Below are 133,465 nucleotides of genomic sequence, written 5' to 3'. Positions count from 1 at the left end.
CAATACAGCCGTAATATTTTGTGGTTCATCCTTGTGATGCCCACCACACAGGCGATAGCTGTTACGACATTCATCGTGATCCACCACACAGGTTCGGACATTCAACTCAGCCAAAAATTCCAATTCATCATCCCATTGCAGGGTGGCCATACGTGCGGCGGGATAATAACCCGGCAGCAGACCCTGAGCTATAAAATTCCTGCGATTATTGTGCTCGTGTAATATTAGATCACGATAGGGTCGTAAATCGATTATTTCCACATCGGGTTCACATCTCTCGTGGAAATTCTAAAGGAGAAAGTTAGAAAAGATTTATTAAATATTTAAATATTAAGAAATGTTTCAGAATAAATTCCATAAATGTTAGGAAACCTTGTAATTGTATTCTTTTCATCGACAATAGCCTATACTCACCCCCGAATTATTACAGGCCGTATGTGTTCCACCATTTGGACATAATTCTGGATCACACCAATCCAAAGAACTAACAACGCTTACGATAGCACTCAATATTAAGAACACTTTATGCGAATTCATTTTTTCTTTTTTTTTTAATTTAACCTTGGAATGATCTTCCGAATGCTTTTTTCTTCGATCCTTCTACTTTAAATTGCTTAATGAAAATGTAAAATAAATTGATTTCAACTTAAATATTTATATTTAATTTGAATATATATCGTAAAGGTGGAATCGGTATTTTTATTTACATTCCCATCATATCATCCAGCATTCAAATTAATCTGTAACATTGTTTACATATTTAATTACACACACTTACACAAACACAAAATGTTATTGACCAAAATTTAAAAATATTTGCGAAAAAAAATTAGCAAATCAATTAATTTGTTTTGTTATTGTTCCGCCTCATTCAAGTGTTTTGAAGCGATAATCAAAATTAAATTTTGGAACAGGTGCGATTTATGTAGATTCATTGTAATTAAAAAATAATAAATACATAAATATATATATATATATATATATATTTGATATCCTTTACAGAATTAAATGTAATGAAATATGCATATTTTTGAAATAATTTGTATCTAAATTTCGGTTTTTTAATTATTTTATTTTTTGTTTATATTTTTACACCCTTCACCAAAAGGTGGAGTGTATATAAAATTTATCATTCCATTTGCAACACCTCGAAATATTTACCTTAGACCCCATAAAGTGTATATATTCTTGATCGGAATAAAAATATATTTCTTCTGTCGGCTTAAATTGCGATAGAGATTACAATACTGCAGATAGAGCTTTTAATTTTGCACATACATTGTTAAAAATGGATTAGCAGCATTGCACTATGGGACTGGAATCCAATTTTTTGGCAAAAAGTCAAAAAATTGGATTCCAAATCTAGGGACATTGAGCTTTACACCAATAAATTTTTATACCCTCCACCATAGTATGGAGGGTATATTAATTTTGTTTTTCCGTTTGTAACTCATCGAAATAAGCATTTCCGACCCTATAAGGTATATATATTCTATATATATATTCTTGATTCTATGACGATATAGCCATGTCCGTCTGTCTGTTGTAATCACTCTAGCGTCTAAACGAGTTGAGACAGATCGCCAAAATTTTGCATAGAGGCGTCTTTTGTCTGCAGGCAGGTCAAGTTCGCAAATGGGCTATATCGGTCCACGTTTAGGCATAGCTCCCATATAAGAGTACCCCCCCCCAAATTTTCGGTAGCGAATTCGTGTTTTTCAACCGAATTCGCTGAAATTTGGTACTTTGAGTTCCTATTAGGTACCAAATCTTCCTACTACAAATTATAAATATAGGTCAATTTATTCTGGCACCCGCCATATAACGGTACCCCTCAATTGTCGGTATTTTGGGGTTCTTGAGCGCGTTTTTCAACCGATTTCGCTGAAATTTGCTTCATTGGGTTCTTATTGGGTACTAAATGTCTCCACAGAAAATTATAAATATAGGTCCACTTTTTCTGGTAGCCCCCATATAACGGTACCCCAAAATTTTTGGTATTTTGGGGGTTCTGATCGGATTTTTCCACCAAATTAGCTGTAATTTAGTATTTTGATTTCTTAATAGGTCCCAAATCTCTCCACAAAAAATTATGAATATAGATCCGTTTTTTCGGATAGCCCCCATATAAGGGTACCCCCAATTTTCGGTATTTTGGGGTTCTTGAACGCGTTATTCAACCGAATTTGCTGCAAATTGGTATTTTGTAGACGTATATGGTACCTAATCTCTCTACCAAAAATTATTAATATGGGGTAGTCCCCATATAACCCCCTTTTTATATTAAAATGGTTATCTGATTTGTTCCGCGTTTTGAGTTTGGTTCGAAGTCTCTGATGTAATCATTTCACCTGCGGAGGATATCGAGATATACAAGTAGAACGTAAGGTCCGATAATGAACTATAATCCGCATTTAGACCTAGCCCCTGTATGGAGGTTCCAGAAGAAGTGGACCGATATTACCCATTTTCGAATTTGAACTAAGATTGGAAGAAATAATAAGATGGACAAAGTTTGGATGAAATCTAAATTTTTTGAAACGGATTTGGTCCAAAGAAACATGGGGTCTAGAACCAATATTTCGATTAGCCACATGTTCACCGTGTTAAAGTGTATACACCTTCAATAGCGATAAATCTGAGGGTAAATTATCCATTAAAAATTTCTGATTTTTTTATTTTTGTTTACATAATCCCTTTTTAGAAATGTCGATATAGGTCCACTTTTTGGTATGTTCCCTCTATTTTCATTTCTAGTACCTGTCAGTATATCTATGGTGGAGGGTATCCAAAGTTCGGCCCGGTCGAACTTAACGCTTTTTCACTTGTTGCTAATTATTTTGGGTCGCAATTTACAAATGCCATGAGGTCAAAGTCAAAATTTCATATTTTTTCTGAATATAATTTATATTTGAAAATGTTAGTCTTGATTTAGATTAGGCGAGTTTACTTGCGGCAATTCTTATCGTTCTCTTTTGAACTTGCTTCATGCGTCTATACAAGGCAATTCGGTTTCAAAAAATTTTTTTTATTAGTTTCAAATAGTTTTTTCACATTTAAATAAATATAAAATGTCAAAAAAATACGAAATACACAAAACGAATTGCCAGAAAATTGTCGGTACGAGCAATTTTTTTCCATTTCTATTCCCCTTGCCCCTCTCTCCTACAAACAAAGACTTGCCGCAAGTAAACTCGCCTAATCTAAATCAAGACTTATATAACATTTGAGATGTGTCAAAATATTTACATACAATGACGATCGATTAAAGAGATGGAACTGGTGATTATAATGAAGGTGAAAATTATTAGTAGATACAATATAATCATGAAAATTTTCTTATATAAAACTCATAAATATAATTTTTTCAAACATTTGAGTTGAGTTGGGGATTTGTATCAGGGGTTTCAACTAAATCGTCGGTATTTCAAATTTAATTAAGGTGTGCATTTGTTAAACCCTTAATACATAAAACAGCGATTTTTTGCTATTTTCGTATTAAATACTGCAAGGAAATATAATGTTTAATTTTATTTAATTGTTCAAAAATTCAAAAAATTTAAAAAAAAATTATTTTCATTTTCGGTCCACCCTATGAAATTTTTACTTTTTTTCTTGCGGAATCGTAATCAGTGTCCACAAAAACCTTACATGCGATATTTGTTTGTTTTATAAACCCTCAACTCTAATTATGGGACACAAAATGGGATTTCTGGCCCATAATGCATTGGGAAGGTTATTTAACCTTATCAGATGTAATTTGGTATTTCTTCCTACAAAAAACGAGCCACATTGGTTCAGTTCAAGATTTTAGGCACGTTTTCAAACTAATCAGCTGTGAGTTCATATTTTCGGTTATCACTGGGTGAAAAATCTTTATACAAAAAATTTTAAATTTTGGTCCAATTGTTAGGTCAATTGGTCAATTGTTATTTTGGATACGTTTTTCAACCCAGTTGACTCCAAATTTATATTGTCAATTCTCACCGGGTAAAAAATTTTCCCACTAAAAATTATCAATATAGGCCCATGTTTCGGTTTTAATGGTACCCATATTACGGTACCATTAAATATTCGGTATTTTGAGGCGTTTGAGCATGTTTTTCAACCTAATCAGCTGTAATTTAGAAATGTAGGTTTTCATTGGGTATCTCCCTATTCAAAATGATCAAGATTGGTCTTCTGTTTAGGGTATAACGCATATATCCCAAATTTCTGTAGTTTTCTGAATTTGGCTTAACTTTATTGGCCATAAATTTATATTTTCGATCCCCTTTGAGTAGAAAACTTTCCTATCAGAAATGATCAATATTGGTCAGGGTAGCCCCCATATAATGGAGCCTATTTTATATCCTTTACCACACTGTTGTGCAGGGTGTTATGTCTATGTGAATATGTTTGTAACAGACAATAGGAAACGAAATAGACGGTTTGGAGAATATGCCTAGAATAACCATCTAAGTCGATTTATGCATGTCTGTCCATCCGTCTGTCTATGTTAAATTGTAAACAAAGTGCAGGTCGCATTTGTCATCCGAATGAGATTATAATCATTTATTTGTCTCAAGGACGAACCCTATTGAAATTGGTGATAATCGGTTCACATTTAGATAAAGCTCCCATATATATTTTCGTCCGATTTTTATACGGACGAATACAATGAAATTTGACATAGCTCATTTATTTGGCCCAAGGACAAACCTATATATTTTTCGAGCCCCAGAGCCCCTATATATCTTTCGATTTGCATGAAATTTGATATGGCGTACTGAATTAAGTTGAGAACGATGCGTGCTAAGTTTCATGAAAATCGGTTCAGATTTAGATATAGCTCCTATATATATTTTCGTCCGATTTTATGTAATTGGTGTACAAAATACCCTATATATCTTTCGATTTGCAGGAAATTTGTAAAAGCGTAATGAATTAAGACTAGAATGATGTGTGTTAAATTTCGTGAAAATCGGTTCAGATTTAGATATAGCTCCCATACATATTTCTGTCCGATTTATTGTAAATGGTGCACCAAAATCCTTATATATCTTTCGATGTGCACGAAATTTTGTACAGCATACTAAATTGAGTCTGGAATAATGTGTGCTAAGATTCATGAAAATCGGTTCATATTTAGATATAGCACCGTCCGATTTTATGTAAATGGTGTACCAAAGCCACTATATATCTTTCGATTTCCACGAAATTTGGCATAGCGTACTGAATCAAGTCTAGAATGATGTGTATTAAGTTTCGTGAAAATCGGTTCAGATTTAGATATTTTCGTCCGACTTAATTTAAATGGTGCACCAAAGACCTTATATTCTTTCGATTGGTACGAAATTTGGCATAGCACACTGAATTCAGTCACGAATGATGTGAGATAAGCTTCCTTCAAATCGGTTCAGATTTATGTACTGCTCCCATATATATTTTTGTCCGATTTTATGTAAATTGTGAACCAAAGTCCCTATATATCTTACGATTTTCACGAAATTTGGCATAACGTACTGAATTGAGCCTAAAGTGATGTATTTTAAGTTTCGTATAAATCGGTTCAGATTTGGATATAGCTCCCATATATATGTTCATCCGATTTAATATAAATGGTGCACCAATGTTTTTCCGCAAAGCTTGGCATAGCGTACTGATTTAAGTCTAGAATGATGTGAGTTAAGTTTCGTGGAAATCGGTTCAGATTTAGATATGGCTACCTTCGTCCGATTTAAGGTAAATGGTGTAGCAAAGTCCATATATATTTTTTTTCGATTTGGTGAAGGGTTGGTGAAGGCAGGAGCGGTTACAAATATTATAAGGTTTGTGCATCATCGTTTCTTTCGGGCTCCGAATTTGTCGATTCCTCTTTGTTCACCGGAATAGGAAATATTTTACGGCACACTATGGCTTATTTAGCATTATGCCTACATCCATATAAAGTCCAACATACGTAAAAACTGAAACCAGCTGACAATTCACAATGTCGTAGTTACGTGTAATAGGTGCTGGTAGAACAGACGGTGGATGGCAATTTTTCGTACAACATTTTCTTCGGCGATGAAGCACATTTCTCACTTGGTGGGTATGTTAATAACCCCAAAATTGTCGTTTTTTGGGTTGTAAGTAATTGAAAAGAAACCATTACATCCAGAAAAAGAAAAATATGGCTTTACTGCAAGAGCCATTTTCGATATCAACTTACCACTAAGACCATGCATTTTCTTACCATTATAATTTTTTGGGGGCAATGCAAAGAACTGCGTTTATACACATAACCCTTCAACTCTCGAGCACTTAAAAACCGACATTCAACAAGTTATGTCTAATGTACCAACTAATATGTGTCACAAAACTATTTTATATGAGTCGTTTCAAAGTTACTTAAGGGAACCCCCCCCCCCCTTCGCGATTTTTTTTTTAAGATTTTAAATGGGCTGGTGAATGAATACCAATGATTGTTAAGGTTTGTAACTTGGCACATATATATTTGAAGATTTAAAAAGGAAGAAAAATAATTTACCAAAATTTGTTGTTATTGTTTTGTTGTTGTTTTTTGTGATCAAAGAAAAGTCCTTATTTTTGATGGCGGGTATGATAACTCCTCACTGGAACATCGGAATCCGAAAATTCCAACTGTGTTAGAAAGAGGACATGTCTGGCTCTCGTATGAACTAGGATTATTGATTTCGCACAACAATTAACAAAATGGCGGAACTTTGAAAATTTTTTTTTGGAAAATCGCCTATTTTTTACCGCAAACTAAGTTAAAAACCAGTGAGCGGAGCAGTATAGTCGGACGGCCATATGATACCCTACACAACTACCACGAAAAGCACACCTTCGGCGGTTCTATATTCTGAGCCTGGGCTATATTTCGTGATATTTGCACCCTTTTACTGATTATAGATCAACAACTCCAATTTCTAAGTCTTGCATATTTTCCAAAATGTTTTTTCTTGAAGTGAAATTTTACGCCATACAATAAAAAATTGGTCACTTTAGGTTTTGGTTGATTTGACCCTCGGAAAATTGACCGATCATCATCTAAACAGCCGCTTTGCCTTCACCTTGTAAGATATATGATGTTCTGTATATAATAATTGCCTCTAGAGCGACTAGAAAATCTGACAAAATTAAAGTTTTTCGGTTCATTGCAGCCCCTGATGAAATCTCAACTTCACCGAAAACTATAAGCGTCGTCCTTATCCATAATCGGAACTTCATGTACAATTTCAAAGCGATCAGCGCGACATTTCCGTCCTATAATGGATTAAGAGTAATACTATGCACATAGTCACCTTTACTTAATTACGTATAACTCCCGCATCGGAGTACATACAACCATATAATTGGTATCAATTTGAAGGTCAACAACTCATCTTGGACATACTATCAACATCTCGAGTATATGTCCTTCAGGAACAAGTATATACGCTCCAGAATAAAAATTTTGTAATTTTTCACACAAAAGTCAGGGTCCATTTGACCCGCTAATTATTGACCGATCTTTATCAAAACAGGCATGCTTATTCTTAGGCCCGATCCCCTTCTCCATGTAAAATTTCACGATGTTCGGACCATAACTGCGGCCTCTGGAGCGATCAGAAAAACCGACAAAAATTCAGTATTTGGTCCATTTCATCCCCTAAATATTAACCGATCTTTATCAAAAACAATAGGGGTCTTCATTGGCCAGAACCCATCCTACATGCAAAATTTCGTGAAGATTGGTCCATAACTGTGGCCTGTATCGTGTTTACAAATTATAATGGACAGACGGACGGACGGACGGACACACATGTCTAGATCGACTCAGCTAGTCGAGATATGATCGGTATAATTAAAGGTGGGTCTAGGACCAATATTTCGCGGCGTTACAAACTTTTGGGGCTGCACAAAGCTATAATACCCTGACAACATAGTTGTGTAGGGTATAAATATGGAAGATCTTCACCGTCTTGAAACCGATTGAATTATTAGTTTTTGAGTTATCGTGCCCGCCATTCGTTTTGAGAAAAACGCATTTAAAGTTTGAGAAGCCCTTTAGCCGTCACTTGATGCTGACACAATAAATCGGCTATATCTTCAAGAGTTCTTGAGATTTTCACTTGAAATTTTGTAGGAACATTCTAGAATTAGAGTACATTAAATCAAAAAAAAATTGACACCGAGAATGGGGGGGTCCCCTTAAGTTAATTTTTACTTGAGTTATTAAAAGGTTTGGGTTTGATTTGTTTAAAAAATATTGTCAAGTGTTATTAATTTTGTGTGTGACTTTGTGCCCTTAAACATTATAGAATATGTTTTATAATATGTAATATGTTTTATAAAAATTTTTAGAAAACCAAGTTTTGTATCCGAACCTAATATAGACTTAAACCACTTTCAAAATAAACGACTCATATGTGTCTTATTCATGTTTAATTTTGAAACCACAAAATGGATAAACCTTATATTAAGATTTTGTACAAGGCTCTACATACTCTAATATGATACCACCCAACCAAATGATATTATCGTGAAACTATGTCAAGGTATTTAGCTTCGCAGAACGATTATATTCAGGGGTAATTATGCAGGGTATCATATGGTCGTTACCGTCCAACTTTATTGCTCCACATACTGGCTTTCATTCATTTATATATGAAATAAAAAAACTCCAACCTAAATGAATGAATTTTGTCGTATTGATTTATACAATTGACGTCAACAATGACTAATAATTAAAGTGATTCATTTTAGTATCCCGAAACTCAAATAAAAACTACATATTATTTTTATTTTTTTAATTTTGATTTCCCACTATATCAACTGCATCTGCGTTAACAGGTGTGGACATTAATGGTGGTATTTCAGACACATTCAAAACATCACCGAAACAGTCATTTAATTTCAATAACAAAGAAAATAAATTGTATTGTTTCAAATTCGAAAAATTTTCTACCCACGCATACAGCACACTAACCTACCTTAAATTCTGAAATTTATTGTATTGATATTCCGAAGGGAAAGACATAAATCTCCCAAATACATGGCAGGTAGACATCTTTTGAAAAAATTAATTGACATATGTAAATTAAATACCCTCGCGAAGTGATGACACCGGAACCACTTATGCTATATCGAACTGCATAAATGTTTTTATAACTCTCCAAAAAGGTTTATTGTATATATCCAGATTTTCAGAATCTATTGAGCTTACGACGACTTTGTGACTATAGTGGACAAGGATTCTACAGGAAAGCAGTAAGGAATTTTCAACTTCAAAAGTTTTCTTTTGAAAGAAAAGCGCAGGAGACTTCCAGTGGTTGAAGTCAAGTTACATACACAAATTACTTTTTTTTAAATATTTCTGCCGATATGAAGTCCAAAGATGAGTTTAAATCCTATAGCTGCACAAAATCTATATTTATTATAAATATTAAAGTCTGCTAGATTTAGACCACACAGAACTCACCATTCATACTATGTATATGTTTTTAGAAAATCGGATGGTCACTCTAGATTCATATAAAAATGATCAAGTTTTACAGATGTGGACCCTTTGTGGGGAATGCACCGCAAAGAGTGTACCGATAGGTTCCATCTTGAAACATCATAAAGGCTTGAGTGGGAAACTTTGGTTAAAATCGGACATGTTATATCACAAAATTAATTTTTAGCAAGACTTTGAAAATATTGGGAGATTCCAGAAGGTAAGGCCAAATGCAAATGGACTGATAGGGATTTGATCAAAGAAACATGGATCTAAAAATTTTATTTCAGCGAGGCACATTTTTATCGAAGCAAAGTGAATATAACCCTCATTAAACATAAAGATGTGGGTATAAAAACGTCGTAAAGTTCGATAGGAGCGAACATTTCATATTCTTCGCCATAATATTGGCATGCTAAATACCTAAAATCGTTTCCGACCCTATACCTAGCATAGGCCTACATTGTAAATTTAACTATGGATATCATTGTCTGTCTACTCTCCACGATGAGGTACTCCTAAAATATACCCAAAACCAATTCGAACTTTTAAAAATACCAGAGGACATTAAATATACCCGAAATGACGCTGGACGTTTAAAAATGTGTGTGATATCCTTAAAATGCCAAAAATTGGGTTAACCATTATCTAGGGAGACCATACCAAACGTGGACTGATATTTATCATTTTTATACCCTCAACCTTATGCCTAATGGGGGTATATAGACTTTGATACGGCAAAAACCTTTTTTTTGTACCAAATTTGTTTAAGACAATTTGGAGTCGATTAACAAATGTCCGTCCGTCTGACTGGCTGGTGCGCACGATAAATCTCCCAGAGAGTAACCGATTTCATCCACACTTTTCACATAATAATATTTCTTCCAAAACCAGTGAGCGGAGCAGTATAGTCGGACGGGGCCGACCATACGATACCCTACACAACTACCACGGAACTCGGATGTTTATTCCGATTCCCTCCACTTCGCGGATCTATATGCTTTACGAGTAAATATATACGCCATAGAATACAAATTTTGTAATTTTTCACACAAAAGTCAGGGTCCATTTGACCTGCTAAATAATGACCTATCTTTATCAAAGCAGGCATGCATATTCTCTGTCCCAATCCTATTCTCCATGTAAAATTTCGCTACGTTCGGGTCATATTGGCGGCCTCTATAGCGACCAGAAAAACCGATAAAAATTAAATATTTGGTCCATATCATCTCCTAAATATTAACCGATATTTACCAAAAACTATGGGAGTCTTCACTGGCCAAAACCCTTCCTACATGCAAAATTTCGTGAAGATTGGTCCATAACTGTGGCCTGTATCGTGTTTACAAATTATAATGTACAGACGGACGGACACACATGTCTAGATCGATTCAGCTAGTCGAGTGAAGACGATCGGTATTCTTAATGGTGGGTCTAGGACCAATATTTCGCGGCGTTACAAACTCTTGGGGCTGCACAAAGCTATAATACCCTGACAACATAGTTGTGTAGGGTATAAATAGTTCAAGTTCGTAGATGGGGGATATAGGTCCACTCATTCCAGTAAATGACCAAAATTGTGCTAAAAACTATTTTATAATATGATGTAAAGGGACTATCCGATTTGAACTAAACTTTGCATAACCAATTATCACTACAAAGCCTAGATTCCAATGATGGATCCCATTGGTCCGCACCTTCTAGTATCTCCGACACAAATAATCAATATTTATAAGTCCAATATCAGGCGAATGGAATGTCCAATTTGACCCAAACTTTGTACAACCTATTATTATTACCAAGCCTAAATCAAGTCTGAAGGTGGCACCCTTCAGGTACAGGGTATTATGTCCTTGTGCATATGTTTGTAATTGGGAAAAGAAAATGAGATAGGCATATGGTTCCTTCTGAGAATATGCATAGAATCACTTTCTAAGTCGACTTATGCATGTCCGTTTGTCTGTAAGTCCATGTTAAAATGTAAACAATGTGTAGGTCGCATTTATGATCTGAATTAAATGAAATTAGGCACAACTCATTTATTTGACCCAAGGATGAACCCTACTGAAATTAGGAAAAATCGAATCAGATTTAGATATAGGTCCCATATATATGGTAGTCCGATTTTATGTTAATGGAGCAACAAAGCCTGTTTCTTCGAGAAGACGACGTCTGTTAGGATACATATGTAGAATATACCCAAAGTGCTGAAGGGTATCATATAGTCGGCCCATTCCGATTTTTCTACTTTCCTTACTGGTTTATAAACTTGTAAATTTAATTTGAAGCGAATTGAATAACCGATTTGGTCAACATTAAATTCGAAACTTCTTCGATAAAAACATATACCATATACAAATCAAGTAATAAACCCTATGTGTAATTCCGATGACCTCCGCAAACTATAGGCTGAGGGTATATATCTATCGGTAATACCGGCATGTTAGCAGTCGTTACATCGTTTAGGAGCTAAAAATCGACCATAACTGTTTTAAACCATTTACACAAAAACAATAAAAATTTCCACAGGTATACAATTTTACTCCGATTATTGGGACTCCGTCAGTCGAATACAAGATGATGCAAACGGAATGACAATTTTAAATTATTAAAAAAAAACGAAATTAAAAAAACTCATTTTATTTAATAATTTGGATTATAAACCTCTTCGGGGGAGCATAACCCAGGATAATGAGGATTAATTTCGTTTCTACATTTCGACCCCGGTTTACCCACCGTATAAATGGGAACATCATAGGCATATACCGTGGCATAATTACAGGCAAAATTATAAATATACAAATAAGGATACTCTGGTCGCGTGTAACGTATCAAAGTACACCCCACATGGGTATTACGTTCCAAAACCAATCCAGCAAAGTGGCCGTATTTTTCTCTGCAAAAAACATAAATTATCTATTAATTTTTCTATAAACTAAGCATATTTCCTTACAGATCTCCAATAACTTTAAATTCCGTTATAATATCGCTATTGATTATTTTGTGCTCTCGAAACCACAACCACATATCGTTCAGTATTATTTCCGTTATATTTTGATAAACATTTTTAAAACGTGAAATGCCAACTAGATTTTGTCCTGAATTACGGAAACGATATGTATTACGGCACACATCATGCTCTACAATACAGGTGCGTGCATTCAGGTCGGCTAAATATTCTAATTCTTCATCCCATTGTAGTGTGGCCATGCGAGAGGCAGGATAATATCCTGGCAATAGTCCAAGTGCTACAAAATTTCGTCGTTTATTGTGTTCATGTACGATTAAATCACGATACGGTTCCAAATCGATTATTTCAGCATCATAGCCACATCGTTCATGCAGAGCCTAATATAAGATGGAATTATAAAGGGGAATGGGATTATTGAGGGAACTTAGGTATATTTTTGGATTTTTATAGATTTACATGAATTAAAAAATTGTCCCCTATTTATAAAGATTGTCTTGTGAATAGATTCTTACCCCATCATTATTACAGGCTATATGTTGTTCACCACTTGGACATAAATTCGGATCACACCAATCCAAGACCTCACTACAGCTGGCAATCACACAATAAAATATTGAAAATATTATGGCTTTATGCATTTTGCAAAAATTCACGTGAGCATGCTTCGTCCGAACAAAATTTAAATATTAATAAACTCACAATCCGGTAGTCTCATCATATTTATAATTCTGGAATGTTATCAGGATATTAAAATCGATATCGTATTTGATTCTTAAAATAAAACAATAAACAAGACAATACATTGAATCATTAGAATGTAATTAATAAGTTGTTTTTAATTATTATTAAATCCTTTGTTAAGTCTGTGGAGGAATGGAATTTAAGTTGATGCAGGGCAGGTCTAAGGTGAATATGCATATGAAACTGTAATCCGGTGCCCTTGAAAATATAACATTACATTTTTGTCAAAAATATTGTTATACCGTCCATCATAAGGTGGAATGTATATTAAATTTGTCATTCCGTTTAGAACACATCGAAAGATGTTTTAAAAAGGGTTTGAAAATTACATCAAAAGAATCAATGCTTGTAAGAGTTCGCTAGAGGTCATTTAAATTAGGTAGTGTTTCACAGATCATGGCAACGTTCAAACTTTATAATAAACCAGTAAGAAAATTTCAAAAGGGCCGACTATATGATATCCTTCACCCTTCACATGGGTACATAGAAAATATGTAATGTTTGTTCTATCCTCTGAATAGAATATGTTAGAAATATTAAAATGGAATTGGACGAAGTTATTACAAAGATATTTAAACCAATTTAAGGGACCCCCCCCCCCCATTCTCGGGGTCAAATTTTTGTTTTTTTTTTTTAATTCGAATCTACACTAATTCAAGAATGTTCCTACAAAATCTCAAGAACTCTTGAAGATATAGCCGATTTATTGTGTCAGCATCAAGTGACGGCTAAAGGGCTTCTCAAAAAAAGCTCTGTGAGCGTACTGCTATCGTATGAACTAGGATAAAGCCAAACGGTGAAGATTTTCTTTATTTTTTTTTTAACTTGGTTTTTGGTAAAAAATCGACGAAGCTATATCTAAATCCGAACCGATCTCAACAAAACATCACCGACATCAAACTGGACTTAACTATGTAGGTTGTGCAAAATTTTGTCTCAAACCGGACGAAACTATATATGAGAGCTATATCTAAATCGGAAGTAATTTTAACCTAATTTAGTATAATATTTTGTCTCAATCGGACGAAAAAATTTGTATGGGAGCTATAAATCTGAACCGATTTTCTCCAATTTCGTCCTTGGGGCAAATAAGTGACATGTGCCAAATTTAATCCAAATCGGATCATAAATTTACAATTCAACATCAACACACGGACATGCATAAATCGACTCAGAAAGTGATTCTATGCATATGTGTGTCTATGTCTATCTCGTTTCCTTTTGCTGTTACAAACATATGCAAAAAGACATAATACCCTGTACCACAGATTGGTAAAAGGTATAAATATATATTTAGAAAAAAAATCAAAAAATGTTCAAATAGTTTTGGGCATAAGCTTTTTTTATAGAATCGGATACGAAGTTGTAAAAAAGTCATAACCCTAATACATACTCCATGTAAAATTTCATGTAGTTCGGACCGGGTGGGGAAAACGCCACCATCAAACAAAGATTGACTATAATTTATTCCTTGCTGTAATTTGATATTGTTCTGGGATTGTCTATTAAAAGTGCGCGCTTATCATGGTTCCGACAACATTTAAAGATTTAGCCGCATTTTTTCTCCAAAATGGTTGAAAATTGGCATTCCGAATTTTAGAAAAAAACTTCTTCATTATAGGCCCATATTTCTTATAGGGTTGTTTTTCCGTTTGCAACTCATCAAAATAATCATTTTCGATCCTATAAACAATATATATTCTTGATGTATGACGACTTACAAATATCTTTCTATTGTAACCACTCGAGCTTCTAAACTAATTGAGATCGCCAATATTGTGCATATAGTTGTCGTTTGTCTGTACGCAGGAAGGCCTAGCCCCCAAATATCCAGTCTTAAGGATTTTATTAAAGTTTTTCGAAAGAATTTTCTGTAATTTGATAAGTAGGGTTCCAATTGCGTACCACATCTTCCCGACAAAATTTTTTCAATTTGTTTGGGTAGCCTCTATATAATATGCGGTATTTTGGAGCTTTGAGCAAATTTGCCGTAATTCTGTATTTTAGATTCGTACTTGGTAAAAATCTACCTACTATAAATTATTAATATTCGCCCATATTTTGGGGGTAAACCCCGTACAACACATTTTTATACCCTACACAACTATGTTGTAAGGGTATTAGAGCTTCGTCTGGCCTCAAGAATTTGTATCCTTGCGAAATGTTAGTAATAGACATATATTTTAATATATTGATCTCGACTAGCTGAGTCCATCTAGACATGTGTGACTCTCCGTCCGACTGTACATTATTATTTGTAAACACTGTACAGGCCAATCGTCATAAAATTTTGCATGTAGGTTCGGTTCTGGCTAATTGTTTTCAGTAATAACCGAATAATATTTTGTCTGTTTTTCTAGTCGCTCTAGAAGCCACAATTATGACATCACTAAATTTTACACAAAGAAACTGGTATGACCTAGGAAAAAGTATTGATCTTTCCATGATTATCGGTAAATATTTAGCGGATCAAATGGACCCAGACTTTTGTGTGGAAAATAGCATAATTTGTATGCTACGCAGTATGCTCCTAATGGACATAGACCGGAGAAGTCAGTCATCCCTGTCCTTTAATTTGATACCAATTATACTAATGTATTTACTCGAATGTGGGAATGTTGTACGTCAATATTTACAAGGGTCTACCTATTATTTTTGACATGATTTAGTATTGACCATGTTCGGAATATAGATCCACAAAAAGTTAAATTTTAGTCGTAGTTGTGTAGGATATTATATCTGGTTTATATTCGAATAGTAAACTTCGCGTGTTGGGTCTGTCCCTTTTTTACAGTAGGAATATTTTATAGGGAATATTCTGTGCTTGAAATAGTCAATTTGTATCGTAGAAAGTATGGAATTCTAAGACGACCTAGTCATTTTCATCGGTCTGCGTATCTTTTGTAATTTAAACTAATATGTCAGGAAAATGTGTCTACATAAAATGAAATAGAATTATTGACATGGCTCAAAATTTAAAGAAAACCGATCGGATTATTAGTTTTTGGTTAATTGTGCCCGCCATTCGTAAAAACACTGCTTCGAGAAAAACGCATTTAAAGTTTGAGAAGCATTTCAGCCGTCGCTTAATGCTGACACAATAAATCAGTCAAATCTTCAAAAGTTGTTGAGATTTTCACTTGAATTTTTTTAGGGACATTCTTGAATTAGTTTAGGTTCGAATCAAATAAAAAAAAAGTGAGCGGAGCAGTATATTCGGACGGGCCGACCATTTGATACCCTACACAACTTCCACGAAAATCTAACTTTCTGTGGTTCTATATGACCGACTAGATGTCAATAAATATTACAACGTGCGTTTTAGACACAATTCAATTTTTTTTCACAATTTAGACCAAAAAAGTACTTGTCAGTATACTTAGGGTTTAGGGCATCTAAAGTTCGGCGCGGTCGAGTTTTATGGTTTTATTACTTATTTACGGTTTACTTACTTATATGTCTTTGTGCATATGTTTGTAACAGACTAAAGGAATCGAGATAGTCCCATGGTTCCTTTTGAGAATATGCATAGAATCACTTTCTGAGACCATTTTAAATTGTAAACAAAGTACAGTTTGCAATTTATAATCCGATTTGGTTGAAATTTGTTACAGCTCATTTGTTTGGCCTAAGGACTAACCCTATTGAAATTGGGGAAATCGGTTCAGATTCAATTATAGCTCTCATATATATTTTTTGTCCGATTTAAAGAAAATAGAGCACCAAAGTCCTTATATATCTTTCGATTTGCACGAAATTTGGCACACCGTACCGAATTAAGTGTAGAATTATGTGTGGTAAGTTTCGGTACAAATTTAGATATATCTCCCATATATATTTTCGTCCGATTTAATTGAAATGGTTCACCAATGTCCCTTTATATCTTTCGATTTGTACGAAATTTGGCATAGCGTATTGAATTGAGTCTGACTGATGTATGCTAAATTTCGTGAAAATTAGTTCGGGTTTTCGGATGAAAATGAATTTTTTTCACAGAAAATTTGTGTTCGCAGCAGCGAATTTTTCCATTTTGTACTACATTTACATAAATTTCCTTTTGAGAATATGCATAGAATCACCTTCTGAGTCGATTTATGCATCCCCGTCTGTCCGTCCATGTATTTTTGTGAACAACGTGCAGGTCGCATTTAAAATCCAATTTGGATGAAATTTGGCAAAGGTCACTTATTTGGCCCAAGGACGAACCCTATTGAAATTGGGAAAAATAGATTCAAATTTAGATATAGCTCCCATATATATTTTCGTCCGATTTAAGGTAAATGGTGTACCAAAGTCCCTATATATCTTTCGATTTGCACGAAATTTGGCAAAGACTAATGAATTAGGTCTAGAATGATGAGTGTTAAGTTTCCTGAAGTCGGTTCAGATTTAGATATAGCTTCTATATCTAACCAAATGAAAAATTAGTATCGGTTGCAAAATGAGATGTTTATGGATCAAATTTCATTTTACTGGTCCTTTAAAAATGCGACGTCTATTACGATTTATCTGTTGAATATATCCAAAGTGGTGAAGGGTATCATATAGTCGGCCCCGTCCGACTTTTCTACTTTCCTTACTGGTTATTACATATATTATGTTCATAAACCTGAGCGGATAGAACAATTTATTGAATCTATTATAACCATTATTTACACTTAATTATTTGTAAATTGAATATTTATATACTATGATGCATAATATGCAAATTAGCAAGCTGACCCCTTGGATTAACCTTTGCGGGGCGGTAACACATGTTTCCTCCACAAATAACAACAAACGTCCATCCGTATATCATAGCATGTAAGAAGTTATCGACAAAATAATGAATGCACATGCTATGGTTTTAATTAGCAGCTGATTTATAACAAACATGTATTTGCATGCAAGCAAAAAATCTCCCAGCGTGTCCGTTTTGATAAATATTATCGTAAATATCACAAAGTAATGCTAAGTGAAAAAAAAAAACAACATCTCTGACAATATTTAACAAAGCCTGACAGAGGAAGCCTCCTAACCTACCTCAAATAAAACAACAAAAATGAAAAAATAACTTGCAATGAATCAGAATGTTAATAAAAATACAATAAAAAGTTGTGCAATCTGAGCGGCAAGGAACACGTGCTCTGGATGCAATTCATACAAATTCTCAGGAAACTGTTACGATTTTTTGTGTTTTTCTTGTTTTGATTCTTTTTGTAAGGGAAATCATTTTAAAGGAAGTATTTCTTGTGGTTATTGTTATTTGTATGATTTTTTTTCATTTCGAAAAATTTTGCATTCAAATAAGATCATAGTCTAAAAATACTCTATATGAATTGTCATGTAAATATTAAAAGTATTCGAACATGAGAAAATATTTCGTTGAAAACATTGAAGAAAATTTCACAAAAATATAGATTGATTCTGCAACAAAAAAAATTATTTCAAAACTAATATTAACATTTTTTTAACGGGATATAACATTTTAACCTTGGATTGATGTGATCCTGAACTGTGTCCAAAAGGTGGAAAAACATATAGCCTGTGGAAATGATGGGGCTTAAAGAATTAAACAAATTCCCCAGCTACTCAAAAAAATCTCATTAGTTAATCGGAGGAATATTATTTTTATAGAGAAAAATTCCTCTGTTACTATAAGGAAACTTTTTTCACTAAAAAATATTATGTAACTTTGAGACATTTTTCTGCAAAAAAAGCAAATGTTACACTCAATTACTCAGAGAGTTCTTTTTCCTATAGAAAAAACTCCTCAATTCCCGTGAGGCATCTTTTCTATATAGAAAAAACTCAGAGGGATCTTTTTCCTTTACAAAATATGTCTTGAGGGATATTTTTCATATAAAAAATATTACTCAGTTCCTCCGATGTATCTTTTTTCTCTGTGGGATAATTTTTCTAAACAAAATCCTAGGTCAAACTGAGGGATAAATTTTTTATACAAAATCTCATTTTTCTATAGAAAAAATCCGCAGTTAGTCTGAGAGATAATTTTCTCTTTATGAAGGATATTTTTTCTATAGAAAAAAAATCCACAGTTACTCTGAGGGATCTTTTTTCTAAAGAAAAAATCCTCAGTTATCTGAGAGACTTTCCGAAAGAAACTAACTCCTCAGTTACACTAAGAGAGTTTTTTCTATAGAGTGACTTCTTACAAAACGGATCAATAACTCAAGATCCCAATTTAACTCCTAAAAGTATAGTGCATACTTTACAACGTAACAAAAATATATATGAAATGTTCCGATTCGCTACATATAAAAATTCTTCAACCTATAGAAAATAATTCTCGGTTCCCGCAATATATAATAAAATTCAATTGATTATGACAAAATCAATTATTTCTTACTCTCTCTCTCTCTCTCTCTCTCTCTGACGAACTATGTATAACAACTAAAAATGAAATGCAGATGACGCTGATATCACGACACAACATGTAGTAAAAAATCCCATAGCTATTCTATGGATAAAAGATCATGAACTACTATACAGTGCTTTGATAGACTTTCGCTGTAGACATATTTTCAGTCTCTCTAAAGGACTATTTCTATTGAAATCAATTCCTCAGCTTCTCTAAGGGACATTTTTAGAGAAAATGAATTTTTTTACTTCTTAGTTCTTAAAAGTATGCAGAAAAAACCTTAACAAGAACTAAAATCAAATATAGATGGCGCTCGTATTAACATATGCAACTTTTAGGGCACAATTCGTACGAGGGCATTTTGATTGGAATTGGATGAACACCAAAGTACCTATATATCTTTCGATTTCAACGAAATTTGGCATAGCGTACTGAATTAAGCCTAGAGTGATGTCTGCCATGTTTCGTGAAAATCGGTCCAGATTTAGATATAGATCCCATATATAATATTTTCGTCCGATTTAAGGTAAATGATACATCAAAGACTCTGAATATCTTTTGATTTGAACGAAATTTGGTGCAGCCTACTGAATTAAGCTTAGAGTGATGTGTGCTAAATTTCGTTAAAATCGGTTCAGATTTAGATATAGCTCTCATTTATATTTTCGTCCGACTTAAGGTAAATGGTGCACCAAAGTACCTATATATCTTTCGATTTCAACGAAAATTGGCATAGTGCACTAAATTAAGTCTAGAGTGATGTGTGTTAAATTTCGCGAAAATCGGTTCAGATTTAGATATAGCTCCGATATATATTTTCGTCCGATTTAAGGTAAACAGTGCATCAAAGTCCTTATATATCCATCGATTTGCACGAAATTTGGCATAGCGTATTGTATTAAGTCGAGAGCAATGTGTGTTAAATTTCGTGAAAATCGGTTCAGATTTAGATATAGCTCCGATATATATTTTTTGTCCGATTTAATGTAAATAATGTACCAAAGTCCCTATATATTTCAATTTGCACGAAATTCGTCATAGCGTACTGAATAGAGTCTAGAATGATGTGTGCTAAGTTTCGGAAAAATCGGTTCAGATTTTGATACATCTCATAGATCGCAGAAAAAACACGAGTATGTTCCTTCGAGGGAACATTGACATACAATTGTAAAGATACATATGTACAATATACCCAAAGTGGTGAAGGGTATCATACAGTCGGCTCAGACCGACTTTACTATTGTTCTTAGTGGTTTTTTCGATAGAAAAAAACCCTCAGAGTAACTGAGGATTTATTCTTTGTAAAGAAAAAAGATCCCTCAGAGTTCCTGAGCATTTTTTTTTAATGAATACTTTTTTTCTTTCAATAGAAAAACCTCTCTCAAGGCAACTGAGAAATTTTGTTATATTGAAACCAGTAAGGAAAGTAGTAAAGTCGGACGGAGCCGACTATATGATACCCTTCACCACTATGGGTATATTAAACAGGGCTATTAACATGAAATTGGATGAAATAAAATATGTGATATTTATCTAAATTTGAATCTACCTAGATCTATCTATAAAGTATGTAAATCGACTTCAAACAAATATAAATAGGTCATCCGTTGGGCTATATGTGTACTTCTTGAAAACGCAACTACGTAATTCTATGCTCAATTTTGTAAGTTGTGTAAAATATGATGTCAATCTGACTAACATGAGGAGTTTGATGCCCAATTTACTTGAAATCGGGCGAAAATATATATGGAAGCTCTATCCAAATATTAAGCGATTTCAAACAAACTTGTCACAGGTTAGGTTATACTAATTTCAGAACGTTTTGTTCCTATCAGCCTATTGGATCCTTGGTGCGTCAATTACTTATAATCAATCTGTAATAAAAGGGAACTATATCTAAATCTGGACCGATTTTCAGTACGTTATGCCAAATTTCGTGCAAATCGAAAGATATATAGAGACTTTGGTGAACCATTTACATGAAATCGGACGAAACTATATATGGGAGCTATATAGAAATCTGGACCGATTTGCTCGAAACTTGGCAGACATCTTTCTAGGCCCAATTCAGTACGTTATACCAAATTTCGTGCAAATCGAAAGATATATAGGGACTTTGGTTCACAATTTACATGAAATCGGACGAAACTATACATGGGAGCTATATCTAAATCTTGACCGATTTTCACGAAACTTGGCAGACATCATTCTAGACTCAATTCAGTACGTTATGCCAAATTTCGTGCAAATCGAAAGATATATAGCGACTTTGGTGCACCATTTACATGAAATCGGACGAAACTATATATGGGAGCTATATCTAAATCTGGACCGATTTTCTCGAAACTTGGCAGACATCATTCTAGGCTCAATTCAGTACGTTATGCCAAATTTCGTGCAAATCGAAAGATATATAGCGACTTTGGTGCATCATTTACATGAAATCGGACGAAACTATATATGGGAGCTATATGGAAATCTGGACCGATTTTCTCGAAACTTGGCAGACATCTTTCTAGGCTCAATTCAGTACGTTATGCCAAATTTCGTGCAAATCGAAAGATATATAGCGACTTTGTTGCACCATTTACTTGAAATCGGACGAAACTATATATGGGAGCTATATCTAAATCTGGACCGATTTTCACGAAACTTGGCACACATCATTCTAGACCTACATGATTAAGTTGTACCAAATTTCGTGCAAATCGAAAGATATATAGGGACCGTTTACATTAAATCGGTTAAATATATATATGGGAGCTATATCTAAATATATATTGGGAAAAACCGATTTTTCCCAATTTCAATAGGGTCCGTCCTTGGGCCAAATACGTGACCTGTGCCAAATTTCATTCAAATCGGATCATAAATGCGACCTGTACTTTGTTTACAATTTAACATCTACAGACGGACAGACGGACGGACGGAAGGACATGCATAAATCGACTCAGACAGTGATTCTATGCATATTCTCAAAAGGAACCATGTGTCTATCTCGTTTCCTTTTGCCTGTTACAAACATATGCACAAAGACATAATACCCTGTACCACAGAGTGGTGAAGGGTATAAAAAGATCCTTCAAAGCAATATTCCTCTATAGAAATATTATAACACAGGATTTTTGTTCCGGTAGAAAAAGACCCCTCAGAGTAACTGAGGATTTTTTTCTATAGAAAAAATATCCATAATAATTACAAGGGATTTTTTGTTATAGAAAACTAATCCTAATCATGTAATGTGAATACACCCATACCTTCACACATACATACATATATGTGTGTATGGGAAATATGTCATTTTGACATTTTCATTGATTTAGTGGTATGTTTTAGGTTTGAATCTCCGATTACACGTCCCCTTCCTTCCCTTTCCAACACTTCTAATAATCATTGTAGTACATAAATGTTGCAAATGTGGTATTACACGCCAGCCAATGGATATCGATAACAATCATGCAACAATCACAACCTGTCCAAAATGTCAATAAATGCAACAATGTATTTATGTTAAGAAAAAGCAGCATATGTGGCCATGGGAGAACGCTACCACATACCCTCAGGGGGTTTATACCAGAAAAAATATATATGTAATCAGGGGTTTTATGGAAAAAGCAATACCTCTTGAAGACCCCCTCATGTGGCTCTTTGGAAAAATATAATAAAGCTTCATAAAGATTTTTTTAGAAACGAATCTACGCAATCGTATTAAAATACAGTTTTGAAAGTCATTACAGCTATCAAAAGCCACAATAAACCTACAATACCATCACATTTTTAAATTAAACATGACATAGGAAACACTTTTGAAAATAAGAAGGGGAATAAACAAAGAATTCCGAATGCTTGTCAAAGACATTATTAAGATTTCATTGGCTGCTGCTGACGAAGCGAATTGACAAGAAAACAATAACAACAACAACAATAAAATTGTCACCGATATTTTGTGTGCGCTAGACAAAGTGCCTTAGTTTAAAGCCACAATTGCAAACCAAACTCCAATGATGAACAAGGCAATCCGGACCAGACTGTGAGTCTAGGAAAATTCTGTGGGCTCAATTAAGCCAGGGTGGTTCGTATGGGTCAACAACAAATTGAAATTCAAAACGAACAGAGTTAAACCCATTGTCGAGTGAGCCTAATATCCATATCGTTATACATGACACAGAATTCTCTTTGCACTGCAGCTGCAGTTGGAGTTGCAGCGCAAAAAAAAAAAGAAACAACCACAACAATTGGAAACAACATTTCTTCTTTACACGGATCACATTACTCCTGAGGTGGTGTTTAACTACAAATCCATTGGTAATAGTCATCGATGTCAATTTAAGCATAACATGGTTTTCTCTCTCTCTGGAGATGCAAAGCAGCAACAACAGCATCAGGAATGGCAACGTCAAACTGTCTTTGAAATCCAAAGAAACTTTGCCGATGCCATACGTGTTTCGTTGTGGTCTCGTTGTTGGATCAACAACGACACCAGACAGCTGCGCAATTGAGGAAATTCAGGACAGTGGGTCTTAAAAAATATTTTTATACCCTTCACCACACTGTGGTCCAGGGTATTATGTCTTTGTGCATATGTTTGTAACAGGCAAAAGGAAATGAGATAGACACTTGGTTTCTTTTTAAGAATATGCATAGAATCACTTTTTAAGTTGATTTATGCATGTCAGTCCGTCCGTCTGTTCGTCTGTCAGTCCATGTTAAATTGTAAACAAAGTACAGGTCGCATTTTTGATTCGAATTGGATGAAATTTGGCACAGCTCATTTATTTGGCCCAAGGACGGACCCGAAATCGGTTCAGATTTAGATATAGCTTCCGATTTAAGGTAAATGGACCCTAAATAGCTTTCGATTTGCACGAAATTTGGCAAAGCGTACTGAATTAAGTCTAGAATGATGTGTGCTAAGTTTCCTGAAAATCGGTTCAGATTTCGATATAGCTCCCACATATATTTTCGTCCGATTTAAGATAAATGGTGCACCAAAGTCCCTAAATATTTTTCGATTTGAACGAAATTTGGCACAGCGTACTGAATTAAAACTAGAATGATGTGTGCTAAGTTTCGTTAAAATCGGTTCTGATTTAGATATAGCTCCCATATATATTTTCGTCCGATTTAAGGTAAGTGGTCCTTAAAAATGTTTCGATTTGCACAAAATTTGGCACAGCGTACTGAATTAAGTCTAGAATGATGTGTGCTAAGTTTCCTGAAAATCGGTTCAGATTTCGATATAGCTCCCACATATATTTTCGTCCGATTTAAGGTAAATGGTGCACCAAAGACCCTAAATAGCTTTCGATTTGCACGAAATTTGGCAAAGCGTACTGAATTAAGTCTAGACTGATGTGTGCTAAGTTTCCTGAAAATTGGTTCAGATTTAGATATAGCTCCCATATATATTTTCGTCCGATTTAAGGTAAATGGTGCACCAAGTCCTTAAATATCTTTCGATTTGCACGAAAATTGGCACAGCGTACTGAATTAAGCCTAGAATGATGTGTGCTAAGTTTCATAAAAATCGGTTCAGATATCGATATAGCTCCCATATATATTTTCTTCCGATTTAAGGTAAATGCTGCACCAAAGTCCTTAAATATCTTTCGATTTACACGAAATTTGGCACAGCGTACTGAATTAAGCCTGGAATGATGTGTGCTAAGTTTCATAAAAATCGGTTCAGATTTAGATATAGCTTCCATATATATTTTCGTCCGATTTAAGGTAAATGGTGCACCAAAGACCCTAAATTGCTTTTGATTTGCACGAAATTGGCACAGCGTACTGAATTAAGTCTAGAGTGATGTGTGTTAAGTTTCCTGAAAATCGATTCAGATTTCGACATAGCTCCCATACATATTTTCGTCCGATTTTAGGTAAATCGTGCACCAAAGTCCCCAAATATTTTTCGATTTGAACGAAATTTGACACAGCGTACTGAATTAAAACTAGAATGAGGTGTGTTAAGTTTCCTGAAAATCGGTTCAGATTTAGATATAGCTCCCATATATATTTTCGTCCGATTTAAGTTAAATGGTGCACCAAAGTCCCTATACACCTCTCGATTTGAACGAAATTTAGCACAGCGTACTGAATTAAAACTAGAATGATGTGTGCTAAGTTTCGTTAAAATCGGTTCTGATTTAGATATAGCTCCCATATATATTTTCGTCCGATTTAAGGTAAGTGGTCCTTAAAAATGTTTCGATTTGCGCGAAATTTAGCACGGCGTACTGAATTGAGTCTAGAATGATGTGTGCTATGTTTCGTTAAAATCGGTTCAGATTTCGATATAGCTCCCATATATATTTTCGTCCGATTGAAGGTAAATGGTGCTCCAAAGTCCTTAAATATCTTTCGATTTGCACGAAATTTGTCATAGCGTACTGAATTGACTCTATAATTATGTGTTTAAAGTTTCGTTAAAATCGGTTCAGATTTATATATAGCTCCCATATATTTTCGTCCGATTTAAGACAAATGGTGCACCAAAGTCCCTATAAAACTTTCAATTTGCACGAAATTTTGCACATCGTACTGAATTAAGAGTAGAATGATGTGTGTTAAGTTTCGTGAAAATCGGTTCAGATTTAGATATATCTCCGTCCGATTTAATATAAAAGGTGCATCGAAGACCCTATATATTCTTCTATTTCCACGAAATTTGGCATAGCGTACTGAATTGAGTCTAGAATGATGTGTGCTATGTTTCGTGAAAATTGGTTCAGATTTAGATATATCCATATATATATTTCGTCCGATTTAATGTAAATGGTGCACAAAAGTCCTAATATATCTTTCGAAGTTGCGCTAAGTTTCGAGAATCTCCGTTCAGATTTAGATATAGCTCCCAAATATATTTTCGTCCGATTTTACATACAAACTCCTAATGTTTGTCCGATTTACACGAAATTTTGCACAACGTATCAAATTGAGACTTAAATGGCGTTATTGGACGACTCTAAATCTGTCGAATTAAATTAAATTTATCATAGGTTGCAGAAAGCCATGAGTATGTTGCTTCGAGGTAACATTGACATACTATTGTAAGGATACATATGTACAATATACCCAAGTGGTGAAGGGTATCATATAGTCGGCCCAGTCCGACTTTACTAATTTCCTTACTAGTTCTGCTTCAACTTTCTTCCAATAACTTCACCTTTAAGGCACCGAGTCTCTATTGCGACTACACAAGTTTCATAATTTGTCGGCAAACTTGATAGCAGAATTATAACAAAAATCTCGTCCGGCAACTGAACCTCAACTTCATTCAGATTTTCACAAATTGTACTAAATTCATTTAGATGATCCATCATCTTACCACCGGCTTGCAGCTTCATTGACAGGAGTTTCTTGAACAACATTATCTTCCTTGTATGCCCCTTTGGTTGATGCGTCTCTTTCAACTTCAACCACGCCCGCTCCGCCGTTTTGCAATCCTTTACATGAGGAATTTGATTTGCCTTCACATGAAGCAATATCAATGCCAACGCCTTTTCATCAATGATTTCAAAAACGGCTGCTCCTGCTCCTTCGGGTTTTAACTCTCTTCCACATGTGATTCGCAACAAATTCATATGAAGTTGGACACTTTTCATCTGAATGTTCCATTGCCATCGTCCAATTTCTCGATTTACAAATTCATGTTCTCTTTTCAGGGATTTTCCAATTTTTTGTTTCAATTTTCAATTCACACAGAATTTTTCTTTTTTCATAGCCTGTCAGGGCCCATAACCTATTGAGAATTTCCAAGTCTTCCTATTATCGAAGTGAGACACACATTTTTATTGACCTTTGAAAATTATAGACCCTCAAATATACCTCACGAACCCACTGTCCCTTATCTAGCCTAAGATGCAATACAACACCTATTTAAATATATAATTTCTTGCATTGTCATCTAACCAACAAACAAACATGAGGATAACGGCAGGCAGACCAATAAAACATGGATTAGGGCTAGATCATGACGGACCGCATGTTCAACATCATTCTGTGGAGGATAAGCTAAGTTGTGTGGCAAAGCTCATTTCTGTCTTCCACTTCTCCTCTTCACCATGTGATATTTGCATAACTTTTAATATGTTTATTAAATAAAAAAAATAAATAAAACTCCAACCACAATCCGTAAGACCTGATAACTAGACTAACTAGAGGACTGCATTCTCTTTGGTCATCGCACGGCACCAATCATGCATGTATGTATCATGACTTCTTGGTCAGTGGCATGAAGGATTGATGGCCATTTAAAGAGGAAAATCATGTTGGAAATTTCGTGTGGCAGACAGAAATGCTATTTTCCATGAAATGTTACTTTCAACTGTTCACAATTTTATTACGGCGAATTTATAATTTAAGACCGGCCTTACGCATAATGTTATGTTATGCCGTTGGATGGAGATTTTCACAAATGAAAATTACATGGTTTTTCTTTTAAGTGTGAGATAAATGTCTGGCTATTTGAAATTTATGTTATAAAGATGTAAAATCGAAACGGGTTGTTATGAAATATTTGTCTCTCGGTCCAGAAGGCAGGGATTTTTAAATTAATGTTATGGATTTTTAAATAAATATTTTTATGGACCCACAAGGCGTGGATTTTTAATCAAATATCAAAACAGTTTTTCCTCTTTCATCCCTATTTCAAAGCATTGCGTACGACATGTCCTTTCCAAACACCTGATGCATTTCATAGCAACTAACCTCTGTTGCCTAGCAACGATCGACGGGTCCATAAAATGTATTCCTCTATATTATTGAAAATGAAAAACCAGTGTTGGAAGATATTTGACGCAAATAAATAAATCACACGAAAAATATGTCCTTATTTAACGTTTGTAATTGGTGGACTGCTCAATGTCCAGATTTGGATGAAAACTATGATGTGGCAAGTTTATTATGTGCTCGATTTGGTTTGGAAGATCAGGAAAAGGATTACATTGTGGTCGGTTCGCATACGGGTCAGCTAAGTATTTTCTATCCCAGCTATGAACAGGATGCCAATGGTAATTGTCCGGGATATAAGCCAACCGATTTACTATTGGAAATACAAGGACAGCTGCCAATATTGGGAGTATATGCCGGGCGTTTTAGTGCGTAAGTAGGAATGACCCATAACCCATTCAAAACCTTAATAGAAATTTTCTTTTTCAGTAACAATCGCAAAGAAAATGCCAATCAATTGGCCCTGCTACACCCCAATTCGTTGGCTATCTATAATATTGTACATGTGGGTGGTGTGGCCGAACATGGCGCCCAATTGAGCTTGAAACAAATAAGTGAATATCGTTTTCAACGCACCGCATTCTCATTTTGTAAGGGACATTTTGGTAAAGTCAAGGGACGGGAATTTTTCTGTGTCGTCCATTTGGATGGTTCGCTGACATTTTTCGAACAGGATGGCATATCATACGAATGTAAATTCCCTGGTCATCGTGCTCTACCCACACCGGTGGTATATTGTGAACGAACGGATTCATTTTTTCGTTTGGCCTCGGCTTGGAATTTGGAATGTTACACGTAAGTAGCAACGCCTTATTAGGCCTTGAAACATATTTATTTAAAAATCCACGCCTTGGTAGGCCTCGAAAGAAATATTTATTTATTTTATATTCATTATTCAAAATATATTTTTTCTCCTTCAGCTATCAGGACCTCTCTCATTCCTCCATAAACAAATCCCATTATCAACCAATATGGTCGGTTTGTTTGGGTGAGGGTATATTGGATATGAATGTGGTGCAGGTGAAATCGTAAGTTTTGCCAACCACTGTTTAATTAAAATGTTGACGCCTAAAAGTATGCTTTGATTATAGCGATTATGCCTCACTCATGATATTGGGCGAACATAATTTCATTTGTCTCACCGATACCGGAAAGATAGAGTTCATCTTGAAATTGGATTATGCTCCAAAGTGTTTCCACTCCTTTGTAGTCGGATACTATTGGGGTAAGTAAATGGGGAAGAGGTCCAATTAGAAATTTATGTCACCTTTCAATTTTTAGAACCCACCGCCCGCCTAATAACCATCATCGTTTCGGAAACCTCCAAAGTTTTCATTTATGAAATGGCCAACATTATATGGGCCGCACAATTTAAACATGAATCGCCAGTGGCCATCCAACGATCGAATATTATGAATTTACCAGGAGGCATTGTTACTTTGAGCCCAACGGGAAAATTACGTATTGGCTATTTGGGCTCAGATCCCTACATCTTTCAAGTGCCACCCTTAAATATGCAAGAGTTAACATTTCAACAGGCCCACGATGAATTTATTCAATTGGAACAGGAAATCAAAGAAGCCACCGATATACAGGATATGAAGGCGATCAATGAAAAAGCTTATGCCGATGTCCATATCGAATTCGCCATAGAGCAGAATACCAATGACGATGCCGATACCATGCTGTTGGATATACCGGCACATGTCACCCTGAAAGATTTACCCGTTTGTTCGGGTAAATTAAAATGGCATGCCAAATGTGATCTCTCCGAATTACAGGTGGTTTTTAATTTACCCGATGGCATAAAATGTTCTCAGGATACCTTGACCTATACGGATATTAAAGCGGATACCAGGGAAATAATGGAATTAGATTTTTATACTTGTGATTTATTGCACATACCCAGTGCTAAGGTGGAAGCTATTGTTTCATTTATTTCCACAAAGGGTATACCGCGGGTTATACAAAAGACCTCGTTTTTGCCATTGAATATGTTTTTCAAAGCACGACAACCACAAAAAGCGGCCGCCATTAAATTAACATTCAATGTAAATGCTGGAGAAGAATCGGTGAAATTGACCAACTATTTTACGGAATTTGTTAGCTGGGAATCGGATATACAGGCATTGGGATTGGTGTTGTTGACCACGGCCGATGAAAGTCAGGAGGAAATTATTACCATTGTTGCTGCTAAAAATTCAAATCGTATAAGGTGAGACCTAGCAAAAATATTTATTTAAAAATCCACCCTTGTGAGTCCTAAAAAATATTTATTTAAAAATCCACGCCGAGTGGGTCTTTAAAAAAATATTTATTAAAAAATCCACGCGTTGTGGGTCCTTGAAAAAACATTCATTTAAAAATTTACGCCTTGTGGATCCTGGAAAAATACTTTTTTTTTAAATCCACGTCTTGTGGTTCCTGGAAAAAATACTTTTTTTAAAAATCCACGCCTTTTGGATCCTGGAAAAAATACTGTTTTAAAAATCCACGACTTGTGGATCATGGAAAAAATCCTTTTTTAAAAATCCACGACTTGTGGGTCCTGGAAAAAATATTTATTTAAAAATCCACGCATTGTGGGTCCAGGAAAAAATACTTTTTTAAATCCCGCCTTGTGGATCCTGGAAAATCCTTTTTTAAAAATCCACGCCTTGTGGATCCTGGAAAATCCTTTTTTAAAAATCCACGCCTTGTGGATCCTGGAAAATCCTTTTTTAAAAATCCACGCCTTGTGGGTCTTTGAAAAAAATATTTATTAAAAAATCCAAGACTTAATAGAACTTGAAAAGCAACTTATTAACAATTTAATATTTTGTTTCAGAATCCAATCCGATTATTTGGAAACATTCCCCTTAATTATGGAACGCCTAATGGAAAAATCATTGGAAATGCAGAATTCCAAAGAATCAAATGAAAAATCTCAAAAGCTAGGAAATATTCTTCAAGCCACACCCTTCATACCAGCCCAACCGATTCTCCATAGGATTGATGTCCATCATGAGACCCAAGAGAATATTAGAAAGCAGACGGTAATCTCTCCTTAGCATACATTTTAAAAGGCTAAAGAATAAAATAATTTTATTTCTTGCAGTTGGAATTGGATGAGTTATGGCAAAAATTCAAGGACCTTCAGCGCAAATTACAAGAGAAATCTGATGATGAGCCCAAGGAGTCATTGGTAATGCAAATTGAAGAAAACTACGATCACCTAATCGCTGAAGGTGATAAGCTAATGGAAATGCGTAAAGATGAATTAAGGTAGGTTCGATTTTGTTTCCAAAATGAGGTTAGAATTTTTGAACTTAACCTTACTTTGTCAAATATTGAAATTTAGAATTCTTTGTAATATTTAAATAAATGTATGATGTTTAAACTTATTTTAAACATATCTACATATGTATATATTATAAATCTTTTTTATATTAAAAGCTATATCTTATCATATCATAGTTATATCAACATAACCTAAAAATATATTAATTTCTAAAATATGTTCGCATACTTTTAGACAACGCTGTGATTTATCCTGTGCCTTGGTAGTTGCGAAAATCATTATTTCCTGTCTCAATCTGGAGGAGAAAATTGTGAAAGTTGTCAGCTCTGTGCTTACCACACCCACCGAAGATTGGACTGAATTGGTAGGCCGATTTTCGAATGATTCAAATTTGATATTTACCAAATGTTTATAAATTTCAGAGCTGGGAAGAATCAATGGCAGCCGGTATTGATATGCTACATCATTATGGTCCCTTAAATCGCTCGAAAAATTCCAACACTCAAAATAACATGATCGATGCCACCGCCAGCCAGGACACTTTCGATTATACACGTTTTCGTAAACATTTTGCCACATTCTTTGATCGTATCGTACGTTTGGCATCGAATGACGCCAAACAATTGGCCGGCAGCAGCAGTATAATGGAAGTGAAAACAGAATCTCAACCAGTAGCACAGAAAGTTGAAATTGAAAATAAACCCGATCTTACTATGGAAACATGGCATGATATACTGAATGTTAAACCTATGCAATCGACCACGGGTGCAGTGAAACGTTTGAAACCCTTTCAGAAATCCACAACTCTGGAAGCTGTTGAAGATGATGAGGAGGATGCCGATGATGATGATGCTGAAGATTTACGTAAAATGGGTTACAAAAAGGAATATGGTTGTAAAGAGAAACGGGATGACAATGAATCGGAATGGTTAAATGAAGATTTTAAGTTACCCTCGTCGGAGGAGTTGTTTAGTGATTTGGGTATATGGTGGTAAAAGAAATGGGATATTTTATTTATTTAATAATAAAATAAAAACAATTATATATACAAATAATAAAATTTAATTTTAAAATATTTTTTAAGTCCCCAATAAGGCGTGGATTTCTAAATAAATATTTTTTAAATCCATCATAAGGCGTGGATTTTTAAATAAATATTTTTTTAAACCATCATATAGCATGGATTTTTAAATAAATACTTTTAAAAGCCCCCATAAGGTATTGTGGATTTTTAAATAAATATCTTTTAAAGTCCCCGATAAGGCACACCAATTCACCTATGTCGAATTACCAAAGCCGATACCCAAAGCTGTGACAATTGGGCAGTTGCTAGTGGATGCGCCGAAGGTAGCGAGCGCGAAGCAGGTGCCTGCGTCGGCTGGGCCTATCTCTGCGGCGGTTGCAACCCCGGGTGCCAAATCTCGGCCACAGCCCACAACTGTCAAGAGAAAGAGGTCCTCGGAGAACAACCTGCTGCACAAAGCTCTGCTTCGTTTGCGTCGGTCGTAGTGTCGAAAGAGAACCCTGCAGGTAGCCCAAAAACCTACAACGGCGCTCTGCTGCTCTACAGGAGGTACCGGATGATCTGCGAGTAGCAATTATGGACCGAGCTGACCCTGACGGGGTCATCAGCGAAGATAAATGGTTGCTGGTCGACAGCTATCTGAAGGACCTCTTCCTATCGAACGTGGTTGATCGACAGAGCCTACGGTTTTGCCAGACCCCCTTATACAAAGGGGTCAAGGTTGTCGTACTAAGGAGACTGTGGACTTCCTTAAGAAGACAACTAACAGCCTAGACTCTCTTTGGGAAGGTAGTAGACTGGCATTTATAGCGGTCCAAGAGATACCAAGCGCAATGGTAACCTCTGTGTGGATCCCACCACCTTTTAATGGACTGGAGAACACACAAAGGTTAGTGGAAAAGCAGAACAACGGCCTTCAGAAGAGGAGGTGGAGAATCCTCGCCCCGTGAGTTGTGTTATGGGATGGGGAAACATTGTTTCCGTCTCCCACCACCAAAACAATAAGCAGACAGCAGCAAGCGCTAAATGTGGTGCAGATTAATCTGCATCACTGTAGAGCAGCAGCCGCTAAACTGCTTCACAAAGAGCTGAATTTAATGCTTCTTTCCAATTTCTGCAATGGAGATATGACGACAGTCAGGCTGGATAGGGGTATCTCGAAACTCCTGATAGTCTCTGCCGTCTATCGTCTATATGAGGCTTCTGACCCGACCGGTATAGAAGCCGCCTAATGGAGGATGGGCAAAATTAGTGATCTCATCATCGGGTGTGACGCCAATGCACATCACTTCCACTGGGGAAGCAGTAACACCACCACGAGAAGTGAGTCCATTATTGACTTTATACTTAGCTATAATCTTAGAATTTGTAATAGGGGCAACACACCAACGTTTGTTAATAGAGTGAGAGGTGAAGTCATTGACATAACCCTCACTAATATGGACGACTCTGGGGTTATGAACTGGGAAGTATCTGAGAAATGATCCTTTTCGGATCATAGACTGATATCTTTCCAGATTCCTACCTCCAGAGGTAAACAGAAGCCTTATAGGAATCCTCGAAAACAAACTTGGACAAATTCAAAGCAAAAACAGCAGCCTCAATCATGGAAGAAGCTGTGAACAATGTTACGGCTACTCTTCCTTATGAGATATGAGGCTTCTTGTCCAGCCGGTATGGTGGTCACAAAACCTTGCATCCTTGAGGAAGGCTGCAAGGGAAGCATAAGACAAAACTCAGTGCAGCAGGTTCAAGAGCGAAATCAAGAAGGCTAAACGTGAGTCTTGGGTCTGCTATAGTGAGTCAATCGAAGAAGTCAACGAAGCGGCAAGATTTCGCAGAGTACTATCTAAAAATCCAAAATCTATAGGTAGTATAAAGCGAAGTGATGGAACGTGGACAAACTCTGGCAAACTCTGACTCTTGACACTTTCCTGGTTGTAAGGACTATAGGGAGGGTGCGCAGTGTGCACATCAGCCTATAGTTCGAACGAGGGAGGAGGAGATGTTGGTAGAAAATACTATAAGCTACCCAAAACTTGTATGGGCGATAAAAAGTTTCCAAACCTATAAGTCTCCTGGTCCAGATGATATACACTTTGGCATAATAATGGAAATAATGGATTCTCTCGCAAAAGAACGTCTTCGCCGCTGACACATAATAAGAGAGAGATCAAAATCAGTGTGGGGATCATAACAGGTCACTGCAAGATTAGATCTCTCACTGAGACTACAGCGGAGAGGATACTGTCGTCTATGTGAGGATGAAGAAGAACTAAAAACAATTAAACATATCCTCTGTAAATTCAATCAGTGATTGGCAGAAGACATAAACAGTTTGGAAAATATGAAATTGATAATCTAGCCTTCCTCTCTAAAAAAGACCCTAACTAGATCCTAGGCTTTGGCAAAAATCGGACATGGCTAAAATAACCATTTTTCCGCTATTATTTCTCCTTGCTCTTCCACTTCCTCTTTTCTTCTCTTTGCAGGTAAAAAAGGATGATCACAATGGACATTAGTCTCCGAGTGGACGGTTGTTACTAATTGAAACTCCAAATTTTTATTTTTGTATATAGTTTTAAGATTTTATGTTTTTTTATTTATTTATATATTTATTAATATGTAATTTTAAAGTAATTTACATTATATAATGTAGAGTGCCCTTAGTAATTAAGGACAAATATTATTAGAGATAATTATTTAAATACTATTACATTTAAAATATTTATAACTGTTTCATTTTCCTTGTTTCTTTATAAACTAGAACAGAGATGTAAAAAAAAGATTTGAATTTTTTTTAGGTTAACTAAAATATGAGTTTAATATAAATTACAAAGAGTTCAATTTGGAAAATGGTTTATGTATTTTATGTTTCTTTCATAGATTTTGTTTGCTTGTTTGTTCATTTGTTGATAAAATATTTTAAACTAAAATGAAATAGACACTAATATTAACTTTAAAAAATATGGTTCGCTCTAAAGCCATACACAAAAAGTAGACATTATAGAGATTAATTGTTTATAAACTAAAGCTTTATTACAGTTAATTTTTTCTTTATATATTTAAGTATTATTTTTTTATTATTAGGGGTTTAACTATTATTTTATACACACCTCTAACCAAATAAATGAAACCAAAAATTTAATTAAAAAAAATAGAATAAATATTTAAATTCTGTTAGTAGAAAAAAAACACGTTAAAACGAATAATACTTGTCGTTGTATTGGGGGTCACAAGATTATTAATAAGGCCCCAACAATATTTGAAAATTTAAAAAATATATTTTAGTATCCCTTTTTTATTTGTTGTTTTAAATTCATTCCTTATTTTCACTGCGTATTTGCATTATTTTCTTTTTAACCAATGTCCTGACCTGCTGAGGTGTGGCTTGTTGCGTTTGTTGTTGTGTGCCCGTGGTCAATGTTGTTCCCGACGAGGTAATGGTCATTATTTCGGTTTGATTGTTGTTACCACCGGCATTGCTACCACCACTACCACTTGCCGAAGAACTAACCACAACATTTTGTGTGGTTTGTTGCTGTTGTTGTTGCTGCTGTTGCAAAGACTGTTGCTGTACAACAGCAACCAAATTGCCACCAGCCGTTGTTTGCAATCGTACCGGACTGGCATTTTGTCGCTGATTTTGTTGTTGTTGCTGTATAGCTGTTATAATGGCTTGCTGGGTTTGCGATTGTGAACCACCACCCGATGTGGCAACTTTAATAGTACCGGCTATATTTTGTCCGCTTGCCACATGAGCCCTCAAATTGCCAGCAGTTAGAGCTTGAGCTGACGCTGCTGAAACCACCTGGAGAGGAAAGAATAGAATGGAGGTTAGAATTTATGTAATAATTTAAATTAATATTTTTTTAATGACTATTTAAGGCGTACATTTTAAAATAATTTTTTAAATAAAAAATGTTAAGGACTATCCAAGGCGTCGATTTTTAAATAAAAAATTTTAAGGACTATCCAAGGCGTAGATTTTTAAATAAAAAAATTTTAAGGACTATCCAAGGCGTAGATTTTTAAATAAAAAAAAATGTTAGGGCTATCCAAGGCGTAGATTTTTAAATAAAAAAAAAATTAGATTTTTAAATAAAAAAATTTTAAGGACTATCCAAGGCGTAGATTTTTAAATAAAAAAATTTTAAGGACTATCCAAGGCGTAGATTTTTAAATAAACAAATTTAAGGGCTATTTAAGGCGTAGATTATTAAATAAAAAAATTTTAAGGACTATCCAAGGCGTAGATTTTTAAATAAAAAAATTTAAGGACTATCCAAGGCGTAGATTTTTAAATAAAAAATTTTAAAGACTATCCAAGGCGTAGATTTTTAAATAAAAAAATTTTAAGGACTATCCAAGGCGTAGATTTTTAAATAAAAAAATTTTAAGGACTATCCAAGGCGTAGATTTTTAAATAAAAAAATTTTAAGGACTATCCAAGGCGTAGATTTTTAAATAAAAAAAATTTAATGACTATTTGAAGCGGGAATTTTTAATTTTTTTAATACATGTCCGAGATGGGAATTTTTAAAAATTTTTAAGGACTATCCGAGATGGGAATTTTTAAAAATGTTTAAATAATTTTTAAAAATTATTAATTATTAAAAATTAAAAAAAATTATTAACAGAACACTGCCAATGTTCTGTTGCTGGACTGTTTTTTAAGGACTATCCGAGCGGGAATTTTTAATTGTTTTTAAATAAAATTTTAAGGACTATCCGAGAGAGGATTTTTAATTTTTTTAATAAATTTTTTAAGTATTAAATAAAAAATAAAGGTCTCCCCGATGCTTGGATTTAAAAAAAAAATATTTTTTAAAGGAACTTTTTCCATCTATGGAAAATATATTGCACGTATACTCCCTTCTTACCTGTATTGTCTGACGCTGATTCGGTTGTGATGCTACCGAAACGGGTATAACCCGGCCGACACTGGTTTTACCCAAAACAAAACCAGTGGTGGCGAGCGAACCCGGTTGGCCTTGACGCATCACTTGTTGTATTTGTTGGACGGTTACAGACGAGGATAGATTTTTAGTATTTTGTATGTGAACCAATTGTGTTTGAACTCCACCGGAACCGGATGAACTTGCGCCAGTACCACCGGATCCCCCTTGTTTTTGACCGCCCTGTTGTTGTTGTTGCTGCTGCTGCAATTGAGACGATTGTGTCATTGAGGTGGTAGTCCCTTGAACCTGTTGTTGCTGCTGTTGTTGATTTGCCGCCTGAGCAGCTGCTGCCGCTTGGGCGGCATGAATTTGTGTCATTCGTGATATTTTCCTTGGCATTGCCGCCAATTGTTGTTGTTGCATGTGTAATTGACGCATCTGGGATTGATTGGCCATGGTCACTTTGATTTGACCACCAGGTTTAAGTTGCGAGAGGGCCATGTTCACGGTATTTTGGGTCTGTTGCTGTTGCCCAGCCGTATTGACTGTAACACCACCCTGTCCAGCGTTACCTCCCGCGGAAGCTCCAGATGTCTTCACCAATGTGGCAATTTGTTGAGGTGTCACCTGTTGTACAACCTGTGTTGTGGTTTGTTGTTGCCCCGGTTGTCCCTGTTGTTGCTGCACCTGGTTTCCACCAGATGAAGAACCTTGAGCTGCTTGTTGTAATGTTATACCTTGGCCCGTTGTGGTATATATTTGTCCACCTTGTTGTATAACTTGGGTAGCCTTTTGTTGACCTGCCGCCGATATCATTTGACGTTTGACCAGTAGCATATCACTATCGCCTACTTGACGGGCGAAGATTTGTTTTCCCGATGCCGAAACTTGTTTTATGAATTGGGCACGGGTTTGTTGCACTTGTTGGGCATGCATTTGATTGGCCACCGTCGTTACAACTCCCGTTGCACTTGGTGTGGTAACAGCCACATTTGAAGTGGCGACGGTTACCTTTTGTCCTTGCACCACCTGGACCGTTGTGGGTCCTGTTCCAATTATGGTACCTTGAGCGTTGACTAAGGCTGCCTGGCCGGAAGGTGTCTGCACAATTGTCGGCTGACCCTGCTGCCCGGGCCCAGTGGTCTGCAACACCTTGAGTTGTTGTCGTTGTCTGTAGGACTGTATGTGAGCAGATTGTTGTCCTTGTGCCGTAGTTCCAACAGCACCACCAGTTGCCAACTTCTGACCCTGCTGCAGAGAACTAACTCGTATACCCTTGGTAACAACTTGTTGTGTGCCCGTTGGCATGGAAGCCAATTGGAATTGAGTGGCCTGTAAGGAAGCCTGTCCGACATTTGATCCCAAACTGGACATTGAAACAATTGTGGGACTGGGATTGCCAGCGGTACGCTGCTGTAACACCACATCCTGCAGGGTATTACCACTGGAGGCTGCTACAATGCGTTGAGCTCTCAAGGCAGATGTGTTAAGGGTGGTCACGGTACCTGTAGGCTGTTGCATTCCACTGGATGTGGTTAGGACGGTACCAACTGTGGCCAGTTGTGAAACTGATACCACTTGTGGCATGGACTGGGTATGCACAATACTACCCACTTGTGCTGAACTGGAGACGATGGTTTGAGGTGAAAGGGATACAATCTGGGCTGTCGATGAAGACACTTGTGAATGATGCGCCACTTGATTTTGTACATTGGACGATATCGTCTGTACGGGTTGGGTGAGGACCACCGATACGGAGAGAGGTGGTGCCACCATGTTACCACTGGCAGTGTTCTGTTGCTGGATTTGAACATGTTGTCCAACCTGAGCCGAAGTGCCCTGGTTATTTTGCGATTGTTGTTGCTGATGTAGTTGTTGAACTTGTCCCGTTGTTAGAATACCCGTGGTTTGACCTCCAGGAGCCACAATGGCCTTGACAATTTGGGTGGCCGTTGTATTGCCATGTCGAATCAAATGCTGTTGGGTGGTTGTTCCACTAACTACCGTTTGTTGTTGTTGCAATTGTTGTGTGCCACCTGAGCCCGTGGCATGCTGTAGAACTATCGCCGTGGCCGTTTGTTGTTGTGATGCCGATTGTCCGGCAGCCAATTGATGTATTTGCAATTGTTGGGGGTGCAAACCTGGAGGAGCTGAGGTGGTCACTTGTTGCACCTGCTGCTGTTGTTGTTGCTGCTGCTGTACCAATTCCTGCAAATGTGTGGAGGCAGCAGTTTGTGGCGTTTGTTGTTGTTGCTGTTGCACTACATTAACTCCGCTTGTTGTGGTGACACAACATTGTCCCTGTTGCGTTTGGCCACCACCTGCCGATGCAACATTTTGTTGCTGTCCACCAGATGATGCCGCTGCCGAAGCACTTGCAACTGGTGGTGGTGGCGGTGGACATTGTGTTCTCTGCTTCTCACGCATTTTATTCGCCTTCATTATCGCTATATTCTGTGGTGTTATCGGTTGATCATAATTCACAATACCAAACTCCTGCAACACTTCCATGTGTTTCGGATTCATCATACTCGGTGTGCTAAAGTGACGTTTAGGCGCCGGGGCCTTCTTCAAATAGGCCGCCTTAATGCAATCAAATCGCCCCTTCATAATTTTCGTAAACGAAGCATTGTTGTCGTTCGTATACAATTGGGTCGTTCTCAGACACCTCAACGGACTCTTAAGATATTCCGTTTTCATGGACTTCAGTTTCTTCTGCTTCTTGGGACTCTCGACGAGTTTACCCTCTTCGCGTGGTTGTATAACATTCTCATAACGCCATCTACACTGTTTAGGTGATCTATACGTTTTCGAATAGGCATTTACAATCTCCGCCACCAAATCCCAATTGGGTGTATGGCCGGGAGACAGCAACATCAGGTTGCAGGGTAAACCCTGTAGATTCACCAGAACATGTAGGATGGCTATATCTTCGTATATACACCATTCAGCCATACCCTCAGGTTCGGGTATGGGTTTTTGGGGAATTTGTGGCTTAAGACCGGGTATTTGTACATTCGGTTTAAAAGTTCCCCGATAACGTTGATTTTTGAGATCACGACGAATACGAGCAATAGCTGCCGATGGACGATCGAATAGGGATCTAGGAGCACAGAACATTTCTTCACGTCGCATTTTTGCTGGTCGCTTATTGCCATCGACAAGGAAACCGGCATCGGAACGTGAACGTTTATATTCCTTCTTAATATAGACTGGTGGTAGCTCGGTTTCCGGTATGGGTTCCAAGTCGTATAAGAATGTTAGCGAATAATCAATGTAGATGTCATCGTTATCTTGCGGTGGAGTTGGTGGACACCACATCTGGGGAAAACAAAAAATAAAAATATGAATACATGGTTAAGATTGTTACAAATTAAAAAAAAAAAACTTAGTATGTATTCAAATTGACACGGAAGAGACACAATACGAAAAGGGGTCTTCGAAAAATTATAGAAAATAATATCTTTCTGGGGTAAAAAATGAACACTTATTGTGTTTAAATTAGTACCTAAACTGTCAGAGACTTTGACTCTTTAATGGAATCGTTTTAGACTCTATAACACCGAAAAACTCTTTAAAAAAAGTCGGTAGAGGTTAATTATACCCTTCACCACACTGTGTTACACCCCATGGTTCCTTTTGGGAATATGCATAGAATCACTTTCTGAGTGGATTTCTGTCTCTCCATGTTAAATTGTAAACAAAGTGCAGATCATATTTATTCGCCCATGTGACATGTTCCGAGAGTTTTTGAATTCCCATACTTTTTTAAATTCCCATGTTGTGCAAAATGGTGTGCTCAATTTCGAGCGAAAGTGCGGCTCGAAAGCATAGCTGTGTTTAATATGTTACGAAATGTGTTCAATAAAAAAACATATGTTTCATTGGAATTTGCAATTTGTTTAACAACAAAATTAAGAAAAAATATGCTTGCTGGCTTATTAATTGCCCTGGTTTCTACCAGAAAAAGTCTAATGATACTGGAACGTGTTAAAATAAGCATTTATGGATATTTTGAGAGAAGTTGGTCCTTTCATACACAAGGGTACCATTCCCGAAAGCCTGCAGTTAGCAGCAAAGATTTCTGGCTGTTGGTGGGTTTCAGAGGGTAGTGGCAAATGATTCAAATATAAGTGTTGATCGCACAACAATGTGTAAAATATTGTGGAGAGTAATGAAAGCCCTGGAAGACAAAGTGTGTGCAAGCTGTGGACAACTGCAGACCAGGATCCAGCCATGATGCTTTTATTTGGCATATGAGTGCAGCTAGGCAGCATAAACAAAAGAGGAAATGGTATGCAAAATAGTTGGCTTCTAGGAAAGTGGTTACGCTTTAGCCACATTTTTGATGACGCCCTATAAACAAGTGGAGCATGGATCTTGTCAATTATAATAAAGGGCACACATCTGCAAGAAACTTTATTAAAAGTATTATTGGAAATCATAAAAGTAGATTTTTTATAGATTCTATTTTTATTTTGATCATATGGTGGTTGGGTTTCCAGATTGATCTCAAAAATGTTACGCGCTGTTTTTGATAAAATGAGCCCTTTTTTATTTTCTTTAATTTTACTATAAAAACTAATGTAAATACTTTATTTTTTAAATAAATATTTTAAAAACACGCTAAATATTACTTCAGCGTTCTTTTTGACTGTGTGTTAAGTTTCAATATCCTTTTCAATCCACAAGGCTATATGTGCTCGAATTATATTCCCAATATTTTTTTGGGAATTCGGAATGGAGCACACCAAATTTGGGAAAATGTTTCACATTCGAGCAAACTCGAAATGCAGCACATGGGCGATTATCCGAATGGGATAAAATTTGACAAAGATCATTTACTTACCCCATGGACGAACCCTATTGAAATTGATAAAAATCGGTTCAGATGTAGATATAGCTCCCATATATATTTTCGTCCGATTTAAGATATATAGTGCGCCAAAGTCCCTAAGTATAATTCGATTTGCAAGAAATTTGCCATAGCGTACTAAATTTAGTCGAGAATGATGTGTGCTAAGTTTCGTGGAAATAGGTTCAGATTTAGTTATAGCTCCCATATATATTTTCGCCCGATTTAAGGTAAATGGTGCGCCAAAGTCCCTAAATATCTTTTGATGTGCACGAAATTTGGCATAGCACACTAAATTAAATCTAAAATGATGTGTGCTTAGTTTTACGAAAATCAGTTCAGATTTCGATATAGCTCCCATATATATTTTTGTCCGATTTTTAGCAAAGGGTGCACCAAAGGGTCAAATTTAGGTCTAAATTGGCACGAAATTTTGCACAACGTACTAAAATTAGAATAGCCTAATGTGTGTCAAGTTTTATTGAATTTTCCGATATTTATTCTTTTCAGTGGAGACATTGAATGGCGCGCTCAAGAACCCCAAAATATCGACAATTGGGGTGAATTGGTGAATTTGGGGCCATGCCTAAATGTGGACCAATATAGCGCTCATATTCAACGAAGAACAAACTTAATATACCCTCCACACTATGTTGGAGGGTATAAAAAGGGTCATAGTTACCCCGTTATTGATCGTAGGGTTAAGTCGGTTCACATATAGACACAGAGATCAAATATTTAAGTTAGTCCAATTTCATGTCAATGGTCCTTCAAAAATTCGAGGTCTGTTAGGTAGCATCTCTTAAATGTGTAATCTCCAACAATTTAAAATTTAATTAAAAAAAGATTCTACTTACCGGCATTTGTTCCATGGTATTCGCCGAAATCCATATCTATTGATGTTTGCGTTCACGCACACACACACATAAAGTGAAGACAATGTTGAGATGAGCGAAAAATTGTTTTTTGTGGGGGACAAACAGGCATTGATTGTTGATGGTAGGTAGTAGTAGAAAAAGTGGGCAGAGCAAGTACACATTTTCCGGAAAAAAAATAAAGAAGAAAAGAAAATTTTGTTGATTATTACACACACAAAAAAAATATTATTTTCTTTTTCAGTTTGTTTAGAACTAAGCGCAAAAGAACTGTTTTGGTGATTTCGTTACAAAGAGAGATATCTCATTGTTGTTTGTTAATAAAAAAATGTTATTTATTTTTTCACAGCACAACAGTTTGAAAAAACAGCAGCAAAAAACAATTTTTTTTTGAGGAATCAAAGAAAAAAATAACAAATCTAAGGCCGTTTGGGAATGGCAAAATTAATTTTGAAAAATATTGTTTTCTACAAAATCTGGTTTATAAAAATTTGGAAAAATAAATGATTTAACTGTTTTGGTGCCCCGGTCAAATAACAAATGTTTTTTTTTAAATGATATTTTTAATTTGCCATTACCAAACTTTCCATAGAATTTTATTATTTTTTTAAGAAATATTCTGACACCAAAACAGATTTACATTGTTTACATTTTTTTTTGTAATAGAGTATATTTAGAAGAAAATAATATTTTTGTTTGGAGTAATTGCAGAATTTTCTTTTTTTCTATATTTTTTTAAGTTCACTATATTTTGTTTGGATTATTTTTTTGGTTTTGGTTGCTTTTTTGGAATGTTAATTAAAAAATAGAGTCAAAGGGCCAAAGATTTTTTGTAAATTCTAGTCTTTTTTTCTTTTCTTTCAAAATTGTCTTCACTTTTGTTTTATTTCATTGTTGACCGGAAAAAATAAATAAAACACTTTTTTGATTTATTTTTTAATTATTTTTTTAGGTTATTTTCTTAAAAGCCTTTATTGGTTGTTCTTTTTTGTTTGTTTTCTTTTTAGAGATAATTTCAGTTTTTTGTTTTCTTTTAGGTTTAAATACAACAGAGCTCAGTTTATACCATCCATAATTTCATTTTACATGAAATGGTGGTAAGATCTGATTGTACTTTTTTTTTTAAACTATATATAATAAGGAGTCTGTTTGTTTGTTATTTTTAGTTTTTTTATACATAAATTAATAATAAATATGTTGTAGTTTCTTGAGTTTTTATTCATAGAAACTGGGGATTATTTCTGTTTTACTTTTTTCGTATATAAATTAACAAAATACACAAGTCCATCATTTTTTCCTTGTTAAAGAGTATACACTATATATAAAATTATAATCTGTGTGTGCAGGGAAAACTAAAATCTTATTAAATTCTAACTTAATAACAAAAAAAAATTAATAATAATGAAATAACAATTTTGTTGGTATACTTTTGAAAACCGGGATATGTGGACATGGGAAAAGGAAAACAATATCTCTCATATTATGTGGATAACTATATATATATTAAATTTTGAAAACAGAAACCTAACTTTTAATTTGTTTCTTTTTTTTTTGTGTTATAATACTTTTGACCTTTTCGGAAAGTTTAACAATATTCTCTAAAAATGAACAGAATGAAATACACTAAATTTTGGTCAATGTAAAACTGAAATTTGTAAAGTATTTTAACAAAAAAAAAATTGATAATTTTTATATAATTTAGAATAATATTCCAAAAGTGTTAATATTTTTTACAATTACTGACTATAGACAATTTCGCAATTCTTAAAATAAATAATACTTTACATGGACAACATTTGTTTTGGTTTTGAATATATTTGAACAAGAATCACTCTTTGAGTCTAAAATAATACACAAGACATTTTCCGTGAAAACCACAATTTTACAAAAAAGAACAAGTGAAAATATCGGTTTTCCAACTAAAATTTCTGATTAAAAACTGGAAAATAAGTCCTTTAATTTTGAAAATTATTGTTGTGAAATAAATGCTAATTTTATTGTGAATGTGAATTTCTGGCATTTTTAACATTTTATTTTTTGTTTCAACGAAACCATTTTCTTTTCTGTGTTGTGTATTGAGACCCAAAAAAATTTTTTCTAAGAGTCATGTGTTTCTGTTTTCAAAATCATTGTTGATGTTTTCAATCAATTTTGTTTTCCACTTCCCCATATTGGCATCCCACGAACTTAAAAAATGTATGTATATAGATAACTTAATATTTTAAAAATATAAAAGTGAATGTATATATAAAAAGATGGGGATGTGGTGGTTGGTTTTTTTTTAATAACACTAATCTGTTTTCCGGTTTATTTGCTTTTTACCCTCTCTTCTCAACAAAAAATCGTATGTTTAATTTTTTGTTTATACGTATTTTAATGTTCAGTTTGTTAAATCTAACTATACTCGTATTTTGTTGTTGTTGTTTTTTATTTTAATTGATAATTCTAGTTATTATTAAATATATTATATTATGATTTATTTTGTTTGTTTACTTTTAATATTTACAAGATGAAAACATGTTACATGGTCCAAATGAAAGAAAAAAAATAAAACTCTAACATTATAGTGTTGATAGGACCCTATCGTTCGTTCGCTCTCATACTCTGTTCACAACTACTTCTGATGTTTATTTCTTTTTTTACAAAATTAAAAAATAAATAAATAGACAATCTGAGGAATGCAAAATGTGAGAATAATGATGTTGAAAGCTCAATATATTAAAATTTAATGTATCTCAATAGGATCCGAGTATTTAAAATAACAAAATAACCCCATTATTAATGGGGGAAGAGACGGAAGGAAGCAAGAAAGGGTTGGCATTTATAAACTAGACCTAATAAAAAAATAGAAACTTGTTTGTGGAAATTTACAATTAAACTTGATACAAGTTTTTTTGTTAATAACCAAAGAAATATTGAAAACCCACTCACTACCCACAGTGTTGATACTAAAATAATGAGAGAGAAAAACTAAATTTCTTCATGGTAGTTTTTGGTAAAGAAATCACTATTTATCCCCTCATCGCTTTTTTCCAGCCTATAAAAAGTTTTTACACTCCCACATCAATTGGACATATGTGCAGCAGCGGGCAGAAGAGCTTTAAAATTCGAAGAGTAATTAATACTATTCGTCTTCCTCAATCTCCTGCGGCGTGCAATGTCTACTAATGGCAATGGGCCAAATTTTATTCCTTTGCTGGGCAAACCATTTTCATCATGATGTCGACGTCTCATTCCCTGATAATGATTTTCCTGTGGCGGGTGATGAACCATTTGAAGATTGTTGCTGGCTACCAGTATTATTACCCGTCGTCGTTGTTGATCGGGGAGTTTTCAAAAGCCAACGATGTAGGGTGGTTATATTTCCCGACGATTTAGTTGGTGTTTCATTGGCGGTTTTAGTGGCAGCATGACCCAGACGTTTATTTGTACCAGCAGTTGAAGGAGTCTTATTGGGGCTACTTGTTGTGGCCGTCTCATCCACATCCGCATTCTGATGAGTCTTATGATGTCTACTTGAAGATGCCCCTCCTTGGTGATGATGATGGTGTCCCGATAAGGGTAAAACCGGACTATCATCCAATTTCCACAAATTAATTTTAACCGAACCCCTTGAACGTGTGCGTGGCGTATGATTGTTATCATTACGTTGCGGTGTGCTGGAGGAAATGGTGGCATCTGAATTGCCTCCAGCTGCATTTGCAATATTGGAACGTAAACTTCTTACACTGCCCATTGGGGTTTTCTTCAACGTTGAATTAAGACTTGCACCTCCTGCTCCTCCTCCTCCTAGGGTGATCTCATTGTCCTCACTATCCGATTCATCGGAGACATTATAATATGTGGAATTTGTGGTGGTATCTTGAGCCTGATTGTGAACATTCCAGGCATCCATACTACTGGAATTACCACCACCGGCCAGTTCCATTTGATGCCGCTGATCTTCTTCCATATTGTCTCCAGCTGTGGCATATGAAGATTTTTCATCATCTTCCTCTTCTTCATCCTCCTCGCCCTCGCCATCTTTGCCTTTTTTATTTGTGGAATTATCCTCATCTGATTCGTCATCATCCTGGGGTTTCATTGTTTTGCCACCTCTTGACCGCAAGACTGGTTGTTGGCGGGAACGTAAATAGTTTCGATTTGAGGGTTTGGGTTTTTCTTCTTCGTCGTTATCTTCTTCATGGTCCTGGTCATCCTCCGTTCCCTCTTGCTCCTGCTCATCATCCTCCTCATCTTCCTCCATTGTATGCTGTTCATCATCATCACCATCTTGATTATTTTCCTCATCATTATTTTCACTTTCATCTGCCTTGTCCTCATCATCTTCACCCTCTTGCTCGGGGTCTTCATCATGTTGTTCTTCTTTTTGAGCTGCTTTCCTAGGGCTATGTCTAACACCCTTACGCGGCTGCACCATGGTTGCTCTTCTCCTCTTGACTGGTGGTGTCTTACCCGGACTTAAACTAGTTTTCCTTTTCAGAGTGGCATCCGCCGCCTGATGATCTCTTGTGCTGGCCATTTGTTGACGTTTACGTAAACGTTTACGGGCAAAACTAAGCAATTTTTGATTTTTAACACCGGTTTTTACAGGACCCCCGGAATTACTACCGCCAGTCGTTGTTCTGCTACGCCTTGTATTTGAATTTTGCCCACCAACCGTAGCCCTTCTTTCACTTAGCTGGCTGCGATGATTACCCGCTGCTGCCCTTGCTGCAGCCATTGATGTGCGTGTGGTCTTTCTATTGGTTGCATGGGAAGAGCTGGTATCCAAAGATTGACGCAATGATTTGCGTCGCATAACCTTTGGAGATTTCTTAGTAAAACTACCACGTAAGGATCTTAATCTACTACGACGACTCAGTTGTTGACTTTCATATTCACCACCATCATCTTCGGTATTTTGATTGTGATCATCTTCTACATCGTCCTCATCATTAGATTCCTGTTCATGGTCATTTTCATTGTCCTCGTCTTCGTCCTCATCGGCATTGCTAACCTCATTATCATCTTCCTCGTTTTCGGTCCCCTCCTCCAGATTCTCCTCAGTATCATTTTCCTCATCACCATCTTCTTGGTCTTCATCATCATCCGCATCCTCATCTTCAACTTCTTCCATTGTATCCTCATTATTCTCACTACCACTAACTGCCGTTTCCTCATGATCATCTTCAAGTTCGCTTTGATTTGAATCATCCCCCTCTTCCCTAACTTCCTCCTCCGAATCGTCATTATTTTCACTTTGTTCTCCCTGGCTATCATCTTTCCTAATTCCACCGCTAAGTCTAGTCGTCCGGCCACGTTTTTGTTGTTGCTGCCGTCGCTGTCTACTCCTATCAACGCTAGAGGTAGTCCTGTTACGACTATTCTTTTGTACATTTAATTGCTGTTGTTGTTGCTGCTGCTGTTGTTGTTGCCTACTACTTATACGACGTTTACGTCTGGTGTTATCACCATCCGTCGCTTCCGCCGCTGCCGCCCCACCCCTTCTAGTTGAGGTTCGTGCATTTACATTTCTACTGTTACGTAGCTGTTGTAAACGCCGTCGTTTATTATTGGCAGCAGTAGCGGAACCCCTATCACGATTTCTAGCCATATTTGTTCTTTTGCTATTAGTCTTAACATTAGTTTTTTGTCTATTAACCTGATTTGTGGCATCCTTCCGTGAATATGTCAACATTTCATCATTTTCCGCTTCCTGCTTGAGCATTTCTTCCTCCTTTTGTAGGGCGGCCAAACGATTGGCTTCCCATTCACGTTTTTGCGCCTCGAGTTCTTCTTCGGCGGCACGTAATTGTTCCGCGGTCCAAGCGGCACCGGTTTCTTCCACAAAACGCATAGCATAACGTTCGATGGGTGAGAGCTGTAAAAAGGAGAATAAAAAAACAAACAAATTTATTATAAAGTGATTCGAATTTGGATTAAAAATTTTGAAAAATTATAAGGCCTTTCAATGGAAATCAAAACAAGAGATTGGGTCGGTAGCAAATTCTGGTCATATAAGTAATTATTGTTTAACGTTGAGTGATATAATCAGGCGTGGGAAATATCGCTTTAACTATGTCTGAACGTCAATTAAAAAAATTAATAATTCATCTAGGCATTAAATATTTGCGTTCAATGTCAATTCCCTGTAGAGGATGAGACGGCATTCAACATTAAATATTCCAATGCCAAAAAAAAATCGAACTAAGAATTAAAAAAAATAAAGAAAACAGTTTAACGTTGAGTGATATAATCGAGTGTGGGTAATAATCACTTCGACTATGTCTGAACGTTAAAAATAATTAAAACATTACATATTTATATAGGCATTAAATGTTTATATTTCAAATTATATACCCATAAAATAGAGAAAATTAAAAACGTTAAACATTTAGTGCCACAAAGTAATAAATATCAGTACAAAAAATTCGAATTAATAAAAGAGAATAGGTTATAAATTACCTAAATGACCTTGTTATATAATTATTAAAATAAATATGTATTATTGCAAAATATTTTTGACACAAAACTGTTTAACGTTGAGTGATATAATCGAGCGTGGTATATAATCGCTTCGACTATGTCTGAACGTTAATAATTAAAAATTTTTAATCTAGGCATAAAATGTTTGTGTTCAAAATTATATTCATATGATGAAAATGATCAACTTTAAACATTCAATGCCAAAGTTCAACACCAGTAAATAAAGTAGTCAAATCGGGCTGGGCCGACTATATGATATGCTTCACCACTTTGGGGGGTATATTCTATATATGCATTTCAGACTAAATTCAGTACGCTATGCCAAATTTTGTGCAAATCAAACGAAATATAGGGACTTTTGTGCACGATTTACATTTAATCGGGAGAAAATATATATGGGAGCTATATCTAAATCTGAATCGATTTTCACGAAACTTAGCACACATCATTCTAGACTCAATTCAATAAGCTATGCCATATTTCGTGCAAATCGAAAGATATATAGGGACTTTGGTGCAGCATTTACATTACATTACATTAAACGAAGGAATATTTATATGGGAGCTATATCTAAATCTGAATCGATTTTCACGAAACTTAGCACACATCATTCTAGACGCTGTGCCAAATTGAAAGATATATAGGAACTATGGTACACCATTGACATTAAATCGGGAGAAAATATATATGGGAGCTATATCTAAATCCAAACCGATTTTTATTAAACTGAACACACACCTTTCCAGACTTAATACCGTACGCTGTGCCAAATTTGGCGCAAATCGAAAGATATATAGGGAATTTGGTACACGATATACATTAAATCGGACGAAAGTTAATATGGAAGCTAGTTTTAAATCTGAACCAATTTATCCCAATTTCAATAGGGTTCGTCCTTGGGCCAAATAATTGAGCTGTGTTCAATTTCATCTAATTCGGATAATAAATGCGATCTGTACTTTGTCAACAATTTAACATTGATTGGTGTTCACAGGATTTCCGAATTTAATTTTTTTAAATGCCCCATAAAAATGATACCTTATGTGTATGACCCATGCGATTAAATCAATTAATCTTTTAATTCCTCAAATGATATCTGTATGACGTTGAGTGATATAATTAAGCGTAGTCAAATCGCTTTAACTATGTCTGAACGTCAATGAGAGAATTTATCTGGGCACTCAAAATATTCGTGTTCAAAAACAAAGAATAACATATTTTTCAACAATAGATATTTAATGCCCATATAATATATTTTAAATACCTTTCAAACTGTAAATCAAAGAAAAAAATGTTTGTTTATGTTTAAACATATATAAAATACAAATACGTTTCCCAAGACAAAAATAATTTCAACTACGTCCACAACGGAGTCTACAATCCCAAAGAATCCCAGTACTTCTCGGCCAACGACTGGCAACCCATTGCACATTGTGTAAAACCAAATTATTTTAAAAACTCAACTAACCTGTTTAACCAAATTTTGCATTTCCAAATCAGCTTTACTGAGTTCAACATTAGCGCCACCACCCTCAGTATTTGTGGCAACTTCTTCCAGCGGTATATTCTCATCAAATTCTGCCAAATCGGCAGCAGCTTCCGCTCTAGCCGTTTTTGCCGCCTGGACATCTTGTTCATCCTCGGCAGCAGCAAGAGCACTTTCGAAAGCCTTCAACGATTGTTTTTCCAAATCAATTTCATTGCTCTCGACAACAGTTGATGACGCCGATGACGAAGGTGCTGTTTCACTTGATTGAGATGAGGCAATAGCTGGTACACCAGCTGCTGCTCCCGCCGCTTCACCCTGTTGTTGTTGCTGTGTATCCACATTGAAAAGATCCTTAATTGTGGAACTCTTAAAGTACGACGTGGTAAAGTTTCCACCCTCAATGGCCATATCACTAAGCATTCGTTTTTGATTGGCTTTCTTTAGGATGTTCACTTCGATGGTTTTCTCCGAAACCAAACGGTAAATGTGTACATCTCTTGTCTGACCAATGCGATGACAGCGATCCTGCGCCTGAGCATCCATGGTGGGATTCCAGTCTGAATCGTAAAATATCACAGTATCTGCACCCGTTAAATTAATACCCACGCCACCGGAACGTGTCGAGAGTATAAAACAGAAAATGCGTTTGTCCGTATTGAAGCGTTCCATTAGTATTTGCCTCTGCTCCACCTTGGTAGCACCATCCAAACGCAAATAAATGTGGCCATGATAGTTGAGGAATGCCTCCAAAACATCCAGCATTTTCGTCATTTGTGTAAAGATCAGGACGCGATGATGATTGTATTTGAGTTGCTTCAAAAGACCATCCAGTGTCTGCAGTTTACCACAATCGTATTGGATGAGACGTGGATCGGGGAATTGAGTGGTCATTGCCGATATGATGGGATGTAACAACGCCAATTTTGGTGACATTTCCTTTTGTATTGTTTGCTCGATGGCACGTTCCCGAGTCATGCGTACAGATGCCAAATTATTCACATAGAAACGTATACGTGGTGCACAAGCGGACGGTACATAGATAACATAATTCTGAAAGATGTGTTTAAGGTCCTGGCAACGTTTTTCATAATTTTTCAGAATTTTATTCAGGGTCCAATTATCATTTGAACGATGCATGGCAGTGTTGCAATTTGTATAACCTCTGGTCTGCCAAGTGGAATACTGCAACAGCCGACTGCCCTCCGAACAATGTTCAATGGATTCACGACAATCGGCTCCATAGATGGGTGTGGCATCGGTACGTCTTTTATTGACATTTGCCATCAATTTCAGCCGAGCCAATCTTTGCTCTTTGCGTTGTTGCAAAATTTCCGACATATTGAAAATGGGATCCAGTTCCGAAGTATTATCCTCATCAGCAGCAGTAGCCGCCGCCACAGCTTCAGTCTTGAATGTAGAAACATCAGTAGAAGTAATATTTGTGGTGGTCTTGACTTGTTGTGCTAAAACTTTTACCAATGCCTTGTCATCGATAAACTTTTCCGTTTTGATATTATCCACCATCATGTCATCCAAACTCAGGGGATCTTGCAGACGCATTTGTTTGGCAGGTGTTGGGCCGCCCATGGGCGATGACAACGATGATGGTGTAGACGACGATACATTTGTAGGAACAGAGGATCTTGTTATCGAGCCAGGTGTAATGGGACCCAATTTCGGCGCACCAATTGGATTGATGACATTGTTGATACGCTTATTAATTCGATTACTTCCAGTCTCAACAATATCACGCGATGTAAAACCCATGTTGTTAGTAATGGACGCCGCCGCCACCACTGCTGCTGCATTAAGGGGTACAAATTTATTACCCTCCATTTTCATGGCAGGACTTGCTCCCACCTTTACCATTTGTTGACTATGAGCACTGATGTTCTGTTGCACTCGAGTATCACGTATCCTTATATGGAATTTATATTTTCCCGTTGGACATCGTGGTGGTGGATCCGGTAGACTATCAATTTCTTCGATAAGTTTACGTGGCGCCGCCAATAGACGAGATTTATGTGACACATATGCTGTGAGGGTTAACTCCAATTCAATTAGGAGTAGATTTAGGGAGTGTAAATCAATTTGCTGTGATGAAAAGAGGAAAAAGGGATAACAAAAAATTATTATTGTTGTTTTTTTTTTATAAAAAATTGATTTCTATTTTCTTTCCTTAAAGAGAAAAAGACAATACATATAATTAAATATATATCACAGAAATGATTGTAGATAATAATAAGAGGTGACTAAATTTTACTATCAGTATTTTACGGTTTGCAACTTGGCAGCCAAATGTCTCTTGGCTTCCAAGTTCTTGACATGGTAAGACAAACAAAAAATGCATCCCGAAACTGGAAGCATTAACATGACTATTTAACGACTTTGTTGTTTAATCTAATAATACTGACTTTCGATGCAAAAAACAAGTCCGTATTAGCGAGATTATTCAGATATTTTATATAAGCATTTTAGCGTAGTTACTTAACTATAAAATAAGTTAAGTCACTGATTGAAATGCTATAGAATTTCCGCAGAACAGAATATTCGAAAAATTGTTTTTCAAAAAAAAAAAAAAACATACCAGAAATATTTTTACAAATGCTTGTAGTCTAACCTATTAATACCGACTTTCTGTAGGAAAAAACAAGTCCGTATTAGCGAGATTATTCAATTATTTAATATAAGCATTTTAGCGTAGTTCATTAACTATGACATTTGAGTTAAGTCACTGATTGAAATGCTAACCAGCAGTAAGGAAAGTAATAATGTCGGACTGGGCCGACTATATGATACCCTACACCACTTTGGGTATATTCTACATAGTATCCTAACAGATGTCGCCTTTTCGAAAGAACATTGACATGAAATAGAACGAAATATATATATATATATATATATAAGAACTTTGGTCACCATTTCTATTAAATTGGTCGAAAATATATATTGAAGCTAAATCTAAATCTTAACCGAATTTCCCGAAACTTAACACATGCCATTCTAGACGCAATTCAATACGCTATGCCAAATTTCGTGCATATTGAAAGATATTTAGGGACTTTGACGCACCATTTACCTTAAATCGGACGAAAATATATATGGGAGCTAAATCTGACGGTACTTTGTTCCCAGTTTTTCAATAGTTCTTGTAGTCTAATCTATTAACACTGCCTTTCGAAAATGACACAAGACAGAGTTAGCGAGATTATTCATTAAAATAATTGATGTAAGCATCTTAGCGTAGTTATTTAACTATAACAATGGGAGTTAAGTCACTGATTGAGATGCTAAAAAAATGAGGTATGGAAAAAAATTTTAAAATATTTGCTCCTATTCCATATTAAATCATTTTTATTCTGGGTATTGAATCACAACATGTAGTCTAAAATATCTATTCTGGCTGTTGAACACAAGGCCACAATAGCGAAAATTAGTCTATATATTTTCTTTAAGCATCAGTTAGATTTTAAGTCACTTTCAAAACTATTGAAAAAAAGTGGTTATGAAAGACATTTTTGATGCTAAAAACTTTGGTCTAAATAATCATCAATTGTTGTAGCTTAATCTATTAACACTACCTTTCGAAAAATGTAACAAGATAGAGTTAGCGAGATTATTCAAAATTATTTGATGTAAGCATCTTAGCGTAGTTCGTTAACTATGTAAAGTAAGTTAAGTCACTGATTGAGATGCTATAAAAACGACATCGTGCAAAATACTTCTAAAACATAGTATATACTAATAATACTTTCCAAAAAGTATATATTCTGACTATTCCTAATAGGAAAAATCTGCTAAGCAGATTTTTTATCAGACATCATATAAATATTGTTGTTTAATCTATTAACACTGTCTTTCGAAAATCAAACAAGACAGAGTTAGCGAGATTATTCATTGTTCTTAATGTAAGCATCTTAGCGTAGTTCATTAACTATGTAATCGGAGTTAAGTCACTGATTGAGATGCTAGGTCAAGAAAAAAACATTTCAAAATACCTCTAAAAAAATTATTTGTAGTCTAAAATATCTATCATGGATGTTTAACAAGTCCATAATAGCGAAAATCAGTCTTTAGTTTAATATAAGCATCAAAATTAAAACTCATAACATTCACAAAATATTTCATAAAAAATGAGGTTAGGAATGTTATTTGTTGATGCTATACTTCAATATAAATGTAAGGAATATTTAAAAAAATGAAATTTTTTAGCAAAATGTTGTCTCAATCGCACCAATATTGGCAGTATGGTGCTCTATTTACATACAACGAATCTGTTATATGAACCGATTTCAACAAAACTCCGATTTCAAAAATCTGGACCTAATTCAGAACTCTGTTCAAAATTTTGTCTCAATCGGACCAATATTGACAAGAATGGTGCTCCATTCACATAAAATAGGACTAAACTATATTTGGGAACTATATCTAATCTGAACCGATTCCAACAAAACTTGGCTTATATCAATATTGGCCTAATTAAGTACGCTGTGTAAAATTTTATCTCAATCGGACAAATATTGGGAGTTTATTGCATCATTCAAATTGTATATGGGAGCTATATCTAAATCTAAACCGATTTCAAACAAAACTTCGCATACATCATTTGGACCTAAGTCAGTATACAACCCTAGGTGGTAAAATCCCCATATTATTTTTATTTATTCATTCATGTAATACAAGGCCTATAAGACCATATTTAATGTTACGTAGTTAACAACAAACCCGAGCTTATAAAAACTAATATTCACTATAAAATACTAAAATTTTAATTTTAAATATTTTCTTCTTGGCTCCCTACATCTTCCTATAGGGTATCTCGACGAATACTATAGGAATCAGCTTTTAAATTTACCAAAGGGATCAATGTCGTTAAATACTTCGTTATTAGAAAACTTACCGTAAATGGATCATATTCCATTAGATCACAGACCAAACGTGACGTTTCAAATGTAATACCCTCCATTTGAAATGGTGATATCGTTGGACGTACTTCAAACATATTCGGATGATTGCAGACTTTACGCAATTGCATTAAAATATTTATAACACTCAGCAAATTGCCAGTTTGCAAGGTTTCCTTTGTTCTGTAAAAAAAAATGAAATACAATACAATTAAAAATCATATTCTATCCAATTTGAATAAAGAAAAAAAAACATGGAATTTTTTCCCATTTTGTGGCATACGAACTTACTTCGCTCGACTCATAAAATCATCGTACAGATAACGTTGACGATTCGACAGACGACACATAACAACATGTTCGTATTTTTTGGGCATTTGTTTTTCGACTTCCTTTTTAAGGCGTCGCAACAAGAACGGCCGTATAACTTTGTGCAGACGTTGTATTAACGTCTCATTATATTCCATATTGCCTTCAATCATGCCGGTCATTGGATTAGAGAACCATTCTTTGAATTCACGATGCGATGAGAATACATAGGGCATTAGGAAATGCATAAGTGACCACAATTCCATAAGATCATTTTGTAATGGTGTACCGGTGAGTAGTAAACGTCTGGAAGAGAAAGAGAATAAATCAAATTAGTATTCAAAATGAAGATTGATAAACTATATAAACAAATTTATAACATGCATTTTTATAAATTTTTAAGAACTAAGATGTGTCTAAAAAAGAATTAGATTCCCATTTGCAAGTATTAAAACATACAAATAAATTGAACAATTTTTTAATTTGAAATATTAGAATGTTCACTAATTCTAATATTGTGACTGGTAAACAGTTGCACAATAGCGAAAATTAGTCAATGTTTTATCTAAGCATCGTTACGAAATGCCAAATAGTTTTTCTTGATTGTACGTAATTCATATCAAGTATTTGACTTTGATGCTATGATAGACAAACACCAAAACTATTTTCAATTTTCATGTAGTTTAATCTAATAATACCGGCTGTTGGTTTTTTTATAACGAACCGATATTAGCGAGATTATTCCAAAATTTTAATATAAGCACTTTAGCGTGGATCAATAACTATATGGATAAGAATTATATCACCGATTGAAGTGCTACATATTTATAGTGGACTCAGAAAGCAAATTAAACTTAAAAAAAATCATAATTTTTTCTTCTATAGAAAAAATCTGGTTTCGGTTAATGAAGAATTTTTTCCGTAGAAGAAAATCAGGATTCAGTATAACAGGCGTTAATGGAGAATTTTTTCTGTAGAAGAAAATCAGGGGAGCTTTTGGGAGCTTTATTTAAATCTGAACCGATTTTCACGAAACTTAGCACACATCATTATAGACAGTACCCTATGTCAAATTTCGTGCGTATCAAAAGATATTTAGGGACTTTGGCGCACCATTTACATTATATCGGACGAAAATATATATGGGAGCTATATCTAAATCTGAACCAATTATCATGAAACTTAGCACGCATTATTTTAAACACAATTCAGTACGCTATGCCACATTTCGCACATCGAAAGCCATAGAGGTACTATGGTGCACCATTTACTTTAAATCGGACGAAAATATATATATGGGAGCTATATTTAAATCTGAAATTGAAATTTTTCCCAATTTCAATGGGGTTCGTCCTTGGGCCAAATAGATGAGCTGTGCCAAATTTCATTCAATTCGGATCATAAATTCGCCTGTTACAAACATACGCACAAAAACATAATATCCCGTACCAAACTGTGTTGAAGGCTATAAAAATCCGGCCTTAGGTTCTGTAGAAAAAAAAACAGGTCATCGTTAATGAGGCATATTTTCTTTGGAAAAAAATCAGGCCACCGTTAATGATGCATTTTTTCTATACAGGCCCTCACAACAACACACTGCACTTATTCAATTGCCCTGCCGGCCGGCCGGCCTACCCAACTTAATGCAGAAGAACTGTGGCTGCAGATTAACTAGTTGCATCTCTTAACTGGAAGACATGCCCAGAATCGTTTGTACATCTATACTCGCCCTTATAATAATTAAAAAAATCGAAAATCTGTACACCAAAATATCTATTCTGGTCGTCTACACAAAACCACAATAGCGAAATTTAGTCTTATTTTTTTATATAAGCATCCTTTTGTTAATTATTATGGCTTTCTTGGTGACCATGGTAACAGCACAAAGAACCATTATTGGATGCTATAAAATAAAATCTAAGGAAATGGCAAATTATTGTGTAGTATAATCTATTAATACTGACTTCTGATTGAAACGACAAGACAATAGTAGCGAGATTATTCGGTAATTTTATTGTAGGCACCTTAGCGTAGTTCTATAACTATAAGAATAACAAAGAGTTATATCACTGATTGAAGTGCTGTATAAAAAAATCATGAGACAAAGTAAAAAATAATTCGAAATTAAAATAGAAATAAATAAAATAAATAATGTTGACCTTATATCTCCTACTTTCTTCGAATAAATCATTTATTTTTGGTATATTTAGATACCTAAAAAATAGGTTTAATCAAATCAGTGGACCATTTGTATAAACTGTCGGAACATAATAGAAAGATTCATTTGTAAACAGAGTAATTATTTTCATCTTGGTTATGGACAATGAAAACATTGCATCTGTTTTGAATAAAGAATAATTTATTTAGCACACATGTACGATTTCCAAGTCATGGGTTTTAAAAGGCCAAGGAAGTGCTTTTTAGGTGCCAAACCAAATTACTTTTTAAATGATCTATACTGAAATATATGTCTATATTTTGAAATAACTCTGTAATGGCTACCCATTACAGAGTTATTACAAAGATATAATTAAATTTCAAAATACAAATTTTGTTATAGCAAGGTTACAAATTGTTCCACTTGTAAGTAATCATGTGACACAGAGTGCCCATGCATATGTACCAATAACCTGAATATACTAAATACAGAGGTTAAATAAACAATTAAATTAATTTATTTATGCCTTAACAAATTTGCCCCATTCTCAATCAGACAAATGCCTCGCTGAAATGCGAACATCCTATTTGCAGTTTTGGTATATTTAGATTCTTCCAAAAATAGGTCGAAATCTAACCAAAGTCAGTGGAATAATTTATCGTCATATTGAGGACTTTGGAGAACTTTATAAAAGCCATAAACACAAATGTGAACAGAGTAATCGTTGATACTTGCAGCAGTAACAACTTTGCATCCGTTCGAAGAAAAAAAATCTACTTAATATAGCACACATGTACGATTTTCAAGCCATGGATAGATTAAGGACAAGAAAGTGCTTTTTAGGTGCCAACAATATAATATAATTAAATCCTAGAAACTATTTTTGATCACTTTATCCTTTCAATCAGACAAATGCCTCGCTAAAATGCGAACATCCTTTTTGCAGTTTTGGTATATTTAGATTCTTCCAAAAATAGGTCGAAATCTAACCAAAGTCAGTTGACTAAAGTGTCATCATATTGAAAACCAAAATGACCAAAAAATATATGACGTTTAATGTGATATTTGAAAACAATTTCAAATTCACAATAAAATTAGAAATATGAAGTTTCAAATGACCCAATTTTTGTCTAGCAAGGTTACAAATTGTTCCACTTGTGGTAAAATAATCAATGTGACACAGAGTGCCCTTGCATGGAGGATAACTAAGACATTAAATTTTTTTCATTCACCTAAGATATCTCCTTAATTTTTTTATTTAATTTCAATTTCATGTTTTCCGACCTTAAGGCGATAAACTACATTAAAACATTTATAAAAATTAAAAATATTTTTCCAATCTCTAACCTTTCCCAATCAGACAAATGCCTCGCTAAAATGCGAACATCCTATTTGCAGTTTTGGTATATTTAGATTCTTCCAAAAATAGGTCGAAATCTAACCAAAGTCAGTGGACTAATTTATCATCATGTTGAGGATCGTTGGAGACTGAAAAAGAATCTTCTACTGGAATGTAAACAGAGTAATCGTTGGTACTTGTTGGTTTCAGTATCAACTTTGCATCTGTTTTGATGATTTGTTATAGCACACATGTACGATTTTCAAGCCATGGTTAAATTAAGGACAAGAAAGTGCTTTTTAGGTGCCAATATAGTAATTACATATGGAAATTTTCAATTCATTTCAATCTAATTTAATATAAAACGAACGTTTTCGAATGCATTGTCGGCTAATGTATCTATTCTGGTTGTCGAATAAAACCACAATAGCGAATATTAGTCCAAAAATATTAATCTAAGCACCCAAGCGTGACTGCAAAACTTATTGAGATAGAGTTAAGCTGCCGATTGGGGTGCTAGATTTATACAAAATTTTCGCCTCAATAGAGATGTGTTTATGTATGTATTAAATTCTATAAAAACGACCTCGCCGTTCCAAATAGATCCACAACAATTCCAACTCAATAAAAGTGGTCGCTGCTTTGAAACGGCTTGGACAAGGTAAAAATGTTTGTGAATTTATTTTTTTTCTAACTCACCTTTCTGTCGAGAAGTTTAGCAACAATTGCCAACGTTGAGATTTGAAATTTTTAATATTTTGAGCCTCATCCAATATAAGGTATTTCCATTTTTTACGACGAAAACTTTGTTGATCCTGTACCACCAGCTTGTACGATGTTATGCAGACATGAAAAGCATTCGGTTTAGTCCAACCGACCCGCTTCATTTTACGTTCTTTTTGTGTACCATAATAGGTGAGTATTTTAAAGCCAGGACACCATTTTTTAAATTCCATTTCCCAATTCAACATCACTGAGGAGGGTACAACAATTAAATGTGGTCCCCAATTACCTTTGACACAGGCCAAATGGGCTAGCAATGCTATGGTTTGTATTGTCTTTCCCAAACCCATTTCATCAGCCAATATACCGTTAAGTTTACGTTCATTCATTGTCACCAACCAATCAAGACCAATGTGTTGATATTCACGCAATGAATGTTTTAAGAGGAATGGTACGGGCGTCACAACATTTGTTGAGGATAAGGTATTGCCTTTGGGTTGTAAGGATTCAGCCAAGGCGGCAGCATCTTTAATCATGTCATCTTTACTGCTGCTGCTGTTAGTGGCATTTGTTGAATCTTCTAAAAGATCTTTGAGACCAGCAGCATCTTCAGGATTTTCTTCTGCGTCGCTGATTTCATTTTCACTTTCTTCTTCGTCGTCGTCTTCATCCTCCTCATCGTCGTCTTCGTCATCATCTTCATCGGCCGATTCTTCTTCAGCATCTGTTGAATCATCATCCGAATCTCGCATGGCCTTGGAAATGGTTTCTTCATCCAATTCTTCGTCGTCTTGGTCATCTTCCATTTTTGCCGTTTCCACATCTTTATCATCTGTTTTAGATTTATTTGACGATCTTGTTTTACTTGGGGTGGTGGTAATGGTGTTTGCGGTCGATTCATCAATTTTACCCGTTTTATATTTGGCTATCAACTCCTCCACCGTTAAATCATTATCCGCCTCCAATTCATCCAATTCCTTTTGATGATCAACATCCATTTCTTCTTCCTCTTGTTTGCGAATGGTATTCTCATCATCTTCACTACTCTCGTTGGCCTCAAATTCACCATCATCACTGTCGTCTTCTTGATGTTTGGCGGATTTTTGTTTTCGATTCTTGTTGCCTTTACGCTGTTTGGATGCTGATGAAGATGTGGTGGCGGTATTGCTGGTGTTATCCTCATCTAAGACAATTTTATCACGATTCTCCAGATAACCCTTGGGCAGATCTTTGAGAAAATCATCCAAATCCATTTGAGATTCTTTTTCCAATGCTGCCACCTCGGCATCGACATCGGCATTTTCTTCCTCCTCGGCCTTAGCAATGGTTTCTTCGTCATCTTCGGAGGCAGAGTCGGGGCGGAATTCATCTATTAAAAAAAAGAAAACATATTTTTTATTAAAATTAGTTTTTGTAGTAAAATTGATTTTGATGGAATTTAAAATAAACATCAGACAAATGCCTCGCTTAAGCGAACATCCTTTGTGGTTTCCCTTTAAAACTTTCTCAAAAATAGAGCATAAGTTTTGGGGAATCAGTGACAAGTTAGCATCATGTGAAATTCGTATTGAAATTTATTTTAATTTTTTTTTCATTACTTACCATCGGTGGCATCTCTTTTCGGTGATGATATCCGACTGGAATTTATACTCGGATTGGCTGAGGTTGTATCTTTCAGTGTCTTATTCATACCCTCTGCCAATTGTTGGGAGAATTTCTCCGTTTGATCCACAATAAACGAGAGATGCTGATCCAATGCCTTTTTCCGTTTTTCTTCCAATTTAGTTTGATGTTTATATTCCACCAATTTCTCAACATTACCCCAAAACATTTTCACCTCCTTGGCAATGAAGGCGGCCACACGTCTCAAGTGGGCTTCTTGGGCCTTTTCAGCCTTTTGGGCCGCGTTGGCTTTGTCTTGGAAATATTTCTGCACCATTTTGGCACATTTCTTGGCCGCCGCCTTTTTCCATTTACGTTCCTGGGCGAAATCGGCAGCCAACCAAACCATTTCCTCAAGCAAATAGTCCCAATGGGCCTTGGGCCGTGGCGGTTCCAATTGTTTGGGTAAACGTTTTTCAGTCCATAATCCCTCTCGCTGTAGTTCCATAATGCGTCGCATAACATCAACCTCTTGTTTGGCCTTAAAGGAAAACTCCTGATTGCTGTTGGGTGTTGTGGCCGCAGAATTAGAGGAGGCGGCAGCTGCGGCCGCTGCAGCAACGGCGGCGGCTGCATTTGTTGTGCCCGCCGCCGATGACGACGCCGTCGCTGCCGAAGCATTACTGGGCGATGGTGAATACAAAGGCGGAGGAGTATTTGATGTTGCGGTTGAGGCCACACCATTGCCATTGCGGCGCAATGCTGTGGTGCCTTGGGCGGTGCTGCAGGGAATAAGTGGTGTGCCACCTTTAGAAAGAAAAGTAAAAAACGAAATGTTAATATTTGAGGTTTTTTCAATATTTTGTTATTTAATTTTTATTATATTACACATAGCATGCTATTTTAATAAATTGTATTATAAATTAATTTTGATCACATGCTGTAAGAAAATATTGTTGTTGAATACTCTAGTACAAAATATTAGGGATTGCAATAAGATTTTCTATTTCATTTACCTTAAAAAAATAAAAAAGCAAAAAAAATTGGGATTTATTGGTGCAACCTATTGTTGAACCGAAGTAGATCTTTTTTTGGAGATATGCTAACCTATGGAAATGTTTCCAATATACTATCAATTTGCCGTGGACTATACTGAAATACAATAAAATCAACTCAAAATACAATCAATTCCAGAATCCTCAAAATAACGAAAATTTGAAAGAACAGCTAATATTGCTTTCAACGTTTTCAATACCAACGAGGATTTTTCAATAATCAAAATTCATTTTTTTTGTGACGACTAAAAAAATATTTCAAATCATGTCAATCCTTAATGTTCTGGTACTAGAGCATATGTTGTAGATATATTTAGACCTGTAAACAGAGTAATTTTGTTCACCTATATGGTAAAGGAGATTGTACAGAAACAACCCTAACCTACAAATTATATGAACTCAAAAGTTTTTCAGATTTCAAAATCTATAAAAAATTCAAATAGGTTATAAATAAATTTTATAGGTAATCTATATTGAGATATTTGTCTTACACTTTAAAATAACCTACAATGGTTTGACATACAAACAGAATTAAATTTCAAAAAATATAAATTTCTATAGCAAGGTTACAAATTGTTGCGCTTGTAATTAATCAATGTGACACAGAGTGCCCTTGCAGAGGTTCATATGATGTATCAATAACCTGAATATACGTAATACAGAGGTTAAATAATTAATTAAATTAATTTATTTATGCCTTAGTAAATTTCCTCCATTCTCAATCAGACAAATGCCTCGCTAAATGCGAACATCCTATTTGCAGTTTTGGTATATTTAGATTCTACCAAAAATAGGTCGAAATCTAACCAAAGTCAGTGGACAAATTAATCATCATATTGAGAACTTTAGGAAACCACCATAAAAGAAAAATGCAGACATAAATGTAAACAGAGTAATTGTCGATACTTGCAGCAGTAACAACTTTGCATCCGTTCGGAAAAAATCTTTATATAGCACACATGTACGATTTTCAAGCCATGGATAGATTAAGGACAAGAAAGTGCTTTTTAGGTGCCAAAAATAATACAACTCAATTCAATTCAATTTATTTCAATCTTAAATCTTTAATTTGATCACTTTAGCCTTCAATCAGACAAATGCCTCGCTGAAATGCGAACATCCTTTTTGCAGTTTTGGTATATTTAGATTCTTCCAAAAATAGGTCGAAATCTAACCAAAGTCAGTTGACTAAAGTGTCATCATATTGAAAAAAACCAAAATGACCAAAAAAAAGACACATCTAATATGGATATTTAAAAAAAAATCAAATTTCATATTGGAAATAAGAATATGTAATTTTAAAAAAATATCCAAATTTTTATAGCAAGGTTACAAATTGTTCCACTTGTGGTAAAATAATCAACGTGACACAGAGTGCCCTTGCATGAAGGATTACTAACTATTAAGGTTCTTAAAGTATAAAAAATACTCAATACAATCTCCAAAAATTCCCAATCAGACAAATGCCTCGCGAAATGCGAACATCCTGTTTTGCAGTTTTGGTATATTTAGATTCTTCCAAAAATAGGTCGAAATCTAACCAAAGTCAGTGGACAAATTTATCATCATATTGGGAACGTTGGAGACTGAAAAGAATATTCTGCTGGAATGTAAACAGAGTAATCGTTGGTACCTGTTGTTGGTTTCAGTGTCAACTTTGCATCTGTTTTGGTGATTTGCTATAGCACACATGTACGATTTTCAAGCCATGGATAAATTAAGGACAAGAAAGTGCTTTTTAGGTGCCAAAAAAATTCACGCCTTATGGGGGGATTTTAAAAAATATTAATTTAAAAATCCACGACTTATGGGGGAACTTTAAAAAATATTAATTAAAAAATCCACGACCTATAGGGGGACTTAAAAATTTTAATTTAAAAATCCACGACTTATGGGGACTTAAAAATATTAATTTGTATATCCTTTAACCTAATTTAACCTAGAGGTGTTCTATTTTTTAATACATTTAGACATGGAGGTCTTCTTTTAGAAGTCTTCTATAAACATTAGAAAACATTTAATGTATTGCGTCTTCAGAAGAGATATTCTAGTGTATATAGAAAACGTGTAGGTGTCATACATTTTTTATATAGATTACATTGAGGTATTTTTTGCCTATAGGAGATCATGGTCTATAAAAGCCTACTTTTGCCTATAGAATTCACTAGAAACACTTTAGTATCAATTTAATACTTAAATGTACTTTAATGTCAATAGAGGTCCTCTATTGTCTATAGAAACCTAGTTTGTTGTCTATAGAAGACCAAGAGAGTTTATATAGTTTGTTGCCTAGAGATATTTCATTGTATGTTGAAGACCCTACAGTTTTCTATTGTCTATTGTATAGAAGACCCTGACTTCTTCTATTGTCCATAAGAGACCTAAAGGATTTCTATTGTCTACAGAAGACCTAGAGGGTTTCTATTGTGTATAGTAAACATAGAGCATTTTTATACCCTACACAACTATGTCGTCAGGGTATTATAGCTTTGTGCAACCCCAAGAGTTTGTAACGCCGCGAAATATTGGTCCTAGGCCCACCTTTAAGTATACAGATCGTCATATATCGACTAGATGAGTCGATCTAGACATGTGTGTCCGTCCGTCCATTATAATTTGTAAACACGATACAGGCCACAGTTATGGACCAATCTTCAGGAATTTTTGCATGTAGGATGGGTTCTGGCCAATGAAGACCCCTATTGTTTTTGGTTAAGATCGGTTAATATTTAGGGGATGAAATTGACCAAAAACTAAATGTTGTCTGATTTTTCTGGACGCTCTAGACGCCGCAATTATGGTCCAAACACCCCGAATTTCTCCATGGAGATGTGGGAGTTACATTTAAATATTTACAGGTGCTTACGTACTCAGATATTATTTAGTTACACATTACCACACTAAAGGCGGAAATACAGCGCGGATCGCTTTGAAATTTTCTACGAGGATCCAGGTGTGGTCAAGGATAACGCCTATAATTTTCGGTTATGATCAGATAATAATATTGGCATGAGGTGGACAGAAAACTTAATTTTTTTGAGTTTTTTCGAGTCAATATATAGGTCACAATTGAAAGCCGAACATCATAACACAACCTACGGTGAAGGGAATCTGGACAAGGGAGTTACTGAATATTAGTAATGTCTGTTGACCTCTAGTCGGTCAAGAGGGTGCAAATATAGCTAAATATTTTCCATGCTCAGAATTTATAACCACAGAAAGTTAGATTTTCGTGGAAGTTGTGTAGGGTAATGGTCGGCCCCGTCCGATTATTATCTATAGAAGACCTAAAAACGTTCATTGTCTACAGAAAACCAATAGGGTTTCTATTGTCGATAGGAGACCTCGACAGAAGAACTAGAGGTCTTCCAATATCTTTAATAGACCTAAAAATTTTTAATTGTCTATAAATCTAGAGGTATGTTTTTTAAAGGCTTGATAAAAATTACTCTGCTTAAAATATATACATACACATGACATAATACATACAATAAAGCCATATAAATACATCTATATAAAAACTTAAAACAAAAATACTACAAAATATTTTTTTATTTACCACATAAAAAAATAAAAATTTAAAAAAGAAGCCAAATATAATCTACATAAAAATAAATCAAGCCAATTCCTATTGAGAATATGGGATTTACTGCAGACCACATGAAAATGAAAAGGAAATGCCTAACGAATAACAACGAATAGGGGATGCGTTTTTAAGATATGACTGAATTGAATTGATAAAAAATAAAATTTGAAAATCATATGGAAAATTGATGTTGGTTATATACAACAAAGCTATAACAAGGAAATATATGAAAACGAAAAACAAAAATGGCAAAAGAAAATGTTTTTATTTTTTCCTGTATTAATGTTTAAAGAAGAAGAAGGGATTATAAATGATAAGCACCTGGCACCAAAGGTACAGTAGAATTTCCTACAGCAGGTGGAGCGGGTATTTGACCAAATACCATCCCGTGACGACCGCCTAAAGGTCTACCCGGAATGTGACCTAAATAAATTTGTTTGGTGGTGATTGATGTGATTTCAAAAGACAATTAAAAAACAACAACAATAAGGATAATGGTAAAAAAAGAAAAGAAGAAAAAAAAGCAATGGAGAAATTGTATGAGAGAGTGAAAAAACGAATTTTACAATTCGAACTAAATTTGTTAAAGAAGGCAAAAAAAGGAAACTAAAAAAACTTATGATGATCAACAAAAAGTTTGTGTGTGAGAGGTAAAAGAAATAATTTTCGTGTTTTTTTTATTGGATGATCAAGTGAAGTGCTTTTTGGTTTGTTAAAGTGTCTCTCTCTGTGGTGTTCAGTGTTGTTTTTTGCTTCAGAGGAATAGTTTACAAAGCATGTTTAATTTGTTTTAGTTTAGGATTAAAGTAAATTTTCAAAAAGGAAATTTTGTTAAAAAAATATTGGGAACTAAAACTTAAATTAAAATCGTAAAGAAACCGTAATACAAAAAATAACAACAAAAGCTAATGGAGCCTTACCTTGCTGTGTTAATTGTTGCACGGCGGCTGGCAATTTTGTGGACACCGCCACCGGTGTTGCACCAACGGCGGGTATTTTTATTTCTGCCCCTTGCGGAGGCAATGGATTGCCACTGGCATCGGTGGCTGTTGAGGGCAACAGTGTAGCTGCTGTTTGTACATTGCCGACTGCAGCAGCATTACTGGCCGTTGACGACGTCACCGAAGAGTTGTTTGACGTCGATGCCAATGCTGCTGCTACTGCTACATTTGCGGGAGATGATAATGCTGATGATGATGCTATTGATGGAGATATGGTTGTACTGCTTGGCAGACGACCTTGATTTGAGACCAAATTTGATGCGGGAGACGATGATGACGATGACGCTGCGATTAATGATGCCTGATGAGATTGTTGTATATTCTAAAAGAGTAAAAATAAAAAGTGTGAGATTATAAATAAATTTAAAAACTATTTTCTACTGTCTATAGACTTGAAGGTTTTTTTTGCCTATAGAAGACTTTGAAGTTATACTCAGTAAACATTCGTAACTGGTCATAAAAGTTATTCTAATGTCAATAGAAAACAGAGAGGTTTTTCAATTTCCGTAAAATATGGCTGTATAAGACATGGAGGTCATACTGAGAATTTTAAGATGCTATTCACAAGGCCTATTCTGTAACTTTTAAACAACATTCGATATTGTTTATTTTGCAACAATTTCATTTGTTTGTCTTATTGTTTTTACAATAACAAGTGAAATTTAAACAACATCGAATGTTGTTAAAAGCTACTGAATAGGCCTACAGGTCTTATCATAAATGTAAACAGAGTAATTGTTTATACATGCTACGTTTAGTATAAACTTTGCATCCGTTTGAAATTATCTTAATATGGCACACATGTACGATTTTCAAGCCATGGTTAAATAAGGACAAGAAAGTGCTTTTTAGGTGCCAATATTAATACCAGAATAATTTAAATGTTAAACATTATAATGTAAGTACTTTAAAACAATTCTAATTATAATGAGGAAATAAAAAGAGGTTAGAGCTTTAAAATATATAAATATTATATTGTTGCAAGGTTACAAATTGTTTTCACATGTAAGTTATCAATGTGACACAGAGTGCCCTTGCTTAAGTGGCAAACTAGATAGATTGAATATTCTTGATATTAAAGAAAAAAAAAAAACTTTTTACATCTCTTTCCAACATTCTCAATCAGACAAATGCCTCGCTAAAATGCGAACATCCTATTTGCAGTTTTGGTATATTTAGATTCTTCCAAAAATAGGTTGATATCTAACCAAAGTCAGTGGACTAATGTATCATCATATCGAGACCATTTCAAAAAAAGACTTTAAAGTGTTGATATACAAATGAAAATAGAGTAATCGTTTGCATCTGACTGCAATGCAGACTTTGCATCCATTTTCCTGAGAGGATTACTATAGCACACATGTACGATTTTCAAACCATGGTTAATAAAGGACAAGAAAGTGCTTTTTAGGTGCAAATAAAGAAATACTTATAAAAAAATAAAATAAAAAATTAATTCTAACAATTAATTATCTATTTGACATCAATCAGACAAATGCCTCGCTAAAATGCGAACATCCTGTTTTTATAGTTTTGGTATATTTAGATTCTTCCAAAAATAGGTCGAAATCTAACCAAAGTCAGTTGACATGGTGTCATCATTTTGAGTTAAGAGTTGTACCAAATGTTAGAACGTTTTATGTGTAGAATCTTAAAAATAAAACCATGTGGAAATTGTTTAATGGTTTTCGAAATTTCAAGATATCAAATATTGTTATAGCAAGGTTACAAATTGTTCCACTTGTAGTTATCAATGTGACACAGAGTGCCCTTGCATAGGGGATAACTAAAAATTAAAACTAACTTAAAATAAAAACACCACAAAGGTTTTAATTTTGTAATCTCCAACAAGCATTCTCAATCAGACAAATGCCTCGCTAAAATGCGAACATCCTATTTGCAGTTTTAGTATATTTAGATTCTTCCAAAAATAGGTCGAAATCTAACCAAAGTCAGTGGACAAATTTATCATCATATTGAGAACGTACTTTAGAGACTGAAATTACTTTCCTAAAATGTAAACATAGTAATCGTCTGTACTTGGTAAATTCAGTACCGTCTTTGCATCTGTTTTCCCGTCAAATAGGGATTATTATAGCACACATGTACGATTTTCAAGCCATGGTTAATGAAGGACAAGAAAGTGCTTTTTAGGTGCAAATATTTTTTAATAATTTCCTAAACTATAATTTTATAAGGTGTATAATGTGATCAACGTAACAGTTTTTACTATATTAATGATGGTAAAACTTTTGCAATTGATCGGAATTCTTTTGTATTAAAAATCCCAATTTTATTTTGCACACATGTACGATTTCCAAGCCGTGGTATATAAAGAGCGAGGAAGTGCTTTTTAGGTGCATTTTATACAAATCAAAATATTTACATTGGATGTAATATTTTATTATACTATTGTAAATCCAAACCGATGAAAATAAGGGAGAAAAATATTTATATTAGAAGGCGCCCTATCGACGTTCGTCGTTCTATTATTTAAAAAACTTCATCGGTAATAAACCGAAAATAAATATAAAAGGTATGTTCCCCTTTACAACGGAAGATCTTTTAAGATAATCTATGGAGCTCTATATATTAAATATATAATAGAAATTTATATGGAAGAACCCTTTCCCTTCTCATGGAAATAGGATGATAGACAATGAAAGACGACATCTGAAGATATTTTATAGACAATAAATAACGTATATAGGGTCTTCTAAAGGCAATAAAAATATTTTTTAAATCTTAAATGTACAAAAATCATTTTAAAAAATTATAAAGAAAAATGTACAACTTACTGTTTGTGGATTTATAATATTTGTATGACTACCAGCAGTCACACCAATTATTGTTGCTATATTATCAGCATTTGGTGTCTGTTGTTGTTGCTGTGAAACGATCGAAGAAACGCCAACCATAGGAACATTGGCTGTTGTAGGCGGCGGCGTTGATGTCGTTGCTGCGGCTGGTATATTTGTTGTTGCTGATGTGGCTGTTGTGGTTGTAGTTGTTGTTGCTGCGGCAGCAGTTTGAGTTCTTTCATCGTTAACCAATTGATCCAAACGATAGGCATTGCTAAAGGTGATGAACTGTGGGGTAGGTGCTTTTTTACGCCACGTAGGATAGTCCATCATATTGCCACCAATTTGCAAATAAAACAATTCGGCGACATTTTCAGAGTGTCTAGAATTAAATAAAATAAAATATGATTATTAGAATTTAAATTTAAAATAAAAAATACATCAGCAATAACTTACTTTTCTTTTAATCTACGCAAACGTGAATATTTTTGTTCTAATATACGCTTTTTTAAACCTTGTATATCTTGAGCTAATGCGGCGGAATTTGTATTACTGGTTAATGCTGTTGTTGCTGCTAACGATGATGCCGTCGTTGGATTGGATAATGCTGATGTATTTGTTGTTGAGGGCAATAGAGAACCTCCTACTATGGAATTATTGCTGCTACCAACACTGCCACTACTACTACTACCACCACTTGTTGTCAAGAGTATGCCGCCGCTACCAACACTGCCGCTAACCAAAGACGGCGTTGTCGTTGCAGACAACGACGTTGTGGAGTCTTCCAATTTTTTACGTTTACTTAGGGGGGAATTGATGACGTCGGGCGAACCAATAGCTGTACCGGTATTGATATTGGAATAGGTGGTGGTGTTGGATAGGGCTGATGTTGCTGCAAATGTTGTAGATACGGTTACAAAGTTGGCGGAACTTGTTGATGATGACAATTGATGCTGTTGTTGTTGTTGCTGCTGTGGGTACCGTGTTGGTGTTTGAGGCATAAGACCCTTGCCCAAATTGCTTGATGTCGATAGTAATGATGATGATGATGCTGCGGATGTTGTATTGGCGGAATTGATATTATTGTTTTGTTGTTGTTGTATAAATGTTTGTTGGAAAGTACGTGGTAATGGTGTTCCAACAGCAGTGGTTGTTGTTGTGGATATTGGTTGAACTAGTGAAGTAACAGCAACGTTTGGATTTTCAATTTTATTACTGTTGTTGTTGCTGTAGGCTACCGATTTTGTTGTTGTTCTATAAGGAGAGGTGGTGTTTGTTGTTGTGGTTGAGAAAACAACGTTGATGTTGTTGTTCTGGGTGTTTGTTGCAAGATTTGTTGCACTTGTTGTTGTAGTTGATGATATGCGGTCTGGCACAGCAGGAGGGGCCGGGTTGGACCCTTGATGCCCCCCTCCTGCTGACTCACCTTCATTCATGTTTGATGCATCTAAAAAAAAATAAATATATAGATTATTAGATAAAGTCCTATTGTTGTGACTGATAATTTTGGAAGAGATGAAGGAGAACAATGATTCACATTGAGAAAATTAACGCGCGCGTGTGTGTGTTTACGATATTAGAGCAGATTTATAGAAACATCAAAATAACATATTTTAAAAATGTAGAAAGCTCTGTTCAGGGTTTATTCATAAGGTTAACAGGCAGGCGAATTCATGCCTTAGTCTTCTCTTGTGACACAGAGTGTCCGATAACTGAGATTTTCAACAAGTAACAACTATATAAATTTCTCCAATATTTTCTCTTTGCAATTTCCGGAACATTCTCAATCAGACAAATGCCTCGCTAAAATGCGAACATCCTATTTGCAGTTTTGGTATAATTAGATTCTTCCAAGAATAGGTCGAAATCTAACCAAAGTCAGTGGACAAAATTATCATCATATTGATAACTTTTTGAAATCAATCAGAAAAATGCAGACATAAATGTAAACAGAGTAATTGTTGGTACATGAGGCAGTAACAACTTTGCATCCGTTCAGGAACTTAATATAGCACACATGTACGATTTTCAAGCCATGGTAATAGAAAGGACAAGAAAGTGCTTTTTAGGTGCAAATAATTTAAAATAAACAAAAAATTCCCAATAAACGAAAAATTCGGCAGTGGAGAATGTAATCAACGTAACAGTTTTTATCCTATCGATGAAGATAAAACTTTTGCAATTGATCAGGTATTAAAAACACAAATTTATCTTGCACACATGTACGATTTCCAAGCTGTGGTATATACAGAGCAAGGAAGTGCTTTTTAGGTGCAAATTTCAACTTAAAATCCAAGCGAATTGTTGTTAGTATTTCGAAACAAATTACTAGGCATTTAATTAACAAATGGACTTTAGAGTTTCAAAATATCTAATTAATATAGCAAGGTTACAAATTGTTCCACTTGTAGTTATCAATGTGACACAGAGTACCCTTGCCTAATTCAGTAACTTTATTTAATATTAGTGATGAAACTTCCACAATCTCCAACCATCTCAATCAGACAAATGCCTCGCAAAATGCGAACATCCTATTTGCAGTTTTGGTATAATTAGATTCTTCCAAGAATAGGTCGAAATCTAACCAAAGTCAGTGGACTAATTTATCATCATATTGAGAACTTTTGGAAATCAATCAGAAAAATGCAGACATAAATGTAAACAGAGTAATTGTTGGTACATGAGGCAGTAACAACTTTGCATCCGTTCGGGAAAAAAACTTAATATAACACACATGTACGATTTTCAATCCATGGTAATAGAATGGACAAGAAAGTGCTTTTTAGGTGCAAATTATTTAAAATAAACAAAAAAAATATCAATAAACGAAAAATTCGGCATTGGAGAATGTAATCAACGTAACAGTTTTTATCCTATCGATGAAGATAAAACTTTTGCAATTGATCAGGTATTAAAAACCCAAATTTCTCTTGCACACATGTACGATTTCCAAGCTGTGGTATATACAGAGCAAGGAAGTGCTTTTTAGGTGCAAATTTCAACTTAAAATCCAAGCGAATTGTTGTTAGTATTTCGAAACAAATCCCTAGGCATTTCATTAACAAATGGACTTTAGAGTTTCAAAATATCTAATTAATATAGCAAGGTTACAAATTGTTCCACTTGTAGTTATCAATGTGACACAGAGTGCCCTTGCCTAATTCAGTAACTTTATTTAAAATTAGTGATGAAACTTCCACAATCTCCAACCATCTCAATCAGACAAATGCCTCGCTAAATGCGAACATCCTATTTGCAGTTTTGGTATATTTAGATTCTTCCAAAAATAGGTCGAAATCCAACCAAAGTCAGTGGACTAAATTATCATCACATTGAGATTCGGTGGTAGAGACTTAGCAAAGTGATAACTTTAATTGTAAACAAAGTAATCGTTTGTATATGTTCTTTTTTTTTAATACAAACTTTGCATCTGTTTTCCCCAAATAGGTATTATTATGGCACACATGTACGATTTTCAAGCCATGATTATAAAAGGACAAGAAAGTGCTTTTTAGGTGCCGGAATTTATAAATTTAATTAATATAATACCCGAAATGCCAAATAATGAATTTATAAATTACATTGATCTAATAAATTAAATTAATATAAGATTTTTGTAATTACAAAATGTACTCAACGCACACAGTTTTTCCACCCTATATATGAAGAGCAAGGAAGTGCTTTTTAGGTGCATTATCGAAATGTCCATTTATTAATATTACTTGGAATAAATTTCTTATATAATGACTAATTTAAATAGGGATATATTTTTGACCTAATAGAAATGTAAAATTCCACAATTAATTTTTCTTAGAAAAGTTGAAATATCTTCTACAGAAAATGTATGTCTCATAGTAGATTCATAGATTTCACACAATTATAATTTACATCTTCTAAAGAAAATATTAAACCTTCCACTGTGTATCACTAACATTTGCGAACCACACTGGCGCCGTATAGCTTACCACTGACCGGCCTATTGCTTTATAAGAGATCAACTAGATTTCTTTATCAGCGCCCCAAGTGCTGCTGGCTAGCGGCATTGTTGACAGCATCGAAGGCCTTCGATTGGTCAAGTGCCACCATAACTGTTCGGTTGCACGGTCTGTTCTGGTGGAGTCCTCTGCTAATATGTGTGGAAATGGCGTGTGTTGGCGTTTGTCCATACCCGTACCTGAACTTCGCCCGCCAAGAAAAAATATCCCCATAATTAGCGTTAAAATACCTACCTCTGGAAAAAATTTCAAATTCTGATATTTTTTCTAAACTGGAATTAAGCCTTTTTTCAAAGTAACAGGACTTCTATCGGGGCGTTATGGTTATTTTCTATGGACAGGTGGAAAATTTGGAAATGCCAAAAATCGGCCCTCTAAAATTTTGCACAATTATTATTATTTCGACAAATTTAAAATTTAAAAAGGTAATAAAACAGCCACAGACATTAAAGCGGTTGAACTTGTCAAGACATGATGAACTCATCAAGATATACCCAAGGATGGGACGAAAATATTTTACTTGTATTGGAATATCAAAAAATCTTAGGGAACAACTCTAGTTTAGTAAAAACGATCAAATTTTTCTGAAATTTTTTCCAGAGGTAGGTATTTTTACCCTAATTATGGGGATATCTTTTTTTCTTGGGGGACGTACCCGGTTACCCGTTTATTTGACCCGGAAGTTCGGGTACGGGTACCCGGTTATATCCGGTTCTACGGATCCGGTTAATATAATATGGGTATCATTTTAAAGGTTATAAAAATACCTTTCCATTGAGTGGTAATATGATGGGGTTATCTCAAACCATTTTGGGGATATAGTCAAAAAACTGGGTTTTGGTCCCCGATTTTTTTGAAAAACTCCCTAAAAGTCGAACTTGGGTCCATTATAGTCCCTCTCCAAACAGGACCCAAATGATAGACCACAATTTGCCCTTTCCAAAATGGTGCGATATGTGGCTGTATCTGTTGTGGATCAAAAGATATGGGCCTTAGAACCCTATAAAACAAGGAAAATCTTTCTACATGACAGAATCTCCTTTTAAATAGCATGGTGTTTTTTGGGTGACCGGCCTTCGGCCGGGGATTTAAGACTTTCTCCTATGGACAGATGCCGACACCGGCTAACGCGGCAGAAACTCCTTCTAAATAGAATATTTTTTTGTGTAGCCGGCCTTCGGCCGGGTATTTAAGACTTTCTCCTATGGACAGATACCAACACCGGCTACGCGACAGAATCTCTTGTTAAATGGAATACTTTTTTGGGTGACCGGCCTTCGGCCGGGGATTTAAGACTTTCTCCTATGGACAGATGCCAACACCGGCTAACGCGGCAGAAAATCCTTCTAAATAGAATATTTTTTTGTGTAGCCGGCCTTCGGCCGGGGATTTAAGACTTTCTCCTATGGACAGCTACCAACACCGGCTACGCGACAGAATCTCTTGTTAAATGGAATATTTTTTTGGGTGACCGGCCTTCGGCCGGGGATTTAAGACTTTCTCCTATGGACAGATGCCAACACCGGCTAACGCGGCAGAAAATCCTTCTAAATAGAATATTTTTTGTGTAGCCGGCCTTCGGCCGGGGATTTAAGACTTTCTCCTATGGACAGATACCAACACCGGCTACCCGACAGAATTTTCTTGTTTTTGTAGGGTTCTAAGGCCCATATCTTTTGATCCACAACAGATACAGCCATATATCGCACCATTTTGGAAAGGGCAAATTGTGGTCTATCATTTGAGTTTGGGTTAGAGAGGTACTTATTTCGACTTTTAGGGAGTTTTTCAAAAAAATCGGGGACCAAAACCCAGTTTTTTGACTATATCTCCAAAATGGTTTGAGATAACCCCATCATATTACCACTCAATGGAAAGGTATTTTTATAACCTTTAAAATGATACCCATATTATATTAACCGGATCCGTAGAACCGAATATAACCGGGTACCCGTACCCGAACTTCCGGGTCAAATAACCGGGTAACCGGGTACGTCCCCCAAGAAAAAAAGATATCCCTATAATTAGGGTAAAAATATCTACCTCTGGAAAAATTTTCAGAAAAATCTGATCGTTTTTACTAAACTAGAGTTAAGCCAATCTTAGTTCCATATTAGCACCATCATCTTGCGAGGCTGCGGAAATAATCTAAAATTTAAACAGCTATTAGCTCCTCCAATATTTAGACACTTGGGCATGTAAAATTCATGGGCATAATATTCGATTGATGACTATTCGCAATACAAACCATTTGGTCATTTTTAAAAACAACAATAACAAATACTCTCGATGATATGATGTACAGTAATAATAAGGGGTCTTTGTGAAATTAAATTCCAAATCTAATTCTTATCAATCGACATTAGAATCAAATGTCGTATTTCTCATTGAAAATATAAAAACGCGCGCTTTTGTTTAATAAAATCGAATTAAAATAAATCGGCGTTTTTAATGTTCTTTCAACGCCCTTGAGAGACGACGTCGCCGTCTTCGACAAGCTACTAGCCGGCAAACATGACATGTTTTGTGATAACAACAACAAAAGCGGCAAATCAAGTTGTGTTCACACAGAGTTTACAAACGAAAAAAATAAAACGTACACACATACTTATACATTGTAAATATATGAGTTATGCAAATGTGGGCAAAGCAAAGCAGCAAAACCGGCATTTGTTTTAAATCCCATACATGATTATACGTATTAGCATTTAATTAACATAAAATCACGGGCATTTAGAATTGCGATCATAAATTAATTTGTCGAATTGCATTCATTTTAATCGTTTCGTATTATTCTTTTGTTCGTGTTTATATATGTTCTCTACGGATTCCGGTCAAAAAAAGTACAATTTTGCAACGTAACGTTTGACTAACCCAGCCCTTATTAATAACCGACCGAGCAACGAAGGAACGACAAAAAAACCAAGCGCAGCAAAACTAAACACTTGGGCGCACAAACACACACACCAAATTCCCAAGATTTTTTTATTTTGCTGTTCGTGTTGTTCTGCTTCTTTTTTTCATTTCACACACACACACACACATTTTCCTCTTCGTTTTTTTATTTTTCTGGTTCTTGTGTCTTCTTCTGTACACCACCACCACCTACCTCAGATGTCTTTAATTTTAATCATGAATTTTCGGCCATTTCTAGAGGCATCCGTGCATAAAACTATGTTAAAACGTTTTTTAAGATATTCACGAATTTTTTCCGCACACAATTTTTAATTATTTTTCACTATTTGGACGTTAAAAATGGCAATGAAAAAAATTTCTCTTTGCGATGGAAAATTTTTGTACTTTGCCTTTATACTCGTTGGTACAATAGTGTTGTACTCTTCACACTCATAGGTTTCCGTATACTAGATTGCACTGTTGGACAGAGAGGGAAATAACACACGCAAATGAGTAATTGTGGCGGCAGCGGAGCGATGTTGTCGTGTCGATGTTGTGACGGAAACTGCTGACAATCTGCGTTTGAAAGCATTTTGATGTCATTTTCATAAAACGGGACAGTGTTATCGATATGTAATCGTGTAATCGAATGATGTGTGTTAAATCGATGTGCAGTGAAGGTAGTAATAATCGAACGGTATTTAAAATGTAGGCGGAAAATTAAATTTGATTAAAAAAAACAAAGGTGATATTAAAATAATATGTAAAAATGTATTAATTAAAAATATTAAAAATAAGTTTCGTATCTTTGAATTATAAAGAAAAAAATGTGTATTTTTGACGGAATTTATTCTATAAAACGGTTGTTCTTTTGAAAATTTTATTTTTTTTTCTTTGAAAACTGTATTTAATGCGAGCAATTTATTCGGGAATCTCCAGGAATCTTTTGTAAATCGAAATTTGTCTCAAAAAATTTAATATAAACATACATATGCGATATGTTCCCGTAATGTCCCAATCTACTACTTTTTACTCGTACTAGTAAAAAATTGTACATTCTTGCATGTTCTGAAACAGACTAATAAATTTATAAATTAAAAAAGAAATGTATGGTCTGTTCCCGTACTGCATGAATCTACTAATTTTTACTACGATAACGAAATTTCCTTTTTGAAATCGAAGAAAATAGTAAAATCTAGTAGATTCTTGCTGTACGGAAACAGACCAATAAATTATAAATATATAGGAATATTTATATACAATGGGTATGTTCCAGAACCTGCAAGAATATATTAGTATATTTTTGGAGTACGCAAAAAGACCAAAAATGTCAAATGTCAGCTACGAATTAAATATTTTAGTTTTGTAGGAGCATCATAACCTGCCATTTGACTGCAACATCTTCCTTTAAATTCGCTGTAAACACAATTTGTATGTTAATCTCCAGTGTCATATACGGTTTTTGGATCAGGTAAAATATGTGATTGCTTGCCAATCAAGACCCTTGAACACACAGGTAGAAAAAATAATTAATCATTAGTCTGGAATATTTGTAAAAATTCCTAAAAAATTACCATGAAATCATATTTGTGTATTTTTCAAATTCTGGGACAGATCAAGATTTAGCCATGGTTGTTACATCTTTTATTTATAATAATGCTGGGCAAGCATGGGAACTGGTGCCCGTGTTTACATTGTATCAATAAGCTCGTTCTCTGCGTTCTCTTTTTGTAAGACATTTCATATGGCGGTTTCTCTTTTACTCTCCTCTCTTTTTGCACACCGCTAATTTATAAGTTTTTGAGGCAGAGAACTTCAAAATAGTTATAAATATACATTATTTAGCAATTTTTGCCACTGAACACATGATATGCGCACATTTCGTAGGAAGATATTTTCATTTAAATTTAGAAAGCCGAATACTGTCAAATGCAAATTTATGAAAAAATTGGAAACATATAACTTCATGAAAAAACCTAAAAAAATCCTTTGGAATAACGGGGAACTGAAAAGAACACAAAATACTATGGGAACCAAAATAAAGATACTACCAAGCAAATCTGACTGCTTAAAAAAACAGGAAACTAGCAGACGGGCATATTCTCCCACAAGACTCTTCAGCATGCAGCATTGTACAATTATACAAGATAACTGCAATACTCAGCTGATTTGATTGTATCTAATACTCGTATGAGAATTTCAATTATATTCATTTTAATGAGTACTAATTGCGGGTTAACAGTAATACATTTTAAAATCAAGGAAATCGCAACATAAGTTCGTTGCCCTTTGGTTTAAAATTTACTTAAATTTCCTAATGGGAATCCTCTATTAATCAAAATTATTTTCGGTTTTTCCCTTATAAATTGGAAATATTTTATCTATTATTGACTACGGGAGCTGAACATTTGTAATTCTCAATTTCATTTTAAGAAAAAATGTTTAGTTTGTGATATCAATTAATAACTATTAAATATTTTTCATATGTTACATATAGTGTAGTGTAAATACGCACTACTGTCGTTAAAATAACTCACAACTATTTTGCCACACGGTTTACTTGAAGTATCCGTCCCTATTAATCAAACGTATTTTGATTAGGTTGCATATATCAATGTGTGATCAATGTAATTCGTATTACATGTCAAATCTTCGCGCCTTTTTCTGTGTAATTTAAATAATCTATACCAATAATTTCTAACGTATTTTGTGGCTTTAAATATCACACTTCATATCTACAGTTGGCGCAGAAACATATATTTGTTTGGTCATCATACATAAAATCTTACATCTCCAAAAAAAAGACCAATATACATAAGTAATATTTTACAATTGGATGCATTTTATTGAAATTATTAAGAAAAAAAACATTGTTTAGATTTCCAAAATGAGCAAACTTCGACCTTTACCCAACACCGAATTATCAGAATATTGCCTGAATATTCTGGCCAAACATGATATCCACAGTGTGGGAGAATTCATCAAGGAGACAACAGAAAAATTAATGAAAATACTTAATCTAAATGCGGGACAAATTCAAAAAATTAAATCAGAACTAAAACGTATTTATGGTCCGGTTCGTGTAAACTTGGCGGCAAAATTTAGAAATGCTGATGAAGATCTACGTGATAGCGAATGTGTTGCAAGTTTTTCGTTGTACGATGAGAAACAGGCATTGACAATGAAATCAAATAGTAAATGTTATTATACCCTTATCGGACCATTGGATGATTTGTTGGCACCCATGGCGATTGTACGTAATTCTGAAGGAAATCGTACATATTCCCTCGGCCCTAGTAACTTAACAAGTAAAATGATGTGGGAAATATGTGGCCCAACAAGTGTGGGAAAGACCCAACTGGCGCTGACAATAATGTGTAATTTTATACAATTACATCAACGTGAGGTGTTGTATGTGGATACCAAGATGGATTTTTGTGCAACACGTGTGAAAAATATTCTAACTTCACGACAATTGAAAAAGGATGTGATTGCTGGTACACTGGAGGCCATTAAAGTGGAGAGGGTGCTATCCGCTCAGGGTTTGGTGGAAATGTTAAATATTCTCTACTTAGAGTTACGAAATGGCAGCGATTGTGTTAAGAATATCAGGTTGATTGTAATTGATTCTTTGCCTGCGGTTTGGTTTCTACTCAAATCGGATGTAAATCGTTTGGCTGGAAAATGTCTATTGTCCCGATTGGTTCAAATATTATATCGTATTTGTGATGAATTTCAAATTGGCGTCATATGTGTTAACCTTTCGATTATACCTCAAGCTTTGGAGGAACAACAAAAACAACAACGTTTAGGTAGGTGGTAAACAATATTTTATTTAAAGGTAATTTTTATTTGCTAAACATACATCTGCTTTTTTTAACATTTATACAGGTTCTCTGGTTCCAAAAAACGAACACGATATTTCGGATATACTTGAGGATGATGATATTGATATGGAACAACCAAAACAATTAGCTTACCGACAAGTTATGGGTAATTTTTGGCTATCAAAACCACGATTACGTTTATCTATGGAATACATTTCCGAAGAGGAAAGGGAGTTGAGGAAATCTCAACGACGCATTCTCAAGGTTATGCAAAGCAATTGTATGGATCCCAGTGGAAGTTGTTTTGTTCGGATATGCGATCAAGGTGTTGTATAGGTGGAACTTTTTTTCTTATTTTATAAGTCCTTAGTTGCCTGATACTGTTTTATAACTTTCTTGCCTGGCACAAGTGCATCACCCAAACCAGGACGTTTTCGAGATTTTGTTTTTCCTTCCGGCGCTTCATGGGCTTGTCCTAATTGAGCAGATTTACTTATGATAACATTGGCGGGAGTTGTGTTTGGGGATTGTTGTAATTGTGTCTGAAACAAAAATGAAATATATTTTTAATGGAATAAATTGTTAAGCTACAAGTGTCGATGTGAAATGTGCATCAACGATAGGTCTTAGCGCTCATCTCTCATCAATACACATATCATACTTCGCGAGATATTGGTCATATATAAATTAATATAAAGTGTCGTCTGTTTGTATGCTTTAAAGATATTTCGTTCAGTACTTAACTATGCAGTCCGAGTCATTAGTGATACACAGTGAACAGTGTGCATCAACAAGTGGTCATCAAACCCATATACAATAAAGTCTCATTTATCATTTCCCTGAACCAACAAATCTTTATCCCCCCCATATAATTATGGCTAGAGTCAAAAGTGGTTTCTCCGCCTAATTCCTAATTCAATTTTCTATAATTGTTTTTAGAAAAAAATTATTCTATATCCAAACTGTTACAATCATAACTGTCCATAGAAATCCGCCAATTTAGACCAAAATTATAATTAAAAACAAATTTTATTCACCCAAAAAAATTGCGAATGGAGTTTGTAAACTTGCATCAATTATTATTTACAGCTTACCTCTTCACTAGCTGCTTCCGTTTCATTATCGCCACCACCAGCTACCAAATCGGAGTCATGGGCATATTTACATTTATTACCAAATCGACATCGCCCTTTGCGATTATTCCAACATATCTTACGACCATTTTTCTGCATTAAATGTTCTTCGGATTCAACCATTTTAACATGTTTTTGTAATTTGTCTATTTCTGCTTTTTCGGCATCTAAAAATGGATTACTAAATACCACACCGGTGCCCTTTGTTGTCGAATTTAGCAATGCGCTGGCACTTGGCAGTAGAGGTTTGGAATTATTACCCTAGAAGTATATATAAAATTATTAGAAAATGTTTACATGGTATGTTACAAATCCCACTTTTGTTGTCGATTTTTCCACACTGGCAGGCTCCTCTTCTGAGTCTTCATCCTCACTGCTGGATGAGGTACCACTATAGTCGGCCACTAACGATAACATGTGTTCAAATATTTAATGGGTTTAGTAGATTTTAGGACCACCGATTTGAGCTGTGTATATTTTTAAAAATATATTTTTATTGTTTATATGTCCACAGGAAGAGGAAATCGTGCAGCTCTCCTATAGGAGGAAGAATACCTCCAGCTCTGCTATAGGAAGAAGAATATCTGCAGCTATTCCACAGGAAGAACAATACATGCAGCGCTTCCACAGGAAGAACAATACATGCAGCGCTTCCACAGGAAATCGAATACCTGCAGCTATTCCACAAAAAGAGTGCCTACAGTTCTCCTCTAGGAAGAAGAAGAAATCCAGCTCTCATCTATAGGAAGAAAATTGCATGCAGTTCCTGCATAGGATGATGAATATCTGCAGCATTTGCATAGGAAAAAGAATAGCTGCAGCTCTTCCATAGGAATACCTGCAGTTCTTCTATAGGAAGATTACCTTCAGCTCTTCCACAGGAAGAAGAATACCTGAAGATTGCATAGATTTGTAGACTTGTAACTCCTCTCTTATCTGTTTACTTTATAACTCCACGGTTTCCCCGTTGAATAAAAAAAATTAATGAAATATTATTTTTTTGGCGTGGCGTGCTTTCGAATAAAAAAGTTGAAAAGTACAATGCCGTTTCTAAGGTGTTGACGGCGTTGTGGAATTGGACGAAATTGCTTCAAAACGAATCAAAATAAACACCGATTAGGATAGGGCCGAATAGGGAAATCAAAAAAAGTCGACCGATTAGGCTTCTCAACAACAATATCAGCTGTTCAGAGAATCAAACAGCTGTTGAAACAACTGGGCCATAGGGATAAGTAAATCGACTTTCGACTAATCGCAAAGTCGAGTATTAATACCCGATTATAATTGGGGGTACGATAACACCAAACGCATACCGTTCCAATTCCAAAGTTAAATTGGACGAAAATATATATGGGAGCTATATCTAAATCTGAACCGATTTTCACGAAACTTAGCACACATCATTCTGGAGCTAATTCAGTACCCTATGCCAAATTTTGTATAATCGAAAGTCATATAGGGACTTTGGTGCACCATTTACATGAAATCGGACGAAACTATATATGGAAGCTATATCTAAATCGGGGCCAATTTTCATGAAACTTGGCACACATCATTCTAGACTTAATTCAGTACGCTGTGCCAAATTTCGTGCAAATCGAAAGTTATTTAGGGTCTTTGGTGCCCCATTTACCTTAAATCGGACGAAACTATATATGGGAGCTATATCTAAATCTGACCCGATTTTCTTCAATTTCAATAGGGTTCGTCCTTGGGCCAAATAAGTGACTTGTGTCGAATTTCAACCAAATCGGATCATAAATGCGACCAGTACTTTGTTTACAAATTAACATCTGCAGACGGACGGACGGACATGTATAAATCGACTCAGAAAGTGATTCTATGCATATTCTCAAAAGGAACCATGGGTCTATATGAACAATCCCTGTGTTTCATCATTTTCAATTTTACTGAAAAAGTTTGAAAATTTTATGAATGTTTTCATGCTGTCAAAATAAATTTATTTTCGATAAATACTCTCAATTGTTAGGAATGTAACAGTTGTAACAGTTTTCTTGATTATAACGAGAGTGATTCGAATTGAACAATGTACAAAAGTCGGTGTCTTACAGTACGTTTACATTTAACCGGATTTCGTTAACCCTGTGGTTTTCAATTGCCATTTCCTTTGCATATATGTCAAATAAATCCTCATAAAGTAGGTTAACCCGGTAAAAAGTTCTAATGTACAAGGAGTTTTAAATACAAATTTAAGGAGGAAACACATACGAGGATTCAGGCCTGCCCTGTTAAGTTGGCTTCGTATGAATTGTCAATTTATAAAGGAATAGCAGAGTCAAACTTGAATCTGGACGCAGTTCAACTTTATTCTTTTGTAATAAAAGAAACCAACTTATCACGCCAAGCCTGAAAGACCTCTTATGTGTTTCCCCCTTTACTTACTACTTTTGATTTTTTTCAAATTAAAAAAGTCCTTGCGCTGGTCCAGAACCAGCAAGTATCTACATCAGCAATATTTTCAGCGGAACGAGCGAAACAATGATGTATCGGCCTTAGAATATTAGTAACCGCTTCAGGCTATTCAAATTTCTTCCTAAATTTTCAATTTACTTGTTTAATCTCCTCTTATTTGGTCTGTTCCAGCAAAATTGTTGCTCGTAACAGCCTTTCTTTGGCTACATGCGTAAATTGCGTAGATACTACAAATTTGCAAACGATTTTCTTTTTCTTTTGATGAAAGCACTGATATTAACGGTATTAGTCAACTTGTTATTTGTGTGTGATCGGTTGATGCTTCTTGTAATATATTTGAGATCATGTTTACATTATAGTACGTTTACATTGTACGGGATTTTGTTAACCCAGTGGGTTTCAATTGTCAATTGCATTGTATTTATGTCAAATTAATCCTCACAAAGAAGGTTAACCTGGTAAAAAGTTCTAATGTAAATGTCGTTTTAGTTTCAATGTATTCTAATGAACCAGGCAAATTAATATATTAGGCAGTCAACGAAACGCTTTTAAGCACCGTGGATACAAATAAATTGGCTGGGGTTTGCACCGATGGTGCTAACGTAATGATTGGACGAACTGACGGATTTATTGCCCAATTAGAAAAAACATGGACTAACATTTGATCGACTAACATTTGCATTATACACCATGGACTAACATTTGCATTATACACCAGCTGAATCTGGTATCAACATGTTTAACCAACCACCCGTCGATGGAAATCGCCGAAAAGCTAATTAATAAAATTCGAGGTGGCCATCACTAGCTTACCCATTGCAAGTTTGTGAACTTTTTAAAAAACAAGGGCAACCTGATGGTATCAACGCGCAAGACGTCCAGTAGGCTCGGACCAACTGTGGAACTTGAGAACTATAGCTTCGAGGTAGTCAAAGATTTGATATACCTTGGTACCGCCATAAATAAAACGAATGACATCAGTTTTGAAATTCGGAGAAGGATAGTTATGGCCAACCGGTGCTACTATGGTCTGAGCAAAGAACTCAAAAGCAAGGCCACCTCCCGCCAGACCAAACTCACACTCTACAAGACGCTGATACTATCCGTGCTGTTATATGGATCTGAAGCATGGGTACTTACGCAGCAGATGAGGCAAATCTTGGAGTGTTTGAGAGAAAAATTCTCCGAAAGATCTATGGGCCGATCTGCGTTGACGGTGAATATCGCCTTCGAATGAACCATGAGTGGTACCAGCTATTCTCGGACATCGACTTTGTTAGACGTATTGAGCTGCAGCGACTACGTTGAAGAGCACTGAAGCAGGTTTAAATAGGACGAACATACATAAATACAAGTACCTATGCATGTAAGATTTCCACCAGTAATACGCTTACATACATAAGGTATGAAGCACAAATTCAACTACGAACGTTTTAACCGCAAAAACATTAATATACGCTATTGGAGCTGGAGTTACCGCGGTCATGTTGTAAGTATGGATGAAGATGCCCCAGTATGGATGAAGATGCATGGGGTTTTTTTTTGTCTGCAGGCAGGTCAAGTTCGAAGATAGGATCATAGAACATAGATCAATTTTTTCGGGTACCCCCATATAAGGGTACCTGCAATTTTCGGTATTTTGGGGTTCTTCAGTGCATTTTTCAACCGAATTCGCTGCAATTAGGTATTTTGTAGTCGTATATGGTAATAAATCTCTCCACCAAAAATTATAAATATTCGCCCTCTTTTTGGGGTAGTCCCCATATAACCCCATTTTTTATATTAAAATCGCTATCTGATTTGTTCTGTGTTTTGGGTTTGGTTCTAAGACTCTGTTGTAATCTTTTCACCTGTACGTACGGTTCGACAGTGAACTATAACCCGCATTTAGACCTAGCCTCTGTGTGGGAGGTACTAGAAGGACTGGACCCATATTGCCCATCTTCGAAATTGAACTAAATTTGGAAGAAATAGTAAGTAAGGGCAAAGTTTGGATGAAATCTAAATTTTCTGAAACGAATTTTGTCCAAAGAAACATGGGGTCTAAAACAAATATATTTCGATGAGGCACATTTTCACCGTGTCAAAGTATATACACCCTCATTAGCCATAAGGCTGAGGGTATAATTATCCATTTTGAAATTTGTATTTTGGTTTACATAAAGGTTTCTAGAAATGTCGGTATAGGTCCATTTTTTGGTATTTTCCCGATATTTTCATTTCAATTACCTGTCAGTAAATCTATGGTGGAGGGTATCTAAAGTTCGGCCCGGCCGAACTTAACGCTTTTTCACTTGTTAATTAATTAATTTTTCAATCACTATTTTCACAATTTTGATAGAAATTACTCCCCGCTATGGTATGTTTACATTATACCTGGATTTCGTTAACCCAGCTGGTTCAAATTGTCAATTCCATTGTATATATGTCAAATAAATCCTCATAAAGTATATTAACCCGGTAAAAGGTTCTAATGTAAATGCTGTTTTATTTCAAAAATGCACAAATACATTTGTTATTTTAAATTTTAGTAATCGTGCCATAATTATTCAAGGTAGTCTCATATTATTTCAACTTATTCATAATAATCAAATTGTACATGTATGTGTATGTACTTTAATGTAAATATCTTTGTTTGGGGTGCCGAAGTTATTCAGTTGTCTGGCAACAGTTTTTTATGCTTTTCAGTCTATTAGACTTTGTGATAAAAATCTAAATTTCGTATGCATTATGGGTAAAAAAAAACTTATCTAATTTTTTTATAACTTTGGTGGTTCGTTCCATTGTTATGCTGATGCTAAAGTACATAGTTTTTTATTCCGATGCATTTATTTCCATTTATTTTGTTATCTTCAAGATATCGAGATAAGAAATGCTCAAATAAAGAAATCACATAGATATTTTTGACGTATGCTTGTAGAGTAGAAAGTCTAAGGTCTCTGCATTCGAATATACTAATTGTTGCTATAATCGGATTATAGAGTCACCACGCAACCAATGTCTGCAGATATACAGACGATTTATTGTATGTATGTAGGAGGATTTTTTTGTGTAAGATGCCAGTCATGACATACTATGGAAATAAAAGCCATTACCATGGAAATAAAAGTACTCAATGATGGAAAACATAATTTAAAGAAATCAATGGCCCCTAAAAGCTCTATTTTTAACAAAAATTTCTGCAAAAAATATTTGTTTACAGTTTCACGGCTTCAATGACCCTAAACCAGGTCTTTTATAGGGGTAGCAGAAATTGTATTGCTCTTCGGATGGGCTTTTATAGCTTTTATGCTTGGCACACGACACGCACCCTTTCTCCAATGGCTCGTGACTATCTACTAGACAACTATACACATTTAAATATTTAAATTAATTTAGTCTACTGATAGAATACAGATAATCTTATTATGTTTTTTTTTTTAGTTTGGAAAATCTTACAATAGTTTCGAATTCATATATTGAATGAACTACTTTAATTGGGTTTGGCATAACTTAACGCCCGAACAAATCTATGTAATTTACATTATTAAAGAATTTATTTAGAATATAATTTCTTTTTGTTGCCATATTTAAGTTCGTTGTGTAATAAAAAAGACGTGTAATATAAATTTTATTATTCATGCATGTAGATATGCGTATATGTAGATATAATTTATTCGAAATAGAAATTGCTAGCAAATCAATTGACACTTATAGGGTTTCACGTGCTTCTGCTTCTGTTGCGACAATCTTAGCCGGTTACACCGTTTGAAAAAAGTGTGTTGAATGGTTGAGAAAAACGTGTTTAACATGCTTAATAAATATATCGAAGTCGAAAATCTATATTTTCTCAAGCCCTACTAAGGCGTGGATTTTTAAATACATATTTTTCAAGGCCTACTACGTTTTTTACATATTTTTTCAAGGATATTTTTTCGTGGATTTTTAAATAAACATTTTTTCAAGGCCTACTAAGGCGTGGATTTTTAAATAAAAAAATTTTCAAGGCCTACTAAGGCGTGGAGGGTGACTTAGGGGATGGTAGATACCAAGCAACGGCTCTGATTGGCTTTAAAATGGCAAAGTCCAGGCTTATCTTGGGCCCTCTTTCATCTCAGTTGAGGACACTGACCTCCCTGCGGAGTCACCTGGGGTAGCTGCTTTCATCATCCGTAGAAATAGTGAGCTGATATGTGCCCTGAGTTCACCCATAACAACTGTAAAAAATGGCTTGAGGCGTCGGGTTAGTTGCTTACACTCGGAAAACCCCTCCTACTATGAAAAAGCAACGAAAAAGAAATGTTGACGACTCCGCAAACGTATCAATGACCACGATCTGCGAATCTGCACTTGGAATGTGCGCACGTTGTTTTTTCAAGGCCTACTAAGGCGTGGATTTTTAAATACATATTTTTTCAAGGCCTACTACGTTTTTTACATATTTTTTCAAGGATATTTTTTCGTGGATTTTTAAATAAACATTTTTTCAAGGCCTACTAAGGCGTGGATTTTTAAATAAAAAAATTTTCAAGGCCTACTAAGGCGTGGAGGGTGACTTAGGGGATGGTAGATACCAAGCAACGGCTCTGATTGGCTTTAAAATGGCAAAGTCCAGGCTTATCTTGGGCCCTCTTTCATCTCAGTTGAGGACACTGACCTCCCTGCGGAGTCACCTGGGGTAGCTGCTTTCATCATCCGTAGAAATAGTGAGCTGATATGTGCCCTGAGTTCACCCATAACAACTGTAAAAAATGGGTTGAGGCGTCGGGTTAGTTGCTTACACTCGGAAAACCCCTCCTACTATGAAAAGGCAACGAAAAAGAAATGTTGACGACTCCGCAAACGTATCAATGACCACGATCTGCGAATCTGCACTTGGAATGTGCGCACGTTGTTCCGAACAGTCGCAGTTTTCGTTTGGCGGAAGTCAAAGCCGATATTATTGCGTCCAGATGAGCGAATTGCTATAATCCGTATAAAAGCGAAGTTTTTCTACATCAGTCTTATTTGCGCCTAGACAAAGATGAACAGACCAAAGACATTTTTTACGAGCGCCTATAAACAGTATATGACTGCTGTCCTGGTCATGACATTGAAATTCTACTAGAAGATTTTAATGCAAAAGTCGGAAGAGAAAATATTTAGAAACATCCGACAGCTGCATTAGGTTGATTGACTTCGCGGCAGAAAAAAACATGGTAGTTAGCAGCACCAGATTCAAGGATCTCGATATACACAATCTCACCTGATCAAGCAACGAGTAATCAAATTGATAATGATGTGATATTTTGGCATTTATAAAGTGTTTTAGACGTTCGATCGATCCATGGAGCGAATATCGACCATTACCTTGTGGCAGCCAAGGTTCGCACACGTCTTAGTGTAGCAGCAAAGGTGCGATCAAATGTAACCAGGAAACTCGACGTCGAAAAGCTGCAAACAGCAGAAGCCTACTTCGCTCAACTTACCCATTTGCTTGACGAAAAGACTCCTTGTCGCGATAATAATATAGAAGCACAATGGCAAAGAATTGCCACTCCCTACAAACTGCAGCAAAAGCAACACTTGGGTACCAAAAACCACCATTAAGAAACCCATGGTACGATCAGGAGTGTTGCAATGCTACTGATGTGAAAAACGCAGTGTATAGGGCAACGCTGTAGACAGTAGCAACACCTAATGCGATTGAGGATTATCGGGAGAAAAACAAGAGAGGAAAAACATATTTTCAAAAGAAAGAAGAAAGAACAAGAAAAACGTGAGTGTAAGTAAATCTGGAAGTTCAGGAGTCAGAATGAAGTTCAGAAATTTTACCAACGACTAAAACACCAAATCGAAGGCTTCGCTGCAGGCAAATTCTCTTGAAGAAGGAAACCTGGTGACAGATACCGACAGCGTGTTGAGGATCTGGAAGTGGCATTTTGCAAAGCTTCTGGTATCAAACAGTAACGGGGAAGAAGATACCCCAGAACCAATAAGAGATGACGGTATAAATTTTATACCATCTAGGCAAGATGAGGTCAGCAATAGCAATTAATCGGATGAAGAATATTAAAGCAGCAGGCGGTGGACAGACGCTGATAAGGAGCATGCACCAACTGATTAGTACAATTTGGTTAGAAGAATGCATGCCCAATGATTGGAACCTCAGCATCCTGTGTCCCATGATAAAAAAATGATTAGTCTCCTTCCCATCGCATATAAAGTGCTATCCATCGTGCTGTGTGAAAACTAAAGCCAATGGTCAATGGCATTATTGGAACATACCAATGCGGCATCAGACTTGGTAAATCCACCATAGACCAGATTTTCACACTGCGCCAAATCCTAGAAAAGAACCAAGAAAACCACATAGAAACATTCCACCTATTCGTGGACTATAAAGCCGCATTCGACATCCCAAAAAAGGTTGCGTAAAAATATGTGTATAACATGGAAGAAATTGTAGGTGTGTGATTAAATTATCCATGGCTTCAAGAAAAAAATCTGCTTGGAAAAGGACTGTTTCTAGAATGAAGACAAATGTCGAACCTTGACAAATTTGAATTTAATTCGCATATGCAAGTTCGAATCAGTGCGGAATAAATACAACTTATCAATATACGACCTTTGTAAAGCCACATAGCATAATATGCCTGATGAGCCGCTTAATCAACGGCGAAACGCGTTGCATAATGGTGGGTATGTAGGTTCTTCTCCTGGCAAATGGAAATGAGGTACTAAGAAATATAAACGAAAAAATGGGTCATTTAGAAGTGGATAAATGTTATTTAAAAAAAAATGAGAGTTCATTACTGTTTTTCGGCAACTGAAGCTAAAGATTGACAAGTACAGGAAAAAATTGCATGAAGTGAATTTTGTATTCTGCCCTTCAGCGCGAGATCACTACACAGTACCTCGAAGAAGCCAAGGCCTTTCCAAACAATTCATTTAGATCATTTGGGTCTATTGCCATCACTTCAGTCAAAGAGAAAATACATTTTGGTTATTATTGACGCATTTACAAAGTTTGTTAGATTGTACCCGGTTCTCACGACAAGCTCTAACGAAGTCAAGGCGACATTATTAAAGTATTTCGACCACTACAGTAGACCAGTTAGGTGCATATCAGATAAAGTGACTTGTTTTACTTCGAAGGAGATTTCCGAATTTTTAGAAGAAAAAATATATAGACCATGTGAAAGTAGCAGTGCAATCGCCTCATGCGAACGGACAGGTTGAAAGAGTAAAGAGAACACTATCAGGCTTGTTGGCTAAATTAAGTGAACCAGTAGAATAGGATGAATGAGTGAAACAATTGAGCCATATAGAGTTCGCTTTTAATAATATCGTAAACAGGTCTATATGTGAAACTCTAAAAGAACTTTTGGACCTCAGGGAATGGGGGTATTAAGGAAATTAGAAACAAAGCCGAAGCTGTTATATAAAAACAGGGAAGTACAGCGAACAATGGTCTAAGGAAAAGGGTTATATGACCAAATCATTCAAAGTCGGAGACTTCGTAGTAATATAGAATGTAGACACAACAGTAGGAGTTTACGAAAAGCTATTGCTAAAATGTAAGGGTTCTTATATCATAAATAATATGCTTCCAAAATATAGATACATAGTCAATGACATTGCAAATGGTCAGATCAGCCAAATTCCTTATGATAGAGTAATCGAATTTCGTAACATAAGACTGTGGAATATGGATGACGCATTTGAAGAGATCCAGAGATGCTCTGACCCATAGTGTATATAGTTTAGCATAATTAGCTTAAGTATATAGAATAATTCATTAAGTATATTCACCCCTAGTATAAGTAATTTAACCACTGTGTGACCGGGACGGTCACCACTGTCAGGTTGACCGAGCTGTAGTAGAATAAAATAGGGAACCAGTCTGTTGTAAATAATTATAGAACAAGTTGATTGTGAATACCAAATAGGTACGATCATTAAAATACAACCATGTATGTAAAATAGAATTCAGAACAAGTAATGATGAAATAAAATAAGACGCCATTCGGTACGATTGCAAGTTCTTAGCCTAGCCCAAAAAACGGTATAAACAGAAAAAAGTTAAGTGTTTTGGAAACTTCCATCTCTGTTATGAACACATGTTAAATTTTGTTTCGATCTGACAACTCCTTCATATAGAAACAGGTGTTCAAAAAAGACGCATCCGAAATTTTGTTTACAATGAAAACGAGCTTTTATTCCTAATGTTTAATGTTTCCATTGTAAAAAATTGCGGATGAACACCTGTTTCTATATGAAGGAGTTGTCAGATCGAAACAAAATTTAACATGTGTTCATAACAGAGATGGAAGGTTCCAAAACACTTAAATTTTTTCAGTTTTCCACATGAAATTATGTAATGTTTGTAGTTGAACGTTCTGTAAAAAGAATACGTTGGGCGCCATCTGTTCACTTTTAAGATTTTAGGTGAATGAACAATTCTTTAAGCGCATGAATGACCTTGGTGAGTATATTGAGAAGCCAAAAAAAAAGACTAATGGGAGGTAAAGTTTTTAAGTTTTGACGGGATAAATTTTTTGCTGGTAACTCTAAAATCCATAAAGAAAAAGCTTCATTGACATGGCATGTCTTCAGTCAAATCTAATGAGTAATAATTTTCTAAAACATATCCTTCTTCTAACTTGAGTCTTTGTGCGTTTTTTGGATTATACGTTCTTGAATCCTTAATTAAATACCATAAAACTCGATTTTGGAGTTTAAATAATCTACAAAATTTCAACCTCATAAAATTTTGTTGATTATTTTGTACCCTAATCTAAATAAAATAAAAATATTCATTTCGCAAATATTTTAATTACAACATATCCTACCAATTATTACTGCATTAAATTTTCGAGTGTAATTATTGAAATTTTAACGCTCGACTAAGCCCCATGCCAGCCGTTACATAGAGTCAGTAGCAAAAGTACACTAACTATATAAGTTCTATACTATATTGTAAACATAAAAATATGAGATAAACATGATCGAAGTTATAATTCTTCCAGACATATCATCATCATCACCAACATCCGAGATAACCAAAAAACAATTCGTGGTCGTAGTACCAACACCAAAAAAATTTTATTTCTCAATGACTGGGTGCTAAGTCAGTTTGTTGACACAAGTCGAAGAAGAAGAGAACATAAGGCGTACAAATAATAGTAGATAGGTTCAACAAAAAATATATACATGAACAGTGTTCGTATATTATTCACTTTGCACCAGCAAGATGCAATCATAACGATCTCAGCTATCGTCCAGTGAGGAAGATTTTTTCGAACGAAAATTTAAATAACGTGTCGTCGGCAGTAACTGACATAATTATAACAACAACGATTGTATTGTAACATAATCTGATTTTTTGTGGTAGTGAATTTAATTCATTCGTGTGAAACGACATCAAGAATAAAATATTTGAGTGTGTGTGTGTAAAATTAAGGACAAGATGTCAGAAAAAATTAATACGGTCAATGCTAATGGCACAAATTTAAATATACCCCCACTTAATGTGGCCATTATTGGAGGTGGATTAGTAAGTTTGAAAAATGTTTGAATTGAAAAAATAAATGTTAACAATAATAAAAATAATATATATTTACAAAGGGTGGATTTTTTCAAATTTACACATATATATATATATATATATATTTATGCCCTTCACCACACTGTAGTACAGGGTATTATGTCTTTGTGCATATGTTTGTAACAGACAAAACCAGTGAGCGGAGCAGTATAGTCGGACGGCGCCGACCATACGATACCCTACACAACTACCACGGAACTCAAATTTTCTGCGGATGTTTATTCCGAGCTTGGGCAATATTTCGTGATATTTGCACCCTCTTGCCCGATTAGAGGTAAACAGCACCTCTTCCTCACACTGACATATTTTCCGAATATTATGAGTATTCAGTACAGCTATTGTCCAGATTCCCTTCACCGTGGGTTGTGTTGTGATGTTCGGCTTTCATTTGTGGTCTATAGATCGACTCGAATATAACACAAAAAATTAAGTTTTCGGTCCACTTCATTCCAAAATTATTATCTGATCATCACCGAAAATTATAGGCGTTGTCCTTGACCATACCTGGAACCTCATGGAACATTTTAAAGCGATCAGCGCTATAGTTGCGCTCTCTAGAGTGATAATGGGTTACTAAATAATATACGAATACGGATATACCTGTAAATATTTAGGTGTAACTCCCACATCCGAGCACATACAACAATATAATTGGTCTTAATATAAAAGTCAACCACTCCTCTTGGATATAATATCAACTTCTCGGGTATATGTCCTTCAGTGGTAAATATACATGCTGTAGAATACAAATTTTGTAATTTTTCACACAAAAGTCAGGGTCCATTTGACCCGCTAAATATTGACCGATCTTTATCAAAGCAGGCATGCTTATTCTTTGGCCCGATCCCCTTCTCCATGCAAAATTTCACGAAGTTCAGGCCATTACTACGGCCTCTGGAGCAACCCGAAAAACCGAAAAAAATTTAGTATTTGGTCCATTTCATCCCCTAAATATTAACCGATCTTTCCCATAAACAATAGGGGTCTTCATTGGGCCGAACCCATCCTACATGCAAAATTTCGTGAAGATTGGTCCATAACTGTGGCCTGTATCGTGTTTACAAATTATAATGGACAGACCGACGGACGGACACACATGTCTAGATCGACTCAGCTAGTCGAGATATGACGATCGGTATACTTAAAGGTGGGTCTAGCACCAATATTTCGCGGCGTTACAAACTTTTGGGGCTGCACGAATCTATAATACCCTGACAACATAGTTGTGTAGGGTATAATGAAGCGAGATAGGCACATGGATCCTTTTGAGAATACGCATAGAATCACTTTACAAGTCGATGTTAAATTGTCCATCTGTCCATGTTAAATTGTAAACAAAGTACAAATCGCATTTATGATCCGATTTGGATGAAATTTGGCATAGGTCACTTATTTGGTCCAAGGACGAACCCTATTGAAATTGAAAAAAGAAAATCGGTTAAGATTTAGATATAGCCCCCGTATATAATTTCGTCTGATTTAAGATAAATGGGTCACCAAAGTCCCTAAATATCTTTCGATTTGCATGGAATTTGGCATAGAGTTCTGAAATAGGCCCAGAATGATGTATGCTAAGTTTCGTTAAAATCGGCTCAGATTTAGATATAGCTCCCATATATAGTTTTGTCCGATTTTATGTAAATGGTGCACTAAAGTCCTTATATATCTTTCGATTTACATGAAATTTGGCATAGAGTTCTGAATTTGGCCAGAATGATGTATGCTAAGTTTCGTGAAAATCGGTTCAGATTTAGATATAGCTACTATATATAGTTTTTCCGATTTTATGTAAATGGTGCACTAAAGTCGTCCGATTTAAGGTAAATGGGGCACCCAAGTCCCTATATATCTTTCGATTTGCACGAAATTTGGCACGGCGTACTCAGTTGAGCCTAGAATGACGTGTGCTAAGTTTCGAGAAAATCGGTTCAGATTTAGATATAGCTCCCGTGTATAGTTTCGTCCGATTTAAGGTAAATGGGAGACCAAAGTCTCTATATATCTTTCGATTTGCACGAACTTTGACACGGCGTACTCAATTGAGTCTAGTATTATGTGTGTCAAATTTCGAGAAAATCGGTTCAGATTTAGATATAGCTTTTATATATTTGTTAAGGTAAATGGGATACACCCAAGTCCCTATGTGTCTTTCGATTTGCACGAAATTTGGCACGGCGTACTCAATTGAGTCATTTAAATAAGTTTGTCCCATTGTACACAAACGACTCTTAATCTGCCGGTATGAAATGAAACTTAGCATAGGTTTCAGAATATTTAAGTTCGTTCAATTCGTTCATATTTAATTTCCTTCAATTTCATGTCAATGTTCCTTTGAAAAGGCGACGTCTATTAGGATATATGTAGAATATATCAAAGTGGTTCTCTCGAAATATATTTTTTTTCGAACATCTCAGAGTAGTGGATTTTATAAAAAAAACTATTTTTTCGAACAACTCAGAGGAGTGGATTTTATAAATAATATTTTTTCGAACATCTCAGAGGAGTGAATTTTTTTAATAATATTTTTTCGAATATCTCAGAATCGGCTATTCATTAAATAATATTTTTTTCGAGCATGTCAGAGTGGTAGATTTGTTAAAATTTTTTTAGAATACCTCACCAGCGTATATCAGCCCTCGTAGTATTTTCATGCTACTCGTTTGTAAAGAGTTTTGAACAAAATAACACAACAAATGCCCATTATTGATTTTTTTTCTGCTTCTATATGTTGTAGGTTGGTTCATTGGCCGCTTTAAATTTTGCTCGCAATGGACACAAAGTTGATTTATATGAATATCGTGAAGACATTCGAACAGCCGAACTGGTGCAGGGTCGTAGTATAAATTTAGCTCTTTCACAGAGAGGACGCAAGGCATTAGCTGAGGTGGGCCTAGAAGATGTGGTGCTGTCAACAGCCATACCAATGCGTGGTCGTATGTTGCATGACATTAAGGGTCAAACCTCCGTGGTCCTATATGACCCTTGTACCAACCAATGCCTCTACTCGGTGGGTCGTAAACATTTAAATGAAATTTTATTAAATGGTAAGTAGATCAGCTTTGGAAAATTTCCAAAAGGGGAGGATTTGACACGCGTTGAAATTTATTTGTTTGTTTTTCTTTTACAGCTGGTGAAAAATTCCCCAACATACAGTATCACTTTCGCCACAAACTGAAAACGGCAAATCTTCAAGAGGGTTCCATGCGTTTTCAATGGTAAGTTGCCGATGTCGTTGTTGTTGGCTTATCTCTATCTTATGAATGAAAAGTAAATAAAACCGAAAAAACGAGAAGCATTAAACATTTCTTATCTTCATTTGTTTTTGTAGCGACTATGGGGACCAGCCATTGGCCGAAGCTACAGCTGATCTTATTGTTGGCTGTGATGGCGCCTTTAGTGCGGTACGCCAACAAATGTCCAAGACATTGGGCTTCAATTTCTCACAGGAGTATATTGAACATGGCTATTTGGAATTGTGTATTCCCGCCAAGAATGGTGAATTCCAAATGCCACCAAATTATTTACACATTTGGCCTAGGAATGAATTTATGATGATTGCCCTGCCGAATCAAGATAAGTCATTTACGGTTACTTTGTCAATGCCCTTTAAAGTATTTGCTGGTATTACAACACCCAAGGAGTTGTTGGAATTTTTCCATAAATATTATTGTGATGCTGTGCCATTGATTGGCGAGGAGTTGCTCATCAAGGATTTCTTTAAGTCCAAACCGCAGTTTTTGTTGTCGATTAAGGTAAGGAAATTGGAAAAAATATTAAAAAAAAATTAAATATCTCCAAAGCATAGATTTTTAAAAATACATATTTTTTCAAATATACCCAAGGCGTAGATTAAAAAAACATTATTTTTTATTTCGAATATTTTATGATACTAATTGAATTTCTATACCCTTCACCACATTGTGGTACAGGGTATTATGTCTTTATGCATATGTTTGTAACAGGCAAAAGGAATCGAGATAGACCCATGGTTCCTTTTGAGAATATGCATAGAATAATTTTCTGAGTAGATTTACGCATGTCCGTCCGTCCGTCTGTCCATGTATTTTTGTTAAAGTACAGGTCGCATTTATGATCCGATTTGGATGAAATTTGGCACAGTTCACTTATTTGGCCCAAGGACGAACCCTGTTGAAATTGGAGAAAATCGTTTCAGATTTAGATATAGCTCCCATATATAGTTTCGTCCGATTTAATTTAAATGGTGTACCAAAGTCCCTATATGTCCTTCAATTTGCACGAAATTTGGCATTGCGAACTGGATTGAGTCTAGAATGATGTGTGTAAAATTTCTTGAAAATCGGTTCATATTTAGATATAGCTCTCATATATAGATTCGCCCGATTTTAGGTAAATAGTCCACTAAAGTCCCTGGAAACATTTTGATTTTCACGAATTTTGGCAAAGCGTACTGAATTAAGTCTAGAATGATGTGTGCAAAGTTTCGTGAAAATCGGTTCATATTTGGATATAGCTACCATATATATTTTCGTCCGATTTAATGTAAATGGTGCACCAAAGACCCTATATATTGTTCGATTTGCACGAAATTTGGCATGGCGTACAGAATTGAGTCTAGGATGATGTGTGCTTGGTTGCGTAAAAATCAAAATGATGTGTGCTAAATTTCGTGAAAATCGGTTCAGATTAAGATATAGCCCTACATATATTTCGTCCGATTTAATGTAAATGCTGCACCAAAGTCCGAATATATTTTTCGATTTGCACGAAATTTGGCATAGCGTACTGAATTGAGTCTAGAATGACGTGTGCAAAGTTTCGTGAAGATCCGTTCATATTTATATATAGCACCCATATATATTTTCGTCCGATTTTACATAAATGATGCACCAAACTCTTAATGGTTGTCCGATTAATACGAAATTTTGCACAACGTATCAAATTGAGACTTGAATGACGTTATTGGCTTTTGTTGAAATTGGTGCAGATGCAGCCATAGCTTCAAACGGGTGTCTGATTGAAATTTTTAACAGTGCGGCGTACCGAATAGCCTGTATCAATTTTGCTATAGGGACAAATTTATGTTAGGCTGCAGAAATCCATGAGTATGACATGCAATGGATACATATGTACAATATACCCAAAGTGGTGAAGGGTATCATATAGACGGCCCAGTCCGACTTTACTACTTTCCTTACTGGCTTCAAATAATCGCAAGGCGTGGATTTTTAAAACAATATTTTTTCAAATATCCACAGGGCTCGGCCCAGTCCGACTTTACTACTTTCCTTACTGGTTTCAAATATTCGCAAGGCGTGGATTTTTAAAACAATATTTTTTCAAATATCCACAGGGCTCGGCCCAGTCCGACTTTACTACTTTCCTTACTGGTTTCAAATATTCGCAAGGCGTGGATTTTTAAAACAATATTTTTTCAAATGTTCACCGGGCTCGGCCCAGTCCGACTTTACTATTTTCCTTACTGGTTTCAAATATTCACAAGGCGTGGATTTTTAAAACAATATTTTTTCAAATACCCACAGGGCTCGGCCCAGTCCGACTTTACTATTTTCCTTACTGGTTTCAAATATTCGCAAGGAGTGGATTTTTAAAACAATATTTTTTCAAATATCCACAGGGCTCGGCCCAGTCCGACTTTACTACTTTCCTAACTGGTTTCAAATATTCGCAAGGAGTGGATTTTTAAAACAATATTTTTTCAAATATCCACAGGGCTTGGATTTTTAAAAAAATATTTTTTTGAATATCCCCAAGGCGTAGATTAAAAAAAAAACATTATTTTTCATTTCGAATATTTTATAATACTAATTGATTTTTTTTTATTTTTTAGTGCGACCCCTTCCACTTTGCCGACAAGGCTCTCCTGCTGGGTGATGCTGCCCACGCCATGGTCCCCTATTATGGACAAGGTATGAATGCGGCCATGGAAGATTGTACTCTTCTCTTCTCCATTCTTCGTGAACCAAATATGACAATAGGCAAAGCGCTGGAAACTTTCACAGATCGGCGTGTCAAGGATGCCCATGCCATTTGTGATCTGGCCATGTATAATTATGTCGAAATGCGTGATTTGACAAAACGTTTCTCGTTCAAGTGTCGTAAATTTTTGGACACTACCCTATTTCGTTTCTTTCCCAACTTTTGGGTGCCACTCTACAATAGTGTCTCTTTTACCAGTATGCCGTATAGTAAGTGTATAGCTAATCGTAAATGGCAGGATGAGGTGAGTATTACATTTTTGTAAGGATTTACAACAAATTTACACAAATATTTTATTTTTGCAGGTTTTAACAAAGGTCTGGTACACAGTATTGTCATCAACGGTGTTATTAGTTGGAGCCGTTTATTTAGTTAAAAATAATTAAGTTATATAATTGTTTTTATTTTTCCTTATTTTTCATATTTACTATTTATACCCTTCACCACACTGTGGTACAAGGACGAGCCCTATTGAAATTGGGAAAAATCGGTTCAGATTTAGATATAGCTCCCATATATATATTCGTCCGATTTAATGTAAAAAGTCCCTATATATCTTCCGAATCTTCGGAAATTTGGCAAATCGTAATGAATTAGGCCCAGAATGATGTGTGCTGAGTTTCATGAAAATCGGTTCAGATTTAGATATAGCTCCCATATATAGTTTCGTCCGATTTTATATAAATGGTGCACCAAAGTCCCTATATATCTTTCGATTTGCACGAAATTTGGCACAGCGTAATGAATCAGGCCTAGAATGATGTGTGCTGAGTTTCATGAAAATCGGTTCAGATTTAGATATAGCTCCCATATATAGTTTCGTCCGATTTCATATAAATGGTGCACCAAAGTCCCTATATATATTTCGATTTGCACGAAATTTGGCACAGCGTAATGAATTAGGCCTAAAATGATGTGTGCTGAGTTTCATGAAAATCGGTTCAGATTTAGATATAGCTCCCATATATAGGTTCGCCCGATTCAATGTAAATGGTCCACCAAAGTCCCTATATATCTTTCGATTTGCACGAAATTTGGCACAGTGTACTAAATTAGGTCTAAAATGATGTGTGTTAAGTTTCCTGAAAATCGGTCCAGATTTAGACATAGATCCCATATATATATATACATATATATATATATATATACATATATATATATATATATCCGTCCGAAATTTGGTACAGCGTACTGAATTAGGTCTAGAATGAAAATCGGTCCAGAGTTAGATATAGATCCCATATATATTTTTGTCCTATTGTCCTATTTTGTCCGTAATGAATAAGGTCTAGAATGATGTGTGTTTAGTTTCGTAAAAATCGGTTCAGATTTAGATATAGCTTCTATATCTGACCAAATGAAAAATTTAGTATCGTTTGCAGAATGACATGTTTATGGATCCAATTTCATTTTACTGGTTCTTTAAAAATGCGACGTCTGTTAGGATTCATCTGTTGAATATACCTAAAGTGGTGAAGGGTATCATATAGTCGGCCCCGTCCGACTTTACAACTTTCCTTACTGGTTTAAGTTATAAGTTATTGTTCTTGCCATTAGTTTTTCGAAATAAAAAAGTATTTTTATACAAAAATAAACATTTTGATATCATTATTAAAGGAGAACTTATAATGAGAGTTGCAAGGCGGGTACAGTGTTCGAATTCACATCGCACATTTTATGTTTATATATCCTCAGCCTAATGGCCTTATGTAATTTCTTAGCTGGATTATGACAGAATAGTTGTTCCATAAGCCGAGAATAAAAAAAGATTTCCAGGCGTGTCGGTCTTGTGGGCATCTCAAAAGATGGCCTAGCCAACGTAGTCGCTGCAGCTCGATCCATCTGTCTATTTCGATGTCCGAGAATAGATGATATAGCTCATGGTTCATTCGACGGCGATATTCACCATCGATGCAGATCGGCCCATACGTCTTCCGGAGATTTTTTCTCTCAAACACTCCAAGAGCTGCCTCATCTGTTTGCGCAAGTACCCATGCTTCAAATCTATACAACAACACGGGTAATATCAGCGTCTTGTAGAGTGTGAGTTTGGTCTGGCGAGAGGTGGCCTTGCTTTTGAATTGCTTACGCAGACCATAGTAGCATCAGTTGGTCAACACTATTCTTCTCCGGATTTCAAAGCTGATATTATTCGTTTTGTTTATGGCGGTACCGAGGTTTATTGCGGTACCGAGGTATAGCTGTAGTTTTCAAGTTCCACAGTTTGTCCGATCTACTGGACGGCTTGCGCCATTTACTGTCAGTCCCAATTTGGCTGACTTCTTTTCAATTCGTTCAAAGGTGGCTATTATCGCTCGCAATGTTCGACCCATTATGTCTATGTCGTAGGCGAGTAACTAATGCTGTTTGGTGTACAGAGTGGCATTTCTGATCACCTTTGCGTCTCGTATGATATTTTCCAGAAGGATGTTAAAAAGATCACACGACAAACTGCCACCTTGTCTGAATACTCGTTCGGTATTGAAGGGCTTCGATAGGTCCTTTCTTTCTCTAGCTGCTGAACTTGTGCCACTTAAAGTCATCACGCATAGCCGTATTCATTTTGCAGGAATGCCAAACGCAGACATCGCTTTAAACACGAATGGGTGCAGTGTGTTTTTTCCAGGATCTGGCGCAGAGTGAAAATCTGGTCAATGGTGGATTTGCCAGGCCCGCATTGGTATGTTCCAAAAATGTCATTGACAATTGGCTTCAGCCGTTCACAGGATGCTGAGGTTCCAATCATAGGGCATGCATTCCTCTAGCCAAATTGTACTGATCAGCTGGTGCATGCTACTGACTACCGGTCGTGAATAGTTCGACTGGGAATCGGTACTTTTTGCTTTATTATTCCTCAGCCGATTGTTTGCTATTCTGACCTCATCTTGACTAGGAGGTATACACTCTATAACCTGTATGTTCCTTCCAGGTCCTCAACACGTTGTCTGAATCTGGTTTCCTTCTTCATCTCTATAGGAAGATGTGCCCGCACCAATGCTTTCGGTTTCGTGTTTTACTCGTTGGTAAACATTTCGGACTTCATTCTCACTCCTGTACATCTCGATTTGATCACGCTCACGTTTTCTTATTCTTTCTTGTTGTTTTCTGAAAATACGTCTAATTTTATCCCGATAATTTTCCATCGCATTACGTGTTGCTATTGTCTGCAGTGTTACCCTTTAGGATGTGTTTTTCTCGATGGTGGTTTTTGGTACCCAAGTGTTGCTTTTGCTGCAGTTTGTAGGGAGTGGGCAATTCTTTGACATTGTGCTTCTATATTGTTATCGGGACAAGGAGTGCATTCGTCAAGCAAGTGGGTAAGTTGAGGGGAGTAGGATTCTGCGAACTTTGGCTGCCACGATTCGATATTCGCTCTTCGTACCGATCGAACGTCTGAAACACTGGACGAATGTCTTCCGTCTATCACAACATGGTCAATTTGATTTTTCGTTGCTTGATCAGAGAAATTCAGGTGGTCTTGTGTATATCGAGATGCTTGAATCTGGTGCTGCTATCATGTTTTGGCCTTATGTGCTCCATCGAAATATTGGTTTTAGACCACATGTTTCTTTGGACCAAATTAGTTTCACACAATTTGGAGTCGATTTATAAATATCCGTCCGTCAGTCTGTCTGGTCGGCACGATAACTATCCCAGTGAGTAACCGATTTCATCCAAACTTTGCACATTGTAATATTTCTTCCAAACTATGCAAAAACCTATTATCTTTACCAAGCCTGAAGATGGGACCCATTGATACACTCCTCCTCGTACCTCCCCCACAAATGATCAACGTTTTTTAATATTTATAAATCCAATTTATGCTAATGGAATGTCAGATGTCAACTAAACATGACTGACACTGTGTTACCAGCTTATCTGGAAAAATTGGTAAAAATTGCTACCAAATATACAGTCAACAGATAGAATTAATAATAGGTATTTAGATAGAGATAGAGAGATTTTGAAAAAAATATTTAATATATACTTTATTTTGAATAATCTGTAAATATTTTGGAATCGATGATCACTTCATTCCCTAGAATCCGCAAAACGATGATATGAAGATATGAAGCCGCCACCGCTATAATAACCTCTCCCATAGCCACCTCTCCTGACGCCACGAAAACTAACTCCTCTGCCGCCAGCAAAACCACCACCTTTGCTGCCACCAAAACCTCCTAGTCTTCCGCCAACACCAAAGCCTCGACCACCTCCTCCGCCGCCACGTGCCACACTCACATCACAAATATTAAGAAGAATAATTATTGCAATAAATAACAACAACATTTTATTCATTTATAAGAGTTTTTCCGTTATTCAAATAAGCCTTTAATTCACGATCGATTTTAAAATACTGAAAGTTATTTTTGTTCAGAATTATTTTTATTACACATTAAAATGGATATTTGCGTTTTTGTATCTGATATCTTAATTACAACATTATTACTCCACGCACGATTTCCAATTGGCTCGGTCACACGATTTCCAATTGGCAAAAGTCCAGCTCGTGAATTTTCCACTTCAGAAGACAAATTTCCGCCAAACTGGTTGAAATTCCTCCATGTTTATGGTAAATTCTTCAGCATCACTCGCTCCACAATCAGTCATTGATCCGTCTCGAAGGACCAATGATAAACAGGAGATCTGTTAAAAAAAAAAACGTGTCCAAAACCGATTCTCAGGCACTGTGCGCCGTACATGATTTTGTGTCATTCAAACATTCATTATGAGCTATATCTAAATCCGAATCAATTTCAACAAAACTTAATACACGCCATTCAACACTCAATTCGGTACGCTATGCAAAATTTCGTGTCATTTCAAAATCTAAATTTTTAAATCGAACAAAAAAATGTTCTATATATAGATAAGACCAAAAAGATAGAGCACCAGCTCCTACCGGTGGTTTAATATATAATCATATATTTAGTAATTTTTCGTGGTGCTTCAACAACAATTCAACAATTTTTATTTTAAATTAATTTCATTAAGAATTTAAAAAATATTTTTTCTGAATCGTTGACCACTTCTTCATTTTTTTAGAAACCAAAACCTAGACCGCCACCATAATATGGATATGGGCGACGAAATGGTGGAATAAAGGCACCGCCACCGCCAAATCCTCCTCCATATCCATAGCCGCCACCTCTGCCAAAGCCACCGCCACGACCCCCGCCAAAACCACCTCCTCTGCCGCCACCAAATCCACCACCTCTGCCGCCACCAAAACCACCTCCTCTTCCGCCGCCACCAAAGCCCCCACCTCTGCCACCGCCGCCAAATCCTCCACCTCGGCCACCACCACCTCCTCCATGACCCCCGCCACCTCCACGTGCCTCGCTTACATCACACATGGCCACAATAATTATTGCAATAAATAATAACAAAATTTTATTCATTTTATTAAAAGTTATCCGTTATTGAAATGTGTCTTTAATTCGAGATCGATTTTAAAACACTGATAGGGTTGTTGTTCTGAATTATTTTTATTACACCTTTAAATCGATATTCTTTATTTATTTTCAAATCTCATCTCTTAATTAGAACATTAGTACTAATTTTGTTATTGTTTTTTTTTTCTTCACAAACAAAGCAAAAACAGAATCGAGTCAATTTTCTCACAAATCGGTCAAGTTCAATACAAAAAAAGTGCAACATGGGTGGGGTGTTTTTGTTGGTTATATTGTAAATATTGAACATACAAAAAACTTTAACGATTATGAACGACACTGTTATACCCTGCACCGAAGCTATATAAATTCTCTATAGAAAATATAAGAGGGCCTCAGACAAAAAATTATTTAAAAAATCTACCCCTTGGCTGGGCCTCAGACAAAAAATTATTTAAAAAATGTACGCCTTGGCTGGGCCTCAGACAAAAAATTATTTAAAAAATGTACGCCTTGGCTGGGCCTCTGACAAAAAATTATTTAAAAAATCTACGCCTTGGCTGGGGCCTCAGACAAAAAATTATTTAAAAAATCTGCGCCTTGTCAGAAAAAATTATTTAAGAAATCTACGCCTTGGCTGGGCCTCAGAAAAAATCATTTAAAAAATCTACGCCTTTACGCCTTGCCTGGGCCTCTGACAAACAATTATTTAAAAAATCTGCGCCTTGTCAGAAAAAATTATTTAAAAAATCTACGTCTTGTCAGAAAAAATTATTTAAGAAATCTACGCCTTGGCTGGGCCTAATAAAAATTGTTTTAAAAATCTATGCCTTTGCTGGACCTTCGAAAACAATTATTTAAAAAATCTATGCTATGGCTGGGCCTCAGACAAAAAAGTTATTTAAAAAATCTACGCTTTGGCTGGGCCTCAGACAAAAAATTATTTAAAAAATCTACGCCTTGGGTGGGCCTCAGACAAAAAACTATTTAAAACATCTACGCCTTGACTGGGGCCTCAGACAAAAAATTATTTAAAAAATCTGCGCCTTGGCTGGGGCCTCAGACAAAAAATTATTTAAAAAATCTACGCCTTGGTAGGAGCCTCAGACAAAAAATGATTTAAAAAATCTACGCCTTGGTAGGGGCCTCAGTCAAAAAATGATTTAAAAAATCTATGCCTTACCTGGGCCTCAGAAAAAATCATTTAAAAAAATCTACGCCTTGCCTGGGCCTCAGAAAAAATCATTTAAAAAATCTACGCCTTGCCTGGGCCTCAAAAAAAAAATCATTTAAAAAATCTACGCCTTGCTTGGGCATCAGAAAAAATTATTTAAAAAATCTAAACCTTTACGTCTTGGCTGGACATCAGAAAAAATTATTTAAAAAATCTATGACTTTACGCCTTGGCTGGGCCTCTGAAAAACAATTATTTAAAAAATCTACGTCTTGTCAGAAAAAATTATTTAAAAAATCTACGCCTTGGCTGGGCCTCAGACAAAAAATTATTAAAAAAATCTACGCCTTGTCAGAAAAACTAATTAAAAAAATCTACGCCTTGTCAGAAAAACTAATTAAAAAAATCTACGCCTTGGCTTGGCCTCAGAAAAATGATTTTAAAAATTTATGCCTTTGCTGGACCTTCGAAAACAATTATTAAAAAAATCAATGCCTTTGCTGGGCCTTCGAAAACAGTTATTTAAAAAATCTACGCTTTGGCTGGGCCTCAGACAAAAAAAAAATTATTTAAAAATTCTACGCTTTGACTGGGCCTCAGACAAAAAATTATTAAAAAATCTACGCCTTGGCTAGGACACAGAAATTTCATTTTTCATTTTGACATTCATAATTTTATTTATTTAAAAAAATTACCCATAATTTTTATTTTTTCCATCGAAATATTAAATATTCCATACAAAAGCAAATCACAGCCACAATATTCCCAAATCCCAATAGGATCCAAGCCACTTTATAGTAGCCCAAATCCAAAGACCTCACCGGATATAAATCTTTCAAAACTTGAAATTGTTTTGAATGGGTTACGGCACGAAAAGCCTTCTCCTGCCATTGTTGCCATAGACCCGATTCATGTACCAGCAGAATAAAGAAATCCAATGAGGCGGCAAATTTCGAACCCTTCTGCAGGGGATAACTGTTAAAAATGTGCGAAAAACAAATATCGGTTATTTGAAATTTCGGTTGTATCAAATGCCTTTGAAGTTTTTCAATGAACAACCAATCATCGCGTGTCATCACAAAGGCATAGGAACGCGATTGACTTCTGAGGAGTTTACCAACATCACGATACGACATGTTGACAATTAATTCCCGGATGGATGACAAGTCGACATGGGGGTTATTATTGAATTCCGTTGCAATATGTCGTGGTATTATTATTTCCAAGTTAGATTTTTTCAAATCCCTCAGCGTCCTCAAATAGGGTTGAAATACGGGCCGGACATTATACACCGCCAGATAACAGCAATAATAGCCATTCAATATAAATCCCAAAAATGTGGTGAGAATATAGATTATCTGCAGGTGTGTTGCAATATTCGACATCCTTAAATGGCTGTTGGCGGTGGAAAGCAAAATAGCCCAACTCGATAATAAATTATCACAGAACCCCCTCCTTCGCCTTCCATCTTTCGAAAGCGACATCCACAAGGCCACATAGGGAATACTTAAACAGAACAATAGCCAAATATAGACATCAAACGGCCATACCAAATACCAATAATGTGGCAACTCTTTCTCCGACGGCACCATTATGCAAATTTTTGATTTCTCAAAGGGATAACTGAAGGTTATATTTCCCAACGGATTATAATATGTCGAACGGTGCACTGATATATTATAAAATCCTTCCTTTATGAGTTGTTTCACCTGTGTTATATTAAAGTCCTGCTGCATGACCAACTCCAGTTCCATATCGTGGAGATGAGCAAAATACGATAGAAGTAGTAAATTTTCCCCACTAAATCGCCGTCTTCCATAGTTGTCTTGAAATATAAATGCTCTGGGAGCTTCTTGATAGAATGGTGTTCGAAGTAGTTCCATTGAAGATAATGAGACTTAACGAGCCGAGTGTTCCTGACTAGAGTGTTGGAATATTATTTATGACATCCAGGTTTTATAGTCGACAGCTGATGATTACTGTTATTCAGGATATGAAAAAAATACTAATGATAATTATTATTTACTCAAAAATTATTCAGTTACAAAAAATTAGCAAATATATCATTAAGTTCCTCTTATATCATGAGGGGAACACACAGTGGTATATATATATATATAAATGGAACACCAAAGCCCCCTGATGTGTGTTAAGTTTCATGAAAATCGGTTTAGATTTTGATATAGCTCCCATATATACTTTCATCCGATTTAATGTAAATGGTAACCGAAGTCCCTATATACGTTCTGATTTCCACGAAATTTGGCATAACGTACTGAATTAAGTCTAGATTGATCTGTTTCATGAAAATCGGTTCAGATTTAGATATAGATCCCATACATACTTTCGTACGATTTTATTTTAATGAAGAACCGTAGTCCCTATATTTCTTTCAATTTGAACGAAATTTGCCATAACGTACTGAATGAAATTTAGATTGATCTGTGTTAAGTTTCATGAACATCGGTTCAGATTTGCATATAGCTCCCATATATATTTTTGTCCGATTTTATGTTAACGAAGCACGGAAGTCCCTATATTTCTTTCGATTTGCACGAAATTTTTCACAGCGTACTTAATTGAGTTTGTAATGATGTATTCTAAGTTTCGTGAAAATCGGTTGAGAATTGGGTATAGCTGTAATATATATTTACGTCCGATTTAATATAAATAGTGCACGAAAGTCACTATATTTCGATTTGTACGAAATTTGGCATAGCGTACCGACCTGAGTCTACAGCGATGTGTGTTGAGTTTCGTGAAAATCGGTTCAGATTTAGATATATCTCCCATATATATTGGTGCACCAAAGCCCCTATATATCTTTCGATTTACGCGAAATTTGGAATAACGGCCTGAATTGAGTCTGCAGCGTTGTGTGTTAAGTTTCTTGAAAATCAGTTAGGATTTCGATATAGCTCCTATATATAGTTTCGTCCGATTTAATGTAATTGGCGCACAAAGTCTCTATATATCTTTTGAATTCCACGAAATTTGGCACAGCATACTGAATTAGGTCTAGAATGCTATGTATTAAGTTTCGTGAAAATCGGTTCAGATTTAGATATAGCTCCCATATATATTTTCTTCCGATTTTATTTAAATGGAACACGAAGGTCACTATATATCTTTCGATTTGCACGAAATTTGACACAGCGTACAGAATTACGTCTAGAATGATGAGTGCTAAGTTTCGTGAAAATCAGTTCAGATTTCGATATAGTTCCCATATATATTTTCGACCGATTTTATGTTAATGGAGCACCAAAGCCCCTGTATTTCTTTCGATTTGTAGAAAATTTGGTACGGCATATTGAATTAAGACCAGACCGATTTTATGTTAATGGCACACCAAAGCCCCTATATGTCTTTTGAATTCCAGGAAGTTTGGCACAGCATATTGAATAAAGTCTAGAATGATGTGTGCTAAGTTTCGTGAAAATCATATATATTTTCGTTAAATTTTATGTAAGTGGTAAATATTAGCTCAAATAACAAACGGCATATACAATTTCCGAAAATGGGGAATAAAAGACCTTGGTGAGTATATGAAAACCCCAGAAGGAAAAAGTCGGAAGTCGTATGCACCGATGTTCATCGTCTTAAAACTTAATTTGAATTTAAAAGAAATATTCGCCTTCTTGGAATTCGCGACTTTTCCTTCTATGGCTTTCATATACTCACCAAGGATTTTGCTCACGGTTTTCTTCGATTGCAATGGCGTGGTGCATCATGCATTCTTGATACCATATTCGACACTTTCACATCGATCCTTGAGCATGACAAAAATAAAGCCGCTCAAACCTTCCTCAGTTATACACTCCAACAGTAATTTTAATCATAAATTTCAGGTTCCTTGCATATCCGTTCACATAGATCCAAATTGTACCATATTTAGTACCATTTAGTACTTTTTGTACTTATCAGTTCGCATTTCCAACTCTCTAACGGCAATTTCATATTCAAATATAAGTTGTCCATCTTTATCCGTTCACTCAAACCTGAATTGTACTAAACTTAGTACCATTTTCAATTACAAATTTATGTTTTCCATCTCTATCCGATCACTTAAATCCAAATTGTACCAAATTTAATACCATTTAGTACACATAATTACGTTTTTTCAAAACTACCGACATATCTCAATCCTGCACTCCAACTGTAATTTTAATTCAAAATTTCAGGATCTCAGCCCTATCCGTTCACAAAAACCATAGTACTATAGTTAAGAATTTCCTAAACTACCTCAATCCAACACTCGAACAGTTGGATTTCGTTAACCGAGTGGGTTGCAATTGTCAATTCCTTTGCATATATGTCAAATAAATCCTCATAAAGTAGGTTAACCCGGTAAAAAGTTTTAATGTATATGCTGTTTAATTTTAATTCCATAATTCTATTCGTTCAGACATAATCATGTTGTACCTAATATAGTACCATTAAGTACATATAAGTGCTATGCTTCCCCATTTCACTTCTACATTCCAACAGCAACCATTATTCCAAATTTTAGGTTTCTAGATCTCTCCGTTTACCCAAATCCAAATTGTACCAAATCTAGTACTGTTTAGTACTTTTCGTACACATAAATACGATTTTGCAAAGGTGTCTCTATAGCTTAATTTTCAACAGTAATCATTATTCCAAATTTCAGGTGTCTAGTTCTATCCGTTCAAGCACAATACAACAAGCACCAAATCTTGTACAATTTAGTACTACACATAAGTACGATTTTTAAAGCTACTCCATCTCTTTACACTCAACAAAATGCAAATAGTACCAAATTTAGTACCATTTTGTACTTTTTCTACACATAAGTACGAATGTCTTAAACCATTTCAGTACATCAACACCACTTCCCAACCTGTAGTTCATATTAAATTTCTAGATTCTAGCTATTTATGTTCAATATATATACAATTAAAACTAAATTTAATTAAGTTTAGTACTTTTCGTAAACTTATAGTTCGAATTTCCAAAAACACTTTTGTACATCTTTCTAACTTTCATCAGTGACCCACATTCCCAATATCAGAATTCCAGCTCTTCCCGTTTGCCTAATACAAAGGGTACCATATTTGGTACATTTTAGCACTTTTCGTACCCTTCTAGTTCGAATTTCCAAAAACGCAGCCTTATCTCTCGCCTACACACCAACAACAACCCACACTCAAAATTTCAAGCTTCTAGTTTTAGCCGTTTCGTCTAGGCGATGATCTCTCAGTCAAGCACTCACTCACTTAACACTAAGCTATTTTATATATTAAGATAATGCCATGTTAATATACATTCTAACCACTGTTTCCCCCATTAATTAACCATTACTATTGTAAACAAAAACCATTGCATACTTTCAGGCTCATCATCAGAAATTACCACCAATTGAGATAAAGCTTTTGTTGTTCGGTGTTTTTTTTTGTTATTTAATTTAAATTCAATTGGTAAGCATTTAGCCATTTTTATTAACAAAATAGAAATCGTTACCAATTAAAGAAGCTAATTTGAGTATGTGTGTACACCTATTTTGTGTGTTTGTTAGGCCTACAATTATGAAATGTAACAAAATGTTTAGGTGATGACAAATTTTCATTCGTTTAGGTGAATAAAACAAACTAACATGCAAATATGTGTTACAATGTGAATGGGAAGGTATTTTTACAGCGATCTTGTGGGGAAGGTGGTAAAGAGGGCTATAGAGTAGCAATTACAAGTGTGATCATGTAAAGAGCTATAAAGTCGATTATTACGTTTATCGAGATGTCGATTTATATTTTCCAAGCAACATTTTTGCAATATCCCAGTAGAAAATACTCTCTTGCGTGACAATTTCGTTAACGAAACGTTGACGAAATTTATGGAATTGTCATTCATGACTAAACACATGATATGTCGTCGAAAATGTCGTTCTTCTCGAAATATGAAAACAAAACAAAAATAGTCTGAATCAAGTGTACTATGAAATATTGACAGAAACAAATAAACATTTTTTTCTGAAAAAATATATGTATGTATAAGAAATTTTAGATAAAGAAGACGTGTTTTCTTCGTAAAAATAGGTAAGATTAAAAGAATATATAATTATTTATACCATTATTTAAATGCAATGTTGTACTCTTAAGAAGGGGCAAATCTGCTTATGTATATTGTATGATATTATGTAAATATAAGGTATGTTTTTGTAATATAATAAATATCATGCTATAAAAAATATAAATGAAAAATATGTACAGTGAGTGTAAAAAGTATTTTGCCTCAATAAAAATTTGAAAAAATTCCAATATATACGCCTGAAGCCAGCAAACTAAAGATGTAAAATGACTTATGTATGATGGAGTACATTTGTGGACATATTTAGATCGTATTTGTGCAAGAATCACAGCGGAAGACCTATTGGTCTCGAAGATATCGACCGAAATATATAATAACCCAAAAATGTTCATCACAAAAAAGTATTTTGCTTTTTATTATTATTTTAGAAAAAATTGTTACATTAAACACGTTTGGTCTTTTTATAGTTACAATTGCGGTTAACCACATACTATAAGCGTTTTGACCACGATTCCATTACATCACGGCATTTTTTCGTGGGTATTTTCTCACATTTACATTCAATAAATTCTCCATAAGTATTTCATTTAATATTTCGTATTTTCTCGTCCTAATCTTATGATGAGAGTATTAAACATAGTCATTGCGGCTTCAAAACATCCCAAATATGTTTAGAATAATAAAGAAGAGGTTTTGCAAAATATATAGCGTGGACACAACCTTAAAAACTATAAAAACCAAAATCCGACAAACAAATTATTTAATAAAAAATTCGCGAAACCCAATTTTTCTGACTTCGAAATTTGTATGGTCCAGTAATATTGATCTAGGAACCAATATATGCAATGTAAATACCAATAAGGGGGTCAGATTCAAAGATATGAACAGCTCTAATGCAATAGTAATAAAAAACAATACATGAAGTTGGGAGAAAACATCATTATTCGTCAAATCCTATTGTCTTTTGAAAAACTGTGTTTGCTGGTGGCTAATACGCATTCTATATTTTATCTCCGATTAACACCATCAGTTGCGAATAAAATGCAGTAGGGAATAAACGGGTCGATGTATTTATTTTCGAAATAAGATGTATTTCTATTGCCAGAAAACCGTCCATATATTTGAATCTGACCTCCTTCATGCTATTTTCATCGTATATTTTGGTTCCTAGATGAGTAAAAATTAACCATAAAGTTTTCGAAGTTATAAAAATGGAGTTTCGCGATATTTTTTTAAATAATTTGTTTGTCGGATTTTGGTTTTAATAGTTTTTAAGGTCCTGTCCTCGCGATATATTTTGTAAAACCTCCTTTTTATTCTTCTTAACATATTTCGGATGTTTTGAAGCCGCGACGACTATATTTAATACTCTGATTTTGAGATTAGGACGAGAAATTACCAAATATTGAATGAAATATTGCTGGAGAATGTATTGAACGTAAATGTGGAAAATACTCGCGAAAAAATGCCGTGGTTTATTGGAATCGTTTCCAAATCACTTATATTATGTCGTTACCCGCAATGGTAACTATAAAAAGACCAAACGTGTTCTATGTAACATTTTTTCTAAAATAATAATAAAAAGCAAAATACTTTTTTGTGATAAACATTTTTGGGTTATTATATATTTCGGCCGATATCTTCGAGACCAATAGGTCTTTCGCTGTGATTATGTCCACAAACGTACTCCATTATACATAATTCATTTTACATCTTCAGTTTTCTGGCTTTAGGCGCATAAATTGGAATTTTTTCAAATTTTTATTGAGGCAAAATACTTATTACACTCACTGTATATATATTTTTATTTGAATTTTAAATGAGGTATGATTGACGACAAGATTGATGACAATAGGTGATGACAATTCATCAACGAATGTGTAAACGACAGGAAGGGAATCTGCCGTTAACGAAAAGTAGGGAGATTAGTCGCGTTAGTTGTCGTCAACGACAACTTCGCTTACCCTGTCGCCCAAGTTGTCGTGTATGAATACTGCGACACTTGTTTAAAAATTTCGTCAACGATTTCACATTGTTGTCTTCAAGGAATTGCCATTGTCTTACACGATTCGTTAATGCTGTCTGCAAGACACTTTCTACTGGGATAAGTTATATGTATGTTATGTCGTGTATATAAATAAAATAATAAATACCCAGTAGAAAATACTCTCTTGCGTGACAATTTCATTGACGAAACGTTGACGAAATTTATGGAATTATCATTCATGACTAAACACATGATATGTCGTCGAAAATGTCGTTCTTCTCGAAATATGAAAACAAAACAAAAATAGTCTTAATCGAGTGTACTATGAAATATTGACAGAAACGAAGAGAAAAAATGTTTCTGAAAAAATATATGTATAAGAAATTTAGGTTAAATTTAAATATATACGAATTAAGAATCTCGGTTAAAATAGGTCAGTTTAACGGAATAGATAATCTATATATATAAAAGAGCTTAGTGTTAAGTGAGTGAGTGAGTGAGTGAGTGAGTGACTGACAGATCATCGCCCAGACGAAACGGCTAAAGCTAGAAGCTTGAAATTTTGAGTGTGGGTTGGTGTTGGTGTGTAGGCGTGAGATAAGGCTGGGTTTTTGGAAATTCGAACTAGAAGGGTACGAAAAGTACTAAAATGTACCAAATATGGTACCCTTTGTATTAGGCGAACGGGAAGAGCTAGAATTCTGAAATTTGGAATGTGGGTCACTGATGTATAGTTAGGAAGATGTACAAAAGGGTTTTTGGAAATTCGTACTAGAACGGTACGATAAGTACTAAAAAGTACTAAATGTGATACCATTTGTATTTGACGAACCGGTAGAGCTAGAACTCTGAAATTTGGATTGGTGGTCGCTGAGTGTAGGATATATGTATCAACGGGTTTTTGGAAATTCGAACTATAAATATCCGAAAAGTACTAAAATGTACTTAATTTTGTACAATTTCGTACCATGTGAATTGATAGAGCTAAAAACTTGAAATTTGGAATGCGAATTAGGGATGAGATGTAGAGTCCATTTAAGGAGATGGTTTTGGAAGCGTGTACTCATGTGTACGAAAAGTACTATATGATACTATATTTGGTACAAATTTAATTTGGAGATAAAAATCGAGCTGGAATCCTGAAATTTGAAATTAACATTACCGTCGGAGTGTAGGATTGGGAATGTACGTAGTTTTGGAATTTTTTTACCCAGTTTCAGTAATTTTTATTCATGGGTACTAAATGGTACTAAATTTAGTACAATTTGAATTTTATGCAAACCAATAGAGCTAGAATCACGAAATTTGGAGTCAGGATCACTGTTGGGGTGTAAGATCGAGATATGTAGGAAGTTTTAAAAATTTTTAGTAATGTGTACTAAATTTGGTACAATTTGAATTGTGGGTGAACCGATAGAGTTGGAATCCTAAATCTTGGATTTAGGATCACTCTGGGGGTTAAAGTTTGGGTTCAGTGGGACGTTTTGGAAATTCGTACTACTGTGTACTAAATTTGGTACAATTTGAGTTGTGAGTGAAACGAAAGAGTTGTAATCCTGAAACTTGGATTTAGCATCTATGTTTGGGGTAAGTAAGAAGTTTTCGAAATTCGTACTACTGTGTACTTAATATTGTACAATTTTAACTGTAGGTGAACCGATAGAGTTGGAATCCGGAAACGTGGATTTAGGATCACTGTGGGGGTGTAGGATTGGGATATTTAGGAAGTTTTGGAAATTGGTACAACTATGTAATAAATTTGGTACAATTTGAATTGAGGGTGAACCGATAGAGCTGGGATCCTGATTTTTTGAGTTAGGATCACTGTGGTGGTGTAGGATTGGGGTATGTAGGAAGTTTTGGAAATTCGTACTACAGTGTTCTAAATTTGGTACAAATTGAATTGTGGATGAACCGATAGAGTTAGAATCCTGAAACTTGAATTTAGGATCACTGTGGGGGTGTAGGATTGGGGTATGTAGGAAGTTTTGGAAATTGGTACTACTATGTACTAAATTTTTTACAATTAGAATTGATGGTGAACCGATAGAGTTGGAATCCTGAAACTTGGATTTAGGATCACTGTGAGGGTGTAGGATTGGGGTCTGTAGGAAGTATTGGAAATTCGTACTACAGTGTACTAAATTTGGTACAAATTGAATTGTGAGTGAACCGATAGAGTTGTAATCCTGAAACCTGGATTTAGGGTCACTGTGGGGTTGTAGGGTTAGGATAAGTTGGAGGTTTTGGAAATTCATTCTACTGTGTATTAAATTTGGTACAATTTGGATTGTGAGTGAACCGATAGCGTTGGAATTCTGAAACTTGGGATTTAGAATCACTGTGGGGTGTGGGTTTAGTAAGAAGTATTGGAAATTGGTACTACCCTTTTTATTAGCGAACGAGAAGAGCTAGAATTTTGTAATTTGAAATGTTGGTCACTGATGGAAAGTTAGAAAGATGTGCAAAAGGGTTTTTGGAAATTCGACCAATAAGTGCACTAAAGGTACTAAACTTTACTGAATTTAGTTCCTATTGTATATATATTGAACATATATAGGTGGAATCTTGACATTTTAAATGGAATACATGTTGGGAAGTGGTGTTGATGTACGAAAATGGTTTAAAACATTCGTACCTATGTGTATAAAAAGTGTAAAATGGTACTAAATTCCGTACTATTTACCTTCAGTTGAGTGTGTACAGATGGAATCTTGATAATCGGAATTAGCTTTAAAAAATCTTACTTATTTGTATGAAAAGTACTTAATTGGTACTAAATTTGGTGGAAGTAGGATTTAGGTGAACAGTTAGAGCTGAAGTCTTCAAATTGGGAATTAAAATGAAATTCGTACTTTTTGGTACGAAAGGTATATATGGTACTATATTTAGTACAATTTGTATGTTGCTTGAAAGGATAGAACTGAAAACCTGAAATTTGGAATTAAGATTTCTGTTGAAGATTGAGCTATAGAGACATCTTTGGAAACTCGTATTTATGTGTACGAAAAGTACTAAACGGCACTAGATGGATTTGGGTGAACGGAGAGAGCTGGAAACCAATAATTTGGACTAATGGTTGATGTTTGAATATAGAATTGAGATATGGAAGCATATCACCTATCTACTACTAAATAGTACTATATTTGGTACAACTTGATTACGTGTGAACGGATAGAGCTGGACTCCCGAATTTTTTTAAATTAAAATTACTGTTGGAGTGTAGGATTGACATAGTTTAAGAAATGTTTAATTACAAATGTGTGAACGGATGGGGCTGTATTCTGAAATTTTGAATTAATATTACAGTTTGAGTGCAGAATTGAGATATGTGGGTAATTTTTTAAAATTCGTAATTATGTGTACTAAATGGTAAAAAAATTTGGTACAATTTTGATTCGAGTTAACGGATAGAGATAGTAAATGTAAATTTGGAATTAAAATTACAAGATTAAGGAAGTATTGGAATTTCGTACTTATGGATACGAGAAGACCTAATTGGTACTAAATATGGTACAATTCGTTTTGTGTGGGCGGGAATCCTAATATATGGACTTAAAAATAAGGTTGGAGTGTAGGATGAGGTAGTTTTAAAAATACGTAATTATCTGTACTAAATGAAAGGATAGTGATGGAAGGATTTGAAAATAAAATTACTCTTATAGCAAAGGATTGAGACAGTGTTGGAAATTCGAACTCATGAGTACGAAAAGTACTAAATATGGTACAATTTGGATCTATGTGAAGAGATAGTGCTGTTATCCTGAAATTAATGAATAAAATTACTGTTTCAGTGGGATATTGAGGCAGTTTTAGAAACTCATACTTACGTCTACGAAAAGTAATAAATGGTACAATTTGGATGTTGGTGAACGAATAGAGCTGGAATCTTTAAATGTGGACCTAAGGTTGTTATTGGAGTGCTTGACTGAGGTATTTTTGGAAATTTGTACTTTGGGTACGACAACCAAAAAATTTGGTACAATTTGGACTTTGGTGAACGGGTAGAACTCGAATCCTGAATGTTGCAACTTAGGTTACTCTGGGAGTGTAGGAAAATTACAAGTAAGAACAGATAGAGCTGAAATTCTTAAATTTGGACTTACGCAGGTAATTTGAATTTCTGTAACGGAGAGAGCTGGAAACCTAAAATTTAGAATGTTGGTCATTGACAGAGATTAGAAAGAAGGACCAAAGGGTTTTCGGTACTAAATTTAGTGGAGGTGACGGTATAGAGATAGTCTTGAAAATTTATAATTATGTGTTTGAAAAGTTCTAAATGGAGTTACATGTGGAACCTGTACGTTTTTGCTAAAGTGTGGATTTCGGAAAATAGTGCTTATGTGTATGAAGAGTACTTAATGGTAATAAACTTGAGGTGGAATTCAGAACTATAGTACAACTAATTATACGGTATTCACGATTTCCATATGAAATATTTTTTATTCCCTTTCCGCATACGAAGTAGCGGGTACTTTGCTAGTTATTTGTATAATTTCTTAAATGCTTTCTTTTACTCTTAGGATGGGGCAAATAAATGGCAATTGGTGAAATATTGTAAGTAATATCTGAAAGATTTTAAAGCGTTTTAATGTTGTTGTTTCTCTACAGATGATGTTAAAATGGAGAAAATTATCTCGACAACTTATCATGCAATGTGTTTATTTATATTATTATAAACGTAAATGCAATGTATAATTCTTGACATATAATAAATTACATGCTATAAAAATATAAATTGAAAATGTATATGTACGTATATTTTTATTTTAATTTTTAATGGGGTATGATTGATGACAATGGGTATTCAGTCGTCAATGACTGTGTGAACGACATAGTCGATGATAGCCGTCAACGAAAAGTAGGGAGTTTTGTCGCCGAAGTTGTCGTCAACGACAACTTCGCTTACTTTGTCGCCCAAGTTGTCTTGCATGAATACTGCGACACTTGTGTGAAAATTTCGTCAAGGATCTCACATTGTTGTCTGCAAAGTGTCTTCAAGGAATTGCCATTGTCTTGCCCGATTCGTTAATGTTGTCTGCAAGACACTTTCTACTGGGTAAAGGCCTTATATCTTCAAATAAGCATACCTGACAACCGTTCACAACATACGCATGTCCAGATAGCTATCAATACAAATCTTTGTATGATTTCATAGGTGCTAACTTCGCTCGATATCAAAATTAGCGTTTAATACTAATTGAATCCCCCTCTCCCACACACAATATTCAGAGATTCGTCAATACCCCCCAGACGAAACGGCTGATGCTAGAATTTGCAATTTGGGGTGAGGGTCACTCTTGGTCCAAAGGTGTCAGATAAGGCTGGGTTTTTGGATATTCGTATTAGGACGGAACGAAAAGTACTAAATATGGTACCATTTGTATTTGGTGAACTGCAATGTTTGGACATTAGAACAATAATTGTACGAAAGGTACTAAATTTCCTATAGTTAGTAAAATTCCGTAGCATGCGAAACAATACAGCTAAAAAGATGATTTGAAAGTGTACTCATGTATACGAAAAGTACTAAACTGTACTAAAAAAGTACTAAAGTACAATTTGAATTTAAAGAAACGGATGAAGCTGGAATCCTGAAATTTGAAATTAACAACATAAACGTCGGAGTGTAAAATAGCGATATGTAGGTAGTTGTAGAAATTTGTACTTATGTGCTATGGTGCTATATTTGGTACAATTTGGGTAAATCGATAGAGCTGAAGTACAGAAATTTGTATATAAGATTAATACTGCATTGTAGAATTGAAATACGTAAGTACTTTTGGATATTCGTACTAATGTATACTAAATGGTACTAAATTTAGTACAATTTGAATTTTGTGTGAACCGATAGGGCTGGAAGCCTAAAATTGACAAATAAGATTTCTATTGGATTGTTGAGGTATTTGTGCTTATGTTTACGAAAAGTACTAAAAGGTACTATATTTGGTATATTTTGTATTTTGGGTGAACCGATAGAGCTGGAAAAATGAAATAAGATTACTACTGCATTGTAGAATTGAGGTATATTGGTACTTTGGGAAATTTGGAAATAAGTATTACAATTGAACTAGATTTCTGTTACGGTCAGAATTGGTGAGAAGATATGGAGGTAGTTTTGGAAATAGAACATATGTACTAAATGGTAGTAAAATTTTAATTATGGTCGGTATTGGTTTTTAAATAATTCCCACTGAAAATGATTCTTTCAAACTTATATTAATATTAAAATTGGGAAATATGGGTTCAATCCTACCGACACTTCTCTGTAATATTGTGAACATTTTGCTGAATATTTCATTAAAAATATAATTAGATTAGAACGGTATTTTTCACAACCTAATATTTTAACCAAGCCATTATTATGTTCGATGGCATTAAGGGTAGAAATTTGGAAAATTTGTAAATCCTATATTAATCGAATTAAGTTTCCGATTTCATTCTAAACATTTCACACTCATTTGTATATCCTTAACCACACTGTGGTACAGGGTATTATGTCTTTGTGCATATGTTTGTAACAGGCAAAAGGAATCGAGATAGACCCATTTGAGAATATGCATAGAACCACTTTCTGAGTCGATTTACGCATGTCCGTCTGTCCGTCCGTCCATGTATTTTTGTGAACAAAGTACAGTTCGCATTTATGATCCGATTTGGATGAAATTTGGCACAGTTCACTAATTTGGACCAAGGACGAACTTTACTGAAATTGGAGAAAATCGGTTCAAATTTAGATATAGCTCCCATATATAGTTTCGTCCGATTTTATGTAAATGATGCATCAAACTTCCAATAGTTGTCCGATTGGGACAAAATTTTGCACAGAGTACTGAATTAGGTCCAGGCTGATGACTGCGAAGTTTTGTAAAAATCGGTTCACATTTAGATTTGTTGAAATCAGTTTAGATTTTGATAAAGGTCTTATATATATTCGTTCGATTTTATGTAAATGGCGCACCGAAGGCCTATGTTTGTTCGATTTCAACGAAATTTGGCAGAGTGTATTAAATTTAATATAGAGTGATAACAAAAAAAAAAAAACAAGCTCCCATACATAATTTTAGCCGACTTCATACAAATGGTACACCAAAGAATCCAAGTCTGCCCGTTTGCATGCAATTTTTCATTGGTATCAGAATGGTATGTGTCTGGTCTTTTTCAATTTGTTAAAATATCAATCTAGATAGCATATTTAATTTCGCCCGATTCCATTTCAATGGTCCTCCCAAGATTCTATGTCTGTTCTATCTACAGGTTATTGTAGATATTAACATCTCTTGTATGTACCCAAAGTGGTGAAGGGTGTCATATAGTCGGCCCCGTCCGATTTTTGAGCTTTCCTGGTTTTTATTCCTAAGATGCTTGGTATTGTTAAGGTGGTATATCGGTACACGCTTTGGTGGAGCCACTATGTAACCGTACGCTCGGAATTTTGAAGGCACATCACATAAACCACACATAAAACGTTGGGTCAAGCTTACGAAGTTTTAACTAGTTTCTTATAAACCTCACAAGGACTTCAAACAAACATATTCTTCATCCGCCCAAATTCTCTCTTCTCTATATTACTTTTTTCAAAGAAGTCCATCCAATCATCGAGTCCAAACTTTAAAAATGACCAAAGTGAGTCATTACTACTATGAGAGGCCAATGGTCTTCATGTTGGGCGCCATTTGTTACATGTTTATTTTTTGTACGACATCGGATATTACTTTTGAAGAACGCAATCGTTGTCAGCCGATTATTCTGATGTCTAATATTGTCTGTATATATTTAGGACTTTAATCTTGCCACATGGCGGAGAGTATAGCAAGTTTAACTATGATTTATTCCTAAAACAAATATTTGCATAGCCACTTTTTTACAGTGATCAGATTTTCATTTGTTCATTCATTTGTCCAGATTTGACAAATTATTATATAGTGCTAGACATTATCAAATATCCTGAAATTTGTTTGTACTACTATTTGTTTATACATTGACCTATATTACCAATTTTTTGTTGCTGTAGACAATCCCTAAAAATGCTTGAAGTCAGTCATTACAATTGTGACAAGCTAATGATTTTGATGTTGGGCGCCATTTTTATGACGTTTGAATAAGGTACCCATTGTTAGGACTTTAACCTCTACACACATTATGTTCGTAAAAACGAATATGATTTTTAACAGAGACGAATTTACAATCTTTTCCATAAAAATAAATTGGCTGGATACAAAATTTTCCACCACAGATTGCACGTATTGCCTGTACGCACTTTGACTTTTTTGTCAAATAACTACCATTGTTGATCCAGCCTGTTTGTTACGCATTTTCCATAACTTTGACGATAATATTCATATATGTAGGTGTATAGTATGTCTCACACATTTATGTACATATATTGTAATTAGATCTCTTCATTGGCGCTGTGTGGTTAAACCAGAAAGTTTATTATTTACAACAACACCTTGATGCTGGCAGGAAAGAAACAATCTCCAACAACCAAGACAACAACAATAACAACCAACATGTGACGATTCAAGCGAAAATGATAAGAATTCCAAGTGACAATGCAGTCAGGCTGGTGGCATGTCTCGTACGAACGAAATGAAACAACATGCAGATCGACTGCTTTGTCTGTTGTCCTTTATAAACGTATATACATACATATATAATTAACAGAGGTGTGTAATGTGTGAGAGTAATCAAGTAATTGGAGTTTAATAAATTTAAGAAACCAATGATTTCACGCTTTTTTATGTTCCCACAAAAGTATCCGCGTCCACAGCTAGGCCTTGTTTAAAAAATCCTCGACAACAAGAAGAACAAAAATAATATTATTGTAAAAGTTAAACCTGTATCAAGGACTTAAAAAAAATATTTTCAAAAGTATAGTAGGAGCCGAAATAATACCACTCAAATAGGTAGGACTTGAATAAGATCCTATAAGTAGGACTCGAAAAAATATTTGTTAAAACTCCGTGCAAATTTGTTTTAAAAACCCCAATATGAATTTCACAGAGACGGATCTATGATGCTTTTCATAAAAAAAAATTGACCCTAATGGTCTTTACATTGGGCGCCATTTGTTTGCTTAAAAAATCCACGCCAATAACTAAGCCTTAAATACGATTAAATAACAAATACATATAAGTCCGGATTTATATTAGGCAGTTTTAATTGCTCAATTGAATAGTTTGTAGGTGAGATAGTTTACTGGATTAGCAACCCTTTACCTCTGTCGCTCATAAACTGGCAATTTCCACAATTAAAAATTCCCCCTACAAAAATATCCTTTGGTAATATTTTATATCTAGAAGAAAATCCACGCCTTTACTTACTTAGCTGGCTTGTTACACAGCGGTTGTTTGAAAGACCATGTTCCGAGATGCTGTCTTCCTTATCTTTCCATTGGATTCATGCTCTTCCCCTTCTGCGTGAATCACAATTTTTCTCGCTTTTATAGGCCTTGTGAGTGGGGGAATCTTCATCCATTCTCACAGCATGACCTAGCCAACGTAGTCGCTGCTGCAGCTCGATATGTATATGTCAATGTCCGAGAACAGATCAACCCTGTAGATCTTTTGGAGAATTTTTCTCTCAAATACCCCAAGAGCTGCCTCACCTGCGTGCGCATGTACTCATGCTTCAGATCCATACAACAGCACAGGTAATATCAACGTCTAGCAGAGTGTGAGTTTTGTCTGGCGGGACGTGGCCTTGGTTTTGAGTTGTTATTAGTTTTGTTTATGGCGTTCCCTACCTCGAAGCTGTAGTTTTCAATTTCGACAGTTGGTCCTAGTCTACTGGACGTCTTGCTTTGTGATACCATCAGCTTGGTTTTCTCGCCATTTTCTGACAGTCCCACTTCGGCAGACTCCTTCTCAATTCGTTTAAAGGTGGCTGTTACCGCTCGCAATGTTCGACCCATTATGTCGATGTCGTCGGCGAGTAGCATATGCTATTTGGTGTACAGAGTTTGGTGCAGTATGTTAAAAAGTTCATACGTCAAACTGTCACCTTGTCTGAATTCTCATTCGGTATTGAAGAGCTCCGAGAGGTCCTTAGCTGCTGACCTTGTGCCCATTAGAGCTATCCGTATTAATTTTGCAGGAATGCCGAACGTAGAGTTGGCTTTAAATACCTATGAACGGATAGGGATGTCGAATGCGGCTTTATAATCGACGAATATGTGAAATATGTCCATGTGTTTTTCGTGGATCTTTTCCAGGACCCGTCCTTCGGTTCGTCTGTTGAAATCAAAATAGAGATCGCAATATTTGAGATAGAGCCCTGAATTTTTGCACAGACTTTACTGGTACTCCTAAGGTGTTTGTTATTGAAAGAGGGATATGTCGATCCACGTTTTGGTGTATTGACCCGCGTCCGTATTTTGGGAACTTGTACACCTTTTTCAACCGAATTAGCCTTAATGTGGTATTTTGTATTCTCATAGACTGTCCAATACCATTTCCAAAAATGATCAATATCAATCGATCGTTTTAGTATAGCCCCATATAACCATTAGGTATTTTTAGAATTTACATCATCGTTTGCTCACGACTTTTTCGGTATGTTCAAGGTCCTATCATAATATGAGTTGCCTCCTAGGCGCAGCCCCAAAAGTTTGTAACGCCGCGAAATATTGGTCCTAGACCCACTTTTAAGTATACCGATCGTCATATCTCGACCAGCTGAGTCAATCTAGACATGTGTGTCCGTCCGTCCGTCTGTCCACTATAATTTGTAAACACAATACAGGCCACAGTTATGGACCAATCTTCACGAAATTTTGCATGTAGAATGGGTTCTGGCCAATGAAGACCCCTATTGTTTTTTGGGAAAGATCAATTAATATTTAGGGGATGAAATGGACCAAATACTAAATTTTTGTCGGTTTTTCTGGTCGCTCCAGAGTCCGCAATAATGGCCCGAACATCTTGAAATTTTCCATGGAGAAGGGGATTGGGCCAAAGAATAAGCATGCCTGTTTTCATAATGATCGGTCAATATTTAGTGGGTCAAATGGACCCTGACTTTTGTGTGAAAAATGACAAAATTTTTATTCTATAGCGTATATATTAACCCCTAAAGGACATAGACCCGAGAAGTTTATTTTATGTTATTTTCGAGTCGATCTATAGACCACAAATGAAAACCGGACATCACAACACAACCCACGTTGAAGGGAATCTGGACAATAGCTGTACTGAATACTCGTAATATTCGGAAAATATGTCAGTGTGTGGAAGAGGTGCTGTTTACCTCTAATCGGGCAAGAGGGTGCAAATATCACGAAATATTGCCCAGGCTCGGAATAAACATCCGCAGAAAATTTGAGTTCCGTGGTAGTTGTGTAGGGTATCGTATGGTCGGCCCCGTCCGACTATACTGCTCCGCTCACTGGTTTAATTGTTCTATTGTCTCTTTTATTTCATTTAAGTTGGAAGTGTTACACGATATATTCATCGTATTTTCCATTGAATTGCGATTGATTTTATACTATTTTCAGTGGGGGTATCTGACGTTACTGATAACTTCGAAATGTTCTCTTCATCTTTGAATTTGTTCATCATTGTTTGTTAGTAGCCTACCATTACGATCTGTTATTGCTCGGCACCTGGTACACCTTCTATTTGTGAGACTAGCTATATTCCGGTGCAGTTTTCTCATGTTGTTTTGGTCAGCTGCTCTATCGGATTTTCAAATGTTCCATAAACTTCCATTTGTAAGCTTTCTTCCCTTGTTGTTACTGTTTTCTTGTGATATTATTGTGGTTCCCTTCTTTGAAAAAGTGTCGTCTGATATCCAAAAGTTTTCTCTTTTTTTAGACTACTCTCAATGTTTCATCCGCAAATTGGTGATACGTCAATGTGATGAATTTCCTGCATGATGTTAATTTATATATAACTTTTCGCACATTGGCGTGGCTAGGATGTTTCTGTCTGTCTTGTTTTGGAGCTTTTGTAGACTTTGTTTTATTTGCAGGGTGGGACTGGGGTTCTTTTCAATTTCATATTTATTTCGCCTACGAGTTCCCCTTTCATTTCCGACTGCTGACAGAGTGCTAATTGGTATTGAGTATTTCCACTCGGTATGTCTGTCTTTATTTAAGAATGTCCTTGTGCAGGATGATGGATCGACCAGCTGGAATATTTCGCTCATCATCATCTATACTAATAAAAGAGTAAAGTGATTGACTGACTGACTGATTTAACGATTCATCAACGCCCAGACGAAACGGCTGAAGCTAGAATCTTGAAATTTTGGGTGAGGGTCACTCTTGGTCCAAATGTGACAGATAAGGCTGGGTTTTTGGAAATTCGCACTAGAACGGTACGAAAAGTACTAAAACGTACTAAATGTGATGCCATTTGTATTTGGCGAACCGGTGGAGCTAGAAATATGAAATATGGTTTGGTTGTTCGATGATGGAGTGTAGGATAGATGTACCAAAGGGTTTTTGGAAATTCGAACTATAACTATCCGAAAAGTACGTAAATGTACTAAATTTGGTACAATTCTGTAGCATGTGAACGGATAGAGCTAAAAACTTGGAATTTGAAATGCGAGTTAGGGTTGGGAAGTAGGGTCGATATAAGGAGATGTTTTTGAAACCGTGTACTCATGTGCACGAAAAGTACTATATGGTACTATATTTGGTACAAATTTAATGTAGAGGTACAAATCGAGCTGGAATCCTGAAAATTGATATTAACATTACCGTCGGAGTATAGGATTGGGATATGTACGTAGTTTTGGAAATTTGTTACTTATGTGTACGAAAAGTACTAAATCGTACTATAATTGGTACAATTTGGATTTGGGTGAACCGATAGAGCGGGAACAATAAAATTTGGAGTCAGGATAACTGTAGGGGTGTAGGATTGGGGTCAGAACTCAGTTTAATACATTATTACTTATGGGTACTAAATTTGGTACAATTTGAATTTTAGGTGAACCAATTGAGCTAGAATCATGAAATTTGGAGTCAGGATCATTGTTGAGGTGTAAGATTGAGATATGTAGGGAGTTTTAAAAAGTTGTACTAATGTGTACTAAATTTGGTACAATTTGAATTGTGAGTGAACCGATAGAGTTGGAATCCTGAAACTTGGATTTGGGATCACTGTGGGGGTGTAAGGTTGGGTTATATAGGAAGTTTTAGAAATTTGAACTAAGTGTACTAAATATGGTACAATTTAAATTCTGTGTGAACCGAAAGAGTTGAAATCCTGAAATTTTGATTTAGGAACACTGTGGAGGTGTAGGATTGGGGTATGTAGGAAGATCTGCAAATTGGTACTAATATGTACTAAATTTAATACAATTTGAATTGTGGGTGAACCGATAGAGTTGGAATCCTAAAACTTGAATTTAGAATCAGTATGGGGTTGTAGGATTGGGGTATGTAGGAAATTTTGGAAATTGGTACTACTGTATGCTAAATTTGGTACAATTTGGATTGTGGGTGAACCGATAGGGTTAGAATCCTGAAACAAAGTAAATTGTGGGTGAAGCGATAGAGTTTTAAACCTTAAACTTGGATTTTGGATCACTGTGTTCGTTTGGGGTAAAAAGGGGTTCTGGAAATTCGTACTACTTTGTACTAAATTTGGTACAATTGGAATTGTGTGTGAACTGACAGAGTTTGAATCCTGAAACTTGGATTTTGTATCACTGTGCGGGTGTTGGTTTGGTGTAAGAAAGAGGTTTTGGAAATTCTTACTACTTTGTACTAAATTTGGTACAATTTGAATTGTGGGTCAACCGATAAAGTAGGAATCTAGAAACATGGATTTGGGATGACTGTGGGAGAGTAGGATTGCATATGTAGGAAGTTTTGGAAATTGGTACAACTATGTACTAAATTTGGTACAATTTGAATTGTGGGTGAACCGATAGATTTAGAATCCTAAAACATGGATTTAGAATCACTGTGGAGGTGTAGGATTGGAGTATGTAAGAAGTTTTGGAAATTGGTACTACTGTGTACTAAATTTTGTACAATTTGGATTGTGGGTGAACCAATATAGTTGGAATCCTGAAATTTGAATTTGGAATCATTGTGGAGGTGTAGGATCGGGATTTGCATGAAGTTTTGTTTAACAGGGTACTTATGGAAATAATGTGTGCTAAATGGAAAATTAAATTTGGTACTAAATGGTACTCAAATTTAATTTATGGTCGATATTAATGTGTGAATTGGATTTTCTGACATATGCAGTTTGCTGTGAAAATAAAATAATATGTTAATGTATTTTTAAATATTTCCTACATTCGCTAACGAAGTTGCGGGCATATGCTAGTTATTAATAACTCCATATCCATGCTTTCCTATTGCTGAAATCTATAGATAGGGTGGTTAAAAATCTATGATTTATAGTTTATATTGAATTGAATTATTTTATTCTTACCTGCCTTCTTATACGGACCTCTTTAAAAATGTTTGCTTTCTGGCTTATCAACGACTCAAACCCCTTGTAGTAATAACATACCTACATATATACAAACATATTGTATGTAACTATGCATTTTACCTATGGTTGACATCATATGGTATATATGTATGTATGCACATATGTTTGCGTGTAGCTATTCCAGTTCATATTGCACTTTATCATATTCCTACATAGTTTAATATTTTTTTGCATTACCATTGATTATCTATTTTCTTTCTCGACTCTTGCCATTCTCTTGTGGGGATGCACTTTTTGTTGCTGCCGGCCGGTTTTGATGTTGTTGTAAATTGGATTTATATTTTGTTTATTTTCATTATGTCTTATGATGGATGATAAGTGCAGACAGTACAGTGGCTCAAGGTTAAAATAATATATAATCAATTATGCTATCCCTAATATTAGGGGAAAATAACTGGCCGATTCTTAAAAAATATATATACAAATTTGTTATCGGATTTTATTTTGTTACATTTTTCACTTGTGCCACTGTAACCTCATCTGTGTGTTTAAAGAGGTTCAAAACAAAAACCTTCACATTCACATTTGATTTCTTTTGTTATTTTTTATTGTGTATTTGCATTCGTTGAGAGTGTTTTGCATTCATGTGGTTTTGTACATTAGGGTGTAATGGGGAAAAACTAAGGTCAAAGAAATCGGCTAAGCTACATCTATGCTTCTCTTTGTGTAATTGTGTATTTAAATAATAAATGTTGTTAATAACAGCCCGTATAGGTCTAAGTTGGCGCCCAATAGATCTATCTCAATAGGAGTTGCAACAGTGCTTTGACAACTGGTTTAAGCGCAAGAGAAGACTGGATAATAATTTAAGATTTGGTCTTGGGCGCAGCTCATTCAATTTGAAAGTCCATGTTTCGAGATGTGGTCTTCTACTTGGTCTTTCCATGGGTTAAGGGCAAGAGAAGACTGGAGAATAATTTAAAATTCGGTCTTGTGCGCAGCTCATCCAATTTGAAAGACCATGTTTCGAGATGTGGTCTTCTACTTGGTCTTTCCATGGGTTAAGGGCAAGAGAAGACTGGAGAATAATTTAAAATTCGGTCTTGTGGGCAGCTCATCCAATTTGAAAGTCCATGTTTCGAGATGTGGTCTTCTACTTGGTCTGGAATCCTCGTATGTATTTTCCCCATTAAGAGTGGACACGCATGAGCGATGTAGCCAGTCACAATCAGTCGATGTCAGATGGAATAACTTCTCGGATGTTGTTGCTAAATCGCTTGATCTCCTTTCGGATATATCAAGGGGACGGAGTGGAACCATTATGTGATGGTTGGGATGCGTGGGCCAATGACATGCCAGGTGTTGCAGATTCCTTGCCAACTGATGTAGGTGATCCACACTAGTTATCGTCTAGTTGCGGTGTCCAGGGCATTATTTTGTGTAGTTTGTAAAATGGTCCAATGAAATTCACTGATGAACGAATTTTACTCAGGTGTAGAATAATTGGGGACTCATCTAGTTACAGCTTTGTATGTTTGTTTTTTGGACCTCCCTGTCCTTACCCATGTGGTGATCGAGAAGAATTGTAGCACTTCATTGCATTTCGGACTTTTGTCTTCCGGACGGCTAGAGAAAATTAAACGGCTATCGAACGTTACTCCAAGTATGTTTGAGTTCCCGAACGGTCATTGGAATTGACTCGTCTAGTTACATCTTTGTAAGTTGTTATAAGAATCTCCTTGCCCCATGTGGTCCCCGAAATGACTTTGCTCAATTTTTTTGTGATTCGGGCTTTAATCTTGATGAAAAGATTTGTATGTTTCTTCACTGTAAAGATCTCAACTCCAGTGGCAGTAATGATGTAATTGTCGGCATATGATACAAATTTAATGCTTTCTGGAGAGGACTCATCTTGTTACAGCTTTGTAAGTTTTTATAAGAACTCCCTTGTTCTTGCCCCATGCGGCGCCCAAGATGTTTTGTACAAACTGGTTGCGTTTCGGACTTTTGTCCTCGAAATGACTTTGATCACTTTTTTTGCGATTGCGACTTTAGTCTTGATGGGTAGATTTTTAAGTTTTTTCACTGTAAAAATATGACTAAAAAAGGTTTGATTTTGGTTTCGATTACGCCGAACTCAACTCCAGTGGCAAGGATGATGTAATTGTCGGCATATGATACCAATGTAATGCTCTCTGGAGAGGACTCATCTTGTTACAGCTTTGTAAGTTTTTATAAGAACCTCCTTGTCCTTGCCCCATGCGGCGCCCAAGATGTATTGTACAAACTGGTTGCGTTTCGGACTTTTGTCTTCGGGACAGTGGCATGTTTAGAGAAAGTTAAGAGGCTATCACATGTGAGATCAGGGTTTTTGGTTTCTGGACCGATCGTTCAAATTGGCTTGTCCCTGATTATAAGTTTCCGATTGGCCTCTTTTGTAAATGAATTGAAAAATTATTGTAGTAGACATTGATGGAGAGATTTGTAAGTTTCATCACTGTAAAAATATGACAACCAAGGTCAAATAAGTGTTGATTTTGGTTACGATTTCGCCGACGTCAACACCAGAGTCAAAGATGGTACAATCGTCGGCATATAATGCAGAATTAATGCTTTCTGGGTGAACATTGAGAACTCATATAGATAATGCTTTGTATGTTGTTTTTAGAAGAACCTCCTTGTCCTTGTCATATGTGGTGCCCGAGATGACTTTAATCACTTTGATGCAATTCTGACTTTTGTATTCAGGACTGCGATATGTTTAGAGAATGTTAAGAAGCTATCGAATGTGACTCCAAGCATTTTTGGGTTCTGGACCGACCGTTCAGACCTTGATTATAAGTTTCTGCTGGACCTTTTTTGTAAATAAAGTGAAAATCGTTGCAGTGGACTTATAAAACTATGACAACCAAGGATAAATAAGTGTAAGAATCTCCTTGTCCTTGTGCCATGTGGGGCCGGAAATGAATTTGATAATTTTTTTTGCGTTTCTAATTTTTGTCTTCAGGATTGAAACATATTTATAGAAAATAAAGAGGCTACCAAAGCTGACTCCATGCATTTTAGGGTTCTCTTTCGTTGAAATTGCCCTGTCGCTGATATTGAAATAATGTTGCCGCTTGGCCTCTTTTGTCCATGAAGTGAACATTATTTTAGAAAGTTTTGATGGACAGATTTGTAAGTTTCTTCCATAACTGCTTTAAAATTTGACGTCTTCAACTCCAGATGTAAGGATGGGGGCAACTTCTGGTCTATGAACTCTACGTATGCCTGTCGTTAATGTGTAATACATAATAATTTTTTGGGTTGTTTTCAGCATTGTAGATGTATCAATAGCCAGATTGACCATATCGAAGGCTTTGGACAAATCCTATACAAATGCATTTTTATGACCATTGAAAAACGATTAACGACATCTGTGAGGTTTGTGATGGTATTGCATGTTTCTCTAAAGCCATGTTGATGTTGGATAGGGTATAGTTCTTCAGTCATTGTTGTCAGCAGAAGGAACCCAAGTCTGGTCTCTGAACTCTACATATACCAGGCAGTTAATGTAAATACATAACCATCTTTGGGTTGTTTTTAGCATTGTAGAGTTCTCAATAGCCAGATTGACTGTATCGAAGGACATTTGCACGAATCCAATACAGGCCTTGCCATTTTTTTGACCATTAGAAAAATAATTAACGACGTCTGTAAGGGTTGTGGTGATATTGCTTGCTTTTCTAAAGCTATGTTGATGTTGGATAAGGTCTAGCTCATCAGTCATTATTGTCAGCAGGAGGAACTCAAATCTTTTGTTAGCGGTGTTAGACGGGAGATTAACCAGTATAAATCTCCTTGGCTATCTGATCTGATCGGTTTATGTAATGCTATTACTTCGACCTAGATACCATGCTTCCGCGACGATAGGATCTACGATCAGGAACAACACTCTGCATGTATTATTTAATAATGTCCCAATTTAAACATTATAATTTCGGATA

General features: G+C 35.4%; 7 protein-coding genes, 7 non-coding genes and 12 pseudogenes across 14 annotated transcripts; 3 read left to right on the top strand and 23 right to left on the bottom strand.

Moving 5' to 3' along the window:
* Window positions 1–6: 6 nt before the first annotated feature.
* LOC133323767 (antigen 5 like allergen Cul n 1-like) lies at window positions 7–537 on the bottom strand (the record flags this gene model as incomplete). The annotated part of the gene is made up of 2 exons (XM_061532687.1): window positions 415–537; window positions 7–288 (listed from the first exon to the last, which is right to left on the bottom strand). Coding segments are annotated over exons 1-2 (405 nt in total), but the record flags the coding sequence as incomplete, so codon positions are not given.
* Window positions 538–12,109: 11,572 nt separating this feature from the next.
* On the bottom strand, window positions 12,110–27,125 carry LOC133323766 (tabinhibitin 3-like). The gene is made up of 4 exons (XM_061532686.1): window positions 26,674–27,125; window positions 12,950–13,028; window positions 12,420–12,814; window positions 12,110–12,362 (listed from the first exon to the last, which is right to left on the bottom strand). The coding sequence occupies exons 1-4, from the start codon at window positions 27,123–27,125 to the stop codon at window positions 12,110–12,112; spliced, it is 1,179 nt and encodes a 392-aa protein (XP_061388670.1).
* Window positions 27,126–28,357: 1,232 nt separating this feature from the next.
* On the top strand, window positions 28,358–32,547 carry LOC133323768 (protein PTHB1-like). Its single transcript, XM_061532688.1, has 9 exons — window positions 28,358–28,644; window positions 28,702–29,067; window positions 29,193–29,300; window positions 29,364–29,497; window positions 29,554–30,487; window positions 31,100–31,307; window positions 31,370–31,536; window positions 31,787–31,916; window positions 31,975–32,547. The coding sequence occupies exons 1-9, from the start codon at window positions 28,367–28,369 to the stop codon at window positions 32,545–32,547; spliced, it is 2,898 nt and encodes a 965-aa protein (XP_061388672.1). The 5' UTR covers window positions 28,358–28,366.
* Window positions 32,548–35,888: 3,341 nt separating this feature from the next.
* LOC133323765 (helicase domino) lies at window positions 35,889–78,039 on the bottom strand. Its single transcript, XM_061532685.1, has 17 exons — window positions 77,747–78,039; window positions 71,941–72,089; window positions 71,881–71,896; window positions 71,099–71,816; window positions 70,640–71,024; window positions 67,761–68,163; window positions 62,200–63,006; window positions 60,574–61,966; window positions 56,360–56,683; window positions 56,065–56,251; window positions 51,144–53,258; window positions 48,852–49,070; window positions 43,190–43,225; window positions 39,829–40,798; window positions 37,752–39,738; window positions 37,460–37,676; window positions 35,889–36,387 (listed from the first exon to the last, which is right to left on the bottom strand). The coding sequence occupies exons 2-17, from the start codon at window positions 72,076–72,078 to the stop codon at window positions 35,896–35,898; spliced, it is 10,407 nt and encodes a 3,468-aa protein (XP_061388669.1). The 5' UTR covers window positions 72,079–72,089; window positions 77,747–78,039; the 3' UTR covers window positions 35,889–35,895.
* Window positions 59,080–59,206, bottom strand: LOC133323778 (small nucleolar RNA Me28S-Am2589; annotated as a pseudogene).
* LOC133323773 (small nucleolar RNA Me28S-Am2589) lies at window positions 59,433–59,559 on the bottom strand (annotated as a pseudogene).
* Window positions 59,594–59,730, bottom strand: LOC133323782 (small nucleolar RNA psi18S-841/snoR66). The gene has a single exon (XR_009754098.1). It is a non-coding gene; the product is annotated as a small nucleolar RNA psi18S-841/snoR66 (small nucleolar RNA).
* LOC133323790 (small nucleolar RNA Me28S-Am2589) lies at window positions 59,885–60,011 on the bottom strand (annotated as a pseudogene).
* LOC133323772 (small nucleolar RNA Me28S-Am2589) lies at window positions 62,041–62,158 on the bottom strand. The gene has a single exon (XR_009754096.1). It is a non-coding gene; the product is annotated as a small nucleolar RNA Me28S-Am2589 (small nucleolar RNA).
* Window positions 63,970–64,095, bottom strand: LOC133323777 (small nucleolar RNA Me28S-Am2589; annotated as a pseudogene).
* On the bottom strand, window positions 64,337–64,463 carry LOC133323775 (small nucleolar RNA Me28S-Am2589; annotated as a pseudogene).
* On the bottom strand, window positions 64,538–64,639 carry LOC133323784 (small nucleolar RNA psi18S-841/snoR66). The gene has a single exon (XR_009754099.1). It is a non-coding gene; the product is annotated as a small nucleolar RNA psi18S-841/snoR66 (small nucleolar RNA).
* Window positions 64,703–64,829, bottom strand: LOC133323774 (small nucleolar RNA Me28S-Am2589; annotated as a pseudogene).
* On the bottom strand, window positions 68,801–68,880 carry LOC133323781 (small nucleolar RNA psi18S-841/snoR66). Its single transcript, XR_009754097.1, has one exon. It is a non-coding gene; the product is annotated as a small nucleolar RNA psi18S-841/snoR66 (small nucleolar RNA).
* Window positions 68,957–69,083, bottom strand: LOC133323779 (small nucleolar RNA Me28S-Am2589; annotated as a pseudogene).
* On the bottom strand, window positions 69,322–69,449 carry LOC133323780 (small nucleolar RNA Me28S-Am2589; annotated as a pseudogene).
* LOC133323785 (small nucleolar RNA psi18S-841/snoR66) lies at window positions 69,520–69,617 on the bottom strand. The gene has a single exon (XR_009754100.1). It is a non-coding gene; the product is annotated as a small nucleolar RNA psi18S-841/snoR66 (small nucleolar RNA).
* LOC133323789 (small nucleolar RNA Me28S-Am2589) lies at window positions 69,696–69,822 on the bottom strand (annotated as a pseudogene).
* LOC133323776 (small nucleolar RNA Me28S-Am2589) lies at window positions 72,423–72,549 on the bottom strand (annotated as a pseudogene).
* On the bottom strand, window positions 72,979–73,082 carry LOC133323788 (small nucleolar RNA psi18S-841/snoR66). Its single transcript, XR_009754102.1, has one exon. It is a non-coding gene; the product is annotated as a small nucleolar RNA psi18S-841/snoR66 (small nucleolar RNA).
* LOC133323783 (small nucleolar RNA Me28S-Am2589) lies at window positions 73,136–73,261 on the bottom strand (annotated as a pseudogene).
* On the bottom strand, window positions 73,715–73,800 carry LOC133323786 (small nucleolar RNA psi18S-841/snoR66). The gene has a single exon (XR_009754101.1). It is a non-coding gene; the product is annotated as a small nucleolar RNA psi18S-841/snoR66 (small nucleolar RNA).
* On the bottom strand, window positions 73,854–73,979 carry LOC133323791 (small nucleolar RNA Me28S-Am2589; annotated as a pseudogene).
* Window positions 78,040–80,419: 2,380 nt separating the features above from the next.
* Window positions 80,420–81,695, top strand: LOC133323764 (DNA repair protein RAD51 homolog 2). The gene is made up of 2 exons (XM_061532684.1): window positions 80,420–81,344; window positions 81,424–81,695. Exons 1-2 carry the CDS (start codon window positions 80,420–80,422, stop codon window positions 81,693–81,695), a joined length of 1,197 nt encoding a protein of 398 aa, XP_061388668.1.
* Window positions 81,696–81,715: 20 nt separating this feature from the next.
* Window positions 81,716–82,909, bottom strand: LOC133323763 (uncharacterized). The gene is made up of 3 exons (XM_061532683.1): window positions 82,790–82,909; window positions 82,454–82,753; window positions 81,716–81,901 (listed from the first exon to the last, which is right to left on the bottom strand). Exons 1-3 carry the CDS (start codon window positions 82,907–82,909, stop codon window positions 81,716–81,718), a joined length of 606 nt encoding a protein of 201 aa, XP_061388667.1.
* Window positions 82,910–94,347: 11,438 nt separating this feature from the next.
* On the top strand, window positions 94,348–100,858 carry LOC133323762 (kynurenine 3-monooxygenase). Its single transcript, XM_061532681.1, has 6 exons — window positions 94,348–94,442; window positions 97,228–97,537; window positions 97,621–97,708; window positions 97,822–98,245; window positions 100,324–100,716; window positions 100,778–100,858. The coding sequence occupies exons 1-6, from the start codon at window positions 94,356–94,358 to the stop codon at window positions 100,856–100,858; spliced, it is 1,383 nt and encodes a 460-aa protein (XP_061388665.1). The 5' UTR covers window positions 94,348–94,355.
* The last annotated feature ends 32,607 nt before the right edge of the window (window positions 100,859–133,465 follow it).

The sequence above is a fragment of the Musca vetustissima genome, unplaced genomic scaffold (genome assembly GCF_032173495.1).
Source record: "Musca vetustissima isolate MV318-11 ecotype Yass unplaced genomic scaffold, APGP_CSIRO_Mvet_v1 utg12183, whole genome shotgun sequence".
NCBI classification, from domain to species: Eukaryota; Metazoa; Arthropoda; class Insecta; order Diptera; family Muscidae; genus Musca; species Musca vetustissima.
This window is presented reverse-complemented; position numbering and strand designations above follow the sequence as displayed.

Coding starts and splice junctions, on each gene's coding strand:
- LOC133323766 (XM_061532686.1), bottom strand. CDS start 27,125: ATGAATTTGTTGCGAATCACATGTGGAAGAGAGTTAAAACCCGAAGGA. Junction 13,029..26,673: donor AGAAAGTTGAAGCAGAACTA/GTAAGGAAATTA, acceptor TGTGATTGCCAG/CTGTAGTGAGGTCTTGGATT. Junction 12,363..12,419: donor TTTAAAGTTATTGGAGATCT/GTAAGGAAATAT, acceptor TGTTTTTTGCAG/AGAAAAATACGGCCACTTTG.
- LOC133323768 (XM_061532688.1), top strand. CDS start 28,367: ATGTCCTTATTTAACGTTTGTAATTGGTGGACTGCTCAATGTCCAGAT. Junction 29,301..29,363: donor AATGTGGTGCAGGTGAAATC/GTAAGTTTTGCC, acceptor CTTTGATTATAG/CGATTATGCCTCACTCATGA. Junction 29,498..29,553: donor TGTAGTCGGATACTATTGGG/GTAAGTAAATGG, acceptor TTCAATTTTTAG/AACCCACCGCCCGCCTAATA.
- LOC133323765 (XM_061532685.1), bottom strand. CDS start 72,078: ATGAATGAAGGTGAGTCAGCAGGAGGGGGGCATCAAGGGTCCAACCCG. Junction 56,252..56,359: donor GATTTTATGAGTCGAGCGAA/GTAAGTTCGTAT, acceptor TTTTTTTTACAG/AACAAAGGAAACCTTGCAAA. Junction 36,388..37,459: donor ATCAGCGTCAGACAATACAG/GTAAGAAGGGAG, acceptor TTTCCTCTCCAG/GTGGTTTCAGCAGCGTCAGC.
- LOC133323764 (XM_061532684.1), top strand. CDS start 80,420: ATGAGCAAACTTCGACCTTTACCCAACACCGAATTATCAGAATATTGC. Junction 81,345..81,423: donor ACAAAAACAACAACGTTTAG/GTAGGTGGTAAA, acceptor ACATTTATACAG/GTTCTCTGGTTCCAAAAAAC.
- LOC133323763 (XM_061532683.1), bottom strand. CDS start 82,909: ATGTTATCGTTAGTGGCCGACTATAGTGGTACCTCATCCAGCAGTGAG. Junction 82,754..82,789: donor TGGGATTTGTAACATACCAT/GTAAACATTTTC, acceptor ATATACTTCTAG/GGTAATAATTCCAAACCTCT. Junction 81,902..82,453: donor CGGAAGCAGCTAGTGAAGAG/GTAAGCTGTAAA, acceptor TTTTTGTTTCAG/ACACAATTACAACAATCCCC.
- LOC133323762 (XM_061532681.1), top strand. CDS start 94,356: ATGTCAGAAAAAATTAATACGGTCAATGCTAATGGCACAAATTTAAAT. Junction 97,709..97,821: donor GGTTCCATGCGTTTTCAATG/GTAAGTTGCCGA, acceptor TTGTTTTTGTAG/CGACTATGGGGACCAGCCAT. Junction 100,717..100,777: donor ATCGTAAATGGCAGGATGAG/GTGAGTATTACA, acceptor TTATTTTTGCAG/GTTTTAACAAAGGTCTGGTA.